This window comes from Amblyomma americanum, chromosome 2 (genome assembly GCF_052857255.1).
Source record: "Amblyomma americanum isolate KBUSLIRL-KWMA chromosome 2, ASM5285725v1, whole genome shotgun sequence".
NCBI classification, from domain to species: Eukaryota; Metazoa; Arthropoda; class Arachnida; order Ixodida; family Ixodidae; genus Amblyomma; species Amblyomma americanum.
In genome coordinates this window covers 191,363,191-191,507,369 of record NC_135498.1, presented here as the reverse complement: position 1 = coordinate 191,507,369, position 144,179 = coordinate 191,363,191, and the positions used below count along the sequence as shown (strand labels likewise).

The following is a 144,179-nucleotide window of genomic DNA, read 5'->3' as shown; positions in this document are numbered from 1 at the left end:
TCTCCCAAGATATGCGCAGAATGATGCTATCAGCTAGCCGCAGAAGTCAGTAACCTACGATGTCCAAACAGTGATCAGTTTGCGACAAGGGGTTACAGCTGACGGCTAGGCAGAGGATCCATGGTTTTAGAGCACTCCAGAGATAGCAGTGCCGTCTCCAGGAAGCTTTACAGTGATGGTCCGTCCAGTCATTTTACTCAACAGTTGGGCGGTACACAGCGCAGAGCGGTCTCGTTCTCCCAAGATATGCGCAGAATGAAGCTATCAGCTAGCCGCAGAAGTCAGTTACCTACGATGTGCAAAACAGCGATCAGTTTGCGACAAAGGGTTACAGCCGACGTCTAGACAGAGGATCCATGGTTTTATAGCACTCCAGCGATAGCAGTGCCGTCTCCAGGAAACTTGACAGTGATGGTCCGTCCAGTCACTTGACTCCACAGTTGGGCGGTGCACTGCGCAGAGCTGTCTCGTTCTCCCAAGATATGCGCAGAATGATGCTATCAGCTAGCCGCAGAAGTCAGTTACCTACGATGTGGAACACAGCGATCAGTTTGCGACAAGGGGTTACAGCCGACGGCTAGGCTGACGGTCCATGGTTTTATATCACTCCAGCGATAGCAGTGCCGTCTCCAGGAAGCTTGACAGTGATGGTCCGTCCGGTCACTTGACTCCACAGTTGGGCGGTGCACTGCGCAAAGCTGTCTCGTTCTCCCAAGATTTGCGCAGAATGATGCTAGCAGCTAGCCGCAGAAGTCAGTTACCTACGATGTGCAAAACAGCGATCAGTTTTCCACAAGGGGTTACAGCCGACGGCTAGGCAGAGGATCCATGGTTTTATAGCACTCCAGCGATGGCACTGCCGTCTCCAGGAAATTGACAGTTGGTGTCCGTCCAGTCACTTGATCCCACAGTTGGGCGGTGGACTGCGCAGAGCTGTCTCGTTCTCCCAAGTTGTGCACAGAATGATGCTATCAGCTAGCCGCAGAAGTCAGTTACCTACGATGTGCAAAACAGCGATCAGTTTTCCACAAGGGGTTACAGCCGACGGCTAGGCAGAGGATCCATGGTTTTATAGCACTCCAGCGATGGCACTGCCGTCTCCAGGAAATTGACAGTTGGTGTCCGTCCAGTCACTTGATTCCACAGTTGGGCGGTGGACTGCGCAGAGCTGTCTCGTTCTCCCAAGATTTGCGCAGAATGATGCTAGCAGCTATCCGCAGAAGTCCGTTACCTACGATGTGCAACACAGCATCAGTTTGCGACAAGGGGTTACAGCTGACGGCTAGGCAGAGGATCCATGGTTTTATAGCACTCCAGATATAGCAGTGCCGTCTCCAGGAAGCTTAACAGTGATGGTCCATCCAGTCACTTGACTCCAGAGTTGGGCGGTGCACTGCGCAGAGCTGTCTCGTTCTCCCAAGATATGCGCAGAATGATGCTATCAGCTATCCGCAGAAGTCCGTTACCTACGATGTGCAACACAGCATCAGTTTGCGACAAGGGGTTACAGACGACGGCTAGGCAGAGGATCCATGGTTTATTGCACTCAAGCGATAGCAGTGCCGTCTCCAGGAAGCTTGACAGTGATGGTCCGTCCAGTCACTTCACTCCACAGTTGGGTGGTGCACTGCGCAGAGCTGTCTCGTTCTCCCAAGATATGCGCAGAATGATGCTATCAGCTAGCCGCAGAGGTCAGTTACCTATGATGTGCAAAACAGCGATCAGATTTCCACAAGGGGTTACAGCCGTCGGCTCGGCAGAGGATCCATGGTTTTATAGTACTCCAGCGATAGCAGTGCCGTCTCCGGGAAGCTTGAAAGTGATGGTCTGTCCAGTCACTTGACTCCACAGTTGGGCGGTGCACTGCGCAGAGCTGTCTCGGTCTCCCATGATATGCGCAGAATGATGCTATCAGCTAGCCGCCGAAGTCAGTTACCTACGATGTTAAAAACAGCGATAAGTCTGCGACAAGGGGTTACAGCCGACGGCTAGGCGGAAGATCCGTGGTTTTATAGCACTCCAGCGATAGCAGTGCCGTCTCTAGGAAGCTTGTCAGTGATGGTCCGTCCAGTCACTTGACTCCACACTTGGGCGGTGAACTGCGCAGAGCTGTCTCGTTCTCCCAAGATATGCGCAGAATGATGCTATCACCTAGACGCAGAAGTCAGTTACCTACGATGTGCAAAACAGCGATCAGTTTGCGACAAGGGGTTACCGCCGACGGCTAGGCGGAAGATCCGTGGTTTTATAGCACTCCAGCGATAGCAGTGCCGTCTCCAGGAAGCTTGACAGTAATGGTCCGTCCAGTCACTTGACTCCACAGTTGGGCGGTGCACTGCGCAGAGCTGTCTCGGTCTCCCAAGATATGCGCAGAATGATGCTATCAGCTAGCCGCAGAAGTCAGTTACCTACGATGTGCAAAACAGCGATTAGTTTACAAGGGGTTACAGCCGACGGCTGGGCAGATGATCCATGGTTTTATAGCACAACAGCGATAGCAGTGCCGTCTCCAGGAAGCTTGACAGTGATGGTCCGTCCAGTCAGTTGACTCCACAGTTGGGCGGTGCACTGCGCAGATCTGTCTCGTTCTCCCAAGGTCTGCGCAGAATGATGCTATCAGCTAGCCGCAGAAGTCATTTACCTACGATGGGCAAAACAGCGATCAGTTTGCGACAAAGTGTTACAGCTGACGGCTAGGCAGAGGATCCATGGTTTTATAGCACTCCAAGGGATAGCAGTGCCGTCTCCAGGAAGCTTGACAGTGATGGTCCGTCCAGTCACTTCACTCCGCAGTTATGCGGTGCACTGTGCAAAGCTGTCTCGTTCTCCAAGATATGCGCAGAATGATGCTATCAGCTAGCCGCAGAAGTCAGTTACCTACGATGTGCAAAACAGCGATCAGTTTGCGACAAGGGGTTTTTGCCGACGGCTAGGCAGTGGATCCATGGTTTTATAGCACTCCATAGATAGCAGTGCCGTCTCCAGGAAGCTTGACAGTGATGGTCCGTCCAGTCACTTGACTCCACAATTGTGCGGTGCACTGCGCAGAGCTGTCTCGTTCTCCCAAGGTATGCGCAGAATGATGCTATCAGCTAGCCGCAGAAGTCAGTTACCTACGATGTGCAAAACAGCGATCAGTTTGTGACAAGGGGTTACCACCGACGGCTAGGCAGAGGATCCATGGTTTTATAGCACTCCAACGATAGCAGTGCCGCCTCCAGGAAGCTTGACAGTGATGGTCCGTCCAATCACTTGACTCCACAGTTGGGCGGTGCACTTCGCAGAGCTGACTCGTTTTTGAAGATTTGCGCAGAATGATGCTATAAGCTAGCCGCAGAAGTCAGTTACCTACGGTGTGCAAAACAGCGATCAGTTTTTCACAAGTGGTTACGGCCGAAGGCTAGGCAGAAGATCCATGGTTTTATAGCACTCCAGCGATAGCAGTGCCGTCTCCAGGAAGCTTGACAGTGATGGTCCGTCCAGTCACTTGACTCCACAATTGTGCGGCGCACTGCGCAGAGCTGTCTCGTTCTCCCAAGATATGCGCAGAATGATGCTGTCAGCTAGCCGCAGAAGTCAGTTACCTACGATGTGCAAAACAGCGCTCAGTTTGCGACAAGTGGTTACAGCCGACGGCAACGCAGAGGATCCATTGTTTTATAGCACTCCAGCGATAGCAGTGCCGTCTCCTGGAAGCTTGACAGTGATGGTCCGTCCAGTCACTTGACTCCACAGAAGGGCGGTGCACTGCGCAGAGCTGTCTCGTTCTCCCAAGTTATGCGCAGAATGATGCTATCAGCTAGCCGCAGATGTCAGTTACGATATGCAAAATAGCGATCAGTTTTTCACAAGGGGTTACAGCCGACGGCTAGGCGGAGGATCCATCGATTTATAGCACTCCAGCGATAGCAGTGCCGCCTCCAGGAAACCTGACATTGATGGTCCGTCCAGTCACTTGACTCCGCAGTTGGGCGGTGCACTGCGCAGAGCTGTCTCGTTCTCCCAAGATATGCGCAGAATGATGCTATCACCTAGCCGCAGAATCAGTTACCTACGATGTGCAACACAGCGATTAGTTTACAAGGGGTTACAGCCGACGGCTAGGCAGATGATCCATGGTTTTATAGCACAACAGCGATAGCAGTGCCGTCTCCAGGAAGCTTGACAGTGACGGTCCGTCGAGTCAATTGACCACAGTCGGGCGGTACACTGTGCAGATCTGTCTCGTTCTCCCAAGATATGCGCAGAATGATGCTATCAGCTAGCCGCAGAAGTCAGTTACCTGCGATGTGCAAAACAGCGATCAGTTTGCGACAAGGGGTAACAGCCGACGGCTAGGCAGAGGATCCATGGTTTTATAGCACTCCAGCGATAGCAGTGCCGCCTCCAGGAAGCTTGACAGTGATGGTCCGTCCAGTCACTTGACTCCACAGTTGGGCGGTGCACTGCGCAGAGCTGTCTCGGTCTCCCAAGATATGCGCAGAATGACGCTATCAGCTAGCCGCAAAGGTCAGTTACCTACGATGTGCAAAACAGCGATCAGATTCCCACAAGGGGTTACAGCCGTCGGCTCGGCAGAGGATCCATGGTTTTATAGCACTCCAGCGATAGCAGTGCCGTCTCCAGGAAGCTTGAAAGTGATGGTCTGTCCAGTCACTTGACTCCAAAGTTGGGCGGTGCACTGCGCAGAGCTGTCTCGGTCTCCCAAGATATGCGCAGAATGATGCTATCAGCTAGCCGCCGAAGTCAGTTACCTACGATGTTAAAAACAGCGATCAGTTTGCGACAAGGGGTTACAGCCGACGGCTAGGCAGATATCTATGGTTTTATAGCATTCCAGCGAAAGCAGTGCCGTCTCAAGGAAGCTTGACAGTGATGGCGCGTCCAGTCACTTGACTCCACAGTTGGGCGGTGCACTGCGCAGAGCTGTCTCGTTCTCCCAAGATATGCGCAGAATGATGCTATCAGCTAGCCGCAGAAGTCAGTTACCTACGATGTGGAACACAGCGATCAGTTTGCGACAAGGGGTTACAGCCGACGGCTAGGCTGACGGTCCATGGTTTTATATCACTCCAGCGATAGCAGTGCCGTCTCCAGGAAGCTTGACAGTGATGGTCCGTACGGTCACTTGACTCCACAATTGTGCGGCGCACTGCGCAGAGCTGTCTCGCTCTCCCAAGATATGCGCAGAATAATGCTATCACCTTGCCTCAAAAGTCAGTTACCTACGATGTGCAAAACAGCGATCAGTTTGTGACAAGGGGTTACCGCCGACGGCTAGGCAGAGGATCCATGGTTTTATAGCACTCCAGCGATAGTACTGCCGTCCCCAGGAAGCTTGACAGCGATGGTCCGTCCAGTCACTTGACTCCACAGTTGGGCGGTGCACTGCGCAGAGCTGTCTCGGTCTCCCAAGATATGCGCAAAATGATGCTATCAGCTAACCGCAGAAGTCAGTTACCTACGATGTGCAAAACAGCGATCAGCTCGCGACAAGGGGTTACAGCCGACGGCTTGGCAGAGGATCCATGGTTTTATAGCACTCCAGCGATAGCAGTGCCGTCTCCAGGAAGATTGACAGTGATGGCCCGTCCAGTCAATTGACTCCACAGTTGGGCGGTGCACTGCGCAGAGCTGTCTCCGTCTCCCAAGATATGCGCACAATGATACTATCAGCTAGCCGCAGAAGTCAATTATCTACGATGTGCAAAACAGCGATCCGTTTGCGACAAGGGGTTACAGCCGACGGCTAGGCAGAGGATCCATGGTTTTTTGCACTGCAGCGATAGCAGTGCCGTCTCCAGGAAGCTTGACAGTGATGGTCCGTCCAGTCACTTGACTTCACAGTTGGGCGGTGCACTGCGCAAAGCTGTCTCGTTCTCCCGAGATATGCGCAGAATGATGCTATCAGCTAGCCGCAGAAGTCAGTTACCTACGATGTGCAAAACAGCGATCAGTTTTCCACAAGGGGTTACAGCCGACGGCTAGGCAGAGGATCCATGGTTTTCTAGCACTCCAGCGATAGCAGTGCCGTCTCCAGGAAGCTTGACAGTGATGGTCTGTCCAGTCACTAGACTCCACAGTTGGGCGGTGGACTGCGCAGAGCTGTCTCGTTCTCCCAAGTTATGCGCAGAATGATGCTATCAGCTAGCCGCAGAAGTCAGTTATCTACGATGTGCAAAACAGCGATCAGTTTTTCACAAGGGGTTACCGCCGACGGATAGGCAGAGGATCCATCGTTTTATAGCACTCCAGCGATAGCAGTGCCGTCTCCAGGAAGCTTGACAGTGATGGTCCGTCCAGTCACTTGACTCCACAGTTGGGCGGTGGACTGCGCAGAGCTGTCTCGTTCTCCCAAGTTATGCGCAGAATGATGCTATCAGCTAGCCGCAGAAGTCAGTTACTTACGATGTGCAAAACAGCGATCAGTTTTTCACAAGGGGTTACAGCCGACGGCAAGGCAGAGGATCCATCGTTTTATAGCACTCCAGCGAAAGCAGTGCCGGTTCCAGGAAACCTGACAGTGATGGTCCGTCCAGTCACTTGACTCCACAGTTGGGCGGTGCACTGCGCAGAGCTGTCTCGTTCTCCCAAGACATGCGCAGAATGATGCTATCACCTAGCCGCAGAAGTCAGTTACCTACGATGTGCAACACAGCGATCAGTTTGCGACAAGGGGTTACAACCGACGGCTAGGCAGAGGATCCATGGTTTTATAGCACTCCAGCGATAGCAGTGCCGTCTCCAGGAAGCTTGACAGTGATGGTCCGTCCAGTCACTTGACTCCACAGTTGGGCGGTGAACTGCGCAGAGCTGTCTCGTTCTCCCAAGATATGCGCAGAATGATGCTATCACCTAGCCGCAGAAGTCAGTTACCTACGATGTGCAAAACAGCGATCAGTTTGCGACAAGGCGTTACCGCCGACGGCTAGGCGGAAGATCCGTGGTTTTATAGCACTCCAGCGATAGCAGTGCCGTCTCCAGGAAGCTTGACAGTAATGCTCCGTCCAGTCACTCGACTCCACAGTTGGGCGGTGGACTGCGCAGAGCTGTCTCGTTCTCCCAAGTTATGCGCAGAATGATGCTATCAGCTAGCCGCAGAAGTCAGTTATCTACGATGTGCAAAACAGCGATCACTTTTTCACAAGTGGTTACCGCCGACGGCTAGGCAGAGGATCCATGGTTTTATAGCACTCCAGAGATAGCAGTGCCGTCTCCAGGAAGCTTAACAGTGATGGTCCATCCAGTCACTTGACTCCAGAGTTGGGCGGTGCATTGCGCAGAGCTGTCTTGTTCTCCCAAGATATGCGCAGAATGATGCTATCAGCTATCCGCAGAAGTCCGTTACCTACGATGTGCAACACAGCATCAGTTTGCGACAAGGGGTCACAGAGGACGGCTAGTCAGAGGGTCCATGGTTTTATATCACTCCAGCGATAGAAGTGCCGTCTCCAGAAAGCTTGACAGCTGGTGTATGTCCAGTCACTTGACTCCACAGTTGGGCGGTGCACTGCGCAGAGCTGTCTCATTCTCCCAAGGTATGCGCAGAATGATGCTAACAGCTAGCCGTAGAAGTCAGTTACCTACCATGTGCAAAACAGCGATCAGTTTGCGACAAGGGGTTTTTGCCGACGGCTAGGCAGGGGATCCATGGTTTTATAGCACTCCAGAGATAGCAGTGCCGTCTCCAGGTAGCTTGACAGTGATGGTCCGTCCAGTCAATTGACTCCACAGTTGGGCGGTGCACTGCGCAGAGCTGTCTCCGTCTCCCAAGATATGCGCACAATGACACTATCAGCTAGCCGCAGAAGTCAATTATCTACGATGTGCAAAACAGCGATCCGTTTGCGACAAGGGGTTACAGCCGACGGCTAGGCAGAGGATCCATGGTTTTTTGCACTGCAGCGATAGCAGTGCCGTCTCCAGGAAGCTTGACAGTGATGGTCCGTCCAGTCACTTGACTTCACAGTTGGGCGGTGCACTGCGCAAAGCTGTCTCGTTCTCCCGAGATATGCGCAGAATGATGCTATCAGCTAGCCGCAGAAGTCAGTTACCTACGATGTGCAAAACAGCGATCAGTTTTCCACAAGGGGTTACAGCCGACGGCTAGGCAGAGGATCCATGGTTTTCTAGCACTCCAGCGATAGCAGTGCCGTCTCCAGGAAGCTTGACAGTGATGGTCTGTCCAGTCACTAGACTCCACAGTTGGGCGGTGGACTGCGCAGAGCTGTCTCGTTCTCCCAAGTTATGCGCAGAATGATGCTATCAGCTAGCCGCAGAAGTCAGTTATCTACGATGTGCAAAACAGCGATCAGTTTTTCACAAGGGGTTACCGCCGACGGATAGGCAGAGGATCCATCGTTTTATAGCACTCCAGCGATAGCAGTGCCGTCTCCAGGAAGCTTGACAGTGATGGTCCGTCCAGTCACTTGACTCCACAGTTGGGCGGTGGACTGCGCAGAGCTGTCTCGTTCTCCCAAGTTATGCGCAGAATGATGCTATCAGCTAGCCGCAGAAGTCAGTTACTTACGATGTGCAAAATAGCGATCAGTTTTTCACAAGGGGTTACAGCCGACGGCAAGGCAGAGGATCCATCGTTTTATAGCACTCCAGCGAAAGCAGTGCCGGTTCCAGGAAACCTGACAGTGATGGTCCGTCCAGTCACTTGACTCCACAGTTGGGCGGTGCACTGCGCAGAGCTGTCTCGTTCTCCCAAGACATGCGCAGAATGATGCTATCACCTAGCCGCAGAAGTCAGTTACCTACGATGTGCAACACAGCGATCAGTTTGCGACAAGGGGTTACAACCAACGGCTAGGCAGAGGATCCATGGTTTTATAGCACTCCAGCGATAGCAGTGCCGTCTCCAGGAAGCTTGACAGTGATGGTCCGTCCAGTCACTTGACTCCACAGTTGGGCGGTGAACTGCGCAGAGCTGTCTCGTTCTCCCAAGATATGCGCAGAATGATGCTATCACCTAGCCGCAGAAGTCAGTTACCTACGATGTGCAAAACAGCGATCAGTTTGCGACAAGGCGTTACCGCCGACGGCTAGGCGGAAGATCCGTGGTTTTATAGCACTCCAGCGATAGCAGTGCCGTCTCCAGGAAGCTTGACAGTAATGGTCCGTCCAGTCACTCGACTCCACAGTTGGGCGGTGGACTGCGCAGAGCTGTCTCGTTCTCCCAAGTTATGCGCAGAATGATGCTATCAGCTAGCCGCAGAAGTCAGTTATCTACGATGTGCAAAACAGCGATCACTTTTTCACAAGTGGTTACCGCCGACGGCTAGGCAGAGGATCCATGGTTTTATAGCACTCCAGAGATAGCAGTGCCGTCTCCAGGAAGCTTAACAGTGATGGTCCATCCAGTCACTTGACTCCAGAGTTGGGCGGTGCATTGCGCAGAGCTGTCTTGTTCTCCCAAGATATGCGCAGAATGATGCTATCAGCTATCCGCAGAAGTCCGTTACCTACGATGTGCAACACAGCATCAGTTTGCGACAAGGGGTTACAGAGGACGGCTAGTCAGAGGGTCCATGGTTTTATATCACTCCAGCGATAGAAGTGCCGTCTCCAGAAAGCTTGACAGCTGGTGTACGTCCAGTCACTTGACTCCACAGTTGGGCGGTGCACTGCGCAGAGCTGTCTCATTCTCCCAAGGTATGCGCAGAATGATGCTAACAGCTAGCCGTAGAAGTCAGTTACCTACCATGTGCAAAACAGCGATCAGTTTGCGACAAGGGGTTTTTGCCGACGGCGAGGCAGGGGATCCATGGTTTTATAGCACTCCAGAGATAGCAGTGCCGTCTCCAGGTAGCTTGACAGTGATGCACCGTCCAGTCACTTGACTCCACAATTGTGCGGTGCACTGCGCAGAGCTGTCTTGTTCTCCCAAGGTATGCGCAGAATGATGCTATCAGCTAGCCGCAGAAGTCAGTTACCTACGATGTGCAAAACAGCGATCAGTTTGTGACAAGGGGTTACCACCGACGGCTAGGCAGAGGATCCCTGGTTTTATAGCACTCCAACGATAGCAGTGCCGTCTCCAGGAAGCTTGACAGTGATGGTCCGTCCAATCACTTCACTCCACAGTTGGGTGGTCCACTGCGCAGAGCTGTCTCGTTCTCCCAAGATATGCGCAGAATGATGCTATCAGCTAGCCGCAAAGGTCAGTTACCTACGATGTGCAAAACAGCGATCAGATTCCCACAAGGGGTTACAGCCGTCGGCTCGGCAGAGGATCCATGGTTTTATAGCACTCCAGCGATAGCAGTGCCGTCTCCAGGAAGCTTGAAAGTGATGGTCTGTCCAGTCACTTGACTCCAAAGTTGGCCGGTGCACTGCGCAGAGCTGTCTCGGTCTCCCAAGATATGCGCAGAATGATGCTATCAGCTAGCCGCCGAAGTCAGTTACCTACGATGTTAATAACAGCGATCAGTTTGCGACAAGGGGTTACAGCCGACGGCTAGGCAGATATCTATGGTTTTATAGCACTCCAGCGAAAGCAGTGCCGTCTCAAGGAAGCTTGACAGTGATGGCGCGTCCAGTCACTTGACTCCACAGTTGGGCGGTGCACTGCGCAGAGCTGTCTCGTTCTCCCAAGATATGCGCAGAATGATGCTATCAGCTAGCCGCAGAAGTCAGTTACCTACGATGTGGAACACAGCGATCAGTTTGCGACAAGGGGTTACAGCCGACGGCTAGGCTGACGGTCCATGGTTTTATATCACTCCAGCGATAGCAGTGCCGTCTCCAGGAAGCTTGACAGTGATGGTCCGTCCGGTCACTTGACTCCACAGTTGGGCGGTGCACTGCGCAAAGCTGTCTCGGTCTCCACAGTTATGCGCAGAATGATGCTATCACCTAGCCGCAGAAGTCAGTTACCTACGATGTGCAAAACAGCGATCAGTTTGCGACAAGGGGTTACCGCCGACGGCTAGACAGAGATTCATGGTTTTATAGCAGTCCAGCGATAGCAGTGCCGCCTCCAGGAAGCTTGACAGTTGGTGTCCGACAAGTCACATGACTCCACAGTTGGGCGGTGTACTGCGCAAGCTGTCTCATTCTCCCAAGATATGCGCAGAATGATGATAACAGCTAGCCGCAGAAGTCAGTTACCTACGATGTGAAAAACAGCGATCAGTTTGCGACAAGGAATTACAGCCGACGGCTAGGCAGAGAATCCATGGTTTTATAGCACTCCAGCGATAGCAGTGCCGTCTCCAGGAAGCTTGACAGCGATGGTCCGTCCGGTCACTTGACTCCACAATTGTGCGGCGCACTGCGCAGAGCTGTCTCGCTCTCCCAAGATATGCGCAGAAAAATGCTATCACCTTGCCTCAAAATTCAGTTACCTACGATGTTCAAAACAGCGATCAGTTTGCGACAAGGGGTTACCGCCGACGGCTAGGCAGAGGATCCATGGTTTTATAGCACTCCAGCGATAGTACTGCCGTCCCCAGGAAGCTTGACAGCGATGGTCCGTCCAGTCACTTGACTCCACAGTTGGGCGGTGCACTGCGCAGAGCTGTCTCGGTCTCCCAAGATATGCGCAAAATGATGCTATCAGCTAACCGCAGAAGTCAGTTACCTACGATGTGCAAAACAGCGATCAGCTCGCGACAAGGGGTTACAGCCGACGGCTTGGCAGAGGATCCATGGTTTTATAGCACTCCAGCGATAGCAGTGCCGTCTCCAGGAAGATTGACAGTGATGGCCCGTCCAGTCACTTGACTCCACAGTTGGGCGGTGCACTGCGCAGAGCTGTCTCCGTCTCCCAAGATCTGCGCAGAATGATGCTATCAGCTAGCCGCAGAAGTCATTTACCTACGATGTGCAAAACAGCGATCAGTTTGCGACAAAGTGTTACAGCCGACGGCTAGGCAGAGGATCTATGGTTTTATAGCACTCCAAGGGATAGCAGTGCCGTTTCCAGGAAGCTTGACAGTGATGGCCCGTCCAGTCACTTGACTCCGTAGTTGGGCGGTGCACTGCGCAGAGCTGTCTCGTTCTCCCAAGATATGCGCAGAATGATGCTATCAGCTAGCCGCAGAAGTCAGTTACCTACGATGTGCAAAACAGCGATACGTTTGCGACAAGGGGTTACAGCCGACGGCTAGGCAGAGGATCCATGGTTTTATTGCACGGCAGCGATAGCAGTGCCGTCTCCAGGAAGCTTGACAGTGATGGTCCGTCCAGTCACTTGACTTCACAGTTGGGCGGTGCACTGCGCAAAGCTGTCTCGTTCTCCCGAGATATGCGCAGAATGATGCTATCAGCTAGCCGCAGAAGTCAGTTACCTACGATGTGCAAAACAGCGATCAGTTTGCGACAAGGGGTTACAGCCGACGGCTTGGCAGAGGATCCATGGTTTTATTGCACTCCAGCGATAGCAGTGCCGTCTCCAGGAAGCTTAACAGTGATGGTCCATCCAGTCACTTGACTCCACAGTTGGGCGGTGCACTGCGCAGAGCTGTCTCGTTCTCCCAAGATTTGCGCAGAATGATGCTATCAGCTAGCCGCAGAAGTCAGTTACCTACGATGTGCAAAACAGCGATCAGTTTTCCACAAGGGGTTACAGCCGACGGCTAGGCAGAGGATCCATGGTTTTCTAGCACTCCAGCGATAGCAGTGCCGTCTCCAGGAAGCTTGACAGTGATGGTCTGTCCAGTCACTAGACTCCACAGTTGGGCGGTGGACTGCGCAGAGCTGTCTCGTTCTCCCAAGTTATGCGCAGAATGATGCTATCAGCTAGCCGCAGAAGTCAGTTATCTACGATGTGCAAAACAGCGATCAGTTTTTCACAAGTGGTTACCGCCGACGGATAGGCAGAGGATCCATCGTTTTATAGCATTCCAGCGATAGCAGTGCCGTCTCCAGGAAGCTTGACAGTGATGGTCCGTCCAGTCACTTGACTCCACAGTTGGGCGGTGGACTGCGCAGAGCTGTCTCGTTCTCCCAAGATATGCGCAGAATGATGCTATCAGCTAGCCGCAGAAGTCAGTTACTTACGATGTGCAAAATAGCGATCAGTTTTTCACAAGGGGTTACAGCCGACGGCAAGGCAGAGGATCCATCGTTTTATAGGACTCCAGCGATAGCAGTGCCGGTTCCAGGAAACCTGACAGTGATGGTCCGTCCAGTCACTTGACTCCACAGTTGGGCGGTGCACTGCGCAGAGCTGTCTCGTTCTCCCAAGACATGCGCAGAATGATGCTATCACCTAGCCGCAGAAGACAGTTACCTACGATGTGCAACACAGCGATCAGTTTGCGACAAGGGGTTACAACCGACGGCTAGGCAGAGGATCCGTGGTTTTATAGCACTCCAGCGATAGCAGTGCCGTCTCCAGGAAGCTTGACAGTGATGGTCCGTCCAGTCACTTGACTCCACAGTTGGGCGGTGAACTGCGCAGAGCTGTCTCGTTCTCCCAAGATATGCGCAGAATGATGCTATCACCTAGCCGCAGAAGTCAGTTACCTACGATGTGCAAAACAGCGATCAGTTTGCGACAAGGCGTTACCGCCGACGGCTAGGCGGAAGATCCGTGGTTTTATAGCACTCCAGCGATAGCAGTGCCGTCTCCAGGAAGTTTGACAGTAATGGTCCGTCCAGTCACTCGACTCCACAGTTGGGCGGTGGACTGCGCAGAGCTGTCTCGTTCTCCCAAGTTATGCGCAGAATGATGCTATCAGCTAGCCACAGAAGTCAGTTATCTACGATGTGCAAAACAGCGATCAGTTTTTCACAAGGGGTTACCGCCGACGGCTAGGCAGAGGATCCATGGTTTTATAGCACTCCCGAGATAGCAGTGCCGTCTCCAGGAAGCTTAACAGTGATGGTCCATCCAGTCACTTGACTCCAGAGTTGGGCGGTGCATTGCGCAGAGCTGTCTCGTTCTCCCAAGATATGCGCAGAATGATGCTGTCAGCTATCCGCAGAAGTCCGTTACCTACGATGTGCAACACAGCATCAGTTTGCGACAAGGGGTTACAGAGGACGGCTAGGCAGAGGGTCCATGGTTTTATATCACTCCAGCGATAGAAGTGCCGTCTCCAGAAAGCTTGACAGCTGGTGTACGTCCAGTCACTTGACTCCACAGTTGGGCGGTGCACTGCGCAGAGCTGTCTCATTCTCCCAAGGTATGCGCAGAATGATGCTAACAGCTAGCCGTAGAAGTCAGTTACCTACGATGTGCAAAACAGCGATCAGTTTGCGACAAGGGGTTTTTGCCGACGGCTAGGCAGGGGATCCATGGTATTATAGCACTCCAGAGATAGCAGTGCCGTCTCCAGGTAGCTTGACAGTGATGGTCCGTCCAGTCACTTGACTCCACAATTGTGCGGTGCACTGCGCAGAGCTGTCTCGTTCTCCCAAGGTATGCGCAGAATGATGCTATCAGCTAGCCGCAGAAGTCAGTTACCTACGATGTGCAAAACAGCGATCAGTTTGTGACAAGGGGTTACCACCGACGGCTAGGCAGAGGATCCCTGGTTTTATAGCACTCCAACAATAGCAGTGCCGTCTCCAGGAAGCTTGACAGTGATGGTCCGTCCAATCACTTCACTCCACAGTTGGGTGGTCCACTGCGCAGAGCTGTCTCGTTCTCCCAAGATATGCGCAGAATGATGCTATCAGCTAGCCGCCGAAGTCAGTTACCTACGATGTTAAAAACAGCGATCAGTTTGCGACAAGGGGTTACAGCCGACGGCTAGGCAGATATCTATGGTTTTATAGCACTCCAGCGAAAGCAGTGCTGTCTCAACGAAGCTTGACAGTGATGGCGCGTCCAGTCACTTGACTCCACAGTTGGGCGGTGCACTGCGCAGAGCTGTCTCGTTCTCCCAAGATATGCGCAGAATGATGCTATCAGCTAGCCGCAGAAGTCAGTTACCTACGATGTGGAACACAGCGATCAGTTTGCGACAAGGGGTTACAGCCGACGGCTAGGCTGACGGTCCATGGTTTTATATCACTCCAGCGATAGCAGTGCCGTCTCCAGGAAGCTTGACAGTGATGGTCCGTCCGGTCACTTGACTCCACAGTTGGGCGGTGGACTGCGCAGAGCTGTCTCGTTCTCCCAAGTTATGCGCAGAATGATGCTATCAGCTAGCCGCAGAAGTCAGTTACTTACGATGTGCAAAATAGCGATCAGTTTTTCACAAGGGGTTACAGCCGACGGCAAGGCAGAGGATCCATCGTTTTATAGCACTCCAGCGATAGCAGTGCCGGTTCCAGGAAACCTGACAGTGATGGTCCGTCCAGTCACTTGACTCCACAATTGGGCGGTGCACTGCGCAGAGCTGTCTCGTTCTCCCAAGACATGCGCAGAATGATGCTATCACCTAGCCGCAGAAGTCAGTTACCTACGATGTGCAACACAGCGATCAGTTTGCGACAAGGGGTTACAACCGACGGCTAGGCAGAGGATCCATGGTTTTATAGCACTCCAGCGATAGCAGTGCCGTCTCCAGGAAGCTTGACAGTGATGGTCCGTCCAGTCACTTGACTCCACAGTTGGGCGGTGAACTGCGCAGAGCTGTCTCGTTCTCCCAAGATATGCGCAAAATGATGCTATCACCTAGCCGCAGAAGTCAGTTACCTACGATGTGTAAAACAGCGATCAGTTTGCGACAATGCGTTACCGCCGACGGCTAGGCGGAAGATCCGTGGTTTTATAGCACTCCAGCGATAGCAGTGCCGTCTCCAGGAAGCTTGACAGCGATGGTCCGTCCAGTCACTTGACTCCACAGTTGGGTGGTGCTATGCGCAGAGCTGTCTCGTTCTCCCAAGATCTGCGCAGAATGATGCTATCAGCTAGCCGCAGAAGTCATTTACCTACGATGTGCAAAACAGCGATCAGTTTGCGACAAAGTGTTACAGCCGACGGCTAGGCAGAGGATCTATGGTTTTATAGCACTCCAAGGGATAGCAGTGCCGTTTCCAGGAAGCTTGACAGTGATGGCCCGTCCAGTCACTTGACTCCGTAGTTGGGCGGTGCACTGCGCAGAGCTGTCTCGTTCTCCCAAGATATGCGCAGAATGATGCTATCAGCTAGCCGCAGAAGTCAGTTACCTACGATGTGCAAAACAGCGATACGTTTGCGACAAGGGGTTACAGCCGACGGCTAGGCAGAGGATCCATGGTTTTATTGCACTCCAGAGATGGCACTGCCGTTTCCAGGAAGCTTGACAGTTGGTGTCCGTCCAGTCACTTGACTCCACAGAAGGGCGGTGCACTGAGCAGAGCTGTCTCGTTCTCCCAAGTTATGCGCAGAAGGATGCTATCAGCTAGCCGCAGATGTCAGTTACTTACGATGTGCAAAATAGCGATCACTTTTTCACAAGGGGTTACAGCCGACGGCTAGGCAGAGGATCCATCGTTTTATAGCACTCCAGCGATAGCAGTGCCGCCTCCAGAAAACCTGGCAGTGATGGTCCGTCCAGTCACTTGACTCCACAGTTGGGCGGTGCACTGCGCAGAGCTGTCTCGTTCTCCCAAGATATGCGCAGAATGATGCTATCAGCTAGCCGCAGAAGTCAGTAACCTACGATGTGCAAAACCGTGATCAGTTTGCGACAAGGGGTTACAGCTGATGGCTAGGCAGAGGATCCATGGTTTTATAGCACTCCAGAGATAGCAGTGCCGTCTCCAGGAAGCTTAACAGTGATGGTCCATCCAGTCACTTGACTCCAGAGTTGGGCGGTGCACTGCGCAGAGCTGTCTCGTTCTCCCAAGATATGCGCAGAATGATGGTATCAGCTATCCGCAGAAGTCAGTTATCTACGATGTGCAAAACAGCGATCAGTTTTTCACAAGGGGTTACCGCCGACGGCTAGGCAGAGGATCCATGGTTTTATATCACTCCAGCGATAGAAGTGCCGTCTCCAGGAAGCTTGACAGCTGGTGTCCGTCCAGTCACTTGACTCCACTGTTGGGCGGTGCACTGCGCAGAGCTGTCTCATTCTCCCAAGGTATGCGCAGAATGATGCTAACAGCTAGCCGCAGAAGTCAGTTACCTACGATGTGCAAAACAGCGATCAGTTTTTGACAAGGGGTTACCACCGACGGCTAGGCAGAGGATCCATGGTTTTATAGCACTCCGACGATAGCAGTGCCGCCTCCAGGAAGCTTGACAGTGATGGTCCGTCCAGTCACTTGACTCCACAGTTGGGCGGTGCACTTCGCAGAGCTGACTCGTTTTTGAACATTTGCGCAGAATGATGCTAAAAGCTAGCCTCAGAAGTCAGTTACCTACTGTGTGCAAAACAGCGATCAGTTTTTCACAAGTGGTTACAGCCGAAGGCTAGGCAGAGGATCCATGGTTTTATAGCACTCCAGCGATAGCAGTGCCGTCTCCAGGAAGCTTGACAGTGATGGTCCGTCCAGTTACTTGACTCCACAGAAGGGCGGTGCACTGCGCAGAGCTGTCTCGTTCTCCCAAGTTATGCGCAGAATGATGCAATCAGCTAGCCGCAGATGTCAGTTACTTACGATATGCAAAATAGCGATCAGTTTTTCACAAGGGGTTACAGCCGACGGCTAGGCGGAGGATCCATCGTTTTATAGCACTCCAGCGATAGCAGTGCCGCCTCCAGGAAACCTGACATTGATGGTCCGTCCAGTCACTTGACTCCGCAGTTAGGCGGTGCACTGCGCAGAGCTGTCTCGTTCTCCTAAGATATGCGCAGAATGATGCTATCACCTAGCCGCAGAAGTCAGTTACCTACGATGTGCAACACAGCGATCAGTTTGCGACAAGGGGTTACAACCGACGGCTAGGCAGAGGATCCATGGTTTTATAGCCCTCCAGCGATAGCAGTGCCGTCTCCAGGAAGCTTGACAGTAATGGTCCGTCCAGTCACTTGACTCCACATTTGGGCGGTGCACTGCGCAGAGCAGTCTCGGTCTCCCAAGATATGCGCAGAATGATGCTATCAGCTAGCCGCAGAAGTCAGTTACCTACGATGTGCAAAACAGCGATTACTTTACAAGGGGTTACAGCCGACGGGTAGGCAGGTGATCCATGGTTTTATAGCACAACAGCGATAGCAGTGCCGTCTCCAGGAAGCTTGACAGTGACGGTCCGTCGAGTCAATTGACCACAGTCGGGCGGTGCACTGCGCAGAGCTGTCTCGTTCTCCCTAGATATGCCCAGAATGATGCTATCAGCTAGCCGCAGAAGTCAGTAACCTACGATGTGCAAAACAGTGATCAGTTTGCGACAAGGGGTTACAGCTGACGGCTAGGCAGAGGATCCATGGTTTTATAGCACTCCAGAGATAGCAGTGCCATCTCCAGGAAGCTTTGCAGTGATGGTCCGTCCAGTCCTTTTACTCAACAGTTGGGCGGTACACAGCGCAGAGCTGTCTCGTTCTCCCATGATATGCGCAGAATGATGCTATCAGCTAGCCGCAGAAGTCAGTAACCTACGATGTGCAAAACCGTGATCAGTTTGCGACAAGGGGTTACAGCTGATGGCTAGGCAGAGGATCCATGGTTTTATAGCACTCCAGAGATAGCAGTGCCGTCTCCAGGAAGCTTAACAGTGATGGTCCATCCAGTCACTTGACTCCAGAGTTGGGCGGTGCACTGCGCAGAGCTGTCTCGTTCTCCCAAGATATGCGCAGAATGATGCTATCAGCTATCCGCAGAAGTCAGTTATCTACGATGTGCAAAACAGCGATCAGTTTTTCACAAGGGGTTACCGCCGACGGCTAGGCAGAGGATCCATGGTTTTATATCACTCCAGCGATAGAAGTGCCGTCTCCAGGAAGCTTGACAGCTGGTGTCCGTCCAGTCACTTGACTCCACAGTTGGGCGGTGCACTGCGCAGAGCTGTCTCATTCTCCCAAGGTATGCGCAGAATGATGCTAATAGCTAGCCGCAGAAGTCAGTTACCTACGATGTGCAAAACAGCGATCAGTTTGTGACAAGGGGTTACCACCGACGGCTAGGCAGAGGATCCATGGTTTTATAGCACTCCAACGATAGCAGTGCCGCCTCCAGGAAGCTTGACAGTGATGGTCCGTCCAGTCACTTGACTCCACAGTTGGGCGGTGCACTTCGCAGAGCTGACTCGTTTTTGAACATTTGCGCAGAATGATGCTAAAAGCTAGCCTCAGAAGTCAGTTACCTACTGTGTGCAAAACAGCGATCAGTTTTTCACAAGTGGTTACAGCCGAAGGCTAGGCAGAGGATCCATGGTTTTATAGCACTCCAGCGATAGCAGTGCCGTCTCCAGGAAGCTTGACAGTGATGGTCCGTCCAGTTACTTGACTCCACAGAAGGGCGGTGCACTGCGCAGAGCTGTCTCGTTCTCCCAAGTTATGCGCAGAATGATGCAATCAGCTAGCCGCAGATGTCAGTTACTTACGATATGCAAAATAGCGATCAGTTTTTCACAAGGGGTTACAGCCGACGGCTAAGCAGAGGATCCATGGTTTTATAGCACTCCAGCGATAGCAGTGCCGTCTCCAAAAAGCTTGAAAGTGATGGTCTGTCCAGTCACTTGACTCCACAGTTGGGCGGTGCACTGCGCAGAGCTGTCTCGGTCTCCCAAGATATGCGAAGAATGATGCTATCAGCTAGCCGCCGAAGTCAGTTACCTACGATGTTAAAAACAGCGATCAGTTTGCGACAAGGGGTTACAGCCGACGGTTAGGCAGATATCTATGGTTTTATAGCACTCCAGCGAAATCAGTGCCGTCTCAAGGAAGCTTGACAGTGATGGTGCGTCCAGTCACTTGACTCCACATTTGGGCGGTGCACTGCGCAGAGCTGTCTCGTTCTCCCTAGATATGCGCAGAATGATGCTATCAGCTAGCCGCAGAAGTCAGTAACCTACGATGTGCAAAACAGTGATCAGTTTGCGACAAGGGGTTACAGCTGACGGCTAGGCAGAGGATCCATGGTTTTATAGCACTCCAGCGATAGCAGTGCCGTCTCCAGGAAGCTTGACAGTGATGGTTTGTCCAGTCACTTGACTCCACAGTTGGGCGGTGCACTTCGCAGAGCTGACTCGTTTTTCAAGATTTGCGCAGAATGATGCTATCAGCTTGCCGCAGAAGTCAGTTACGGTGTGCAAAACAGCGATCAGTTTTTCTCAAGGGGTTACCGCCAACGGCTAGACAGAGATTCGTGGTTTTATAGCACTCCAGCGATAGCAGTGCCGCCTCCAGGAAGCTTGACAGTTGGTGTCCGACCAGTCACATGACTCCACAGTTGGGCGGTGCACTGCGCAAGCTGTCTCATTCTCCCAAGATATGCGCAGAATGATGCTATCAGCTAGCCGCAGAAGTCAGTAACCTACGATGTGCAAAACCGTGATCAGTTTGCGACAAGGGGTTACAGCTGATGGCTAGGCAGAGGATCCATGGTTTTATAGCACTCCAGAGATAGCAGTGCCGTCTCCAGGAAGCTTAACAGTGATGGTCCATCCAGTCACTTGACTCCAGAGTTGGGCGGTGCACTGCGCAGAGCTGTCTCGTTCTCCCAAGATATGCGCAGAATGATGGTATCAGCTATCCGCAGAAGTCAGTTATCTACGATGTGCAAAACAGCGATCAGTTTTTCACAAGGGGTTACCGCCGACGGCTAGGCAGAGGATCCATGGTTTTATATCACTCCAGCGATAGAAGTGCCGTCTCCAGGAAGCTTGACAGCTGGTGTCCGTCCAGTCACTTGACTCCACTGTTGGGCGGTGCACTGCGCAGAGCTGTCTCATTCTCCCAAGGTATGCGCAGAATGATGCTAACAGCTAGCCGCAGAAGTCAGTTACCTACGATGTGCAAAACAGCGATCAGTTTTTGACAAGGGGTTACCACCGACGGCTAGGCAGAGGATCCATGGTTTTATAGCACTCCGACGATAGCAGTGCCGCCTCCAGGAAGCTTGACAGTGATGGTCCGTCCAGTCACTTGACTCCACAGTTGGGCGGTGCACTTCGCAGAGCTGACTCGTTTTTGAACATTTGCGCAGAATGATGCTAAAAGCTAGCCTCAGAAGTCAGTTACCTACTGTGTGCAAAACAGCGATCAGTTTTTCACAAGTGGTTACAGCCGAAGGCTAGGCAGAGGATCCATGGTTTTATAGCACTCCAGCGATAGCAGTGCCGTCTCCAGGAAGCTTGACAGTGATGGTCCGTCCAGTTACTTGACTCCACAGAAGGGCGGTGCACTGCGCAGAGCTGTCTCGTTCTCCCAAGTTATGCGCAGAATGATGCAATCAGCTAGCCGCAGATGTCAGTTACTTACGATATGCAAAATAGCGATCAGTTTTTCACAAGGGGTTACAGCCGACGGCTAGGCGGAGGATCCATCGTTTTATAGCACTCCAGCGATAGCAGTGCCGCCTCCAGGAAACCTGACATTGATGGTCCGTCCAGTCACTTGACTCCGCAGTTAGGCGGTGCACTGCGCAGAGCTGTCTCGTTCTCCTAAGATATGCGCAGAATGATGCTATCACCTAGCCGCAGAAGTCAGTTACCTACGATGTGCAACACAGCGATCAGTTTGCGACAAGGGGTTACAACCGACGGCTAGGCAGAGGATCCATGGTTTTATAGCCCTCCAGCGATAGCAGTGCCGTCTCCAGGAAGCTTGACAGTAATGGTCCGTCCAGTCACTTGACTCCACATTTGGGCGGTGCACTGCGCAGAGCAGTCTCGGTCTCCCAAGATATGCGCAGAATGATGCTATCAGCTAGCCGCCGAAGTCAGTTACCTACGATGTGCAAAACAGCGATTACTTTACAAGGGGTTACAGCCGACGGGTAGGCAGGTGATCCATGGTTTTATAGCACAACAGCGATAGCAGTGCCGTCTCCAGGAAGCTTGACAGTGACGGTCCGTCGAGTCAATTGACCACAGTCGGGCGGTGCACTGCGCAGAGCTGTCTCGTTCTCCCTAGATATGCGCAGAATGATGCTATCAGCTAGCCGCAGAAGTCAGTAACCTACGATGTGCAAAACAGTGATCAGTTTGCGACAAGGGGTTACAGCTGACGGCTAGGCAGAGGATCCATGGTTTTATAGCACTCCAGAGATAGCAGTGCCATCTCCAGGAAGCTTTGCAGTGATGGTCCGTCCAGTCCTTTTACTCAACAGTTGGGCGGTACACAGCGCAGAGCTGTCTCGTTCTCCCATGATATGCGCAGAATGATGCTATCAGCTAGCCGCAGAAGTCAGTAACCTACGATGTGCAAAACCGTGATCAGTTTGCGACAAGGGGTTACAGCTGATGGCTAGGCAGAGGATCCATGGTTTTATAGCACTCCAGAGATAGCAGTGCCGTCTCCAGGAAGCTTAACAGTGATGGTCCATCCAGTCACTTGACTCCAGAGTTGGGCGGTGCACTGCGCAGAGCTGTCTCGTTCTCCCAAGATATGCGCAGAATGATGCTATCAGCTATCCGCAGAAGTCAGTTATCTACGATGTGCAAAACAGCGATCAGTTTTTCACAAGGGGTTACCGCCGACGGCTAGGCAGAGGATCCATGGTTTTATATCACTCCAGCGATAGAAGTGCCGTCTCCAGGAAGCTTGACAGCTGGTGTCCGTCCAGTCACTTGACTCCACAGTTGGGCGGTGCACTGCGCAGAGCTGTCTCATTCTCCCAAGGTATGCGCAGAATGATGCTAATAGCTAGCCGCAGAAGTCAGTTACCTACGATGTGCAAAACAGCGATCAGTTTGTGACAAGGGGTTACCACCGACGGCTAGGCAGAGGATCCATGGTTTTATAGCACTCCAACGATAGCAGTGCCGCCTCCAGGAAGCTTGACAGTGATGGTCCGTCCAGTCACTTGACTCCACAGTTGGGCGGTGCACTTCGCAGAGCTGACTCGTTTTTGAACATTTGCGCAGAATGATGCTAAAAGCTAGCCTCAGAAGTCAGTTACCTACTGTGTGCAAAACAGCGATCAGTTTTTCACAAGTGGTTACAGCCGAAGGCTAGGCAGAGGATCCATGGTTTTATAGCACTCCAGCGATAGCAGTGCCGTCTCCAGGAAGCTTGACAGTGATGGTCCGTCCAGTTACTTGACTCCACAGAAGGGCGGTGCACTGCGCAGAGCTGTCTCGTTCTCCCAAGTTATGCGCAGAATGATGCAATCAGCTAGCCGCAGATGTCAGTTACTTACGATATGCAAAATAGCGATCAGTTTTTCACAAGGGGTTACAGCCGACGGCTAAGCAGAGGATCCATGGTTTTATAGCACTCCAGCGATAGCAGTGCCGTCTCCAAAAAGCTTGAAAGTGATGGTCTGTCCAGTCACTTGACTCCACAGTTGGGCGGTGCACTGCGCAGAGCTGTCTCGGTCTCCCAAGATATGCGAAGAATGATGCTATCAGCTAGCCGCCGAAGTCAGTTACCTACGATGTTAAAAACAGCGATCAGTTTGCGACAAGGGGTTACAGCCGACGGTTAGGCAGATATCTATGGTTTTATAGCACTCCAGCGAAATCAGTGCCGTCTCAAGGAAGCTTGACAGTGATGGTGCGTCCAGTCACTTGACTCCACATTTGGGCGGTGCACTGCGCAGAGCTGTCTCGTTCTCCCTAGATATGCGCAGAATGATGCTATCAGCTAGCCGCAGAAGTCAGTAACCTACGATGTGCAAAACAGTGATCAGTTTGCGACAAGGGGTTACAGCTGACGGCTAGGCAGAGGATCCATGGTTTTATAGCACTCCAGCGATAGCAGTGCCGTCTCCAGGAAGCTTGACAGTGATGGTTTGTCCAGTCACTTGACTCCACAGTTGGGCGGTGCACTTCGCAGAGCTGACTCGTTTTTCAAGATTTGCGCAGAATGATGCTATCAGCTTGCCGCAGAAGTCAGTTACGGTGTGCAAAACAGCGATCAGTTTTTCTCAAGGGGTTACCGCCAACGGCTAGACAGAGATTCGTGGTTTTATAGCACTCCAGCGATAGCAGTGCCGCCTCCAGGAAGCTTGACAGTTTTTGTCCGACCAGTCACATGACTCCACAGTTGGGCGGTGCACTGCGCAAGCTGTCTCATTCTCCCAAGATATGCGCAGAATGATGATAACAGCTAGCCGCAGAAGTCAGTTACCTACGATGTGAAAAACAGCGATCAGTTTGCGACAAGGGATTACAGCCGACGGCTAGGCAGAGAATCCATGGTTTTATGGCACTCCAGCGATAGCAGTGCCGTCTCCAGGAACCTTGACAGTGAGGGTCCGTCCAGTCATTTGACTCCACAATTGTGCGGCGCACTGCGGAGAGCTGTCTCGCTCTCCCAAGATATGCGCAGAATAATGCTATCACCTAGCCTCAGAAGTCAGTTACCTACGATGTGCAAAACAGCGATCAGTTTGCGACAAGGGGTTACCGCCGACTGCTAGGCAGAGGCTCCATGGTTTTATAGCACTCCAGCGATAGTACTGCCGTCTCCAGGAAGCTTGACATCGATGGTCCGTCCAGTCACTTGACTCCACAGTTGGGCGGTGCACTGCGCAGAGCTGTCTCGGTCTGCCAAGATTTGCGCAAAATGATGCTATCAGCTAACCGCAGAAGTCAGTTACCTACGATGTGCAAAACAGCGATCAGCTCGCGACAAGGGGTTACAGCCGACGGCTTGGCAGAGGATCCATGGTTTTATTGCACTCCAGCGATAGCAGTGCCGTCTCCAGGAAGCTTGACAGTGATGGTCCGTCCGGTCACTTGACTCCACAGTTGGGTGGTGCACTGCGAAGACCTGTCTCGTTCTCCCAAGATATGCGCAGAATGATGCTATCAGATAGCCACGGAAGTCAGTTACCTACGATGTGCAAAACAGCGAACAGTTTGCGACAAGGGGTTACAGCCGACGGTTAGGCAGATATCTATGGTTTTATAGCACTCCAGCGAAAGCAGTGCCGTCTCAAGGAAGCTTGACAGTGATGGTGCGTCCAGTCACTTGACCCCACATTTGGGCGGTGCACTGCGCAGAGCTGTCTCGTTCTCCCTAGATATGCGCAGAATGATGCTATCAGCTAGCCGCAGAAGTCAGTAACCTACGATGTGCAAAACAGTGATCAGTTTGCGACAAGGGGTTACAGCCGACGGCTTGGCAGAGGATCCATGGTTTTATTGCACTCCAGCGATAGCAGTGCCGTCTCCAGGAAGCTTGACAGCGATGGTCCGTCCAGTCACTTGACTCCACAGTTGGGCGGTGCACTGCGCAGAGCTGTCTCGGTCTGCCAAGATTTGCGCAAAATGATGCTATCAGCTAACCGCAGAAGTCAGTTACCTACGATGTGCAAAACAGCGATCAGCTCGCGACAAAGGGTTACAGCCGACGGCTAGGGAGAGGATCCATGGTTTTATAGCACTCCAGCGATAGCAGTGCCGTCTCCACGAAGCTTGACAGTGATGGTCCGTCCAGTCACTTGACTCCACAGTTGGGCGGTGCACTGCGCAGAGCTGTCTCGGTCTCCCAAGATGTAGGCAGAATGATGAAATCAGCCGGACACAGATGTCAGCTACGTCTCATGCACAAGTGCGTATTCGACGCGTTAGCTGTCTGCCGCTGTGCACGGTTCGTTTATCGTGAGCACCTATCCAGGCTTCCTAATTTGAACAGCAGCACTTTCGAGGACACGTAGCGCATAAGACATCGTGTCGGACAATACGAGGAGCTTGCGTGATTCGAGGAAACTCCCAGCAGAAAGATCGCCTTTTGGGGTATGTCCGGCTTCGCAACACGCATTTTTTGTGACGATTTAGAAAGATTGCTTCGAAATGACATAAGTTTCTAAGTCACACTCTTCTTCAAAGCACTTGCGAACTGTTAACAAACTGCCGCCTTCATTGGAACCTTGTGAAACGATAAAAATATTTCTCAATTTTTTGCTTACTTCTGTTTCTATGGGCAGCGCTCATGTTCTGTAACACCTGCCTGGAGTCATTCCCATGCGTGGCTGTTCTAAAAATTGCTCTTCACGATGGAACGAAATCATAGGTCCACTGCGAGTTCAGAAAAATGCTTTTAATACTTTTGCTTAAATGTATTCTTGTGGGCGCTAAGCCTAATTCCCCCCCCCCCCCCCGCACCGTCGGAACCGCCAGCAGCGAACCCCCCTCTTTGTAACCGCGGTGTTGGTGTATATACAGGATTGCGCCAAACTGCGCGAAGCCAATCTACTGGTGATCCTAGTTGGAAGAGCGGAAGCGGCTGAGTGGCGGTGTTGAAGATATGAGGTGGGGTGGGGGTGGATTCAACGCTTGGCCCGACGGGTGGGACATGGTACGCAGGCGCGCTGGCTCAACGACCACTGGCGCTGTAATCGGAACGTTTTGTCGTCGCCGATGGCTCACTCGCTTGCTGCGCTTTTGCAGGTTGTCAGGTGTAATAATTAACAGCATATATATGGGCAGAATGAAGTGACTTATTCCGACGTTGCATTTCTCTCATCTACGTGTGCCTATGCGTGCCGCCATCTCATCTTCTCAAGCTTTGTGCATAAGTGGGAGAAAGTAATACGCACTCGTTTTGAAATTCCGACCTGATGTTAATGTTTCTTCTTACATCATTTCCACCTACTTTTATGAGATGTTAAAAGAATGCCGTATATGATTCATTTCACCCATACCCGCTTTTCCGACGTGGTCTCCGTCTTCTCAAGCTTATTGAAATGTCACCGGATAACGGCTTCTATATGGAGCACTTGTCTCATCATTATATGAATCACGCTTCAGAGGACGTTCGCCCTAGTTAATTTCAGTTATAACTGGCTGCCAAGCGTTTTTGCGATAAGAGGCCGCATGAAGCATTATTTTTTTACCACTATTTATTATTGACAGCAGTGAAAACTACATGTTAAACGCATGTGCTCACATAGACTTTCACTGATCCAGAGAGCCGTTTGCAATGCTAAAAAAGACCTGAACTCCCTACCCCATCCTATGGTTGAATTATCTGTGATCCGGCCGAGTTAAGACAGCGGCTCAAGAACAGGCAGCTTGCCCCGGCGACCACAAGCAGACGCTTGCTTAAAGCGTTGGCAGCTGATTAACCCGTTCTATCATTTCGTGCCGCCAATAACCTCGCGAAAGTAAATAGCATGCTTAACTCTCGATAACACTATTTCCCAATGTCCGCTTTGTTTCTGGAAAATATGCCCTATTGTTTCACTCCCGCCTGCCCCCTTCCTCATCTACCTGATGAAAGAATGAAAATACCTTGAAAATTAGCCAAATCGGCTAAAGAGAGAGCTGATGGTAACTGTTTAAAAAGAGTCCGGCAGCTTTTTACCGGGGGGAAAGGTTGACATGTAAAAAGTTCGAATTTAAAGCCAAAGGTATCAGAAAAGTAATGCTTTTATTCTTTAACAGGCAACACGCGAATTCATTACATATGAAAACATGATCATTACAGTGATATTATGAAATCCACGTCATTTAAAAATAGCGAAAGCTTCAAAATGACGAATATTTTGTAAACAGCCATGTTAAACTTGGATGAAATAAAGTTTAAAACACAAATCAACCCTAGGAACCGTCCATTCCCCCTACGCTGATACAAAAAGCTCCCTCGTGCAACACAGCTCAGAGCTCTGGCCGCTTTATGGACCACTTTCTTCTGCCTGAATAGTTCGATAAAAAGCTCGACCAGGACAATATGTTCTTGTCTGAAAATTATAGCGTTTCCAGTTTCAAGTAGTACGCGTGAGAGACAGCGCGTTTGCATTTGCTGACTGCTTGCTCTTTCTAATCCTAAAGGAAACGTAGCCTAGTAATACTCAATCGGGGGTTAGTTGGCGCATAGTCAATTCACGTTATCACGTCAAATCTAATGTATACATCTCACCCCTGATATTCTCCGATCACCCAGGAGTCATCACACCCTTAATGTTAAGCCCTACTTCGCCCGTACTAAAAATTTCAAACAAAGCTTTTTTGCGTTGGTTCAATTTATTAGTTACAGCTTATCAAGTTGTTGGCGCTATGTATTCAAACATGTTAGATTTAATCTTTGTGTGTGTGTGTGTTGTACATTGCCGTTTTTACCGTTTTTACACAAATTGTTAACCCCACTCCGGCAATAGCCCCAACAGGGGCTGCCGTTTGTAAAAATAAAATAAAATAATAAATGCAAAAGGCGATGCGCAAAACAGGCAACATAGGAGGAGAAGACAGACGAAACAAGCGCTTGTTTCGTCTACCTTTTCCTCCTGTGTTTTCTGTTTTGCGCATCGCCTTTTTCAAAACTAAAAAAAACCGGCAACCATTGTGAAGTGCGGAAAAGAAAAACAATACTTTCCTACCAGTAGCAACTGCACGACACGGCAACTGAGGCCCGCGGAACGATGAGGTTTAGAAGACACTTCCACTCTGATAGAAATGGCCAAAGCTTGATAAAGTTTTCACTCTTATGTTTTGCGAACACTGGTTGTGTCTTGTTTGCTCTGCTGCGAGCGGTGAGCCGTACAGAAGTTCAGAACGTTTACCGCCGACAGCGCTCGTGGATCTCGTTGCCAACTCTGTGACGCATATTGGTAGGCTGAAGTACGAATACTAAGTTTAGGTAATCTAGAACTGATCGAATACAGTCGACTAGAAGTTTCCAATGAGGCGGAAAGGAACATGCGAGGCCCAGAAGTATGGGATAGAGAACGTACAGTTTGCGCATATTGCCGTCCGTGTTTACGCGCACAAAATGCTGTCTATTAATAGGGAATATCAAGCTCAATGTTTCGCCGAATACTGGCTAGTGCTGATGAGTGAACATAAGGAATTTACGAAGAGATATATCTGGCGCTTTTGGCATGCTCCCTATACAAAGTGTTTAGAGTGAGCGCAATAGTATGAGACTTTATACACAGTAGGAATTTTGTACAGAAGCCTTGGAAAGAAGAGAACAAATTACGTTTCTTCCTCTTACAAGAAAGACACTGGCTCATTGTGAAAGTAATGTCTAAGGTTACAGTTTTAACATGAACAAAATTAGTGATGTACTTTTGGCAGGGGAAGTAAATGGGACAGGGAAGCGGTTTAAAAAAAATTCATTTCGTTTAACGTAGCAGATCAGTAAGTTTATTGACACGTTAAATACTAAATACGATAGACCATGCTTGTCGCACTGTCATCTTCATTTCGCGTTGTTAAATTGTCCTGCAATACATATCTTCTTCCTTCTTTCCAATCTCAGGGCTCAGGAGACATTCACAGGGGGCGCAATAATTTCCCGCCAGGGGTAGCTGAACGCCACCGTGTTTGCTATCAGCTGCCAAACGCAGTAACGCGGTGCGTCCACGTTGGGGGGGTGGGGGGGCTTGACACCTCGGAAGAAGGCGCCCCTCGGTACAGTGGGACGCCCATGGCCTCCACTGAATGAGCTGAAGCAGGTAGGCGCCTTCGTGTAAGGCTATCATGATCTTTAAGCGTTGCGCTCGTGTTGCTGCGATTGCTCATAACACGGTGCGCGACTGACCAAACTCTGGATCCACTGCGCAGTTTGGGCAGGCGGAAGCTGTCAACGGGGATTCAGCCACTATGACTGTAATAGACATCATGAACAACGGCACCAACAGCAGTGACGGCCTGGTGCACATGGATCGCGAGGCGCTATACAGATTGTTCAATGTCTTCCTGTCGGTGCACTTACATTCTGGCGACATCGAAGCGCCTCGCGGTCAGCGGCTGCAGATAGGAGGAAACAAAACATTCGGGTAAGTGAATCGTTCCAGGACAAGGCAGGCGAGGCAGTGCACAGCAGATTGAGGTGGCTGGAGGAGGTGACGAAGTTTGTGGCTAAATTATGACTGTGACTGGCGAGGGTCAAGGGTTACTGGACATCAATGGGAGATTCCTTTGTCCTGCCGCAGAGTAAGAACGTTTTACTTGGTGGCACGGGCACAGCCAGCTTATTTTTCGTTCTTGTTATGGTCCCACAGCAGTTTTTCTTCAGCAGGAATGTTGGTACGTTCAGGGAAACTTTATTTTTCATCCTTCTTAGAGCCCTACAATAATTTTTTGTCCTGGAGGAGACGTCATTAGGTGGTGATAATGAAGCCTATAGTGGAACGGAGTAAGAATCAGCAAACTACGCTCATTGTCTCAGCGAACAAATCACTGTGTTCAGGATGGCTTGGAAAGTGGGGAGCTTTCTCCACGTAATGATTGCTAAGGGCCAGGGTCCGAAAAAATTCTATGTTTTTACGATTGCAAGGCAAAGTAGACAGGTGACACCGTGAAAGTTAGTTGCAGCAAGTGTCTTGAACTTCGGCGAAATCTTCATAGGTGCATACTAAATTTGGTGAATACCAGACCTTCTTGATCCCTTGTCACTTGAGACCTGATGGTGCAGCATAAAGCCGTGGACATGTGTATTACAGCGGGAGCACTACCAGTGTCACAACCACAAAATGTTGGCGTCTGTCTCAAACATCGGAGACTAAAGCCTCGACAATCCAGAAGCGCTACCCACCCACCGTAGCCCCGTGCCCGCTTTGACAGCAGCATCAGTAGACACAATGCCACTAACACAGACAATAAAGAACAGACTGAAGGTAGTTGCCTGAGTCACACCATTTAGTACCGGCAAAAACAATGAATAATCGCTTGATATTTAAAGAGATTGATGTCGATTATCAACGAAGGATTTTCACAACTTCTGAGGCCTCCGGAAAATCTCATGCTGTTAAAGTGCACAGAATATTATTGTGTGGCCGAATGATTCGAAAGCAAGGCTAAGATTAATTGAAAAAATCTAACAGTGACGACATTTTCTTCAATATTTCGAAGTACACATTCCATGAATGATAAATATTCGCAATCCATAGACATGCTTTTTCGGAAGCCAAAATGAGCGTTGAGCGAAACTACTTGCTGCATTAAAAATTTTGAATGTCGAAATAAATACTTTTTCCAATTCCTTCGAAGACAACAGAAACAACTCTTCATAGTCAGTCCTAGGTTTGAATTTTTTATTGCATTTACACGAAGCTTTCACCCTGGCTTTATTTATTGCATTCAGGACGACTTATTTTATTCAGTCTCCGCGGTGGCTCAGCGGTTATGGTGCTTGGCTGCTGACCCAAAAGACGCGGGTTCGATCCCGGCCGCAGTGGTCGAAATTCAATGAATGCGAAATTCTAGAGGCCCGTGTACTTTGCGATGTCAGTGCAAGTTATAGAATCCAGGTGCTCGAAATCATCCGGAGCTCTTTATTACGGCGTCCCTCATAGCCTAAGTCGCTTTGGGACATTAAACCCCCATGAACCATAAACCCCCGTGAACTTGTTATATTCATGCAGACACGTAAACACCTGCGGAAAACTTTCCTGAATATTGTACTGGTTTCATTTGAATACAGTCTACGCATAGAGGGTTTATTTGAACAAATATAGAGTTGTTGCACCTCTGGACCGTTGGCCGGCTGGAGTAAAAGGCTTTAGGGGCGCCAACAATATGACAGAAGTTAATGGAATTAAATCGGAAGCACGTTGTTTCCTACAAAAATGTTTTTCAATTGTTCAGCCAATGTTCTGCAAGAGAATAGGCAGTTTGATTAGAATGTCTCGCTTGATGGCGAGTAGTTTGCATTGCAGGCTAAAGAATTATTTCGGGCTTTCGGAATGCTCTCTGAGCATTGCAGTGTCATGGCAACGTCACCCTTCAGGTGTTGTGGTTTTTTGCGATGCCTAGCTTCTGCTTGTCAAAGTTTTAGTGTCACGTACGTGTGCAAGCTTGTTCGCTCCTGCGCACGCGCAGCCTTACGGAGACGACAAGAGACCCAGCCTCGTCCCCGTGGCCTTCCACATCAGCGATGCCTGCAGAATTCGGGGCTCCCGTAGAGATTCCGACGGCGGCGCCCCGCGAGGACGTAGCGCTCTTGCTCTCAGTGATGCTCACCACGTTCTGCGTCTTCGTGTGCTTTCTCGTTCTCCTCGCCGTCAAGTGTTGCGCCCACCTGTGCTGCATCGATCTACTGTACTACATCGCGCACTGCGGACGACCACCGCCCATGAAGTGAGCTCAATTGCACTGTTTGCTTGCGCGCACTTCGTTAAAAGTGCGAATACATCCGCAGCGCAGTGCACAATGCATGCATCCGCAGTGCAGTGCACAATGCATGCATCTGCAGTGCAGTGCTCATTCCATAGCACATGCAGCGGCAGCCGACTGTTAGCCATGTCGATTGCCTGCTCATGAAGTCTGTTAGGGCGGAGGCACTGGAAACTGTCCGCACTCGCTGAGTTCGTCCAGGAAAGCCGCCTTCGTGCCGTGCTGCTTTCCTAAAGGAAAAGCGGTAGCGTTTTAACGCAGTTCAACTACGTTAACGTCCGAAAGTAAGTGTTCATTCTTCAATTGTATCGGGCACTTAAGCTCCACCTTAAGGGCACGGCCATTCATAGATGGCGGCAAGACCTCATATCAATACTTGCGCAGCAGCGGAGCAGTTAAGAGACGCACAACTGCACTAGCAGGTGGCCGTTTCTGTCACAGCCACCGGTGGAAACTTCGATCCATGTCGCTAATCCCGAGAAACGTTCCGCGCAGCTGACGGGACGCTCCTGCGAACTCACCAGAGCATACCCGCGTTAGTACCCTAGCTTATCCGAGGAAACCCGATAAGCTAGGATAGCAATTTTGGTTACTAGGCAATGGCAAATGATCCTACGTATGCACGTAGGTACTTACATACGGTGACAAGATTCTTGGCCGCTGTTGATGAGCGTATGAGTGCTTTCGCAATAAAGCGGTATAAATTGCCGCCTTGCTTTTGGAGAATAGCGCGCGAAGGCAAAAGCTGATCCGCACGAAGTAGGCAAAGAGGAGCGATTTGTGATGGGGTAGTATTCAAATACATCGCATTATTTCTTCACTCCTTCATGATTAACTTCTTGAGCGCAGTCGCATACTAGCGCCGCGTCCTCTCTGTGTCGCTGGTACCTGACAATTAAAGGTAGATTAGAGAAATATGTTCGAAATTTGGGCTTCGTATTGATCTATGACAAGCGCTACCGCCGTTCACCTCTAAGAAATAAAATAAAAGTAAATTATAAAGCTATAGACATTGCAAAGGCTAGCTCAAATCAAGGCCATTACAGATATGAAATTCATTACTGTTCGCAATGCATTCAGGTACAGGCAAAAACGGCACAATTGCGATTTGAGGACTCTGGTTGGTGCTTCAAAGAACATTCATTAACTATCTTTGATTTGGAATGGATTAAACTCGCCTGGGTTCTAATTGTTACCCCTTGGTTTCCGGGTAACGTGTAGCTTTGCAGCGTTGATCCATGGCCTCTGTGGCGTCACAGTCGAGCACGTAATGGCATATTCTATTTCTATAGATCAGCCCTCCTATTTGTGCAAAGCCCCCTTCGTTGCGTAAACGCGAAATGAATGTTTTGTAATAGCCCCAAATATTTATTGGTGACTGCAGGCCTTTCCGTTTGATGGATATCGCAGGAGGTCCGGCACACCATCTGTAGAACCAGTCGTTGTTCGCCTGCTGCCGAAACGCGCATCGCTAGAGCGGCTGCTCGAAAAGGACGGTAATGCAAGGAAGAAGGCCGGCGCGCCACGTGTCGAGAAGAAGCCATTCTACAAGCACAGCGTTTGAGACAGCGTTCGAGACAGCGGTAACTTTAACGAGTCTAGGAGCATTGGGGTAGCCGTTCTCGCGCCCGGCAGGGCGATTAGATGCCGACCATCATACTTGGAGACCTGATTCCTGTTGGGGAGATAAATTCTCGATATCTTGTGCGCTCCTAACAAACCTGCTCTGAAAGACCACTCGTGGACCCAGTAGTTCGGATAAATCGACAAGCGAATTTTGCTCACTACATGTATACTTGTGTGCAGGTAACCCCTGAGAGAAGTAAAACTTGCTATGCCAAAGAAATTAGGTTTAAGTTAAGCAGCGCACCTGGCCTTTGTTTGTGTGACCATAGTATGCACTGTTCTACTCTGCCCTGCCGACTCAAAAAGGTTAAAAGCTTTCTCTTAGTTCTTTTGCTGTTCACAGTGGCAGTCGCAGCGCAAGAAATGGACGAAATAATGAGGTCGCTAAAACAGACCTTGCTATCGACAAGAAAACAATTATGAGAAGTACTGAAGGTGAACAAAACGAATACAATTCACGGCAGCCAACTCACGGCTGTGTCTTTCCTTGCCGAAGGAGAAGAGTTCGTTTAGCGAAATTTTGAACTGACCTGAAATTTACATGAGATAGGAAAAACACAAAGGGCTCTCCTCAATCGCTCTGTTGAAAGCAACTTCCTTAGGTACCATATTTCACTGCGTAACCAATAGCTTTGAACTGCATATCATCTGTGGATATTTTAAATTAAGTATTACATGCCACATGTGAAGGACGGCCAGGTCGCGACGGCAAGACGTTTGTGAAAGAAGGATAGGCCGAGACGGCAAGATGGCTGTGCCTGGCGTTTTCCTAAAGGCGGACCGGAGCCGCGTGCCACAAGCGCAGCCGCGGTATGATGATGATGGTATGTACAAGAGAAAGAAGATGATCCCTGGAAGGCTCACACAATCTGCCCGGGGGGTCGGAAGCGGCCATCCTGGCCGCTCCTAAACAACCCATGCTCCGCGGCGCACAAACGGTTTCAAACGGGAAACGTGAACAATTTCAGTACCACGCTGGCGTCGATCGGCTGGAGGAACAACAGGTTTGACACTAGTTCGCAGGAGAAGTTCGATTGATGACCCGATAGGGACCAAGGCAGCGGTGGACAAATTTGTCACTAAGGCCAGGTGTGCGCAGTGGTGTAAAAAGGAGTACTTCGTCACCTGGTCGGAAAGAGGCCGCCCGATGAGCAGAATCGTAGCGACTCTTGCGGTCTTGCTGGCTGGCTTCAGTGTTGAGGCGAGCAAGGTGACGGCATCTGGCCACACGGGATACAAACTGGGCAGGTACTGATGTGGAGGGATATTCAGGCGTAGAGAAGAAAGAACTGTCCAGAATGGTGGTGAGAGGACGGCCGTACACGAGGAAGAACGGAGAGTAACCGGTAGTCCGCTGTTTTGCTGTATTATAGGCGAAAGTGACGAACGGAAGAATAGTGTCCCAATTTCGATGATCCGGTGTCACGTACATGGAGATCATATCCGATAGGGTGCGATGAAAACGCTCAGTTAGACCGTTGGTTCGAAAAGATACCGGGAAGCTATCTCAGGTGACGAAAGATCTGATTAAGAAGCGCCAAAACATGAAGGCATCTAACACTGCCGATAGAATAGAACTAACGGAGCTATCAAAGTTAATAAATAAGCGCAAGGTAGCCGACATAAGGAAGTTTAATATGGAGAGAATCGAGCATGCTCTAAAGAACGGAGGTAGCCTAAAAACAGTGAAGAGGAAACTAGGCATAGGTAAAAACCAGATGTATGCATTAAGAGACAAGCAGGGCAATGTCATTAGCAATATGGATAAGATAGTTAACGTAGCCGAAGAGTTCTACACAGACCTGTACAGTAGCCAATGTAATCAGAACGCTAATGAGAAAGACAGCAGTGCACAGCAATGCGTCATCCCGCCAGTAACGAAAGATGAAGTAAAGAAAGCCTTAGAAGCAATGAAAAGGGGAAAAGCAGCTGGGGAGGATTAGGTAACAGCAGATCTGTTGAAGGATGGAGGGGACATCGTGCTAGAAAAACTAGCCACCCTGTATACGCAATGCCTTATGACCTCGACTGTACCAGAAGCTTGGAAGAATGCAAACATTATCTTAATTCATAAGAAGGGAGACGCCAAGGACTTGAAAAATTACAGGCCGATCAGCTTACTATCCGTTGCCTACAAAGTATTTACTAAGGTAATCGCTAATAGAGTCAGGGCAACGTTAGACTTTAATCAACCAAATGATCAGGCAGGCTTTCGTAAAGGATATTCTACAATAGATCATATTCACACCATCAATCAGGTGATAGAGAAATGCGCAGAATATAACCAACCTCTATATATAGCTTTCATTGATTACGAGAAAGCATTCGACTCAGTGGAAACCTCAGCAGTCATACAGGCATTGCGTAATCAGGGGGTAGAAGAGCCTTATGTCAAAATACTGGAAGATATATATAGCAACTGCACAGCTACTATAGTCCTCCATAAAGTCAGCAATAAAATTCCAATAAGGAAGGGCGTCAGGCAAGGAGACACGATCTCGCCAATGCTGTTCACCGCATGTTTGCAGGAGGTATTTCGAGGCCTGAATTGGGAACAGTTGGGAATAAGAATAAATGGAGAATACCTAAATAATCTGAGATTTGCTGATGACATTGCCTTGCTGAGTCACTCAGGAGGTGAACTGCAAATCATGATCAACGAGTTAGACAGGCAGAGCAGATCGATGGGTCTAAAAATTAACATGCAGAAAACCAAGGTAATGTTCAACAGCCTAGCAAGGGAACAACAGTTCACAATTGGCAGCGAGAGCCTAGAAATTGTGCCGGAATACGTCTACTTAGGGCAGGTAGTGACAGCTGATCCGGATCATGAGAGGGAGATAACTAGAAGGATAAGAATGGGGTGGAGCGCATATGGCAAATTCTCGCAGATCATGAGTGGCAGTTTACCAATTTCCCTCAAGAGGAAAGTGTACAACAGCATAATCTTACCGGTACTCACCTATGGGGCAGAAACGTGGAGGCTAACGAAAAGAGTTCAGCTTAAGTTAAGGACAACGCAGCGAGCCATGGAAAGAAAAATGATAGGTGTAACGTTAAGAGATCGGAAGCGGGCAGAGTGGGTGAGGGAACAAACACGGGTTAATGACATCCTAGTCGAAATCAAGAGAAAGAAATGGGCTTGGGCAGGGCATGTAATGCGAAGGCAAGATAACCGCTGGTCTTTAAGGGTAACGGAGTGGGTTCCAAGAGAAAGTAAGCGTAGCAGGGGGCGGCAGAAGGTTAGATGGGCGGATGAGATTAAGAAGTTTGCAGGCAAAGGGTGGATGCAGCTGGCAAAGGATAGGGTTAATTGGAGAGACATGGGAGAGGCCTTTGCCCTGCAGTGGGTGTAGTAGGGCTGATGATGATGATGATGATGATGAGACCGTTGGTCTGGGGGTGATAGCTTGAGGTTGTCTTATGAAGTTTGGACGATGCGTGAAGAACTTCGGCAACAACTGTCGATAAGAAGGTCTTCCCGCGGTCACTTAGGAGCACCCGGGAAGCACCATGCCGCAACACAACGGATCGCAAAAAAATTTGCAACCTCTTGAGCCGAGCCAGTGGGTACGGGTGCTGTCTCGGCGTATCGCGTAATATGATCGACAGCTGTGATGACCCAATGATTACCTCGATCGGAGAGAGGCAGGGGACCATATAAGTCGATGCCGACGACTTCAAACGGCGTGGCGGGACAGGGAAGGGGTTGAAGGAGGCCAGCGGGTGGAGAAGTCGGCCGTTTGCGACGTTGGCACAGGAGGCATGAAGCGACGTATTTAGCAACGCTTGAGGAGAGGCCAGGCCAAACGAAACATCGCTTCACGCGGTCGTAGGTTTTGTGGAAACCGAGGTGACCGGCAGTAGCGTCATCATGGAGAGCCGCTAGGATATGGGAGCGAAGCACCCGCGGCACGACTGGGATCCAGCGAGTTCCATCGGGGCAATATACGTAGCAGCGTAGGATGCCATCTTCGAGGTTGAAGTTGCGTAGCTGTCGGCGCAGTCGAGCATTGGGTGGTCTGGAAGCGCCGGTAAGGTGGTCGATGATGGGACGGCAGTAGGCGTCGGCTAGTTGCTGCGAGCGGAGAGCGTGTTTGTTGTTGGAGTGGTCAAAAGAAACTGCTGTGATGTGCGTCGGAGAGGGTCGGCTTTGGTCAGAGGAGGAAAGGCATTGCGTAGAAAAACAGCAGGCTGATTCCGAAAGTGGGCAGCGAGAAAGCGTGTCAGCGTCCTTGTGTTGGCGACCCGATTTATAAAGAATGTCGAAGTGGTACTCTTGTAAGCGTAGAACCCAACGGCCAAGACGTCCTGTCAAACTTTTGAGCGAAGACAACCAGCAAAGGGCATGGTGATCGGTCATAACTGTGAAGTGGTGACCGTACAGGTAAGGGCGAAATTTTTGGACTGCCCAGATGATTGCTAGGCATTCCTGCTTGGTAATGGTGTAATTTTTCTCTGATGGAGTCAGGGTTCGGCTGGCGAACGCAATCACTTTCTCACGCGAAGTTGCGTCGCGCTGCAGAAGTACAGCGCCGAGACCGTGACCACTGGCATCAGTATGAAGAATTGTTGGAGCGGTGTCACTAAAGTGGCCAAGGACAGGGTCCGATGTGAGAGCGTGCTTGAGGTTGGTAAAAGCAGTGTCGCACAGGTCAGTCAACACGAAGGTGCTGTGTGCTTTAAGTAGCTCATGAAGTGGAGCAGCAATAGTTGCGAAATTTCTGATAAAACGGCGGAAATAGGACGCCAGGCCGAGAAAGCTGCGCAAATCTGCAGTCCGTTGAGGACGAGGGAAGTTCAGGACCACGATGATTTTGTCAGGGTCTGGACGAATGCCGTCGCGACTAACGAGATGTCCCAAAATTGTAATTTCCCTCTGTGCAAAGTGGCAGTTCTTGGTGTTCATCTGAATGCCCGCTGAAGCGAGGCACGTGAGAACCTCATTCAAGCGCGTGAGATGGTCTTGAAAAGTTGAAGAAAAGATAATCTCATCCAAGTAACACAAGCAGGTTCGCCACTTCAGGCCACGAAGTACAGTATCGATCATTCTTTCAAATGTGGCTGGTGCATTACAGAGGCCGAAGGGCATAACATTAAATTCGTAAAGTCCATCGGGAGTTGCGAAAGTAGTTTTTTCTTTGTCGGCCTCGTGCATAGGTATTTGCCAATAGCGTGAGCGTAGTTCTAAGGTGGAGAAATATTCGGCGCCTTAGAGAGAGTCAAGGGCGTCATCAATCCGTGGCATCGGGTAGACATCTTTGCGGGTAATTTTGTTGAGCGCACGGTAGTCAACACAAAATCGGACCGAGCCGTCCTTTTTTTTTTAACCAACACTACTGGTGAGGACCATGGGCTTGTTGAGGGACGAATAATATTGCGGTGTAGCATATCATTGACATTTTCTTCAATGACCTTGCGTTCGGAGAAAGAAACCCGATAAGATCGTCGCCGTACAATCGAGTTTCCTTCGGTAAAGATGCGATGGTGTGCAACAGTATTCCGGCCGAGTGGTGGGGAAGTTGCATCAAAAATGGCTTGGTGATGGCGAAGCAATGTGAGCAATTCTTGGCGTTGATGCGGCGTGAGGTTAGGATTAATTGTATTTGATATAACAGTGGGGGGGAACGTCTGATGAAGCAGGCTGCTGATGCAGTGGGGCCGGGAGCACCATCAGGGACATAGGTTGAGCATCCACTACCCATGGAAGGGAAGTTCCTTTAGGCAACAGGAGGGATTCTCGTGAAGTGTTCATGGCTGTTATGATCGCTGAGCCGTTGCAGAACCGGACAAGACTGGATGGGAAGCCCATTCCACGCGCAAAGTGGCGATGAGATGGCGCAATGAGGACGTCCCCATCAGTGATGTGGTCGGAAACAACGGTAAGGAGTTTTTCGCACTGAGGAGGCAAACCTGTATCAGCTGCTGCAGTGAGGGAATGATGGGAATGATGTCGGTCGGAAGAATCCCACGAAAAATCACTGTCTGTCATATGGATGACACGGTCGCCACAAGAAATTAGCGCTGAAGCTGTAGACAAGAAATCCCATCCTAAAATCATCAGATGCGCACAAGGTGAGAGCACAGCAAACTGCACATGGTGGCGGACACCGTCGATAACAACGCACACAGTGCACTTCGCGGAAGGACGCAGTGTGACATCATTTGCTCCACGAAGTTCAGGGCCATCATATGGTGTCGTCACTTTCCGCAAACGGCCGCACAAATCAGCGTGAATAACAGAAATTGCAGCCCCTGTGTCAATCAAAGCTTCAACCGGTAATCCTTCCGCTAAAACAGAAATCATATTGAACGGGCGACCTGGAGGACTTTTGGGGATTTCGCAAAGTGCAGATTCACCTCCGGAAACTTCAACTCCTAGTTTTCCGATTGACGGAGAGGCAGAGTGGTTGCTGGTCGGAGGGGGGAGGCTGAGCGGCGATATGGAGACGGGGACAGGCGTCGGGAAACATGGGCCCCACTAGGTGCAGACGAGGGTACCGGCGGCGGAGAGAAGCGGCGAGGTGGGCTGGAAGAAGGCCGGCGTTGATAATAGGAAGAGCAGGGCAGCTCACTCTCGAAGGGGGCGTAACCACGGCGCTTGTCCTGAAGGCGTCGACGACAAAAGCGAGAGATATGTCCTAGAATTCCACAGTAGTAGCACACAGGCCGGGAGGGGCGCCAAGGTGCGTTATACGATGGTGCAGGTTGAGCCGTCGCCATTGCGCTGATGTGATTGGATGTCGGTGCCGGCCGGGGAGGGTGGACAAAGGGAGGGGACTAGGCAGCGACTTGAGCGTAAGTCGGCGCTGGGCGGGGAGCAGGAGGGTCGGATGCATTAGGGTGGGTGATTGTCGCCAACTCTTCTTTGATGATGTGACGGAGGCCAGCGTCATGAGAAATTGCGGGAGAATGATCGCACCCGTGGCGGCAGAAAGGGCTAAGGACTTGGAGCTCTTCGCGGATGATCGCTCGAATCAGTTTGCGCAGATCGAGGTCAGCAGAGGGCAAGGCCGTAGCGAGGCCGGGCTGTGAGAGGCCGGGCTGCAAGCGGGAGGACTGCAGCTGGTCGAGGCGCTGGAAGGTAGTAATGATTGAATCGACACTGGAGGGATTTTGGGCAAGTAGAGTGGTAAAAGCCAAAGAATTGATTTCCTTTGAGTACGTGGTGGACGCTGTCAGTTTCGGGCATGGTGGGACTAAAACGCCGGCAGAGCGCAAGTACGTCCTCGATGTAAGATGCATAGGATTCATCGGGACCTTGGAAGCGGGAAGCGAGCTTTGTCTTGGCGACTCCAGTTCGAACAGCTGGGTCGGTAAAGTACTGACGGAACTGCTGTTTGAAGGTGGACCAGTTAGTGGTATGTGGTTCGCGATTTATTAACCAGTTTCTGGCGACCTCAATGAGGAAGAAAGAAACGTTCAGGAATTTTAAAGCGTCGTCCCACCGGTTGTAGGCACTGCAGCGTTCGTATGTGTCGAGCCAGTCGTCCGCGGCTTCGTCGCGACCACCAGCGAACATCGGCGGGTCGCGTTGTCGGAAGGGCGCGGTCGGTGGGGGCGGTGCAGGTGAGGCCGAAGGAGAGGAGCCGGCAGGGTCCTGGTTGTCTTCGGTTGGCATGACGATGGTGGGAGGTGAGAAACGGCGACCAGAACGCAGCTCCAGCGAGAGGCAGTGTGTAAGGAAGCAAGGGGATCGAGTTCCATCTCCACCACTTGTGAAGGACGGCCAGGCCGCGACGGCAAGACGTTTGTGAAAGAAGGATAGGCCGAGAGGGCAAGATGGCTGTGCCTGGGGTTTTTCTAAAGGCGGACCCGAGGCGCGTGCCACAAGCGCAGCCGCGGGATGATGATGATGGTATGTACAAGAGAAAGAAGATGATCCCTGGAAGGCTCACACACAGAACTGTATTTCAGCATGATATCCTGCAGTTATTTGACCGGCCTTGCCACAAATGGTAACTCTAAGATACTAAACTTTATATAACTAAATTTAGATTAGAAGCTTGTAACGACAGCTTTTGCCGTGTTTCTCTGAAATCTTTCACTAGCTTGCCTCTCCTAGAGGTGAATGCTTCGCACTGCTTTTTTCCTTTACTGCCAAATAAACTTTTTTTGGCAAAGCGAAAAATTCTACACTAAGAGCAGGACAACACCTTGTGGACAAAAGTGTATGGCTTCAACAGAACCGCCAAAAAACGAAGCCAATTATTTTAATTGATGTGCTAAAAAATAGAAAAAAGCGCTTTGTATTTGCGAAGATAACAATCAACTCAAAGCAAGTAGGGAGCCACGCAGGCGTTCGCTATGGTCTATTGTCTTTCCTCTCATAAGTTGCTTTTGTTTTCGATGAAAATGTTAAAACAATGTCGACTAATGTGTTTGCATTGCCATGTTAATTCACGCAATGAGGGGACTTGAAGATAATGGGTGGAATTAGTCACAGACGTTCTGAAACAGAAAATAAAAAGTAAATTATTAGGTTTTACCATGCTGGCAGTCAGCTGTTATAACTGAGCAACAGCGCAGCTTTTGGTTATACCCTTTGAAATGAGAAGTTCCAACTCAAAAACCTGCTTCATTTCACACTTCAATCCTGTATTTACGCACGCCACTCCAGTGAATATGGTTCCAGCCCAGGTTGCACATTACAGCGGGCAAATATTAGAAATCTGTTGGCAAAGCATGGGTCTAAGTAGGCCCAGAGTTCTCAATGAGCATCTGATATTGGCTAAACCACTCACTAATACATCCAATGATGGCCCAGGTTTTTCATCGCTTTTCTAGTACTGGCAGTGCCATTACCAAATCATGGCTATCATGGGCCACTTTAACTAGAATTCTCCCACTGTTTGCCATTGCTGGCTATGGCATCTCGAATCGTGGCTATTGCGGGCTATGTTGGCCAGAGTTCTCCCACTGTTCGCCAGAATTGGCTGGCATTCTAGATTGCTGTCTATATTGGCCTAGCTTTGCCATCACTCATCCAGCGTAAGAAGCATACTGGCAAGCGCTGGTCAACCTCGCGCCATCTGCTAATACCACGTGGCAACGTTCAATATTGCCACAACAGACAGAGTTTATAATTTTGCGAAAGAGTTTGGTTTGGTTTGGTTTATGGGTGTTTAACGTCCCAAAGCGAGTCAGGCTGTGAGCGACGAAGTAGTGAAGGGCTCCGGAAATTTCGATCACCTGGGGTTCTTTTACGTGCACTGACATCGCACAGCACGCGGGCCTCTAGAATTTCGCCTATATCGAAATTCTACCGCCGCGACTGGGATCTAACCCGCGTCTTTCGGGCCAGCAGCCGAGCGCCATAACCACTCAGCTATCGCGGCGGCTTTTTCGAAAGAGTAAAAACTGATTTCGGGTTCTCTAAGAGGTTAGAGACCTGTATAGGTCAGTCTCATCTGAGTTCAACTATAATTAGCTTGTGTACGTGGCCAAAGTAGATGTTTTAAGTTAAATCCCTGAGATCAAAACACATGTTCCTGGAGCACATTATGGAATTTGAGGAGTATTACAGTAGTATCACTGTGCTGTTACTCTATTAGTACAACTGCAATTCTATCATAATAACCATGCTACGCGGACGTTAAAGTGGCATTTCAGTCAAATGATATTCAAAACATCCAATAGAATTTGGCCCGTACGGAGTTTTAAGTGCTTCGCAACAATTCCCAAACGCATTTGGAAGCATTCTAAACGCATTCGTTTGCTTTATAGAAATAATTTCTGCTGCCCCCGACTTTTGTTCTTTCCGTTCGCTGATTTTGAGTTGTGCAACGACGTGACGACGACTTGGGTGGTTGTCAATCGACTGTGCATATTCCAAAGACCGACGACGACACCATCCAGACCAACCACTACAGATCTATATAATTCTTTTACTAATACTAGGCAAATAGAAGCGGGTGCAACTAACCACGCAATTTCTTTTCAAAGGCCCCGTAAATTAAGTAATTAACGAATGCGCGCTGTCTTGACCCTGTGGTAATGATGCGTGTAATCATATATGGCTTATCTAAGCCGTTAATAAACAGACTATATTCTTTTCTGAGAAGTACACAGACAGAGCTCCCGCTGTAGCCTATGTCCGATGTCTGGGCAAAATAACTCGCCTATTTTGCATGAAATTTGTTTATCTGAAAGCGTTTTTGCACGCCCTGCTTCCGCGAGTATCTGAAAACAAGCTGAAAGGCGCTTGTTAAAAAAATTTAAATAAGTTTCATTTCCATTTTTGTTTCATTAGGAAGCACTGTTTTTTCTTCGCTCCAGAGAATTCACTCCCACACTGCGCAGCGTGCGTCTCATTAATGGAGATCCTAAATCTAAAGTAATAACTTAGTGAGAGTGTATTCACTAAGCTGACTTTGTGCGCAGTTTTAGCAACGCCCAGAAACGAAGCAGTGGCCTGGTAATTTACAATTATAAGTAGCGCACGCGCGAAATATTAGGCCGCCGCTTCATAACCGCACGCAGTCACGAGCTAAGAGAGTCCTACGCTTCCTTACACCGTTCCTTGCTATCGCGCTTTTTCCTGTTTTCCGATTTGCTTTTTCCTTCCTTCTCTGCAAATCTTAATATTGCAAATTGTTCTTTTTGTGCACTTTATTTTACAGTTGCATAGTTTGCAATGAGGGCTATAGTTCTTACTCATGTCTTTACTTAATTGATTGCCAAATATTTATTTGCTCTCGAACATTACCTTTATTATTTAAAAGGATCAGTTATATTTAAGAAACAAAATTTAACACGTTTTTTTTTGCTGGTTTCCTTAAAACTTCCACCACAACGAAAAACTTATTTGAGGCTTCTTCGACGAGCAGAGAATAAATCTACTGACAAATACTGTTTCACGCAAGTTAAGCTAGCTTGTTTGGCACATGTACCGTATAATATTACTATGAAAAAGTGCGAATTTGCTTGACAATATTTTATTTATTGTTTTATATTTTTGTTATCTTATGGTAGCATTTACTGCCACATTGAGCTAACAAATGGCCCCACAACATACCAGAGTGTATGAAGTCGTTTTGCCGAAATACATCTCGAAGCTCCACGTTGTTCGCTTCAATGTTCACGATCGCCGAACGTGATGCATTTCCTGTGGGTTCGCAGCAATAATTTGACGCTTCGGCATTTCCCATATCCTTGTTGCTTACTGATATTGGGTTCTGAACTATCCATGACTAATTATCCGGGAATTCAGAACCCATTTCACATGTTTCTGCCCCCGTCCCCTCTCTCTTTCAAGTCTCCTATCTCCCCAACTCTTCTCCTAGCCGGCCGTGCGTTTTTTAGGTAGTGCGCAAACCTCCTACCCCGTGAATCGCATTTTTTTTCTTAATAATTTTACTCACTTTCTCCTAGCTGTTTCTCTTACGCGCTTCGCCGTTCATGCGCCCCAATCCCCTTCCAAGATCTTCCTTTCTCGACCCTTAAGCTAGAAACTTTTTCTCGCGCCCACAAAAGCTGTGTAAAAAAAATGACTCTCCCCCCTGCAGCCACCCCCTCGATAGCAACATCTTCGTCTCCCCTGCCATTTGTCACAGCGCGATTCGTAACAACGACACATCCTTGACTGAAAGGTGTTGCCTTGTCTGGCACAGCGGCCCTACACCGCACAACCAGCGCGACCAATAAGCAAGCGCACTGGAGCTAGCCCCGTTCGTTGTCTGCGCAAGCAAAAAGTTACATCTAAAACCATATGAGAGCTGCGACGCGGTTTTCTATCCTGGTCTGCAATATCTTATTTGTAAGTACCACAATTCTTTTATCTTGAGATACGTTCGGAATTGCATATCGTTTTTGGGGTAAGTGTTGCTTTGATTGGGGCTTTATTTTTTCCGGCAGGAAAAGAGAACGAGACAAAGCACGAGGATGACTTCTGTGCACCTGCTCTTATTGCGAAACGTCTGGCTTGGCGTCGTGCGCCATGCAAATCTGCCAGAATTGTAAGAACCTTTTTTTTCGTCTTCAGTCTCAAACATTCACTACATTGTCGAACAGCTGGTTTGCAACAATGTGACCTGATATCCAATGCAATCAGGAATACGTTTGTCATGTACTGCGTATGAAGGACAGATATCAGATCTGCTCAGTGTTTCATTGCAGATCAGTCGGTAAGCATATGTTTGCTACTTCCGTACTATTTATCTTTGGCTTTCAAACTTGCAGGTGCAATAAAAGATCTGCAACTCACGGTTAAAGCTTTTGTCCAAGTTTTCTCTCAATTAAAAAAGGCATTACTCTGGACTGTCATACGGGTGTTTTTGTGTGATTTTTGTCAAATTTAATATATTTACTGAAGGTGCGACATGGAGCACTAAAATGAAAATCGACCATTTGGTATAAGGCAAAAAAATTTTCACTTTGTTTAATTAAACCTGTGTTAGTTGTTACAAATTATCCTGTAATATGTGTGGCGCATGTCCTCACGCTGAAGTTGCCTAAAAAAATTCAGTGTTGTTTAATCATTTGTTTTTCTTCTTTGACGGCAATATTTCGACTCATCATGACTATAATCATGTTTCTGCAGGCTCGACGCATCGCGAGGTCATCGTGAGGTCATCGTGCGCGAGCTGGACGAGGATTGTGTTTGAATGCAGTGCAAATGTGCTGTTGCAAGAGGCGTGCACCGGGTATTTCTGATATGACTGATCAGTTCACTAGAGGACAGCTCTGTTAAGCACTGTATGGATGCCTTAATCCTGCCAGAGCAGCTTGCCGAGCTGCGTTGTCCAACCTCGGTCATCCGCACGCAGCCAACATGAAAATAAATGATTTTTCCCAGAACCTCTGCCACCATGCTCTTGGGTCCTCCTTTCCTTTATCAGTATGGCTGGTTGCAGCGCAAGCCATCCTGCATGCGCTAGAAACGTGATCCTGTAACGCAGTAAAATAAACCGGTCCTTTCCTAAATTCTTTGCATCCTCATTGGTGAATAATTGCCATGCTGAATGGTACATTGACAGTTCCAGTCATTGGCCAGTGGGTTATGTTGCATGTGCCAATTTTCCAAAGCAGAATAGCTGTGGCTGAAAGCTGGATACCAATGTTCGAAAGCTTGATGCCAGTGTTCAAAAGCTGGAAAGCCAATCCGACACTTTTAGTGGCCCATATCGCGGAACGAACACCAGCCCTGCTTTGGCGGCTTGATCGGCCGAACATTGGCCCGAAACTGGCCTGAAAATGCGGCCGTGACAAAGTGATAGCGCGTTACTTAAATGCCAATGTAGGACCGCCATTCATGCCAATTTTTGCCAATTGTCGCCCAGTGTTCGCCTAGTGCTGTTGTGCTGCCTGGGAGCATGCCACGCGGATCCCAAATCTGAGGCTGTAATATCGGAAGCAGTCATTTTAAAGTTATTTTCACATTGTTTTCTGCTTAGCAACAATGCTCAGCCAATGTTGCGCGACGACCCTGAACCGTGCACCTTGCTCCCAGTCCAAACGTTGTTCGTAGAAAGTTTTGGACGTCGCACATCACGTTCTTCTAGCATTTCCAACTTGTATGCCAGTGCTGCAGAGAACAGCTTTTGCCTCTCCTATGCGTATCTTCAAGGTTGTGTCACATAATATGGGTACGGTTTCAGAAAATTACCTTGTTTCGAAACCGATGCCCGTTCATAAAGCTGAAAACGAGCTGTTGTAAACACGCATCAAACAATACCATTAATGCGACGTCTTGGGAAGGTAATGAAGGGCGTCATTCATGAAGCTCTTAAAACGTAGGTGGGAAAAAAGTTGAGAGAGAGAATGAACATTTAATTGTAAAAAAAGAAGACTGGAGTGGATTGTGTGTGGAATCCTAAGTTCAAGACTGCAGTAGCTTCCACCGACGCTTTGGCGATGGCGACTAGCGCCTCCTGGTCTTGCAGGATGCCGCTGACCAGCGTCACCTCACACTGCATGCTCCAGCGCCGCCGTAGAGAACATGGCTTTCGTAAACGGCTGTGAACCATTACTCAACTACTTCAATTCGAGGCCGAGACTCGAATATTCCTGCATTGTATGACACCCCCACACAACAGATGACACTGAAGAACTCGCAAAAATGCAACGTTTTGCGTTTCGCTTTATTTTTCAACGTTACAGATGCCTAGATTCTCTTTCCGCCATGGTGAAACCAGCAGACGGAGAATCACTTGCAGATAGAAGAAAGAAAGCCTGCCTCAACTTTCTTCATTCATAATACTTTTGTCGACTTGGTATTTGACCGAGAATTATATCGCTAATGATTCTAAAACAGCCTCGCGCTATGAGCATACCTTTAGCCTGAAACCCATTTTTGCACGCACAAATACATATAAGATTTCCTTTTTTTTCCATGAACACTTTCTGATTGAATGATCTACCGAAGAATTCTCCGTTGCTTCATAACCATTTTTGATTTCTTCACTATTGGCTTAGTAGCTGTATATGAAACCACATGTTCAGTTATACCTTTGGATTCCGTCTTTTGTGATATCTATACTGTTCGGTACTATGGCAGTTCCTTTGCTAATACCATTTGTTGGGCGAGTTGATGTCCCGTCTGTCGCGCTGTTTTGGATTAGTTCCTTTGCTGTTTCCCCTGTATGAATTTCACTCTCCTGCTTGGGCATACATCATGTCCGCATTATTCAATAAATGAATGAATAATATTTATAACCTCAATAACTTGTTATAACTGAATGTGGAGAAAAGACGTATAATATATTCGTAGATTTTTCAAACTTGTGCCATCATGTCCGACATGTTCAATAAGTTTGATTCAAAATAAAAGACTAGATATGAATCAATCAATCAAGCAATCAATTACTCGATTATTTATTTAGTCGTTCAGTCAGTGAATCGTTCAATAAATCGATAAATCAATCAGTGCATTATTTCTTAAAATAAACCGGGATAATCTAGAGGTGCTTCGCGTTTTTCCAACCTGAAATTACAGCCCACGAACGGTAAATGAAATTCATATTTAGCAAAGGATAAAAGTAGAGAAACAAGAAAATAGTACTCGCTAGGGAAAAAGCAGCGCTATTCGTTGCAGCACAAACGAAAACAACATGCTGTAGGGGAAGGTAAACAAGGAAAATAAACGCTACAATGTGAAAAAATTTGTGCAATGTCAACATGTACACCGCTTTAAAATTGTTGAGTAAGAATATTTGAATGCTGAAAACGGTCAAACAATTCTTGATCAGAAGTGTAAAATGATGCAAGCATAGTATATTTGGTAGACTGTTGGGTGTAATACTGTATAGGTACCTGCACTTGCTACGAATATTTGTTAAGTCAGCACGATATTCGTTGTTTTTCACACGCACTGCAAGCTATTAATCTAGTTTACATGACTCTGTGAAGACCATTTGAAGCTCATCTAAAGTCTGAAATTATATGAAGCAGACCATTGTAGGATTTCATATCTTAAATAGATGTAACATGTAGGAAGAATATTAAGGTACACTGGCAATTCGCTTCACAGCTATCATTTGCAGAACGTGTTACATAGTCCAATTTGCAATACCCGTAGAACCCCAATCGGTACGGGAATATTGCAAGCGATAGAAAACTAAAAAGGTCGAAAGCAAAAGCCTAACCGTAACTAGAAGATGGCCTGCAGGAATCAGAGTTCCAACAGCCGAAGATTATTTTGATCTAGCATGAATATGCTCATTCCAAGTTATGTGCTTTGAATGCATGTCACTACAAATTTTGACAGAATCTACTATTTTTACAGGACCATGGCTTAAAATTACTGCAGCGGACGGCGTGCAGCTTTATCACTTGCTTTCAGACGCGAGATCGGACGAGATTTATTTCGAATGATCGCAGCCTGCGCACCTGACTCCACTTTATAGATTGTATTGGCTGCTTTGCGTGCCACATTTCAGAAGTTCTTTGGTAGCTGTAAATTAAGGGTGGAAAAAAATGCCGGAAACTCTGGTAATCAACGGCCGCTGAGCATCTTTTTTTGCTGTCGCCTCCGCCGATTTCTCGGATTCTTTGTGGGCGCAACTAAGCCAAATAAAGAGTTTCTTAGGGACGCCTTTCGGTGCTTTCGTGACCACCGGCCTGCTGTCTTCAATACTTGATAAATGTTGTATGTGCTGACCTGCAGTCCTGATATGCAGTGCGAAATGAACCCTAGTGCACAAGGAAATACCGTTCCGTAACACCAACCTCGTGAACGATTATATTCCATGGCCAACCGCATTACGATGGTGCTATATGTCTTCGTTCGCATGGCTCCGCTCAATGCCTGGGGCAATGGAGCTATGCTCCGGAGCATCTCCACATTGTATGTCTAAGCAAGAACGTGGTTCGAAAGCCACGAAAAAGTTCACACTACATGGGACGGCTTCAAGAGCACTTTACACGGAACATTCAGGTGCAGCGCACAAAGTAAGAGCTGAGTCCCTGCTCCTGTTCCGTATTCAACACTTCAAAGGCACTGTGAAAAACTATGTTCGAGGAACTGGTGCGCCTTTTCAGCCCAGCCGACCCTGCCACGACCAAATAAAAGGAAGTTAACTTGCTCATAATAGGCTTCAAAGATGACTGTTTAGCCGCTGGGCAGCAACGTGGAGGCTAACGAGAAGGGTTGAGCTTAAGTTGAGGATAATGCAGCGAGCTATGGAAAGAAAACGATAGGTTTAACGTTAAAAGACTGGAAGCGGACAGAGTAGGTGAGGGAACAGACTCGGGTTAATGACATCCTAGTCGAGATCAAGAGCAAGCAATGGGCTTGGGCAGGGCATGTGATGCGAAGGTAAGATAACCGCTGGTCCTTAAGGGTAACGTAGTGAATTTCAAAAGAAGGGAAGCGTAGCAAGGGGCGGCAGAAGGTTTAGGTGGGCGGATGACATTAAGAAGTCTGCATGTATAGAGTGGGCGCAGCTGGTAAAGGACAGGGTTCATTGGAGAGACATGGGCGAGGCCTTTGCCCTGCAGTGGGAGAAGTCAGGCTGATAATGGTGATGATAAGGAAGACAGTTCCTGACTTGGCCGCCGAAGGGTCGACGCATGAGAAGAACATGCAACCTAGGGCGCGCAAGCACACGTATTTTTAGTAAACCGTGTGCATACATTTCTTATCGACACCAATTTGTGGGACCTAATTTTGTAGTGATAGCTACAATACGCTAGAACTTCAAGCCTTCAGCCTGCCGGCGCCGCAAAGTGGTTGGTCAAGTGGTGCGAAGAATCTGCCGGCGGCTCAGCGGGCCGGCGAAACCGAGTGGGGGGGGGGGGGAGAGTGGAGGGAGGGAGTGGGGGAGATATAAATCACGTCGAGGGACGAAGACGAAGAAGGAACGCCCAGCCAAACGGAGCGGCGAAAGACTGACTTTGCAATTCGACTTAGCGAGTTCCACTCGGCCAGCTGTAACTTTCTCGTCACTCCAGGTTTAATCAGAGCTAAACCACAGCCATTTTTTGAAAATGTTCCCGAAGAACTCCACCTAATGCTTCTATCACAATTTAAGCCTTACATTCAAGGAATAACGCACATCCTCTGCCAGGAGATGAAACAAGTGGTAGGCGTTCCTTAAACGACTATGCACAGTATTTATCATTACAGCGCAGAAGCCGAGGACGAGACGAGTACACAGACACGGCGCTGAACTTACAACTTATTTTATTGAGGGCCACTGCTTAAATAGTGCGGCGAATAATCTCAAACGAAAATGCACATACATGAAAATGACAAGAATGACACCCCCAGTAGCACAGGTGGGGCTCTGAATTGGGGGCCTGGCACGGACTGCCCCAGGGGCCCGGCGTGGCATATGTGCGGGAGTTGCAATTCGGCATCGGGAGGGTCCCATCGAGGGCAGCCCAGTGGGCTTCCTACATTGCACCAGAAGGGGACCTCTAAGGTCTCCATACCTAAAAGCACTAAAGGGGGCTCTCCTCGTTCGATTGTGGGGCCCATATGGCCAGTAATGAGCTTCTTATACCCCTGTCACACAGGCATTTCAAAGGCCCTCTCACCGATAGTCTACCGACTCAAAGGCGATCGAGCGCTGCTACACGGGCAGTTTCAATAGATAGATAAAGATGAGGAGGGAAAGACAGGGATGTTAACCAGACCCTCGGAAAAATACCTCTGATCATCGACGACCTGCATCAAGGCGGGCGTGGTCTCACTGGGCGGCGACTGTTCGTATCACTAGCTTCTGATTGGTTGATTGTCTTTCGCTTTTGCAGGGCGCTTGCAGGTCGCTAGGGGCGCATGTCGACGTCCTCTCCTGGCCAGGGGAACTCCCCCTGGTCGGCCAGCCTCCCCCCTAACCAACTCCCCCTGGACGCCTTCTTTCGGGGTGTTGTCGGCACTATTCCCGTGTCCTTGGTTCCATCGGATGGCGGCGCCATTCGACTCAATAACCCGGATGCGGTTCAGACTGCGCTACCGGCGATTATGCCTCAGTTCTTAAAAATCTGTGATGTCCGGCAGTACGGCAGAGGAGGCGTGGTGTGCAGGTCGGCCGACCAGGCCTGCATCATGGATTTGTTAATGTGCACAGCTTTTGGAAGCCAGTCGGTAAGCGCATTTATACCGCCCCACTTGGCGTGCTCTAAAGGTCTGGTGCGAGGGGTTGACCCACGCCTTAGCCCTAAGGAAACGCTAGAGAAACTCTCCTCCGAAGGGGTGATTTCTGTACATCGGTGCACTCGGGTCGTCGAGGAAACAAAACTTCCAACTGAAACGGTAATTGCCACTTTTGCGGGTATCTCCTGTCCATCTGAGTTGAAGGTGTGGCCCCTGGTTTTCAGGGTCGATCCGTATTCTTCAAGGCCACTTCAATGCCGCAACTGCTGGAGGTTTGGCCACAGCGCGAACGCCTGCAAGTCGAGCTCAAGGTGCAGTGTGTGTGGTGGTAATCATGACCGTGAAGGAAGGTGTTCAAAAGATGAGATGTGTTGCTTGTGCAGCGGTAGTCACCCCGCCACATATTCTAATTGTCCTGCAAGGGCTGAGGAGGTTAAGGTGCTCGAAGTGTTAGAAAAGCGCCGGTGCTCAAGGCGCGGGGCTATGGCTATTGTTAAGGAAAGGACGTACGTGTACTCAAGTGTGGCAGCATGGCAGACGACTGCGGTCGTGGATTCAAGCCTGTCAGATGCGATTGCTACAGCGGTTGAAAAGAAAATGGCCAAGGTCATGAATCGGCTAGTGAATTCAGTAACAGAGTGCATATCGCAAGTCATGGTGGCGCAAATGACCTCTTCAATAATGACCTCTAATGCTGCGTTGAAGTCATCCGTGGATCCTGCAGTACCTACTGAACTCAGTGCGGAGACGCCTTCCCTTGTTTCAATGCAGCCGCAAAAAGAGCGCACGTCTCCAACTCATGTACCTGAAGTCACGACCGGAGCAATTGAGGGGTGTGTTGAGCTGATGGAGCTCGATGCTCGAGCTCAGAAACGTAGCCGGTCTCTTTTGGCCGTTGCTGGTCCGTCTAGCTCCCCTCAATCCAAAACAAAAAACAGTAATTCAGGAAAAACTGGTCACCACAGCATTTTGGAAAAGGCAGTTGCTGCTGCAGATCTATCGGCAGAATAGGGTCTCTGAGAGTGCTGCAGCGGAACTGCCGTTCCATTCAATCAGCCTTCACTGATTTAGTAACTCTTTCAAATCGATTTTCTCCTCATGTCATTGCGCTTCAAGAAACCTGGTTGTCGAAAGAGTTTTCATTTCAAATGGAACATTATCGAATTTTTAGAATGGACCGCCCTTCAAGGGGGGGGGGGGGGGCGGTTTGCTTCTGGTAGTTTCATCCAGATTCTGTCACAAGGCACGATTGGCGTTTCAGCGTGTGGACGCTCATTGCGAAATTCAGCCAGTGGATCTTTCAGTTCCTGGTTTCCATCCCATTACTATCGCAAATGTATATTTTCCATCTGGGGTTCATGACACACGGCCATTAGATTCCTTACTCTCTGTCAGCAGATCACATGTGTTGCTTGTTGGGGATTTTAATTCGCATCACTTGACTTGGGGTTATCGAACAGACCAGTGTGGTTTGCGTTTATGGGATTGGGCTTGTGTGAATATCCTAAACTGTCATAACTCGGGTTTTCCGACCTTTCTCCGTGGGCACTCCCGATCAGCATTGGATTTAACGTTTTCAACCCCAGGGGTAGCAGTTTCCTCCTGGACTCCGGTTGACTCTGCAACAAACAGTGACCATTTCCCACTCACTTTTGACATTGTGTGTCTGATTACTTCTATCGGCGGATTCAGTTGCACCCTAGTCGATTACAACAAGTTCAAAAGTTCACTCACTTCAGAACTACACTCTTTGCCGAATTTGTCGGAGGAGAGCAGGGTGTTAGGCTTATGCTCTATTTTAGATCGGGTACGGAGGCATTCAGTGTTTAAAGTGTGCGATAGCATAGGCACTTCTCTGAGCCCTTGGTAGAATGCAGAATGTTCAAAGGATTATAGGCGGCGCAAGGCAGCCTGGAAGAAACTTATCCATAATCAATGTCCCCGGAATTGGATCGATTATAAGTTTCTTGCAGCTACCTTCAAGCGCACAGTCGCGAGGGCAAAAGAAAATTATGATGAAGAGAATTATGACCATTTATCAAAATCTAATAACAGACAAGCCTTATTTCGCTTTCTGGGGTCAAGGAACAGGCTGCCACCGCCTCACAACATTCCCTCTAATGTTCTGACTCCAGTAGAGCTTGCCAGGTCATTAGAAGAAATTGGCAAAGGCTTGGAACACCGTTTTTCGGCTGCGCTCTCTCGCCCACAGCTGCTTGGGAATCACTATGATGATTTCCTTAATGTCTCGGTTTCTGAGCTCTCCCAGGTGATAAATTGGTTGCCTTCTGCAGCTCCTGGTCCTGACCGTGTCCCCTCTGCGATGATTAAAATACTGTTCGACGAATCCCCCAATGCTATATTGGAGCTGGTAAAATACTCTATTAGAACCCCATGAATCCCGGAAGTATGGCGTGTTTCCAAAATTACCCCGGTGCTTAAAAAGCCAGGCGAAGGGTTGGTCTTAGACAACATTCGACCAATTTCATTGACATCGAATCTGGTGAAATTGGTTGAACGCGTGCTGTATGGACGAATCATGCCCATTATTACTGAAAAGAGACTACTTAACCCCTGTCAGATTGGTTTCAAGCCTGGGTGCTCTATATGGTGTGCGCATACTGACCTCGAAAGCCGTGTCCGACTAGAGCGCCGGCGTCGACAGTATGCTGCGCTGGTAACTCTAGACATCTCGAAAGCATATGACAGTGTCGAACATGTGTTGTAGCGGCGGGTGCCGCTCAAGTACATGAACTGCTAGCAACCAAAACCATCCCCTTTATTTCCACCTACAGTCATATATACACACATTGCGACACTGGTGCCTCTGGCGGCAGGTAATCCCCAAACCGAAACCGAAACAACATATACAACATATTCCCTTCCTTATAAAAAAAAGACAGCTACATGGGTTAGTGATTTAGTAGTGGTAGTACGTTATTACTCTTTTACAGAATTATATTTACAGTAACAACAAGGTGCTTGTCTTATGCACTTAATACAAAAATATAAAACAAAAAGAGGAAAACAAGATACAACTCCATTTATGTCCATATTTCACAACGTCAGCAAACTCAACACTCGTGCAGATTGTGACACGTTCACGTTCACTGCAAAACGTGTCTTTCTGTACTTAGTGTCCATAGCGGTCTGGAGGTCGTCTATTCCTTGATGGCTGTACCCTACGCTGAGGTCCCGATGCTTCTGAGAAACCACTGGCGGCACGCGAAGTTTCTTCCGGCTCACAGCCGGTCACTGGTGACATGGGCGGCTGCTTCGCAGCAGCCACAGCTGATGTTCCGGTTGGCGCTTCTGAAACGGGTCTCTCCAAGGTAGGCGGTGAGCTGCTTTCCCTAGCGGTGTCATTTGTATCACTCCTTTCCCCCCACCCACAGATAGATGCAGAAGCTCGTGGCATCCTTGACAACTTTGAAGCGTTCCACGTTTTTCCATCATCAAGTTGGAAGGACGATTGCCCCTGTTTTCTTATCACTTTCCTTGGACGGCTAAAAGCCAGGTCACCTTTAAAAGCAGTTTGTCTGCGTACTCGTACAAGGTCACCAACATTCACTTTGGTTTCCCTTGTGGCCCTGCAAGCGTCTGTGTATAGTTTACTGGATTGCTGCTTTTGCTTCACCCGCTCGCGTAGGCGGTGGGGCTCTGAAGTAGGGTCGGTTGCAAATATTGCTGACGGATACCCAACGACATCGAGCCGAGTCCTTGGTAGACGTCCATGCAGGAGAAGTGCTGGAGCAACTGCAGTTGTGGCATGCGGCGTACAACGGTAAATGCCCAAGTATTCTTTTACCGTTTGGCGTAAGGGACGCTGCTCGAGTGAGGCCACTTGAACAAAGCTTTTAAAAACTCTGTTGAACCGTTCTACTTGTCCGTTTGCTTGCGGGTAGTATACGGACGAATGCCGCAAGCGGATGCCGCGATCCTGCAGAAAAACTTGGAACTCTCGAGGTGAAAACTGTGGCCCGTTATCGCAAACAATTTCCTCTGGGTAACCTTCACGTGCGAACACTGACACCAAGAAGCCTGTTACTGTGCGTGTTGTGACTTGGTTGCAAAAGTATACTTCGGGCCACTTAGAAAAGTAGTCGACCAGCGTGATCGCATATCGACAATCGTGTGGTGCTCTCTCAAATGGGCCAACAATGTCCATGCCAAGCTTTAGCCACGGTTCCTTTGGTAAGGGGACCGGGTTCAATGGTGCAGCCATAACCTTCGTGCTCTTGTCCGCTGCCTGGCATATACTACACGTTTGAATAGCTAGCTCGACTTGCCTGTCCATGGCTGGCCACCAAAATTTTTCTCGCACACGTGCTTTCGTTCGTACAATTCCAGGGTGAGCCTCATGAGCAGCGGTAATTATCCGCGCTGTAAGTGAGGCGGGAACCACAAGGCGTTCGCCACGCAAAATCAAATTGTCCACCACTGACAGTTCATCGCGAAGTTTGAGGAAAGGTTGAAGCTCACCCGGCAGAGATTTTTGCGCAGGCCAGGACGATTCAATGTAGGCCTTGATTCGTTGCAGTGTGCCGTCTTCCGACTGGGCCTGTTCAAACTGTTCCCTGGTAATGCAAGAAGATATAAGGGCAACTGATACAGTTTCGTCTGGTAAAGTCTCTTCTTCCTGAGGAGGTGACGCAGGGAGGCGAGAGAGCGCATCTGCTACTCGATTTTGCGAACCCTTCCGGTACTTCACTTTATAGTTGTACTGCAGTAGGCGCTCCGCCCACCGTGCTATCCGCAAAGGACGCCTTCCTGGCCCTTGAGTAGACAGCAATGCGACCAAGGCTTGATGGTCAGTAAGCAACGTGAAATGGCGTCCCCACAAGTAAACATGCCACTTCTCGCACGCCCAAACACACGCAAGCGCTTCGCGTTCTCCTACAGAATATCTCCTCTCTGCAGATGAAAGCGCTCGAGACGCAAAGGCGACAGTGTGTAGTTTCTCTCCCTCCACCTGTTGGAGAACCGCTCCAAGCCCACAGTCTGAAGCGTCAGTGGAAACAACAACTGGAAGAGATGCATCGAACATCCGCAGGACTACGTTGGACGCAAGTGCCTCTTTGGTCTTTCGAAAACTGGAGTCTACCTCGCCAGACCAAACAAATGGTTGCCCCTTTCGAAGCAGAACGCGCATTGGTTCAACCATATCGGGAAAGTTGGGAACGAACCTAGAGTAGTATTCGGCCAGTCCCAGGAACGATCGAAGGCTGGCTGTATTGGTGGGTGCCGGTGTATCCTTGATGGAAGCAACCTTTTCCTCCAGCGGAACAATACCACGTGCTGTGATCCTGTGACCCAAAAATGAAAGGTCCTGCGTATCGAAGATACATTTGCTGTTCAGTTTGAGTCCTGCCTCTTTAATGCGTTGAAGTACTGCTGCAAGGTTATCTATGTGCTCCTGCCGGCCCCGCCCGAAGACTATAATGTCATCTATATAGAAGAGCACGCCCTTACATCCTTGCAGGACTTTGGACATCATACTCTGAAATGCAGAAGGCGCGGAAGCCAGTCCGAAGCACACTCGTTTAAAACGAAAGAGGCCTTCGTGAGTTATAAATGCGGTCAAATCGCGACTCGCAGGGTGAAGCATGACCTGGTGGTAAGCTGATGCGAGGTCTAGCTTAGAAAAATTTGTAGCCCCCACTAAACTATGCAATAGCTCTTCTGTATGAGGAAGGGGAAATCTGTCTATTACGACAGCTTTGTTTGCTTGTCGAAGGTCTACACAGAGGCGAATACCTCCCTCTTTCTTCTTAACGACCACATTGGGTGACACCCATTCAGATGCCTCCACCCTCTCTATCACGTCCAGATTTTCCAACCGATGGAGCTCTTCCGAGACCAATGGTCGTAGCGAGAGCGGAAGGCGCCGAAGTTTAGATTGCACTGGCTGCACCGTGGATCGCGTTTTGACGTGATGCACAAAACCTTTCGCGAGGCCAAGGCCTGGATCGAAAAGAGATCCAAACTCGCCAACTAATTCCTTTGGGAGGTTAATATCCTGCACGGCTTTCGTCGGGTCAGGGCGCTGTTCCCTTTGAGAATTAGAAGTTAGCGTCGTTTCAAGGCATTGCAGAGAGAGATGACCCATCAGTCTGTAGACCGAGGGCCTTGATGGCATCGATACCCAAGAGGGAGGTGCCTTGTTCTACGACGTAGAAAAGAAGGCTTGTTGTGCTAGCTTTGTACGTAACGTCAGCGAAGAAACAGCCACGAACCGGAATTGGCTGTTTTGAATAGTCCAGTAACCGAACAGTCTTGGCCAAAAGTACTTTGCCTTCAAAATACTGCTTAAAAAGATCGTGTGCAACAATGGAAACTGACGACCCAGAATCTACAAGAAAAGTTATGTCCGCACGGTCAATCGAAACTGTGACGTAAACAGCGGAGCGAGCGGCCGTCGTCACAGCTAGAATGCTCAAAACTTCCTCGCTAGGAGAGTCTTGGCTGTCTACCTCACGCACCGGAGTGGAGCCTCGTTTCTGGCAAACTGAGCGGAAGTGACCCACGACACCGAATGGTGACAACGCTTGCTTTTGGCTGGACAGCGAACTGATGCTGCATTGTGCCGGGATGAACCGCAGCGATAACAACGATACTGGCGGTTGTGCGACCACTTCAAGCTCTCGTCGGATTCTGGTGTACGCGTAGGCGTATTTCCACGAGTATTTATGCGTCCAACATCTACAGAAGAAAATTCTTGCAGATCATTGTACGCCAGCTCAAACTGCCTTGCCAGTAGTACTGCTTTAGCGAACGAGAGAGACGATCCTGCAAGCAGAAGACGCTCGCGCAAGCTCCGAGACGAAATACCAGCAACGAACTGGTCACGCAGCGAATCTTCTTCGGCAGGAAAAGAGCATGTAGCAGAAAGCTCCCGCAATGCAGTGAAGTACTCATTCACTGATTCACCAGCTTGTTGAACTCGCCTACTGAAACGATGCCGTTCGGCAACAACATTGCTTGTTGCCGAAAAACGAGCATGCAGAGCGGCGACTGCGATATCGTACGACGATACTTCAGGCCTTGTGTCGCCTGTGCCCTTGCTATCTTCCGACGTTTTCTCAGTAGCAGTTTGCTCACCGAGCTTGACGTTGTCCAACGATGGAAGTGGTAATGTGTAAAATATGCGCTGACCTTCTACGCCGAGGCTGTGAAGAAGTAGTCTTTGCGACGATCCGGCGTGCAGTCAGAGGCCCCCGAAGCAAGCACGTAGTTCTCGAAGATGCGGAACCATTGCGGCCACGCAACAGCAGGTCGACCAGGCACAGGCAGGAACGGGGGCAGCGGCGCGAGTCCAGAAATGCTCATGGCGCCTGAAAGAAAGCGGCGAAAGTCACGCCCCCGAAATTATCCCGTCCTCGTCGCCAATGTTGTAGCGGCGGGTGCCGCTCAAGTACATGAACTGCTAGCAACCAAAACCATCCCCTTTATTTCCACATACAGTCATATATATAAACATTGCGACACTGGTGCCTCTGGCGGCAGGTGATCCCCAAACCGAAACCGAAACCACATATACAACACATGGGCCTCTGATGTACAGACTATGGGCTCTAGGCTTGCCAAGTTATTTTGTGGAATGGGTGTCAGCTTTCCTGGCTGACAGAAAATTTTATTGTTGTCAACGCGGTGTTTCTACAAAGAAATTTCATCAATCTAGAGGTGTGCCTCAAGGCGCAGTTCTCTCCCCTGTTCTATTCAACCTCTTACTCAGTTCGATTCCGACTTCCCCTGACGTGACTACGTACGTGTATGCAGACGATATAGCTTTCTTTGCTGCTGCGAGTGATTTACATTCTGTGTATATGGTTTTACAGTCATATTTAAATTCCCTTTACCAATGGTTATCTGAATTACACTTAAGTCTTAATGTAAACAAGTGCGCTTTGTTACCTTTTCCGGTTACTCAACAGGTACACATTTCATTGTATTATCGTCATCATGTCATTCCTCAGGTATGTTCCCTAAAGTATCTCGGGGTAACTTATGACTCCTCTCTCTCTTGGCGGTCACATATATATCAGGTTGCTGCGAAAGGGATTCGGGCGGTAGGCCTTCTGCGAAGGATGAGTAGCCCTCGCTGCTGAATGCGCAGACATGCTCTTCTGCTGATTTACAAAATGTATACCCGGCCAATCTTGGAATTCGGTTGCCGTTTGTTTTCTGGAGAAGCTGCATACAAACTGCGCCCACTTCTGCTCTTAGAGCGAGAAACTCTGCGCCTGTGTTTGGGTCTCCCTAAATACGTGGCAAACAATGTTTTGTATCTGGAAGCGCGGGTGCCGTCTCTTACGGCAAGGTTTCGCCTTTTGACAGTACAAACGTTTTTAAAGTTTTGCGACTAGGAGCAGCATGCATCCGAGTTGATCTTCCTAGGGCAGCGAGCGGAGTTCTTGGGTGTCGGATGGTCGCGCCTTCAAACTCCCCAAATTTGTTTCGTTGAATCTTTGCTGGGCCCACTCAACGTGAGAATACCTGAAATTGTTCCTGTGCGGTCCATCCCCGCAACTGTGTCTATCATCTGCAATGACATTTATCCATGTAATGCAAAATTGCTGCCTTTCTCATGGTTAAATGGTATGTTGCAGGGTTATTTGTCGACCTTCAGCTCACATGTTGCAATTGCGACTGATGGCTCGGTGTGTGCAGAAAAGGCAGGTGTAGGTATTTACTCCCAGTCCCTTGACTGGTCTTTTTCTCTCCGTCTCCAAGATTTCACTCCTCTCTATCTGGCTGAGTTTCTAGCAGTGGTTCTCGCTCTGCGCAAGGTAACAATTTCTTTATCAGCAGTAATAATAATTACGGACTCGTTATCTTTATGCACTTCCCTCTCGGCGTCCACTGAATCGCAGCTCTTTCGGATACTAAAATTCCTGATCCCTCCACACATCACATGAATTCGATTTCTTTGGGTTCCTGGGCACAGGGGTCTTCTATTAAATGAATCAGCTGATGCTTTAGCGAAGGCAGCCCTGAGTGGACCGATTGTTGACCCGCTTACAACAACTGCTTACATCACGGCGGCACGCTTTCGACGGTACACTGTAATGAACGAATTGGGGGCATCAGCGCTTACTTCCTTGGACGACTTCCAGCACCTACTGTTCCCTTGGAGAAGCTCAGTCTGGCGATCGCGCAATCTTGAAGTTTCCTTCACGTGGCTTCGTTGCCGGGTGCCGCAACTAAATTTTTACCTCTACAGGCCTGGTCTGGCGATCTCCCCATTGTGTCCGTATTGTGCGGAGCCGGAAACAATAGAGCACTTTCTTCTTTTTTGCCGTCGCTACTCATCGATTAGAAGGCGACTATTAGAAGTTCCAATACAGAATCTCAGTTTGCGCCTGTCTTCTTCGTTTGTTTTGTCACTTGGCGGTTCTATGCTTGGCCATACCAATGGGAATGTTTGCTCTGCCGTTCGAAATTATCTCCTAGAATCAAAACGTCTACCATCATGAGCTTTCGTCCTGCCCATCCCATTATCGGCTTCTGTATTTCGGTTTTTACAACCACTTATAGTAATCCCTACCCGTTCTTTGCCTAAATTTTAGTTTGTATGACCCCCCTAACCTCCTGCAACCACCTCGGCTACGGAAACTGTGCGATCCAAATTTTGGTAGGTCATCCCATGCTTGCCACATGCAACTGGTCATTTAAATAGTCACTGCCTGGTTATGGCCAATCCCCCTTGTGGGTATGTGCCATTGTGTGAGTTCAACAACAACAACAACAACAACAACAATAACCAGAAAAGGGTTTCGGTTGGCTACCCTGCACTGGGGAAGAGGGATTAAGGGGCTAAAAGGAGGAAGACAGAAGGGTAAAAAGGCATAACACACACACACACACATGCACAACGCTGTCACAATTTGTCACTCAATCCAGTCGCCCTCAAATAGGCAAAGAGTGCCTTCTATGCCTTGAGGGCAGTCGACTGCTGTGGCCACGGACCGAGGATCTTTTGCTCTGTTATTGGGCGAGGATCGAGGCGGTCCACGGCACAACACACTGCAGTTTCAACACACGGGCAGTTTCAATGCCCATCGAGTCAAAAGTCTATCGAGTCAACGGAGCAGCGCGAACTCCATCGAGATTTCGGGGGCCTTCGAACGCTGCCGAAGGTTGCTAGCGTTGCTTCGAGAGGTGCCAAGCGCACTTTCGTACACGATACGTTCGCGGTTCAAAACCTTGACCAAACATTATTCGCCTAAACTTTAATTCAAGCACACCGTACAATAATTTTAAAATTTTATCGGACTTGTTTTAAGGGCATTATGTGCATTAGTTTTGCATTCTGGTCTTTGCGTTGCTTGCGTACTTAGCGTTGAAAACATGGCCGCGCCCTGCCCGCCCGCTTCAGAGTTATAACACCTTCGTCGCTTATCCGTCAAAGCAATATCGTGTTCTAAACTGTTGTGTTCGCTTTCGATTTGCGATCCTTACCCTCGCATAAAGTTTCAAGAGACAAATAGCTTTTGTTTTTCCAGATATCAAGGAGATTTGCCAAGTGTTAAGCCTGCTGAATCAGCGCTCCAACGCAGTTGGACTAGCGTGGTTATGACTCGTCTTGTATTCGAGTGGCTACAGCAGTGTCTGCATCTGTCCGTCGCGTACGTGCATTTAAAACGGTTTTAAACGACGTGTGCGTATGCGTGTATTTTAGCATTTAGTATACATTTATAAGATAATTTTGTTATTTTTACAAAATCCAAAGAAGTGATTGTGGCGCCACACAAGCTTGGCGTAAGACGCGAGAACCATTTCAATGGCCATTGGGATTGGCGGTGTCGCAGCGACATAGCTCCTTCGAGTTCGATGGCGATTGATAATTTCCAAGGCCCTCGACGCGATGGCCATTAAAATTGGCCGTGTGATAATGGGTATTAGAGGCGACCTGCAAGGGGTCTACGGTGGCAGTGCAGCGGGGACCCAAGAGGGCTACCCAATGCCAGGCCCAGATGGCCTAACTATAAAGCCAGGCTCACAGTCAAAATGGTCCACTTTCACTTCGGAGGCGGTTTTGCTTGGGACAATCGGTCCCCCCCTCCATTTCTTCTTCCAGATCAGAGACGCTGACAGCCACACGTCGAAAGCATTGTTCTCCCGATCATGGTCCCCTCTGTGGGCTGCATTTTTTGACCATCGGAACCGAAACACGAGCTATAATGCAGGCCGGGAGAGGTCTGTTGGATTGTCGCAGCTATTACGCGACAGCGTAAGGAGCTCGTTCTGCTGAAATCCGGGCGTCGCCAGCCGGAGCAAATCCCACAATTTTTGTAATGAGAAAATGTAAAAACAAATTAGCGGCCATTTGAGTTTGAACTCAACCCCACTGCGGGCCACGTGGGCTCGCAACACATATGCCACAAAGGGTCCTTGGTTCAGGCGTGTTTGAGGGACACCCACGGAACGCATTGTCGAGTGTATGACTTAGTAACGTGTGCTTCAGATGTGTTCGGGTCTTATAGTAAGGAAAAAATACGCATTAATAATGAAAATTAGGAGTCAGAAGCTGCACAGAATGAAAAGTCGGTGTTATGGTGCTTCATTGTACTGAAACAAATGGTGCGAATGTGTATTACGTGGCGTAGTACACCGTGCATTGTAACCTATAAAGGGATTTATGATTGGTAATCGATAATTGTATGGTAATGGACAATCGTGATCGGTAATGTGATTGTGGATTGGTCATCGCTGAGCAATAAGAAAGAAAAGGAAATAAAGGAGGGAAAGGAAAAAACGGCCCTACCGGGCATCTTACGTAGCGGAAGTTCAAGTAAAAGGCTTAAAATGAAATAATGCCCCGTTAATGGAGACAGGACGAACAAGAAGACCATGACAAGCCTGGCGTCACGTAAGGCTTTCCGTTTGCGTGGGCAATGCTAAATTTTTTTTAATGTGCCTCACCCTTTTGTATTTAAATCCATAATATTTTGCAAATCTGCATCGTAACATTGTAGAACCACAGGTCTTTAAAATTTTTTTGCTATAAACTTTTGCTCGGGCGATTCAAATTCTTGCGTGGTGTTACTCATTTATTTTCGGCACATTCCGCAGCATCGATGAAATATGTTTGTTCAGGGCCTAGAGCAGCTCCACCTCAGAACTCTTCTCGCTGATTTCTCTCGCACCTTTACACCTTACGACTCAAGAAAAGAAAAATACAAACCATAAAACTAATCGTTCATGTTACCGTGAAGGACAGATATTTTCAGTGCGCAACTGAAAGAATATTTTGCGGTATTTATCCCTCTGAGACAATTACACTCCTCTACACTGTACAATCTACAAATGGCTGGTTAAAGAAAACTGCTGAACTGATCGAAACTTTCTGTTGACGCCGAGCGTATAACTGGGACGGAGGAAGTAGCTAGACAACCGAGTGTTTTCAAATGCGTACTTACGTTCTAGCACCACGACATCGCTGTTATAAAATTAATCTTCGCCATCGTAGCCGTCGCCGCTAGAACGCCTGTAAATGTTATTGTTCATCACTCATGTATTTCGGATCGAAGTCCTTCATCACTGAGACCGGGACGATAGGTTTCCACCATTCTTGCACTCGACGTACGCGTAGGACGACGTTGTGGTCTTCGATCGTGGACGGATGAAGCAAACATGAGGAAGTGCACAGTGCACTGTGTGCGACAAAGTCAACGAGGACGAACGAGTGTCAGCGCGTGTTTCAGCAGCTCCTTCGTCGCCAAACTCTGTACCCAACCGCAGGAGAGAAAGAAATTAGCAGTGGCTTAGCTCGGCTATGCAAAGATGTACGTAGTGTGAGCTACGCTAAGCTGCTGAGCATCAATTGCTGCTGAGCAGCAATTTCGCACTCCTTCTCCATGGCTATACCACGCTGAAATACGTCCCGCTATATGTATACCCCCACTGATACCTCTGCGCATGCGCACAAAATGAGAGGCGCTATCAAGGGGCTCCGGCACAGCGTCAGACTTGGCTACTGCGCAAAGGAGGCGCACAGCTGGGCACGCGCCTGCGGCAGTGCGTCCTCCGCGGCTATGACGGCACTCCTCTGGAATGCGCATGCTGGCGAGGCGCGCGGGTTCGGCGGCGGCTCCGGCGTTCCAGCTGTGCACCGTGTGACATCACTGCTCCTCGCTTAGCGCAGCGCGGCTCCCCAGGAGCCACGCGAAACTGCTCAACCTCGGGCAGTGTAGCTCATGTTACAAAAAACCTGGCCTTAAGCAACGCGGGAAAGCCGGGGAATACTTCTGCATGACGTAAATGCTCAGTGACCGGGCGTAGTGAACAAGTAGTGGATTCAGACCCTCCTAGCCACTTCGTGGCAGCGTCACGTGGGAAGGTAGACGGGTCTGTGGTAGTGGTATGGTGCCTAAGGTGGAACGTACAACACAGCGCCTATGTTGTACGTTCCTCTCTTCGTCATTTGTTTGCGCTGGTCCCTTTTAAGCAATTTTAAACCAAATAGCCCTCAACAACACAGCGCCTGTGTTGTACGTTCATTTCCTCATCATTTGTTTGCGCTGGTCCTTTTTGAGCAATGTTAAACCAAATAGCCCGCAACAACACATTCGTGCCTAGAAATTGAGGACATTCAGGCACGAACGCTTCGGCCCGACGCTCATCATACTTCTCCTATTACAGGTAGCCCCGGCTGTCTGGATCATCGTCGCGGCTTCCCGGTTCACCAACACGTGCCAACGATTGCCTACTCAACTTGCTGGCTTCTACTGACTTCGTCAAACCGGGCCCTGTGGCTACTGAGGCGGCGCATGTGTGCATGTTCCGGCTCTCCGACTGTGGCGCACTGATGAGGCGGGGCGTATAAAAGCTGAGCTCCTGGGCCTAGACGGCCTATTGCTGAGGATGCTTCAGGCACGAACGCATCGGCCCGACGCTCATCATACTTCTCGTATTACAGCTGGCCACGGCTGTCTGAATCCCCGTCGAGGCTTCCCGGTTCACCAACACGTAGCAACGATTGCCGACGCAACTTGCTGGCTTCTACTGACTTCGTCAAACCGGGCCCTGTGGCTACTGAGGCGGCGCATGTGTGCATGTTCCGGCTCTCCGACTGTGGCGCACTGATGTGGCGGGGCGTATAAAAGCTGAGCTCCTGGGCCTGGAAGACCTATTGCTGAGGATGGATGCTTCAGGCACGAACGCATCAGCCCGACGCTCATCATACTTCTCGTATTACAGCTGGCCCCGGCTGTCTGGATCCCCGTCGCGACTTCCCGGTTCACCAGCACGTACCAACGATTGCCGACGCAACTTGCTGGCTTCTACTGACTTCGTGAAACCGGGCCCTGTGGCTACTGAGGCGGAGCATGTGTTCATGTTCCGGCTCTCCGACTGTGGCGCACTGATGTGGCGGGGCGTATAAAAGCTGAGCTCCTGGGCCTGGACGACCTATTGCTGAGGATGCTTCAGGCACGAACGCATCGGCCGGACGCTCATCATACTTCTCGTATTAAAGCTGGCCCCGGCTGTCTGGATCCCCGTCGAGGCTTTCCGGTTCACCAAAACGTACCAACGATTGCCGACGAATCTTGCTGGCTTCTACTGACTTCGTCAAACGGGCCCTGTGGCTACTGACGCGGCGCATGTGTGCATGTTCCGGCTCTCCGACTGTGGCGCACTGATGTGGCGGGGCGTATAAAAGCTGAGCTCCTGGGCCTGGAAGACCTATTGCTGAGGATGGATGCTTCAGGCACGAACGCATCAGCCCGACGCTCATCATACTTCTCGTATTACAGCTGGCCCCGGCTGTCTGGATCCCCGTCGCGACTTCCCGGTTCACCAGCACGTACCAACGATTGCCGACGCAACTTGCTGGCTTCTACTGACTTCGTGAAACCGGGCCCTGTGGCTACTGAGGCGGAGCATGTGTTCATGTTCCGGCTCTCCGACTGTGGCGCACTGATGTGGCGGGGCGTATAAAAGCTGAGCTCCTGGGCCTGGACGACCTATTGCTGAGGATGCTTCAGGCACGAACGCATCGGCCCGACGCTCATCATACTTCTCGTATTACAGCTGGCCCCGGCTGTCTGGATCACCGTCGCGGCTTCCCGGTTCACCAACATATGCCAACGATTGCCGACGAAACTTGCTGGCTTCTACTGACTTAGTCACAGTGGGAACAGTGGCTACTGCGTCGGCGCATGTGTGCATGTTCCGGCTCTCCGACTGTAGCGCACTGATGCGGCGCGGCGTATAAAAACTGAGCTCCTGGCCCTGGCGAACTATTGCTGAGGATGATTCAGGCACTAACTCATCGGCCCGACACTCATCATATTTCGCGTATTGCAGGTCTGTAATACTCTTTACTTGCATCTCTTTAAACATAGTTTGTGTCTTGGTCGTTGTAAAGCAGTGGATGATGATGATTGGTCTGGTACTCCGTCTAACACAAAAGAAAAGGGTAACAAGCTAATCGATAAGGCTCCAACTTCTCTGAAAGAGGTTGTAAGTTTTTGCGAAGCTTAATAGCAAGTTGGAACTCAGACAAGTTCAACCATGAGCTTAGCAGCATGCGGGGATCAGACGAATTTATGAATGAAAGTTTTGAAGAATTTAAAAAAAGAACTGGCCGAAGCTTGTTGGGAGATACGTGAGCTTAAGGAAGAGCAGAATTATCTAAACCATGTAAACAGTGGACTTTCTAAACAGCTACAGCGCACCGCAGCAGATCTAACTGAACTTCATTTGTACAGTCGCCGAAATAATCTTGAGTTTAAAGGCATCCCTTCTGCTGACAAACAGTCACTGGGAGGCATTGTCTAAGCTCTTGCCACGAAGGTTTAAGCGGAGATAACGGTGAACGATATTGACATCGTACATCCAGTGCCAACAAAAGACAGGAACAAGTCGAATATTATCGTCAAGTTCAGGTAAAGTGATGCCCGCGATAGGCTGCCCGAATCGGCCAGAAGTACTCGCTTAATCTCTTCGGATGTTGGCATTTCTGGATCAGCATCCGTGTTCGTAAATGAACATCTTTGGCCTGAGTGTAAATTGTTGCTAGCCAGGGCTATAGCAGCGAAGAAACTTCACCACTTGAAATATGCATGTGTATCTAGTGGCTGGATCTGTGCGCGGAAAGCAGAAAACTCGGACGTGATCCAAATTACTACAGAGGCCGATCTCGGCCTTATAGTCTAGCTTGTTCAAAATGCTGACCATACACTCTACTCACAAATTTTATATGTTAAATGAGCCAATCAGTATACTCCATTGCAATGTCAGGAGCTTGGCTAGAAATATTGACGGCCTTTGTACGTTTCTAGCACAGCACAGCTTTCTTTATCATGCTGTAGCTGTTGCAGAAACCTGGCTGATGCACGGTGAAAGCTATAACATTCCCAATAATTTATACCTGCCCCGTCCCCGCATTTCTATCAATAGAAGAGGTGGGGTAGGTTTGTACATTAAAAAGACCCTTCTACAAAGCGAATGTACATTGCTGAGTGCGCCCATCAGTAGTATTTCGGAATTTATATTTGTTGAACATGAAGGTGACATGGTTGGTGTTGTTTACAGAGTCACCCACGCAGATCGCAATAAGTTTGTGAATGATCTGGAATCTGTTTTTATGGACGTAACAGAAATGAACAAAAATGTAATCATCGTCAGCGATACTAATATTGACACTTTAGGCGCCAGCCTTTGTGAATTCAGTGGCCCGTTATTTTCAAAGGGATTTACGAATCTTATGTATCTACCCCGACACAAAGCGTAGGTTCTAGCTCGACATGCCTCGACCATGTGCTATGGAATTTAGTGCCACCTTGTTATTTGGCTGGGGCATACGATACAGCATTGGCAGATCCCCTCGCCATTGCTTTCTAATACAGCGTGGAAGATAGAGATAGCCATAGAACTTCTGACAGCACGTGCGGACTTATGAAGAAAATAGACTACCAGAAATGCGCACTGATGATCTCTAAAATGAGCTTTCCAGGCCTCGCTGGAATGAATGCCAATGAGCATTGCCGCAGCCTTGTCGGTAAAATTAAAGCTGTGGTAAATTATTGTAGCTTTACACAGAAAATAACATACTATACACGTTCAGTGTGCCCTTGGGTGACAGCAGCTCTGCTAAACATGATAAAAACACGCGATAACTGGCACACAAAAATGAAACAAAACAGAGGGAACGCATATTATAGTGTTCAGTATAAGATTCATAGAAATAAATCTTTTTCTGCCTTGCGTATTTAGAAATAGATATATTTTAGCAAACAAATAAACGCATGCGCCGGCAATTGTAAGAAACTCTGGGCTAGAGTGAACTAGATAATGTGGTCTACTTCATCAAACCCGATACTTCCTGATCTGGCCCTCTTCGCAGGTAAACATCTGCTGTCAGAGCAGTTTAAAGATCATTTCTGCTCAGTGGATGCTCACTTACTCTTAAGGACTAGTCTTAGAGACGAACCCTCTCTGCCTGAGTATCATGAAGAGACTTTGGTTTTATATATATAAGCAGTGGCGAAGTAATGAGTGTACTTAATTAAATAAATGCCACTAAAACCACGGGCCTCGATGGTATTCCGGTGTCCATAATTAAAAAAACACTCTCGTTCAAGCTGCCCCGTTAGGATCATTATTTGTTAAAGCGTCTGTCCGGAATCTATCATGATAATTTAAAGCTCGCCAAGGTAGTCCTTGTCTACAAAAGAGGGAATCCAAATGAACTCGGAAACTATAGGCCGATCTCAACACTCTCTTCGATAAACTATTTGCTAAATGAATTGCGCAATTGCCTTCTAAAAAACAATTCTCTCAGCATTCGAACATGATTTTTAGAAATTTAGATCGACCAACACAGCTGTGCTTTCTACTATTGACTTGTCAATGAAGCACTCATTAGTAACAATATCGCTATTGGTGTGTTCTTTGATATTAAGAAGGTCTTTGAGACAGTGCAGCTCAATATTTTAAGGAAAAAAATCTAGAACTATATGGGTTCAGAGGTGTATCTTTCGATTTCGTTAGAAGTTATTAAACTGGGTGACGACAGTTTGTTTTGACGAGCACGCGTCAAGTTCGTGTTCGATTTCCGTAGATGTTCCGCAGGGCTCAGTACTTGGGCCCATTCTTTTTACGCTTTACATAAACGACTTACATGACTGCCTAAATAATCCGCGCGACATTACGTTCGCCGACGGTACCTCATTGTTGGTGACTGCTGATTCCGTTTTAACAGCCAAGCATACTTTAAAGTCAGAACCTCAGAGAGTCAATAAAAGGTTTTTTAGAAATTGACTCACTTTGAACATAGCCAAGACTAAATGTGTCATATTTACATACCCCTATAAAAGGCACCAGAATACCTGCTCCGCAAAAGTGACAGGAGATAACGAAATTGAAGACGTTAAAACTATTAGTACCTGTGTGGAACCTTAGGTGGTGCATTAAGCTGGAAACCGCACATCGAAAAATTGCACAGCAAACTTTCTTGTGCATGTTTCATACTGGCTAGAGCTCGGCGACATTGCGAAATACACACACTAAAAACACTATACTTTAGCTTTTTCAGACCCAATTATATATCTGTAGAAAATCATGGGGGTTCACCTACATTCACCCTGTTTTACGCCTGGAGAAACGGCATTGAGCATTATGACTTGCACAACACGGAATACGCCTTGTCGCCCATTTTTCGACACAAAATATGCCGGCATAGCAGCTTCGAGATGTTCGCGTTGCGCTACTCGTACTAAGAGTCCAGTCCGGCGCATCTCCCTTTCCTTTTAACACATTCTATAGACTCGCAACTAACAGCCGTTCTGCAAGAGGGAGATTTCTGGTCCCTACATCTCGCAACGACTATGGCTAGCGCCGCTTTGAGTTTCAAAGGGTAAAAATTTGGAATGAAATCCCATGTGCAGTTGTCGCGCCAATCAACATGAGGCCGGCATGATGAAGGAAATGTATGATTTACTGGCTGAAATGCTAGAACGTCTGACGGCGGGGAGCCGAACGGCGCGTGACGCCGGCACGAGGAGCGAGTTCAATTCCAGCGCACTTCGGCGTCATCATCTTCGACGGCTGGTGCTGCTCTTGCTGAGAGCCGGAACGATACTTTCGGCTTCTGAGGAGTGGCAGGGAAAGATGGCGGAGGAGGATCGCCAGCCGGTTGGGACAGAGAAAACACACATGAAGACCCAGTGGGCTTGGCCCCCTCTCTAAAGGCTGGCTTCAACCGGTCGATTGAAATGGTATCAGTGTACCCATGAATGTCGACGATGACGAACTTCGACGTTCTTTCGAGTACACGGAAGGTACCGTCGTAGAGCGCTGAAGCGGCTTGCGGACAAAGTCTCGGCGAACAATGATGTGCATGCAAGTCGCTAGTTCGAATGGAACAGGTGAAGATGGTCGAAACTGGCGTCGGAGATGTGGCGCTCTGAGATGACGACAAAAGCAGCGGAGCTGCGTCACGTAAACGGCAGGGTCGCGACTTGTAGACGGATCGGTAGATCTGAAAAATTCACCCAAGAAGACGCAGGGGTGACCCGAAGACAAGCTCTGCCGAAGTGCAACGAGGATTTTGCTTCAGTGTAACACGGAGGCTGAGCAGAACCAGTGGTAGGGGGGCAGTCCAGTGGGTGGTGTCGAGTTGGAAGCGGAACGATGGAAGCGTTCGATCATACCGTTGGCCATGGGATGGTAAGCAGTAAAGCTCTAATTCGAGAAGTTCCAAGTAAAGTCATAAAATTTCTAAAAAGTGAAGATTCAAACTGGGCGCCTCGGTCAGTGCTGATGCTCGAGGGAACAACGTACTGGGAGACCCAGCCGGCTACGAAGCTTCTGGCGATGGTGTCACTGGTGGCGTCAGGCAGAGAGAACGCTTCGGGCGAGCGAGTGAACCGATCGATGCAAGTAGGAAGATATGATTGTCCAGCGGAAGGTGGCCACGGACCTAAGATATCGATGTGGACGTTGTCAAAACGTGCTGAAGGCGGAGAGAACGAGCCGAAGGGAGAGGTCGTGTGTCGCTGAGTTAAAACTGCTGGGAAGTCAGGCAGGCACGGGCCCAGGCGCGCACGTCCTTGTTGATGCCGGGCCAGACGTAATGTTTTGTGAGAAGGTGCTGCGTGGCGTGAATTCCGGGATGGGACCGGCCGTGTAGGGCGTCTAAAACAAGACGACGAAATGCAAAGAGCACCAAAAGGCGCGGAGTGCCGGCCGGAGTGTCGCAAATGATGGGGACGGGGCCCGAAGGGAGGAGAAATTCACGGAGAACCATGGAACGAGGGTTCTTGCGAAGGTCCATAACTTCCGAGTCATGTTGCTGCGCTTTTGCGAGGGCGGCAAAGTCGAGGTTCGGTGATGGATAAGCAGAGGCGGAGGAAGCCTTAACACGTGATATAGCATCCGCCAGGGCATTATCCAGGCCTTGCGCATGTCCGATGTCGGCCGTGAACTCGGCCACGTACGAAAGGTGACGAATTTCACGGGGCGAGAATTTGCCGCTCCCCGATTTGATGGCAAAAATGAGTGGTTTGTGGTTTTTGACAAAGCGGAACTGCCGACCTTCTAGGAGGTGCTTGAAAGGCCACACGGACATATACATGGTATGGAAGTTCACGCCGAAAGTACTGTAGTGGCTTTTGGCAGCGGAAAGCTTCTAGAAGAAAAAAGATATGGGGCTCCAAGGACCATCCACGAGCTGGTGTAGCACGGCTCCAACGCCGGAGTCGGAGGCGTCGGTCATGAGGCGCAGGGGTGCATCAGGGAGCGCATGAGCAAGAAGAGCAACTGCGGAGAGTTTCGTTTTGGCAGCTTGGAAAGAATCTAGAGCATCTGAAGACCATGTCAGTTGTGCGGAGTTTGTTTTCTTGCATTAAAGCATGTCCGTCAATGGTTTTAGGAGTGCAGCACAGTGAGGGATGAAACGGCGATAAAAATTGATAAGCCCGAGAAATTTTCGGAGCTTGAAGGTTGAGGCAGGCCGCGGAAAATCTTGAATGGCCTGGACTTTTGATGGGAGAGGCCGGATGCCGGAGCTGTTGACACGGTGGCCAAGGAAGTCGAGCTCCGACTTGCCGAATTGACATTTCGCTCTGTTGATGGTCAGGCCCTAATCAGAGAGGCGTTGAAAGAGCTGCCGGAGATGTTGCAACTGCTGCTCCATATCGCGGCTGAAAAAAAGGAGGTCAACTATGTAGGCCATGCAGAAAGGTGGACCGCTTGTAACTGTGTCCACGGAGCGTTGAAATGTCTGGTATTCGAAGAGGCCGAATGGTGTGATGATTGCAGTTTTGGGCACATCGGATGGTTCTGCAAGGATTTGGTTGTAGGCCTTGACGAGATCGATTTTAGAGAAAATTGTAGCTCCATGCAGAGCGGCGGTAAAATCCGGGATGTGAGGTAGGGGATAATAGTCTGGAACGGTAGCGTTATTTAGGGCGCGGTAATCACCAAAGGGACGCCAGTCCTCTAGGTATTTTTTAGGTACCATGTGCGGAGGGGACACCCATGGGCTAGATGAAGGTCGGATAATGCCGAGCTCCAGCGTGAGTTCGAACTCGTTGAAGGCGATCTGTAGACGGTCTGGAGCAAGGCGACGGGCTCAAGCGTGCGTGGCCAGGCCAGTAGTCACAATGTGACCATTGACCTGGTGTTCGACGGGCAGTAAGATGGAACAACGGAGCAGAGAAGGGTATTCATCCAGGAGGATATCATAGGCCGACTGGTGTGGGCTGGGTATAATGGCAAGCGGTTCTCGAAGACGAACGCCCTGAACAGAGTGGTTCGTCGTGGCGTCTGCGAGACACTTGCTGCGCATGTTGACCAGCAGATTGTAGTGACGCCGGACATCAGCTCCGTGGACTCGATAACGTACGTCCGCGACGAGGAAAACTATTAGCAACGCACGTCAGACTCTCAAATTGAGTGTAAGAGCATGTTCGCCGTACGTAGCGATATGGGTGAGGTTTGCGGCTTGCAGCGATGGCTCAGTGCGGCGAGAAGGTGAGGATGTAATGCTGCAGGGGAGGACGCTCACCTCTACTCCGATGTCGACGAGAAAACAGAAACCCAAGATGTGGTCGCGAATGAAGAATAAGCGGCTGTTCTCCGGGGTGGCACCACTTTCCGCTTCTAGTGGTGTCATAGGAACTTTCCCTGGAAGCGACAAGGAGGGGTACACCGACGCGCTGCATCACCAAATGTGCGGTGATACCAGCACTTGCTGGTTTCAAGAGGTGGGGCTGCAATACGTCGGCAAGGTGAGACCTGGCGACGGGTAGGCGAAAGAGAGCGGGAGGTCGACAGTGTGGCGATTTGGTCGGACAGACGTCTGATCTGGGCGTGGAAGTCGTTACGGAGCCTCTGAAGGTCCACGCGGGAGGGAAGACATGATGGCGGGGTGGGAGGCTTGGATACTGCGCCGAGAGAAACTGTGGACTAGGAAACGCCCATGACGAAATTTGGCTGCTCAGCGAGCCTCTCCAAAGACAACCTCTTGGCGGGAACAAGCACTAGGCGGTCCGACGACGGCAAGCGCTGAAGGGAAAACTCACGCAGGAAGACTTGGACGAAGGTGGCAGCCTTGTCGCCCACGAGGTGCTGGAGCCGCCGCAGCAACTGTGTTGGTTTGCGGTCCCCCAGTTCTTCGAAAGAGATCAGCTGCTTCAGGCGGCGATGTTCCTAGACGGCTGTTCGTATGATGAGCTCAGCAGCTAACATGTCAAACGGGGCCGAGGCGAGCGGAGTTATGAGGAAGTCGCGGACTTCGGCGGCAATCTCAGGTAGTAGCGACGCAGCGATATCATGAAACTTCTACACCTGGGTGGTGATACGGCCAATAGTAAACTGGCTGTTGACTTGAGCGAGCCAGAGTTGAGGATCGGCCGGCGAGAACTGGGGAAGGCGAAGGGACCGCGCAGAGACTGCGATGGAGGGTCCGTCGCCGGGCATTGCGGAGGCGTTGTCGTCGGCGTTGGCCTTGGCGGGAGCGGGTGTTCGAGCGAACGTCCGGAGTCACCACTATGTCGCCCCAGTCAGTGTGGGGCCGCCACGATGAAGGGAATGCATGATTCACTGGCTGAAGTGCTAGAACGTCTGATGGCGGGAAGCCGAATGGCGCGTGACGCCGGCACGAGGAGAGAGCTCAATTCCAGCGCACTTCGGCGTTATCATCTTCGACGGCTAGGGCTGCTCCTGCTGCGTAAGGCCACTGCTGCTGCTACACAGTCTTAGCCACGTCTAATCCTTCTATTTCACGGCAGACCTTTTGTCTGTAGCAAATAATCACCTGATTTAAAATGTAAATCGCTTAATGCTTATCTTTTATTATTCCCCGTATTGTCGTTTTTGGGTCTGCTATTCATATTTTTCATCAAATAATCATTTGTAAGGCAGCTGGGTTTAATTTATATAATGAATGCTGCTCTTGCTCTTATATATTTGTTTTTGTCAACAGCCCTTGCACAGTCTTCTATTTTATATTAATTTTTCATTGCTTGCGCACTCTGGATTTATTTTTTTCAGCATTTTTTTGTCGGTTCTTGTGTAATGTAGTCATTAACCCTTCTGTATTTCTGTAATTTGAACTAACGTGCTTGTACGAATTGCATTTTTACACCAATTATATCTGTATTACTTTGGCATGCAGTAGAAAACCTTTGTCCTCAATAACTTCTTTGCTTTTATTGCATGGATCCATAACTAGCCTTTGGCTAAGGATCCAAACAGTGATGTTATGTGTTGTGCTGAATAAATTATAATAATAAAGAAAACTGAAATTGAAATAGTGGGTAGCAGAGTGATCACCTAATCGTCATTTAAGGGAAGGGAGCTGGGAGGGAGAGCAAGGAAACGGGGAGGAGCTCTCGGGGAAGGAGCAAAGCTGGACATAAGAACCGGAGATAAGCAAGCTTTTTGTTGCCAACGTACCCTGGGAAAGGAGGGAAGGCGGCGGTGAGGTGAAATAAAAAAAGCCTGAAAAACAATTTGCGCAAACACGTGCCAATCGTGTGACGTTTTTGAGGGTGTTTTTTTGTTTTTGTTCTGTTCTCACGAGCACTGTCCCTTTGCTAGCCGAAGCACCTCCCGAAGGGCGACGCTTCGGGCATGTATCTTCGGTGTGCATCTTCGGGCGGCGCTTTGGCTCCTCGCTCCGCTCCGTCGAATTAGCCAGCTCTCGTTCGTCGATAGAAAGGTTCTGGGTGATTTGCGATTAGTATCTCTTCTTTATAGGATGAAGGGCGGAGTCGTTTCCGATGGTGCAAGCTATCTTTTCTTGGACGAGTTCCGTTATCAATGGGCGATCACTTGGCGAAGGAGGAAGGGAAAGAATGCCTGCGCGAAAACCGAGAATTTGCTTATTCATGAATGCATCTCTACACGCAGCGGCTAGTGGCTGAGGTATGCAGTGAACGGCTACACTAACAAAGCTTCTGAAGCCTCTGGCGCATTCGTCGGATGCTTGCTGTGCTCATCAACCAGTCGTGAAGGCCACGCGCACCATGACGCATGGAGACGATGAAAGAGCTTGTATTGCTAGCGTAAGTGAAGTGCATTGAAAAAGCAAGAAAACTTATCCTAGCGGCTTTCTCCTCGGAGACTGTAGAACACCACAAAAAATGCAATGCGATATGCGCCAAAGAAGTAGGTAAACGTCCTGGGTAAAGAAGGGAGTTTTGTTCTCATTATGACTTTCAAACAGCACCTCTCCACAAGAGTGCTATATGGAAGGTCTTGCTATTTGGGCGATCACTTGGCGAAGGAGGAAGGGAAAGAATGCCTGCGCGAAAAACGAGAATTTGCTTCTTCATGAATGCATCTCTACACGCAGCGGCTAATGGATGAGGTATGCAGTGAACGGCTACACTAACAAAGCTTCTGCAGCCTCTGGCGCATTCGTCGGATGCTTGCTGTGCTCATCAACCAGTCGTGGAGGCCACGCGCACCATGACGCATGGAGACGATGAAAGAGCTTGTATTGCTAGCGTAAGTGAAGTGCATTGCAAAAATCAAGAAAACTTATCCTAGCGGCTTTCTCCTCGGAGACTGTAGAACACCACATAAAATGCAATGCGATATGCGCCAAAGAAGTAGGTAAACGTCCTCGGTAAAGAAGGGAGTTTTGTTCTCGTTATGACTTTCAAACAGCACCTCTCCACAAGAGTGCTATATGGGAGGTCTTGCTATTTGGGCATGCTTAGACCTTTCACAACTGACGTAGGATATGCAGGTAGGCTAAATGTGAGAATATCAACTCTTCCTGTGTACAGCTATTGTACACTCGCGATCAATTTTAAGGCGATTGCACGATCATCGACCGGTGAGCCTTTAAAGCTGCATAGCGGCCGATTTCGGAATCGTGAAGATAAAGATTGCGCAGCCTACTCCCCCGTAGGATCTTACTGGTTACAACCGGCACCTCCATGACGAACTCTCCATCTTTTTTCTGTGTTCTCTCGCTTTCATGGCAATCATGTGTGCCAATCCTTGCCTAAATCTTGGCTAGCAATGATGTCTCTGTAGGAAATATGATAAGGTGATGGGGGTGAATTTCAAGGTTATCTCGCAAAGGGTGACTGATCTTTAAGAGAGCAACTTTGCGCGGCTCATTTGTGCCACACAAAGGCAGAATTATGAGCGCTTCTCTTGCCCTTTTCTTGTTAAATGAAGCACTGCTATCTACTTAAAAACATTATTGGCGGGGCTTCGCTATCCTTATTGTACATCCTTTCTTTTCCGTTGCTACTGGTATAACCGGGCCATGTTTTTCTGCCCTCAAAGGTTTTTGTTAACAATGGCACTATATTCTACCGCCCACATGCGCCGAAGCGGCAATTCATAACACAAAATAAAAAAATGGCACTGGTTTAGCTCAGCTATGCCAGCATATACGTAGCGAGAGGTGTAGTTCCCTCCTGGTATAATGGCGTAGTCAGTCATACGATTAACCTTTGCATACTCCTCTTCAGTTGTTGTTGTCGATGATGTTGCTGCCATTGGTTCATCTTGTTTTTCTTGTGACGGAACAATGCGAGCTGCTACGCGCAACTTGTTACGCTCCGCCTCTTGGCGTCTCCGCTTGGCAAGACATTCTTCGCTTTGTTAAGGCGTCTCCGTCGGTCGTTTAGCCTTCTGATGGTCATTCCTTCTCTGCAGGACGGCCACGTGCCAGGCGATGACTTCTGGGTCCGAAGAATTGATCTTCTCCTGACGATACCGCCGCATAGCGGTGGCTGGAATCTGCCTTTCGTCACCTATACGAAGCGAGTGTGATACACCGATTCGTATCACCTGAGCTTTTGTACGCACAGCCGCTTATACGCAGTTTATCCACACGACCCCACATAAGGCCGCGGCGGTGACCGAGCTCTGACGTCATGCGCCGCGCATCTGCTGCCCTTCTTCAGTTGCCGCGCCTCCGCATTCAAGCGCGGCGGCGGCAGGCGCAGACATACGGGCCGGCGCGGCTCCTCGCGCGGCGGCGGCGACGAACTCTTACGTCATGCGCAGCGTACACCTGCTGCTCCTCTCTGGTTTCGCGCATGCGCACAATCTTCCTCCCAGACTCGCGACGAAATGCTCGACTGGGTAGCGTAGTTCATCTCCTCCTACAAAATAACGTCACTGAGAAGCTTGAGTGCGCAGCTTCCGGCGAGCATCCCACAGTTATCAGAGCGTCTTCGTGACATGAATGCCGTTTCTTTTGTTCGCGCCTTCAGTCGCTCTCAAAAATGCCACGCTGGTTAACGGTGGAATAAAGCACGCATATAATGAGTAAAAGGAAGGTATCTATTACTGAGAGAAAGATTGTTGCCATAGTAGGCCGTCCGCAGAGAACTGTGAATCGAATCCTGAAGGCTTGTTTCAGAAAAAACCGTGTAGCAGATGCCCCTCATCATCGCAGGCCCAGGAAAACTACTCAATATGAAGACCACCTTCTCGTAGCTGCTGCCGTCCAAGACCCCTTCCAGACAGCAAAAAAAAAAAAAACTGCCGAGCAGTTCGACGTTGCCAACAGTATACCCGCTATTCAAAGGCGACTTAATGAGGTTACACTGAAGACTCATGTAGCCACAAGAAAGCCTCTTCTTACAGCAGCTCACCTTTAAAAACGGTTAAAAATTGCTGATCGTCACAGACACTGGACGTCACACCAAAGTAGCAAGTGATATTCAGCTCGAGTCTACATTCTCCACTTGCTGGAATCAGCGCCTCCGCGTCTGGTGGGTCGCCGGTTCCTAGTAACGTAGGCATACGCATGCTTTTGCGCATTTAAAGATCGACTCTTTCTTTTTCTTTTCCGGCAGTTACGACGTGAACGACGTCCTGAATTCTTCTGCCAGTGGACACGTCTCCGTAAATGTGTGGGATGTCATAAGCTACGCAGGTCTTGGCGTGCTGTACCGCATTGCTGGAAGGCTGACAGCTGGAGCGTACATGAAATTTTATGACAGTTTTCTTCTTCAACAGGCAATTAATGAGCCCCTCCAAGATGGCTAGTTTTCTCTAACATGACGGGTGCCCCGAACACACTGTATCTGTAGTGCAGGAGTGTCTGAACTGCAGTGGCATCGCACAGCTGGAGTAGCCACCGCGGAGTCAGGACGTAAACATAATTGAGAACATTTTGAGCATTATGAAAGCTAATCCTTCTCGAGTGCATCCGGATACAAGGGGCCCAGAAACATTCTGGCAAGCAGTAGAAACTGAATGGAATCGCATTCGCGGAGACTCTGATAATGTACAGTCGCTCTACGCATCATTGTCCAGAAGAATCGAAGAGTTCCAATAGAAAGGACACCCAGTCATCTGTTGAAGGAAAGTCAATACGTTTCTGAAACAGAGAGCATGAACATACTTTAGGCTGCATATCATATGCGGAAGTGCAGCGCGTACTGCGAATTTTTTTCCGTGAATAAAATAATCACAAACGTAACGCTTAATTGTTTTTGACTCCTTATTTGCAACTTTTGAGACTACAGACAAAGAGTAGAAAAGAAGAAAGGAAGGTGGAGTCGATGTCACCTTCGTTTTAGAGGATACCTGGACCGGACCGTGGGACAAGGGGAAGAAAAGGGAGTATCAATTCACTTAAGCAATTACACTATGCTAACCAGTTGAGCATTTCGCCGCGATCCTGGGAGGCTGATAGCGCGCATGCGCGAATCAAGAGAGGAGCAGCAGGTGCGCGGTGCATGACGTCAAAGTTCGCCGCCGCCGCCGCCGCCGCGCTAGCCCCACTACGCCTGCCAGCGCCGCGCGTGAATGAGAATGCGCGGTCGATTGTCCGGACCCGTAGAGTATCTGTTACGGGTCCATGTTGGACTTATTTTTGGAAATGTGGCGGAGAGTTTGAAGGATGCTCCATTCCCGCCACCGGTTGGCCCGGTATTGCACTACCTCCGGGATCGGCCTTGTCTTTAGCGCGTCTGTACTATCCTGTCTTTCTATCCCATCTTTCAACTCTCCTTCTATCTGCACGTGGTAGCGATTGTGGCTCGGCTTGAGCCTGTGAGCAGGCCTGTGCACTTTCTTTCTTCCTGGCAGCAACGGAGAGAATGCGCGCGCCACCTAAGAAGGGCAGCAGGTGCACGGCGCATGACTTCAGAGCTCGGCCGCCGCAGCGGCCGCGTGTGGGGTCGTGCGGATAAACTGCGTACGTGCGGCTGCGTCTATAAAACCTGAACAAAGAGAAGAACGTCTTGCCAAGCGGACACGCCAAGAGGCAAAGCGTATCAAGAGGCGCATAGTAGGTCGCATGGTTCGTTCGCAAGAAAATCAGGAGGAAGCATTGGCAAACGCATCATCATCAACAACTGAAGCGGAATATGTAAAGGCTCGTCGTATAACCGACCAAGAGATTAGACCATGGAGGGAACTGCAGCTCTCGCTACGTATATCTAAGCCACTGTCATTTTTTTTTCTCTATTCACTCATTTGCTAACGAAAATTCAGGTGTGCAGTTATTCCTTATAGCGAAGTATACGAGCCCACTTAAGCAGCAGGATACAAAAGCACATTTCCGCTCCTATGACCTACTACCATGTGGCTTGGTCGGTTTTCTTTGCCACTTTTTTTCGACGCTGCCTCCGTTGCCCCACTTTTTCTCCCGATGACAGATGTATTGCTTCTGCGTAAAAAGTTTCGAACACCGGTACAGCTTTACATACGCGGACTGCGCGCAGCTAATAGATGCGGCAGTGTGCTTTGCAGTGTGCGGTGCAGTGTATGTGCATTATTTGCACGCAGTATTTTTATTCTGTGTATAAATGCGCAGTGATCGCATGCGCGCAGTCATATTTACGACAGAGCCTATTCAATCGCGCGCTAGCTGCGCGCATACCTGTTTATTTTTCTACTCTTTAAATAGCGTGCATAGCGTGCATAGCTCTCTCATTTCGTTTCTCGCTGTGGCTCCCCTCTGTACTTCTCCCTGTCTCTTTGACTTCCGCCCAGAGCAACTCAGGTACTTACCATATCCCATAGCATCTGCCCAGCGCATAGCGTTGCCACTCGCACTCGTCGCCTGCTCATAGCGCGCGCACCCTTGCACGTTTCCGCACTTAGCGACGAGGATGTGGACGCGACAAGCGCAACTACTCGTCAAACACCCCCCCCCCCCCCCCCCACCCTTCGTCCGTTTAGGTGAAATTGTGCAGCTACCTCCAGTCTTCTTCTTTTGGCGAAACCTTCTCGTGGTGGTGGTGACGCCTTGGAGTTGTGCTCGAGGACAGAAGGGACTGCGCCGGGCTTGAGCCGCGCGGACCTCACTGACATGCCCATGTCGCGCATGAGCGATAAACTCTGGAATAAGTCCGTGTCGCGAAAATGGTCTGAACAGATCATGCTACTGCTCGACGGCTTGAAGTCTTTTCGCTAAACATCAGCCACCCACTGAGGTGCAAGCCTCTTCTCTTTGGGGAACCGGTGGTTAATAACGTCATCGCGTCCGCTCGTGTTTGAGCAGCCGTACCACGTCGAACAGAAAGACGGCATGGTATCGAAAGAATTCGAGAGAAACTACTCTCCAGCTTCTGCGCAGTGAGAGCTGAAAACCTGCAAAAAAAGCATGGAAACGAACACTGAAATTATCACGATGGCAGCAAAATCAGGGAAAATAATTGAGTGGAAGTGAAAAGAGGGCCCCGGACACAGAAGATGACGTAGTTTCCGCCTCGTTCGTTTTTTATAATTTTTTTTTCTGTGCGCGTTCCTCCCGCTGGTGCCGCGCGCTTTGGCGGGGCAACGGCCAATATTTAGTCGAGTATCGCGAAAATGCTATAGCATAAACTGCGAGAAAAAATTCAAAATTACATATTGCACAGAAGGTAAGTTTCAATAAACGAGCGACCTCTGAGTTCGGTAACTGTTTCAGCTTCCCTATAATCTTTCGATTGTCGCAAACACCACGTTCCATACAGCGCCCACTTCCCTCACAAAAGCAGCATATGATGCATTTGTTGCACTGCTCAAATAATTGACACCCCCTAGGCTCTCAGACGCAAGCTATCATGGTGAACGCAAGAAGTCTTCATGAGCAGTAGGAATAAATATCTAAAACAATAATCGCGACTAAACGTAAAACCGCTTGCGCAATTAAAGGTGCTGTGCCTTTTGTGCTGCTTTGATTTGTTAATTTGTCTAAATAGGATATGCTAACACTCAGATGTAGAAGAAGTAAATATTTTCGGTGTTATATTCGTTTGATGTAGTTAGGAAAAGAAAGGCGCAGTTACAGTTCCAATCGATGGACGCAGCAAGCGAGCGGTGAGGAAAGAGAGGAAGATGGGAGTGAAAGAAGCAAGAGTGAATGAGGCGCTGCAGAGGAAGGTCCGGAATAAATTCGGACAGCTGGGGATTTTAACGTGCACTGACATTGCACAGTACATTGTGGCCTTTTGCGTTTCGCCTCCACCGAAACGAGGCCTCAGAGGTCGAAATGAAACCCGGGACGATGGGAGGAAGAGATGCCGCACTTGATGCTGCAGAACAAAAATAAATTTGAAAGAAAAGAAAATTTCTATTTCGGCAAAGACAATTGAGTAGCATCTGTCATACATATCGGCGGACACCAGAACCGCGCCATGTGGGAAGGAATAAAGGAGGGAATGAAAGAAGAAAGGAAGTATGAGGTGCCGTAGTGGAGGGCTCCGGAATAATTTCGACCACCTGCGGATCTTTAACGTTCGCTGACATCGCACAGCACACGGGCGCCTTAGCGTTTCGCCTCCATCGAAACGCAGCCGCCGTGGTCGGGTTTGAACCCGGGAACTCCAGATCAATATCCGAGCGCAGTAACCACTGAGCCACCGCGGCGGGTAGCACAAATCCGACAAATCTTTTCTTTTTTAGGCGCACTATTGGCACGATAATTATCCTTCCCTCAGAAACCAGTTTTCAATTTTGCAGTGCAATTACTGCGCCATTTGCCTTTCTCAGAAACCAGTTTTAAATTTTGCAGTGCACGTGTGTTTTTATTGCTCCAGCATGAAGTAATCACGCGCGCAACCTGTACACATTTCTTATTGTATAAATAGTTTGTGTATATTACCTCTCCCTCTGTTCTCTCTTTCTGTCCCCTCACCTCTTTCATTTCATTTCTTCATTTTGCGTGCTATCCTTTATTTCCGCTGCCCCAGCTCCAGGGCTTCAGTATCGATGGCAGAAGCCGGGCCTATCAAAAATCTTTTCCTTCGTTTTATTATTATTTTAACAAAAGCACTCACTACTACTTTTGCACTGCAATTATTGCGCCATTTCCCTTTCTGAGAAACCAGTTTTCAATTTTGCAGTGTCTCCGCCGACTCGCAGCGGTGGCTCAGTGGTTACACACTAAGAAAAAGGGGACTAAAAGGGGTAAGGAGGTTAGTCTTTAGGGGCACCGAGAGATGTGCCACAGCCGTTAGTTTTTTTTTGGGATCAACTGCAAGGGGATAAACAGTTAGTCTCCGAAGGACTAACTGCTGGGAGACTAATGGTTGCACCCTGCAGACGTTCCTCATTGGACTAGCAATATATCCTTGAAAATGATCCCTGAGGGAGCGAATGTTACCCTATAAGGACCAACAGCTGATCCTTAGATATGATCCCAGGGAGAGCAGATGTTATTCCCTCAGGATTAACTATTTATCTTCAGAAATGGTCCTTGAAAGAGGAAATTTTCCCACCTCAGGATTAACTGCTGATCCATGTGAATGATTTTCTAGGGACTAGTCATTATACCATTGGGACCAAATTTTCATCCACCTATGGCTGACCTCGTTTTCTTTGCCAGACACAGGCATGCCAGCAGATGTTGGCTGTTGTTGTCACCTTGCAAGAACATGTGTAGGAATGTGAATCTGAACAATTTAATTTTAGCTTGAGAATTTTTTTTCCCAAAACTGTCTGTGCCAAACGCACAAGTGGAGTTGGCCGTAGGCCAATGTCAACGCTGATTAACATTCACAGTAAATCAAACTAACGCTGTACTTTGTTTGAGAAGACGATATTAAACGCCCAGTACAAGGCCATCTGTGTTGCAAGGGCCGCCAGCAGGCTTGTCCCCTAGACAGAAATCGTTTCGAGGCAGACAGAAAAATGCGATGTTGTTAGATTGCATCCTCTATGCACTACAGTTGTGATGTAGTGCACAGCGGAAGGATCCTGCAAAAAAAAGAAAAACGTACGCACAAGTTTTAGAAAACAGTGTTTTGCAAAGCATTAGAGAAATCCCATGTTCATAAACCTCCACCCTCACATGTAAATAAGCATCTGCAAGCTTGTCCCACCGCAATGCTTAATACACATTAAAAGGTGGCTTGCTAGAGCTAATGATTTGAATAGGCCACCTACGTAAAAATGTTGCAGTTAAACCAAGTCAGCTGCTTTAAACCAAGTCAGTTGCTCTGCATGTCATTCTATAATGTATATGCCGCCGCGGTGCCTGAGTAGTTATGGCGCTCGGCTGCTGGCCTAAAAGACGCGAGTTCGAACCCGGCCGCGGTGGTCGAATTTCGATGGAGGCGAACTTCTAAAGGCCTGTAGTCTGTGTGATGTCAGTGCAAGTTAAAGAACCCCAGGTGGTCGAAATATCTGGAACCTTTCACTGCGGCGTCCCTAATAGCCTGAGTCGCTTTTGAACCTTAAACACTCACAAACAAAACCATTCTATAATGTATAAAGGCAACATATGCATTTTCATTATAGTTTAATGCCTGTATAGATAACATTCACTTTGGAAGCAAACTGGCTGATGCTGGTAATATTACAAGGTTCAATAATTGGCAGGTGGACTAAAATATAGGATATACAAGTGGTCATGACCGATCTCTTTACGGTGCAAAGTGTCCTGCAGTCCTTTATATCCCTTTCACACTGGCATTTTGAAGGCCTTTAAACAGATAGTCGATCCCTATAAGGTAAATGAGCGCTGGTACACGGGCGGTTTCAATGGCCATCAAGTCATTAGTCTTTCACAGGAACGGAGAAGTGTGGAACTCAATTGGAATAAGCAGGCCTGCGAGCAGTGGCAGCATGCGCTTTCGGACACGGAGCACTCACCGTAACGTGCTGCGTATAAATATCAGAGAAGTATAATTGCTGAGAAATTATAAAGCTGAAATGTTACAGCAAGCACAGTACCATTGCTGCCAGTTAAACAAAAATAACCAACAGCTTCCTATGTAGTGCATGTATACTTACAGCTTGTCCAACACAACAAAATTAACTTCAACAGTGCGTAATATTCCTCAAAGCAACAACGACTTTGTTGTTAAGGTTTTCAGTTTATATTTATAAGTCAATTGCTTGGATGCCTGAGCAATGATTGGCTGCGATAGCGGCGACACTACGCCTCAGGGTCAGATGGAATCCTTCAATGGTGATAGAGTTTACTGTGTAGCAGCAGCACACCTGATTCGATTTTGATAGCAATTGAGAATTTGTAAGCCACTGGACTACATAGCATTTGAAAATGCCCAAGTAACAACAGTATGAAGGCTACTATCCAAAGCTATGTTAATATAAAGTACTGTGTATATGTTTTCTTCATCCTGACACGGTATAGTTGTTTAACTTGATTAAGAAACAAAAGTGGGATGAAAAATGGTGACATGAAAAACAGAGACATAAAAGAGCATCAAATTAACTTGAAACTAAATTCTTATCGTTATTGCTTGTTAAAATATGCTTCAGTCAGAAGGTCCTGCTCTAGCCAACTTTTTACTGCATGCAGACTATTATGGTGCCTTCAAGAGGCATCAAGGAAAGTGCGTTGTCATCCCTGAATGGCTGCACTAGAGCTAACTAAAAGGAAAAGGTGTGCCACACTAACTACCCAAGCAATGAGTTGCTACATTTCACACAAGAAGGCATAACAAATTAAGCAATAGCCCTGCATATCAAATACATTCTTGAAGTCATAACTGCCAATTTGGGGTTAACTAGACATAGACCAAGCACAATTGTTGAGGCAGAATGTAAAGTAGAATATATACAGTGATTTTCGCCAACAATGCAAGCAAGTTCAGCGGAGCTAGCTGTCAGGTGAGATGGTGCATAGTTTCAGGTAGTAGTATAGCGCCAGCGCAAGACAAACAAGCATCACACATTGCCCACTTTATCTGCTTGGTGCAATTTGTGGTTCAGGCGAGGAAATATAAAAAAACACAAATGTAGAATGAACAGCTGTTAACACTGTGCATTCATGCATACCATTTCGAGATCCATAACTTTAGTTTTTAAGAGCTGTACAGATGCATCGCTAGTACATTTATTCATAAGCTTCCAACCAATTTTTCGTACGAAATCTTTATCGCGTGCATTCTTGGCCACAATGCTGTAATAAATTTGCTTCTGTACATGTTAATGACCACAAGCTTTGGTGCCTAGTTGGCCTACATAGGCCTTCCCACCGGTCAACAGAATTTTATAAACAACCCTGCGGCAACACGGCACAAACTCTTTGGCATTTTTTTCTTCAATAGCACAAAATGTGCAACAAAATTTGGGCGACCTTTCGAGCAGCAGCAAACCCGACTTAAACACTATGTCTGTCAGCTATTTTCTTTACATCATGAGCAACTTTATATGCATATGGTATCACGGAGTTAACTGCTTCATTTATTCCTCCTCGCATTGCTTCCACAATATGAACTATTTGGTTTTAAGAACACCGCCTCAGCATGACGTGATAAGCGCACACTGGAACCCAGCTGACAGCAACCGTTTCAACTAGCTTGTTAAAACTTAAATGCGTGATTATGTGACCTCAAAAAAGCATATTCGAGACACATGCTGTCAATAGCTTGCTTGACTTTATTAGAGTGTGCCGAAGCACAAGAAAGCAGCTCCTGTGCTTGTAGTAAATATTCCCAGCAGACTTGTAGACACGAAATTCCCTTAAAATAATATTATGGCCCAAAACTACAGCAAAATTACCACTTACCCTCCTCCAACTGAGGAAGCTTTTGTGCCAGGCAAGCAAACGGCCCCCTATCCCAGAGGGGCCAGGCGCAACTGAGGGGGCCAGGCACCCCTGCGCTGGCGCCCAAGGACGTCAAGTTCTGGTGATGTGTGCGCACCTTCCCGCTAGACAGGGGTAAAATCCTCCCCCGTATGAATCCCGCTTAAATTGCGCAGTTGATGAAGTGACCGAGAGAGAGCTAGGGCCTGGTTCAGCCTTATTCAAGAATTGTTTGCGTGGCTCCATAAAGAAAGGTTTGGGGGTTCTTTATGCGAGTTGATCACCCTAGTCCCCATTCTATTCAGTAGTTCATTGTGTTTAAGAGTGACACTTGCTCCTCAGTTCTCCAGCCTTCACTAAACAATGACCCGTCTTTCCCTTTCCTGCTCAGCATAGCCACAGAAGGCAGTCCCTGTAGACCAAATTAGTGATGCTCGCCTCGTGTGGCCTTCACAGTGTGTGGAAGCTCATGCATTAAGGGCAAGGAGGAAGCACTATCAGTGTGCCAGAAACTGCTTACTCCTCTTACTGCTAGACTGCGTATTGCAATGTAGTGGTCGACACAACAAACTTCAGCGCAGGCTTCCTATGATCTGTAGGCATTCAAATGACTTTGGTAGCATTTCCTAGCTCGGAAATTCAAACCATAGTGCAACATTCATAGTACGCTTGAATATATAACTCTTAATGACATATTCTTTCCAATGCACTTTGCAAGAAACAAAAGCGCAACTGGAAACCATACATTGCTCATTGCTACACATGCCTGGGCCTTACCGATGCATCAAAAATAGGGAAATGTATTTATCTTGCAATATCCATTAGCTTGACTCCTGTTGCTCTAAATTAATCCACTGTCGTTCAGTACTGTGTCCCTCGTAGTCCATGCACAACCTCTAGAGCTTAAACATCAGACTTCATTGTAAAATCTCACCACTTAGCAGCATTATATATTTACCAACTCAATCGTAGATCCTTTGATAGAAGCAACAAAGGATGTGGCATGTGGGATTTAATGCCTGGCAGAACTACATGGCCTATATGGAAGCCAAGATGGAGAACTGCGCAATACGTTAGATCACCTAGGGCTGTTTATAGCGCAGCGGTCGACCAGCATGTAGGCAGTCATGCAGTTTGCTTTTATCAAAATGTGTCTGCTGCTGCCTGGATTCAATCCCGAGATTTTCAGCTTGGAGCCGAATGCCAAAACCAATTAGCTGTGCCAGGTAACCAGCTATTATTTTGCTGAAAGAATGCGCACTTGTTACACCTTATATTTGGCAGAATGACTTACATAAGAACTGCCGCAAAGATAACTAGTACCATTTTGACCTAATATTCTGTAAAAACATAATTAGACCCCAAAACATGTTATAAGGGCCAGTCGAGGGCCTCTAAAACTGCAAAAACAAGGGAATCGTGCAGGTTAACAACATGTAGTCTGCAAAAGGGAACTGATGGCTCTCGCCAAGCTGCTTTCCAGCTGTTACCTGTGGCCCCCTCCATTACGTTGATACAAAAATAAAGATTATAATTCTTATCACTTTATGAAACATACCGCATGCACTCATGTAAGGGCCACTCCGGCTAAAATGACCGCTTATCACTAAGAAAACCAGTATGAGACCCTCATGTCATGTATTTCTGCTCATGCGGCAATTTCCGTAGAATTATACCTGGCCGTGAACGCTGATTCCAGCATGAAGTAAGCGTCAATTCATTCGTACTTTACCTAGAAGTGTTAACGTGCAAATTCATCGTACTGCAGCAACGCTTTCCCGCAGGCATCGCATCTTCCAGACCTTCATTGCATTTTATTTGTGAAGAGTTCACCAGGACCATGAGGATTTTTTGCAAAATGTGGGCCGTCACACAAACAGGTAATGCACGAACTGGGTTCCACTGTGGCCGAAAAAACTGTGGGAATACTCCCTTTTCATGTAATACCCGCAGTCTGTCAGTCTACAAGAGTGGAGCCCCTACACAAGTAGATACGATAAGCTATGATATGCCGAAAATATGCAGTATATTATGTATACCATATACTCCAGCTTCAGAAGTGCCAGCGATGCGGGCATCAGTCTTCTAATAAGCTCTCCAGGTGGTGCTTCTTTCGGGCTGCATCCACAATCTTTTCTTTGCACGATAACGTGCCCCTTCAAGGCGTTGCAAGATTGGCACTCTTGTGATGAGCTCAAACTCTAGTTGGGCCTACAAATGAAGAATACGAGCATAAAATAACAGTACGGTAGAGCTGTAGCACATCGCTTGTTTAGGACAGAATAAAACATGGAAACACAGGTCTGACACCCAGTTTGCCATGTTACGAAGTTCACGAAAAGAAATTTGCAGGCTCCCAAGCAAAGCTCCCAAGCAAAGAAAAATTCGGCAGAGTCCACTTATGTGTATCAGTGCGAAAGAATTACCATACAATCGTAAAGCAAAGCATACATATTCAACCATTCTGTGCTTTAGACTCAGATCATATTGAGTTCTCATGCCACTTATGCTGTGTTAAGAGATGCACCAGTGCTTCCGGCAGGTGGCACCCCTCACTGGCCATATAGTTTCATTACAAATGCATCGTATAAATACTGTCACTGTGCTTCATTTTCCATCGGGACTCTAACGAGAGATGCTACTCAAATAAGTGTTTTTTAACTAATCTACCTAGAACAATAAAACTGCGCTTATACTGTTTTTCTACCTTTTACAGAACAATTATTATTTGCATTGTAGCCGGATTACTTTTAGCTCATTGTTGCTAACAAACTTAAAACAAAGGTCCTTTTGTGCACATGATTTCACATTGATAGCTTTCATTGGGAACGACGAGCAACAGATAATTTTGCAGCTTAACAATTTTAGAGTGCGGGAAACTAGCACTAATTTGGTCCTGAAAGTTTTTCTTGCCTGAGAAAAATTAAATGTGATGATGTTATTCTTTTGTTTTTCAGAATCATTACTTAGGTTAGTGTAATTTGAAGCCTCTCTAAACTTGCATCAGAGATATTGAATTTCTGAATAGATATTTGCAAGTTACACAAACACATTCTACAGAACACATCTGCGACGTTTAACTGTGACATGGAAAGGAGACTTACAGAAGATCCTGGGTGCAAATTTTCGACGTCCGCCCAGAAATTTTTATACTTGCACTTTTCGTATCGCACTGAAGCATGGCACGCGTGTTCTTTACAATGTGTAGCTTTAGATGTCTACTCAGAATCACAGTATCTCATATTCACGTGTATAGAAACTTGATAAAACAGTAATAAGTCCCAGACAAGTAAGAATAACATCATCACATTTTTTTTCATACCAGGCACTTCCATGAGCACATCAGGGATATTTTAGTGAATTCTATAGTTAGTAAGCTATAAAACAGGCTGCCGCTGGTAGTTCCTAGTGAACATTTTCTATGAGAAAGCATGTGCACAAAATGGGCCTTTTTAGAGCAAAAGCTCTACTACTCCAGATACAAATAAAAAATTCCCCTGACGCCAATTGAGTTGAGTTGAATTAAGGTGTTGAATGGTACAGGTGGGGATAGCCTTGCTTTATCTGCCGGCAATTGCTCCACTGTAGCGTCCCTTCTATATTAACAACGTCCTAAAGCCTGCCGCATCTACCCCGAAATGCGCACAGTCTCTTATATTAGCACACATTCTCTCCCGCAGTCACCATCTATGCACACAATCAATCCACACAATCCACATCGCAGTCCACTCCAGAAGTCACCGTCTATGCACATATTCAGTCACAGTAGAACCTAGGCCATTGAAGTGCCACAATCCATACACACATTCACTCACAGCATAACGTAGGCCACTCCGGAAGACACCATTTACGCACACATTCAATCACAGTAGGCCATAGTTCGTTCCTGCTGTCACCATTTAGAAACAAGACGCGTCCTGCAGAAATGTTAAAAGAAAGCGTGCAGCCTCCCTTCTGCATGTATGGTCGCCACTCGGGTAGACAATGTCCTGATCTGTACTGTGACGGGTTCCTGTCTTCTTGATGGAAGCGAACATCGCATACCTTTTCGCGTTGTACTCTGGGCAGTACATAATAAAATGTTCGATATCCCCGCACACACCACATAAAGAGCAGAGCGGAGACGATGCTATGCCCGTCTTATGCATCCATGCAGGAGTGCGAGCAGAGGCCGTGCGAATTCGAAGTAGAAGGGTCGCCTGAGATCTTCTCAGTCCCTTGGTCACACATGGCTTGTGGGGCGCACTCCACAGGGTACTGAACTGACCGAGCACGGTTTTCCTGTAGAGACTTTTTTTATCTTGAGGTACTTTTTTTGATGGAATTCTTGAGAGAGCTTTATGGGCGAGATTTTTCGCCACCTCATTACCGTTGGCTCATATGTGAGAGGGCGCCGATTGGAAATGTAGAGTGAAGCCTCTGCTGTGCCGATTCTGCACCAAGCGCAGAGAGCTTATAGAGAAGGCGTCCGTAGAGAATCCGCGCTCTTAACATCTGAAGGGTAGATTTTAAATCAGTTAGGATGACAACAGGTTGAGCCGGACAAGGCCCTAACATCCGTAAAGCCGCCTCAATAGCAACACTTCCAGCCGTTGTGGAGGATACGACAGCAGTAAAGGGTACGGACCACTTACAGTCCAAAGAAGAAATGTAAAAAGCCGCTGCGCTAGCTTGTTTGACCTTGTACTCAGAACCATCCGTGAAAATTTGAAGGTGGCGGGCATACTCTGTTTCCAAATGTTCAAGTACGAGCGAACGCGTTGCTTCCAAAGGAGAGCTGCGCTTTGCGCTCACATGGGGAATTGTGACCTTACAGTCGATGGTCGGAAAAGACCAGGGTGATTTCAACTGTTTCCTTTGCCTTCGGACATTAAGGCCTAAAGAACTAAGAGTATTGAGTGCCAAGTAAGCCTTCGACTCATATCTCTTGCAGAGCCGCTGGAGAAAGGATCGCCCAGCTACCGTCTCTCCTAGGAGGTCAAGATGTATTAGTAGTCTCTGAGAAGCGATAAGGCTAAGAGGTTGCGATAGGGACTCATGAAGTACTGCCTTATTTGCAGCAGCCTGGGGAACTCCAATTGCTCTCCTTAGGCCCTTTCTGTGGACAACTTCAAGACGTTCAAGTTGTAATGCCGAGGGATATATTAACGGTAATTGATACATTATGCGACTGACCACCAGCGCTACTTGAAGTTTGACCATTGAACAAGGATGGTGTCCAGATTTCTCACGTGCAATTCTACGAATCACATTGAGACGCAAAAATAAATATGAAACAATCGCGTCTACAGCTTTTCACCACTATAGACGGGAGTCAATAATGACGCCCAGGAAACGCGTGCGGTTGAATTGACGGATGCAAGAGTGACCGAGGTCTACCTTCAGCCGCGCTTCACGCCTTCCTACACCAGTAAAGAGAACAAAGCCAGATTTTTCCACTGACAGAGACAACCCCACACTTAAAGGTAAGCTTGTGCCGAAACTAGAGCCTGTTGAGCTATCAGGGCTAATCGTTTGTGTTGGTAGCACACCTTGAAGGTGAGCTTGTGCCGAAAGTAGAGTCTGTTGAGCTATCAGGGCTAATCGCTTGTGTTGGTAGCCAGTAATCCAAATACAGATGTCGTCAGCATATAATGACATACGCACTTGCCTGCAACTTTTTTTCAATGAATCGGGGAGGCCAGCCATTACGACGTTAAAGAGCGTGGGGGAAAGAAGACTTCCTTGAGGCACACGTCGTTATAGAACCCTTCCGGTGCCTAACGTACTCCATAACCGTACACGAACCGCGCGATCACTTATAAACTTGTAAATGAATCTTAACATATGGCCCTGTATGCCCATGCCTTGCCAATCGTTTAGAATTGAGCTCTGAACCACGTTGTCGTAAGCTTTCGCAACGTCAAGAAAAATGGCTAAGGTGGAAATGCCGAAAGCTCTTTGGTGTTCAATGTGACTCACCAAGTCTAAGACGCTACCTTGGGCACTAAGACCTCGGCGGAATCCTGTCATACATGCTGGTAGTGCCTTAATTTCCTCAAGCCAACACGATAAGCGTTCATTTACGAGCTTCTCCATCAACTTAACTACACAGGAGGTCAATGAAACAGGGCGATACGAGGCAAGGTCTGTCATGTATTTTCCAGGCTTCACTGGAACTACATGTGCCACCTTCCATGACGGAGGAACATCGCCAGTCTCCCAAACACGATTGTTGAAGTTGAAGAGCTCCTTTCTGAGTTGCAAGGGCAGATTATTCAGCATTTGATTGGTGACGCTATCGGGACCTGGGCACACCGGCTCCGCAGGCCACCGAGCGCAGTCTGAAGCTCAGGAAGCGTGAACGAGACCTCCATGATAGACTTGGAGGAAGAACGTGGTGTATATATACCTATTCCAGAATTAGCGCGTACGAGTGCGTCTGCAAATTCCTCTGCCAAGCACGCGATAGGTTTTTCCTTGCGTATTGCAAGAGCTTAAAAAGGCTTCGAAGGGCGAGATTCTCCAGCAAGGCTGCCAATAACTCGCCATATTATCATCATAGGTGAGAACACAGTCAAACTAGCGCAGAATGAGGCCCATTGAGACCTGTACAGCGTGTTCGTGTGCCGTCTAATAGCAGAATTCAGCCTATTGAAGATCGTGTTCAGTTGCCTGTCGCCCTTCTTCCGCTAGAGTTGGCGCTTCGCCCTTCTCGCCGCGCAAAGGTTCCCGAGTTTTAAATCCAGGGCCGGAAAATGATCAGGTAACTTGACCGCCATAGTTGCTGCTAGCTTACTAGAAACCATTTTGTTAACAACATCACCTGAAACACGTTCTAGGTGCTGTCTGTACGTGTCCCAGTTGACCACATTGCTAAGAAAGTCGGCAGCAAACACAACAATCAGTATAGTGATCACTTCCCATGCGGTCAGGCGCTGTTGACCAACTCACGCGGACGTCAGGTGAATGCAGTGTCAGGTCTATAGTTGTCGCTGAGGCTGGAGGCCGGAATAAAGTGGGGCTTCCGTCATTGGCAACACTCAGGTCCAAACTGTCAATAACCTCTACGAGTTTGCGTCCACAGGAATCCGTGTTCCTGTCACCACAAACGGCATGGTGGGCGTTGAAATCACCGCAGATAATTCGAGGAGCTGGGCAGCGGTCGCAGAGCTGCTGTAGAAACAAATTCAATGCTACCTTCTTCCGCGGAGACACGTACCCAGATGGAATAGAAAGGGTTCGAGAGCCGAGCTGTATTCTCACAACCGCTACCTCAATATTAACCGTGCAAAAATAGGCAACGCTTAGAGAAACATGTAGAATTTCCCTTCTTATGTAAAGCGCAGCACTTCCTGGAGGAAATAACTTTAAGCTGCAGTTTTTATGGGCGACATATCCAGTCAAACATCTCCCCCTTGGCAGGCAAGCTTCAGACAGGGCCAATACCTGAACACAAGTCTCTTTAAAGAATAGTTTTAGTTCAGCTAACCAACTTAAAATCCCAGCGCAGTTCCACTGCAATATAAGTGGCACTTTTCGGTGCATATGAGATCCATCAGGTTTAACCCCATTCATATTAGATCGCAAGGAAGTTCGCTGCGAAGGTGGTAATTAGGGGCTCAAAAGAAAGCACCATCTGTAGGAAGTTCTTCAGGTTACCAGGCGCCATCGCTGGAACATGTGAACGCAGGGCCCCAAACAAAACATCAAGAAGGTCAAACATACCTTGATTTCTGAGCTCCTTATTTTGCGCAACGCACTCACAACATCGGCAAAAGATGCCGACAGGGACACTCTTGGCCGCAGTAGCTGGTTTTTTTGTCACTTGTGCATATGAGGGTCCCCCTTGCCGTTTAGTCTGGCTGTGATCCGGCCGCTTAGGAACATGGACACATGCTCGAGGTCGAACAGCCGACTCGCGCGCACTGAACCTTGGCGTCTTGCTGGACTCAGGTCTCTCAGGGACATTGCCCATACAAAAATGTCCTATGGCCGGCTATAGAATTTTGGCCTAAATAGCTATAGACCTTTCCTATTTCTGTCTATAGCTGTCTATACAGGCTTATATATTTTTCTATACAGAGCTTAAGACAATTGTATGGTTCCAAAGCTATAGCTTTAGTGGCATAGATTTTTCAATAGCTGGCAATAAGCACCTCTGTGCGTGCTTATAGACGTTCATAAAAGGCCATAGGCGGACATAGCTTTTTCCATAGACGCCCATAAGACTTTTTTGTGTGGGTGCTGGGTAACACAACAACATGAGACTCTAACACTCGGAACTCGTCTAATCCTGGGACAGGCGTCTCAGTCGGTTGGGTTTTGGGACCAGCAATAAAGGATATCCGACGGTGTAGAGCGCTCACACGAAAGGGGCAGCCTCCGAAACTCGCTGGATGATCACCACCGCAACTGGCGCAAGCCAAATCGGCCTTGCAGGCTTTAAAGTCGTGGTCGTCTCCGCACCGTTTAGAGCGCCGATCCTTTGTGCCAACTTTGGCCACGTGCCCAAACCGTTGGCATCTAAAACACCTTGGAGCAGCTTCAGTGAAATCTGCAACAGCGTGTTTTGAGAATCCCAGATCAATTTTTTTCGGGGCGCTCTGAGTTGGGAGCGAATATCAAGACGCCAGAGTTGGTAGGTTTCGCAGCTCATTCTTTTCCTGGAGACTCCACACGGCGCACAAGTCGTTTCACGTGCAGCACACCTTGTGGTTTCAGATAATCAAGTCGGTCGCGTTCTGAATACCACTTTGGTACACCCTTAATAAAACAGGTGTTCTTCATGTAGGAATGGGGCAACCGCACGTTAACTTTGATGCTAAAAATCTGAGAGCTCTGCAGGAGCTTGTCAACCTGCTTTTCCGTCGAGACATCCAGCTGAAGAGCCCTGTGCATGGTGAACCGACTTCGATTCGCAGCCGATCCCAGCAGTGATTGAATGGCCGCAAAGAGTAAGATGGGATTCTTCTCCCTTAAACCAACCCCTTTTTCTGTGAGCTCAACCACTACCGGGATCCCTACCATTCGTTGCTAGCGATGACTCACCAACTTTAAGTCTTCGTTGTCCACGTCAGCCATATCGGGCACTGACTCGTCACCGTCCACGATTGTTGACTCATCCCCACTAAGCGATGAGGTCTCATTGCACGGGTGGTCGTGCCCATGTTCTGGTCGCTCCACAGCCTAGGAAGCCATAGCCGCCTCTCCCGAGCCAGCCTCCTTTGATTGGCGTGGTCCCTTTAGGCTTGCCGGCGCCGGAGCAGCCGTAGTCTTCCCATAGGGACAGTACCGCATTGAAAATGCTAGTCTTCGAATATTCAGATAAACTAGGTGAATTAGGCAAAATTAGGTAAACAAATGGATCTGAGGTGAGAGGAGATTGATTGATTGATTGATTCAATTTTATTTCTCAACATTCATACAAGGCATGCTTGTGAAGACATCTGGATCTCTAGCTAAAATCTAGTTGGGATCGATGCAATTCAGTTTCAAAGAAAATTGCAGGCATAACTAAAATAATTACATATTGCCACCTAGTGTTGCCAGGTGGCGCAAGCTGTCCGCGAAGACGATGAGGTTGCGATCGTGCTATCGCGGATCGGCCGCCATTACCGTCTCCTCTTGCCGACTCCAGCTGTTGAAGCGTCTCTCCGTGAGAACTCCGTGACAATTTGGTGGAGGTGCTGGGTACGAGTATCCCATGCAAGAAACCCCTCCAGGGAGCCGTGCCGCCAGCCCTGCGCCGATTAACACCCCGGTACACCGCTTCAGCCGGAGGCTGCAGGGACTTTCACCGGAGCTTGGACCACTCGCGACAGTCATGATACCAGCCACCGGTATTCTCACGCAAGCTGCCGGTGCTACACCTGCCCACTATACCTTGCAGACCCCGCGGGTTCCCAAGGCCTTCCACGGGGACCTTTTCGAAGACGTGGAGGACTGGTTCCTTCACTTCGAGCGTGTGGCTGCTTATAACCAGTGGGACGACGCCGCGAAACTAAGAAACGTCTACTTTAGCCTAGAGGATGGCGCCCGCACGTGGTTTGAGAACCGTGAGGAAGTTCTAACTTCCTGGCGAGAGTTTCGCCGTCGCCTGCTGGAGGCCTACACCAGCGCGGATCGCCGCGAAAGAGCGGAGCGGGCAATCCAGTCCCGCGTCCAGCTACCGAACGAAAGCGTACAAATGTACGTCGAGGACATGACGCGGCTCTTCAGGAGAGCTGATCCTGCCATGCCTGAAGAGAAGAAACTTCGGCACTTAATGAGAGGCGTCAAAGAGCAGCTGTTCGCAGGCCTCGTGCGCAGCCCACCATCTACAGTTGCTGCATTTCTTTCGGAAGCCACAACGATGGAGAAGGTCCTGCAACAGCGTTGCGCCAGTTACGACCGGCCCGTGCATGCTGCTGCAGTCACATCATCGTTTGCCACCATCGGACAGCATCCTGATGATTTGCGGGAACTTATTCGCACAATCGTGCGTGAGGAGCTTCACAAATTTTGTAGCCCGTCGCAGCCTGCGCTCGGTTCCATCTCCGCTCTTGTACGAGAGGAGGTGCAACAGGCGTTCCGGGGCCCTGTTCCTGCGGTCGACGTACCACCTCTGCCTGGGGACTACCACCGTCCGACGTACGCCGAAGTTGCAAGGCGTGCGGCTCCCGCTTCGCCGCCACCAATTCACGCCACGCCTCAAGCCCCGCGGCCCTCTGTGCAACCGGTGCAGTACTTCGAGGATCGTCGAGCACCCCTCCGAAAGGCCGACGTTTGGCGTACACCTAACCGACGACCGCTCTGTTTTCACTGCGGAGAGCCAGGTCATCTTTATCGAAATTGTTATTACCGACGCATCGGCATCCAAGGCTTCCGCACCGACTCACCGAGACCCCGTCAAGGTGAACGACCCCCTGAAATTGAAGAATTCCTTGCGGACCAGCGCAATCCATCCCGAGTGCAGCGGCAGTCGCGCTCACCCTCACCGAGGCGCTCTTCCCCGACACCTCCCGGCTTCTCGCGAGCGGCACCGGGCCGATCGCCAAGTCCTCGTCGGGAAAACTGAAACCAGCGACCTTCGGGGGCGAGGTCGCTGGGGGGCGCTGTGCTGAAGACCTCCCGTAGTCGCCGCTACAATCCGACAAAAACCCGCCGACGCCATCACCAGAGTTAAAAAACCGCGTTTCTTTAGAAATACCCGTTCTTATCGATGGTCGCAGAGTAAGCGCATTAGTTGATACCGGGGCCGATTATTCGATCTTAAGTGGACAACTGGCGACCATTCTGAAAAAAGTGATTACCCCTTGGCCTGGCGCGCACCTTCGAACTGCCGGCGGTCATCTGGTTACGCCCAAGGGTATGTGCACTGCTCGCGTTCAGATCAGCAAGTCCACGTTCGTCGTCAGCTGCATCGTCCTGGGCGAGTGTTCTCGGGACCTAATCCTCGGCATCGACTTTCTGCGGGAGTATGGAGCAATTATCGATCTGCGCAACCGAATCGTCATGTTTTACACAGAGCAAGCCGCCAAACTCGACAACTCCTGCCAACGCAGTGCCGCACTTCGCGTTTTCGCCGACAGCGTCACACTTCCGCCCCGTAGCAGTGTTTTGATTGAAGTCGCCTGTGCTGAGTTGCACGACGCTGAAGCAGTCGCCGAGGCTAATCATTCGCTCCTCCTGACTCAAGGCATCTGCGCCGCTCGAAGCTTACTAACAATTCGCGCTGGCCGGTCTGCGATCCTTGTTACAATTTTTTCTCCAGAGCACCGGCACCTTTTCTCTGGAACTGCGATCGCTACCGCTGAAGCTGTTGTGGATGTTCCGATCTGCTTTGCGTTCGCGGCAGCGGCCCCTGACGACCAATCATCGCGCGCCACTGACGACCAATCTGTTCCGAATGTCGACATCAACTGCAACCTCCCCGAAGGAAAGCGCCTGGCCTTAGAGCACTTGCTATTGGAGTATAAACAGTGTTTCGCTTCTTCGTCGAAAGTTCGTCAAACGCCCCTAACGCAACACCGGATCATTACGTATGACGACGCTCGCCCTATCCGCCAGCAGCCTTATCGTGTTTCCGCCAAAGAACGGGAAGTAATCCAAAAGCAAGTTCAGGAGATGATTGACGACGGTGTAGTTCAACCTTCCCAAAGCCCGTGGTCTTCGCCTGTTGTCCCTGTTAAAAAGAAGGATGGAACACTTCGATTCTGCGTGGACTACCGTAAATTAAACAATGTGACTAAAAAGGACGTCTACCCGTTGCCCCGCATTGATGACTCACTGGACAGATTACGGCGTGCTAAGTACTTTTCATCCATTGACCTGAAGAGCGGTTATTGGCAAATTGAAGGGGACGAACGGGACCGCGAAAAAACTGCCTTCGTTACACCAGATGGCCTCTATGAATTCAAAGTGCTGCCTTTTGGCTTGTGCTCTGCGCCAGCGACGTTTCAACGGATGATGGACACTGTCCTCACCGGCCTCAAGTGGCAAAGTTGTCTTGTATACCTGGACGACGTTGTCGTTTTTTCAGAAACTTTTGAACAGCATCTCGTGCGCCTGCGAACTGTCCTCAGAGCCCTCCATTCCGCTGACCTTACGCTGAAGCCCCAGAAGTGGCACTTCGGTTACACAGAGCTCAAGTTCCTCGGTCACGTTGTGAGCGCCGACGGAGTTCGACCCGACCCCGACAAGACAGCCGCCGTCGCCAATTTTCCTACTCCGACTGACAAGAAAGCTGTCCAGCGTTTTCTGGGTCTCTGTGCATATTACCGACGGTTTATTGCGGACTTCTCAAAGATTGCAGAGCCGTTGACGCGCCTCACCAGGAGCAACACCTCCTTCGTTTGGACAATAGACCAAGAGACGGCTTTCTCTTCGCTCCGCCAACGCCTTCAGACATCTCCCGTTCTTGCACACTTCGACGAAGAGGCCGACACCGAGATCCACACCGACGCCAGCAATATCGGTCTTGGAGCTGTCCTTGTCCAACACCAAGAGGGCATTGAGAGAGTTATAGCCTATGCTAGAGTCACGGAGTTCTCACGGAGAGACGCTTCAACAGCTGGAGTCGGCAAGAGGAGACGGTAATGGCGGCCGATCCGCGATAGCACGATCGCAACCTCATCGTCTTCGCGGACAGCTTGCGCCACCTGGCAACACTAGGTGGCAATATAAAAGCTCATAAAATTAGAAATACATAAATAGTTACATAGAGCAACAATATTCAGAGCACCAAGCCTCTTTTACATACGCATACAAACACACAAAAATACATGAAAAGAAAAAACGCTGGCTTCACTCATTGTTTATATTATTTCTTCAATGGCTAAGAAGAGTTTTACTATGTTTGAGTTCATTTGGAAGCTTGTTCCACAGCTTAATACCAACATGGGCCATCCTTCTTTCTCCATAGACATTTTTCGTTTTCGTAAGAAGGAAATTTCTATGAGTGGCGTTGCGAGTGCATAGTGGTGGGATACAGAATAGCGATGAGTGTAACGGGGAATTGTCTTTAAGGCATGTGTGTATTGTCAAGACAGTCCTGTATTCAAGTAATGATTGTAGTGGCGGTATATCCATCTGTTTAAAAAGAGGAGCAGTGTGTGCGTTGTATCCTGAATGTGAAATGAATCGAATTGCCCTTTTTTGCAAGACCCTAAGTGGTTCCAAATAAGATCGGTAGGTGTGGCCCCATGATTCAATGCAATATGATAACTGGCTTTGAAAAATTGAGAAATAAATAATTCTGAGTAAGTAATTACCAAAATGATCTCGCCATTTGTACAGTGCAAAGCATGCTGCAGCTAACTTTTTACAAAGCGCCTGAATGTATGGCTTCCAGTGTAGGTTCTCATCTAGAATTATTCCAAGGTAAGTGATGCTATTGACAAGTGCAATAGGTGTTCCCAGCCATTGCACGGAAGGCAGGTTTTCATGTATGATTTTTTTGGAGCTCCTAAATATTATGCATTTTGTCTTATTAACATTTACAACAAGTTTATTTGAAATAAACCAGCTGCACAAACTTTCCAATTCTCGGTTTGCGGTGCTAATAAGTTCCGTTGTAGATTCAAGAGCACATAGAAGAGCAGTGTCGTCAGCATACATAAAAACAGAGAAGTGTTGTGTGAAATGCGGCTGGTCATTAATATACAAGGAAAAAAAATCGGACCAAGGACTGAACCCTGAGGCACACCAGCCGTAACTGTTTCAAAGTCAGATTTTACACCGCTAAGTTGGATCATTTGCCGCCGATTATTGAGATAACTTCTGAAGAATTCTAAACTGATACCTCTAAACCCATAATGCATCAGCTTTTTCAGTAAAATTTCGTGATCAACAGTGTCAAATGCTTTTTTGATGTCCAAGAAAATCCCTAAGACTATTTTATTATCATTTAGGAAAGTGTTGATCGTGTCTGTTAGCGATATGACGGCCGTACCAGTTGGTCTGTTTGGTCTAAAGCCGTGTTGTTGAGGAGATAGCAAGGCTTCTTTCTCGAGAAATATTTTCACTCTCTTTGCAACGAGTTTTTCAAAAAGTGTGTTTATGCAGCTTAATATGGAAATTGGGCGGTAGTTCTCAACGTGGTTACGGTCGCCATTTTTGTGGATCGGTACTATTCTAGCTAGCTTAAGCAGATCGGGATAGGTGGAGGAATAGAAGGCAAAGTTGAAGATTTTTTCAAGTGGCTCGCATAAGATATCAATGCATTCCTTCAGCGCAATAGAGGCAACGCCATCACATCCAGTAGATAATTTCGATGAAAAATGAGTAGCTGTATATACAATCTCATCCACTGCAATATCATGGTATGCAAAGGTCACTACAATGTTTTGCGGAGGAGGGAGGTACTCAGCGCAGGGGCAAGTATTTCCTATACTAGCACCAATAGTGGAAAAATATACATTGAACGTTGTAACTAGATTTTCTTTGGAGATCCCCAAGATTTCTATGTCAGGCATAATAAAACGATTTGCTACGGGTTTAATAACAGAGTTAATGATCTGCCACGTAACATTCGTACTGTGGGCATTTTTCAAAATTATTTGGGAGTAATACTCTTTCTTGCGGGACCTTATGGCAGCAGTAACTAAGTTTCTTGCTCTCCGAGACTTTACTAAGTAATATGAATTACCTCGCTTTTGCTTACATTTGGTATGCCAGTGATCTTGTTCCTTAATAAGTTTCAAAATAGCTTGTGTCATGCAGAGACAGACAGGCGTGCTATGGTATCTTTTGATTTGAGGTCTGGAAGATTGCAAAACTGCCGTGGTTAGCCTGTCATTAAATTCTTGGTAAAGGTCATTTACATGAGCTGAGTTGATCAAGCTAAAATCTACCACTTGAAGACATTCCCTCAACTGAATAACATCGATGCTGCAGTGGGGGTCAGATGTTTTACCCGGGGCAGCTTGTTCCAGAGGAAAAAATATCGCAACAGGATAATGATCTGTAAGGGATGCTTTATATATGGAGCTCAAACTAGATTATGTGTCGAAATTGCAGATTATATGATCTAATGACGTCGAAGAAATGGGAGTCACACGTGTAGGGCCTATAACTACATTACTGAAGCCATATGAGTGTAATAAGTTAGTATGTACCACACTGTTATCACTTAAACAGTCAATATTTAAATCACCACAGCTTAATACTTTGACTCTTAGATTAGATAAGTTCATGAGCAGCGATTCAAAATGGTCAAAGAAGAGCGATAGAGAGCTACTTGGAGCACGATATACGACAACAATTGTAAGGTTCATACACTGAACAACCAAAAAATCAAAGCCAGAAGAATATGAATTTGTCAACCCAGGAAGAAGCGAGGAATGCAACGATGTTTTCACGTACAGGCCAACTCCACCGCCTCTCGTAGAAGTTTTTCTACTACAGGAAAAAAAATTGAACCCTTGGATATTGTGGAATTCCCGTTCATGTAGCCAAGTTTCAGAAACGGCTATGTAGTCAAACGTAAATGAGTGCTCAGCCATTAGACAGCAGACATTATCTATATTCTTATTCAAGCTTCGAACATTGCAATGAAGCAGAGAAGCACATGCCTTTTTTTTCATAAATTGGTTTGCTAGATGCACACTGTCCAACGTCTTCTGGCTCCAACTTTCATAGTAGTAGTAGTCTTAGTCACTGTGCCGCTCTGCGGGTAGTGTTATAGAAGACTCGGGGGGCCTATATAACGCAACTTTCCTAGTAGTGTTATATAGGCCCTCCTTGCCTTTATAACACTGCCCGCAGAGTGGCACAGTGGCTAGGACCTACGGCACACAACCGTTAGCTGGCTTTGCCAAGCACTGCCAGCAGTAAGGAGAGAGACAATTTGGCTCGTTACGGACAGATTCAACAGGGAATAGTTGCCGTGGCAAAAAACAAAGCTTGCAAAGTTTGACTATGACCCTGCTGGATAGAGTGGCATTGCATGATTTGCATGCAAAACACTTATTGCATTGCCCCATGGCTCGTCTGTGTGATCATTATAGAATGGCTCTGAATGTCTCGGCATTTAGAATCGAAAAATATATATCAGCGTACAGCTATCGCTTGATTGTGGGTGTAACCAGGGTGAAACCGGACAACCATGCATGAAAATGACACATACTCATGACCCTTTGGCCTTTGGTGGTGTCATCACCATGCGTGACGTAATGGTGATCACGTCATTAGAAGCTGCTACAAAATGGCTGCGTCGGCCGCCTCCATCTGCCATGGATGAGCGAGCTGCACCACCCGGAAATGCCTTTCGAATTTTGCTAGTTATAACGAAGCTTAAGTAGGATTAAACCTACGCCAATAGTTTTTGAGGTATGTTAGCGACACTGAGCAAAAGTGCGCACTACAAGAGAACTAATCAGTGTCTTTAAAGAGCAGAAAAGCAGCATAAGCACACAAATTTCACTGTTATGAGTGGACTATTTAAAAATGTTTTTTCCTGTAGCATCTCCACTTAAATGTGCAATGATCTGTGGACTTTCATTGAGATTTTCTCTGCAATGCAGGTACTACCACGCGCTTTGAAAGTATAAGTACGGTCCCTGGGGAATAATCTAGCATTTTTGCTTAGTTCGATATTTCCCTTCAGTGTCCACCATGTAACAGCTGTCACCACCAAAAGCAGGTAGTACCAACTTGAAGCACATACAAGAACCGTACAAGAAATAAACGACTAAACAGCAGAAGTCGAGTGACAGAAACAAAAAGACTAGAGTGTGGAATCAGGGCATGTTACACTGGACCAATTCAAGCCTTATTCTGAAATTCAAACAGTGCGAGCCATTCAATCAGGTCTCCACTGAGGCAAAGAGAAATAAATTTGAGCTAAATTTTCTGCACATATAGACCACCTTCACCTAATTGCTTTAGCGGGTTTAACGTCACAAGACGTTCCAGGCCATAAGGGACGCCGTAGTGAAATGCTCCAGACAATTAAGACCATCTGAGGTCCTTAAACATGCACTGACGTCATACAGCATATCCGCACTTTTGTATTTCCCCTCCACTGAGACAGAATGCAAAGTACAGGCACTGCAACTGAAATCAAAAAAGGAAAAGATTTAAAAAAAGAAACACCAAAGAATAAAAGAAAAAGAAAATTTCTTTGAATATTTTCCTTGCTTCGCTAACTGATGGTTTAGTCACTCAACTTACGATTGAGCTCAGGCCAATGCTGGAAATTTGTCTATTATCTCTTCCACTGATAGATCCTCGGATCCAATCCAATTCCTTCGGGTGGGTAATGTTCGGCGCATACAGTCCATAATGTAAGTCATGTCTGGCAGGTTTTTTTTTACCTCAATTTTTATCCCTTCATTGTGGACAGCAGTACTCTCCTCATCCTCACAGTCTGGTGCAGCTGCCAGCAAGCAAAATGAGCCTAGTGCACACTGGACACCAGGTTGTTTTTACACAGAAGGTATACATTAAATCTAAATGCATACCACAGGCGGCCTCAGAACACGCTGTAAAGCATTTCTGCCAAGCGTGGCCTTCTTTCCCAGTTTTGGTTGCTTCTTTTGACGGTGAAAAATCTGCCACATCATTTTGCTGAATTCGCATGTTTCTCCGCTCATGTTTCTCCGCTCATGGCGCCGTGTCGTTCGCTTTCTTGTCTTTTGTGCTCGTCTTTGTTCGCGCTGTTTGTTCAAGAGTTATATAGGTTTCATGGTATGACGCAAGCTGCGGGAGTATATCGGGGTAGATTGCCTTCGTCGCGATTAAGCGTGTTTGCCGTCGTCTGAATATAAAAAAGATTCTAGGTAAAGCCTTGTCGTATTGCTCTTTTCTTTTCCGATTATCTTCGTGCCGTCCCAGTCGATGTCGTGGCCCTCGGAGATAGCATGATCAGCCAGTGCGTTTGTTGCCACGCGCTTCTTCTTGACATTATTGTGGTGCTGCTGCAATCTTTTCCGAAAATCACCTGTTTCACCGATATAGACATGCTCAAAATCAGCGCAGGGAACCCTATACATGATGTCCGGGAACTTCTCCTTCTTTATCTTGTCTTTCACTGTAACCAACGCGTGTCGCAGCTTCTGCGTGGGTACATGTGCGACGTCGACTTCTTACGACTGTAATATGCGGGATAAACTTTCAATTACTCCGGGGACGTAGGGTATCGGGATCCTTTTCTTCTTCTCTCGCTGGGGTTGCTATGGCAGCGGGTGTGCTAGGCGATTCTCGGATTTTTGTATAAAGAACTGGGATAGCCCGAAGCCATCAGGTCGCGGCGAACGGTGTCCGGATCTGTCTTTTTCTCTTCCAGCGTAGAGCAAAGGTTTTCCGATCGGCGGACAAGCGAGGCAACAACGGACTTCTTGTGACCGGTCGGGTGTACGGAACTGAAGTTGAGGTACACGCCAGTGTGCGTGTCCTTCCGGAATACACTGAATGATATTCCAGGGCCGTCGCGTTTCACCAGAACGTCCAAAAAAGGTGGACGGTCATCTACTTCCTCTTCTGTGGTAAACTGTATGGCCAGTTCCATGCTGTTCAGGTGCAGAAGGAATGTACTCACAGCCGATTTCTCGATTATGCAGAAACAGTCGTCCACATTACGAAGAAAGGCTTTCGGGCGCGGCGTGAAGCATGAAAGGGCGCGGGACTCCAGTGACTCCATTGTCAAGTTCACAGCAGTGACGGAAATTGATGCTCCCATAGCCGTACCGTGAACCTCTTTATATATGCTCTCCTGGAACGTGAAATAGGTGTTTGACAAACAGAACTGAAGAAGTCTGCTGAGGTCTGGAACATCAATGGGTGTTCTTTCCGGTAGGGTTGCATCCGCCTGGAGCGCATCTGTGCAAACCTTCACGGCCAGGTCAGGGGGCACGCTCGTAAACAGTGACTTCACGTCAAATGACACGAATATTTCGTCGTCCTCTATAACCCTGTTGCGAACCTTTTCAATGAAGTCGTGTGAGTTGTGCACGTGCGTTTCGCTTTTACCGACTAAAGGGGAGACAACACGATGCAATATTTGACCTTGACAATATTTGACCTTGCAATATTTGACCGCTCATATTTGACCTTGAACCGGAAAGCTTCCCGCCAAGTCCTGTGTTTAAAACATCTCACACAATACAAGAATTACCACTTGCACTGAGAAAAGCAATCATAGTACAAATAAATACACTGCCAAGAGTGATGGTGCTGATCACAAGCTACGAGTAAACACCCATCGACATAACAATATCTCATGAGAAGCTATATATATTGCTCCGTATTTTATTGCTGCACCTTTTTTTTGATAGCATAAAAACACTAAAGGGTTCGCACTGATCTTAGGCGGGCATTAACTTTGTATGGTAGTGCACGCATTACCGAATTTGTAGCATAGATGTCCTTTCCAGTAATTCAAGCTTTGTTTTACAATTATCTTTTCACTGTGAGGCGAACTTTGTTGTTTTAATGTCCTGAAACGACGCGTCAGCTACGATGGGCACCACATTTTGGTTTCCGGATTCATTTTGATCACCTGGAGTTCTCTAAGAACTAGGCCAACCAATGGCCCTTCGATTCGAATGCCAACCAGACAAGCTCGGCCAGGAGTATGAAGCTCTCTTGTACTATCCTTTGATAAACCGTCCTATTCGACAGTCTTCATGACTGCCCCACTCCTGCAGCAAAAGGGAAAGAGAATTTTCTCACTAGCGACGTACCACAGGAAATATCCGAACAAGTTTTTGTCCCATTTTTTAGATACTATTTTATATAAGAGAATCTACCTGCCATGCCGACAGCATGCACTGTGGTGTGAATGACTATCAGTGGCGCCCAAAACAAAGGCATTGCAAATGGTACGGCTGCCACTGATAAATAGAGAAGACATTTTATTATAATTAAACTCCGAATACGTAGGCCGCTCTGTTAAGTTATGAAAGTCTGTGGTCCCTACAAAGTTAGTTTGAAGGGCTTCATTCAGTTGCCTACTTATATAGCCGGTGACAGATGCGTCAGCCAAGTTTGGGTACCTGGACACCAGAGCTTGCGCAGCCTCATTGTACAGCTTGCCAGGGTACCTAGGACAGTTAAGACAAATGTGTTAGGCAGTACACAGTGAGGATGTTCTTTTGTAGGCTCATGTAGATATTTTAGTTTTAGATGCAGTCAGTCTCTCAGGTACAAGAGGTGGGAGGACACTTAAGCTCTGCCTTAAGTGTCCTTAAGAGTACACTTATGTTCACGACGTGACAGCAGTTCTCCTTGCTCACATAGACAAGGAAATTGTTTGCTTTCTCACAATCAATATGCGAAAGACAACACCACACACATTTACAGCCCTCTTTGACCAAGTCTTGAACATGCGTGCATGACTTAGTAATAGCACGTCTGACTCACAAACCAAGGGTCACGGATTCGATTCTCAAATAACAGCAATTTTCCTTTCGGGGCAACTCGTCCAGTTTATATGCAGAAGAACTGAGGATTGGGCGAGTTGGTGCTGATCTATCGTATAAAAACCAGCGTTTACAAACACAGACAGAGGACGAGACGAAACAAACTGAAGTGCATTCAGTTTGTTTCGTCTCGTCCTCTGTCTGTGTTTGTAAGCGGTGGTTTTTATACGATGGATCACATTATATGTCCGGATGTCCTATTGATGTTCCAGCCACATTGCATCATTCCAATCACCAGTTTTCTAATTTCATTCACTTTTGAAGTCTGTCGCTCTATGTGTGACGTAGCCACCTTCTCAACAAATTCAAATTTCATGCTCATGTCTACCAACGCCAACACAGGAGTTTTTGCGCCACGAGCTCCTTCATGCTTTCTCGTTAAAATGGCTTATGGAAACGCAAGTTCACAACCCAAGTTAATCTCCACATTGCCCTACATGACCCAAAAGCCTTGCAAAGAACTTACATCGTGTATAAGAAGAAGTTATGATACAGGCATTGTACAACTCCGTTGCGGGCTTTGAAATACTGTCCACTTTGGTGGAGCCCTATGCTGATCCGAATGTCATTTGGTACAGATGGCAGGCTGCATGTGAGGCTGTATGTGGCAGTGACACGAGACTGTTCTGCTTGCTAAGGCTCTTCGAGAACATCGGCAATCCTAAAGCGCCATGTGAAAATAAGAAAAGAACAAGAGCATACTACACAGTGAGCGCAGACTGTGACCAACATTTCCATAGATTTCTGCTATGATTGCCATTGATTACAGTGGAAGATATACCTTTGACACTGTTTCTTGCTGCATGATGCTCCTCTAGCATTATTTGAAATATACAAAATAATAGTTAATACTGGTAAGCAAAAGTACTCTACGAACCTGGCAATCCTCCGAGAGTTTTATTTTTGTCCTGTCCTGAAATTCAGATTCTTCAGGAATTTCAACAAAAACATTAAAATCTTCTTCAAACATCTGTGGAAACACAAGAATGATATCAAAATAGCTAACCATGTAAAGATAAACTATGCAAAATCAGTGTGCCACATTATTTTCCGGAGAATGTTCGCATGCTTGCTGCGTCGCATTACGAGATCTGAATCAACGGGCCACGCGCTGAAGGAGGGACCTGTAAATTTAGAAGAGCACTGACCATAAAATACTGCAACGCCCGCAATACTTCCTTCTACCTCGGGTATTTCGTATGCAGTCGTCAGCACGCCTGTCTAGAGTGCAGGAATGCCTGCCTATCGCAAAAAAAAGTGAAATTTTCAAGCAGTTATTTGGTCGTAGAGATAATGCTTGCGCTGGAGCGAAGCAGCATTGACAGCGGTTGAGTCAAAATTTCACTTTGTTTGATTCGCACTACATCGCTCCAGCGCTCTAGACAGGCCTGTACCTCGCGACTGAAAAGAAGAAGCATTAATATTTGAAAACGCTCTATACACCTGCCTTAGTTTTAAGCGGCACGCTCTGGTGTGCGTTTTTATTATTCGCCGGTCTTTGAGATCCTTACGTAAAGGGAGATTTTTGGAGCACGACACATAGGGAAGCACATGCATGCCAAGATATTGCTTTAAGCTTTACATTACACGCAAACTGTTAATGCACTACGTAATCCGCTGTAGACAAAAGCGCGAGACATAAGTGAGGTACACACATTTAAACGCGTGGATGCACTAAGCGCCTTCCCATAAGCACCGGTCGCTAAAAGAACCCGAGAACGGCAAGTGACTTGTCACGGAGCTAGCATGCATATATGTTTACACAATTACTCACCATGAAGATGATTGTGGCAACGTCGATGCCGCGGAACAGCTCGTGGTCTTTTACGCGAGCAAACAAACCGCGCTGTGTTAACGTCCCATCAAAGGGCAAGAAAAATTCCTTTCCTGGAATGCTACTAGACGCTTGCTGGTCATGGTGGCGCACTAATGTGAAATTGCGAAGCAATGAACATTGCTAAGACGCGACATAAAGTTTCTTCAGGACGTGCAGCATTGCGCGCCCTTTTCGATTTGGCTGGGCACTGTGGTAACTTGGCTTGGCTTTGTCATCTTAGTTTGGACAACGTGACACTCCGATTACTAAAGTTATTGCGAAATAAAGTTACATCCAAAATACTTGGTTATACTAAATGCGACTTAGGTGCTCTAGCACGTAGTGAATTTGATTATGATGATGAAAGGGCACAACAACAACAAACATGCAAAACCGGTCAAGCTATAGGCAAGCCAGCTAAGCAGCTGTATCGCAAGGAGGCTGTTTGTGTCTATTCGTGTCCCTGGCCGTTGGTGGCAACTGCGGCTAACGCGATGAGATTCCGATGTGGATACAGGACGTGCCGCTTTCCGGCAATCGGGACATCGCGTTTGCATCGTCTCTTTACCGTCTTTTGGCTTGCGACTGTAACGATGGACGCGAAGTGCTGCCCGAGGTGCCCATTCTTTTCGTTGTAACTGACGAAAGTTGTTACGCAAATTGGATTATTTCATAGTACAGAGCTAAACTTCAACGTTTTCTGCGGGATAGGAGGCTGCCCTAATTCGTATTCTCGAATTTTTCATCCTACAGATCGCATCTATATTGATACCACCGAGATGTGCTTGAAGAAAACGGTAGCACTTTGAGACACAGATGCACCGAAAAAGCAAAGAAAGAAAATTCAGAACTGGACGACGACGAGCCTGTCCCACATGAAATGGACTGGGCTGACACAGCGGACTATGGTAGTGGCCACCGCCGAAAGAACAACCTTCGGCAAATGTTTGTTCAAATCAGAAGACAACAGTTAAACATGACAGATCTAGCAGCTTTTTGGACCTGGCAAAATCGACCCTGTTCTTCTTCTTTGTCATTGACGAGCACAGCTTACCACACACAGCGGCTGAGAAGGTGGTTTTTTGAATTGCAGCTGGTGTTTAAGCTGGTGCTGAAGGCTTATGGCAAGGAGGTTGAACGTGCAGCAAAAACAAACACAACAGCACTACAACAATTGCTAATCATAATGGAGACAAGTTTGGCAGCATGAATAAAACGCACACAGAAGACAAGGAACAAACAAGACAGGACTGTGCTACAACAAACAAGACAGGACTGTGCTGCTATTGCTAATAGTGCTGATATTGCTAATTGCTGCTAATAGTGTGCGTTTTATTCATGCTGCGAAACTTGTCTCCATTATGAATAGCAACCAAGTAGCCCAAACCACCGTGTTACTTCAACAATTGCTAAGCTGCTCATTTATGTTTGACCTCTTTAGTGACTTAAAGAACAAGTACATGCGTGAGCAATATGTGGAAGAGAATTTTCCTTTTGTTCTTCCTTGGGAACAGCTTTTGAACGGCACAGCAATTTACCATTATGTACGTTTGCCCAAGCTTCTCAGTGGACTTTGTGAAATCCCCGACATTGCAGCCCACTTGAAAACACCAAAGCGTGAGAACACGACGCCCTGTGTGTATAAAAGCTATACTGATGGTGCGGTGTACAGAGAGCATTTTCAATATGTGATTCCAGAAAGCAGAACACACACGATACTTCTTTTATTTTATACGGACGAAATTGAAGTTGTAAATCCTCCTGGGAGCGAAATGAGGAAAACACAAGTTACTCGCTGTATAGTGCAGCTTGTTGAACCTTCGTGTCAAGCATAGATCGAATGTTGAGAGCATATATTTGATTATGCTTATTCGCTATGTTTATGTGAAAAAGTATAGCCTCAGCAATGTACTACAGCCATTACTGGAAGACTTAAACAAGTTGTACGCAGAAGGCCACACCGTTGGCTTGAAAGCACAGGAGACAAGAGCCACAGCCATCGTGTTCGGCTTCTGTGGGAACAACCTTTCACTGAACCACTTGGGCGGATTCACTTGTTTCAGCCGTAGGCGAGTCTGCCGGTTCTGCATGGTATCTGCGAAACATTTCCCAGAAAAAAACCTGTGAAATGATGTGCCAGCCACGCATATTACGCAGCCACCAGTCTCATCTTGAAGAAATCGCAGTGAACCCGGCTAACAGGACTTTTTATGGCGTAAATGAGGTCTCGTAACTTTTGCAGTTGCCATATTTCGACTTTACCCCGCAATTACCACCAGACATTAGGCATGACATTTTGGAAGGAGGAATAGAATGCATCCTGCGACATGTTGTGAAATCTCTTTCCAGTGGCTTGAAGTTCAAGCAAATCCTTTAGGAGCTTTCTTCATTCAAGTATGGAGCAAACAATCTAAAAAACAAACCCCCACCGATCAAACCGGCATTCATCAACAGCAAATCTGTTTTAATGGGAAAGGCTTCCAGCAAGTGGTCCTTGATAATATTTTTGTCCTTGATCTTTGGAGCGAGAATTCCAAAAAAATTAGGATTGGGAATTGCTTTTGAAATTCCGGGAAATTGCTGACATCGTATTTGCATCGAAAATGACATCTACACGGCTTTTCTACTTGGAAATGCTTGTGCAGACATTTTTGAACGAGCTCACTGACAGGTACAGACCTTATGCAGTTATCCCTAAGCTTCGCTTCATAGTGCATTATGCTAGGTTTGTGCGGGAGGTGGGAATTCAGACATTTCTGGACTATGATGTTTGAAGCGAAGCATCAAAGGCTAAAGAAGTTGGCAGCCTGTGTCAAAAACTTCAGGAACCTGACATACACACTTGCAAAAAGGCAATAGTTGCGACAGAGCTACACACTCCGCACCTTTCAACTGTACCAAGAACAGAACTCAGCGTCAAGTAAACCTGTTGACTGGAATGCGCTCCCTGCCTGTGCCAAACAAGTGCTTCCAACCACAGTCGTCCATGATGTCAAAAGAGCCGCACTTGATCGACGCAGGTACTAGTGTGGGTGTGTTTTGGTTTCGACAGGAGCAGAATGCCCAGTGGTTTATAAGATTGAGTCACTCTTAGTGGCAAATGGGGTCCTGCACATCGTCGCAACAACCCTGAAGGTGCAGCACTTTGACCGACACAGATACTGCTACAGCGTCCAAACCCCAAATGAGGAGAAAATCTATGAACCTAGTGAAAAGTTTGAACAGCATCTTTTGGTCTTGTATGAGAGTGGTATCCTTGTACCAAAGTGGGGGACTCTTCTGTAAAAAATTCTGCCTTGCCTCAAAAGTGCAGCATTGAGCTGAGCTAATAGTATTCTTCAGAGTTTTATGCAACGCAGCTTTGGCATATTCAAATTACCATATTTGTTTCTTGGAATAACCAAATTTGATGTTTATGACTCAAGTCATCTCATAACTATACTGTAGCGTGTTTACAGGCCTGCACTGTCTGGAAATATGTTTATAATGCCATCGCATTTTTGATGTCTCTTGGGGAAAAGCCATGCCCAGAATCCGAACCTTATAACTGTGCTCGAAAGCTGAGAGACTGACCGGAAAGAACCTGTGTCGCACAAGCCCCACGGCTACCTGTGCTGGAAGTAGCCACCTGCTATGACATCAGTTAACCGCCACACCACTGCGCTAGGGTTCATATCAGCACTCCCGATGATCTTTGAATGTGCCGAGCAAGTCGAGAAAACTGCTCACAGCCTGGATTGCACAAGGCCAATGGTTGATTGTGTTGGAGAGAGCAACCTGCCAGGTAATTGATTAACTGCAACACTGTTGGGCCAGGAGTGTTGTGAGGACTCCCGGAAATCTAGGATCCTACCCAGCAGATAGAGAAGCAACAATCTACTGTGATAAGGCGCAGTGAATTTAATTATTGGTACTGAGAGGGTGCTCGGGGAGAGCAACTTGGGGTTCACAAGTCACTCAGGCTGCTGGGTTTGAAGTACCGTATGCGTATCACAATTCAGTATCTCACTTTGCATAATTCTTTATAGTCACAACTTGGCAACACCAATTCGCAGCAACTCTCGGCATCAAAAACTCGGTAACAATAACCTAGCCAAAAGAAACGCTATCACAATCCCATCTTAGAAGCATGTGCTTAGGGATCACTAACTTTTTAGCTACAACGCCCTTTTTTGTCTTACATCCTGATGTCAACAGCGCACAAGGTCGACGGGGCACGAGAAGACAACACACCAAGCGCCGTCTTCAACAATTATTTGAAAGAAACATACCTTCATATACACTTACATAAAGACACCATAATATCACAAACCCATCAGTGCACACCACGTAGCACTGATAGTTCTGCACACTTGTGAAAATTATTGGTCATATAACAGCTCAAGTTCTTTTTTTGTTAGAAAAAGGACTGTCTGCTAACACGTTGGTCACGCAGTCTGGCAATATCGGCTGCCTTGGTAATGTCACATATCACTGTGCTTTTCAAGCGCTTTGCAACGGATAAATTTTGTGGCACAAGTTTCTGGTGGGCAATCCCTGATGTGAATTCCTAATTTTGTGCATGCCTGATCGGCATTAGTATTGTGTTATTTCAGTCTGGTTCGTAAATTTATTGAGGCAACTGAGATTGCCAGACTGTGTGACCAATGTGTTCGCACGCCGTCTCTTTTGCTAGCAAAAAAACGAACTTTAGCTGCTAATGTGCAATAATTTTCATGAGCGTGCAGAAGTGCCTGTGCCACATGGTGTGCAATAACGTGTCTGTGATACGTACGGTGCCTTTATGCAAATGTATGCGAAGCCGTGCTTCTTTCAAATAAACGTTAAAAGTCAGCGCTCACGGTGTCGTCATCTCGTCTTGTGTTCCCGCCTATGTACTGTACTGTAATTGACATCGGGATGGAGGACCCCAAGCTGCTGTTCTGGCTGCCTTACAGCGGAGGGCGGAAAGGATAAAACAATTAATTTGAATATCACCTGAAATTAGTAATTTTGTGATACGAATAAGGTAGACGTATACCCATTCAACTGTTGCACTTAAAGAGAGTGCAACTGACTGTTTGCTCAGCACTCATTGAGGCTCCTTGACAACTGCTGTTCTGATAGCACCTCGGACACCTTATCCTCGTATCTCCTATTATGTGTACTTGAGGCAGTTTGTGTCACTGAAATGGACAGGTGTGGTCTCAGAACACATATTTTAAGACTGTTTTTATTATAAAGGAGTTCATTTTACAACGTAATAGTAGTGATCGGAAAACACAATGGTCACTCGTGAAAATCTGGCTGCAGTTCAGACACGTCACTGAAGAAAACTGCATCACAGCAGAGGAAACCAGGTTTTGCACTTGGCAGAATGGAAATCAGAAAGGCACTTAAGCAATTCCTCACAATTGTACTGTTACTTTAAGCCACTGCATCATATACCAGCCTGTAGTGAATGCTGCATCACAACAAAATTATAAATGGCTTGCATATTTGCTGTTCCTAGTAAACAACATCTTGGAAGTTTAGTGCAACTACACTGCGTGAAAGGCATATAATGGGATATAGAGATCAGTTTTTCTCTTGTGTAATTCATCATTATACGCTACATTTTTGAAACATTAGGTAGCTTTTTAACATGTTTGCCATTAATTAAGCAGAATTTCTTCCTAAAGGTCATCCTAAGTCTCTTTCCTGGTCCATTAAAGCTGTTACTGGGGACATATGCAGCTGCAATTTAGGTTTTTATCAATAAGAGCTTTTTGTCTCTGTGTTATACACAATTTATTTTCCAGTGTTTGTACTTCTATTATGGCAGGTGAATGTGCAAGGCCTATTGATGAAAAATTACCTTGAAATCACGCGTACATAAAGTAAAGCAACTCAAGATATGATTGAGGGACGCCGTAGTGAAGGACTCCGGATAATTTCCACTACCTACAATTTGTTACTGCGCACTGACATTGGACATGCAGTACACGGGCTCCTAGCATTTCGCCTCGGCCGAGCCCGAACCCGTATCTTAACTTACGCCAGCAGCCGATCGAGCACCGTAGATTAGGCTGTATTATAGTCATTGAGTCACCGTGGCGGTTTAAAAATGGAATTTTTACTAGTGCTTCTAATTACAATTTGTACTGATACGCTATAGCGGATTACATTGCCTCGCTCCTTCAAATGCGCTTCCCCATTTGCGATGTGCTACAATAAAAAAGGCCTTTCTCCGTGCATCCCACACTGACGCAAAAGTTCACAGGCCACTGCACCGTAACCAGAGGCCCAAGGATGAAGTGTGTATATATATATATATATATATATATATATATATATATATATATATATATATATATATATATATATATATATATATATATATATATATATATATATTATTTATTTATTTGTTTATTTATTTATTTATTTTACCCTCAGGGCAAAGCATTACAGAGGGGAGTGGGTAATACATAATAACACTGAAAATACAAACAACAGCAGAGAACAATAAATTATCACAACATAGATAAGTTAGAACAAGTGGTCAACACAATATATCATTCAATGGAAGCGGTAACAGCAGACCTAAACAATAAAGGGTCAGGAATTGTGGCAACTGAGGAAGGAAGGTGGTTCCAGTGATATGACGTGCGAGGAATAAAAGAATCCGAGAATGTTTTAGATTTGCATATAGAAATGCCTACCTTATGTACGTGATCTGTGCGGCGTGAAATATATGAAGGGGGAAGAAGTAACGCGTAGCGAATAGACTCATAACGAAATATTTTGTGAAAAAGGCACAGGCGTGCAATTCTGCGTCTTGATGCAACTGAAGATAGGCCTAGGGTAGTTTTCATAGCGGTTACGCTGGATGTACGCCGAAAGTCAGAGAGAATAAACCGCGCTGATTTGTGTTGTACCATCTCCAGTAGGTCGCTCATATTCTTAACACCAGGGTCCAAGATTGATGATGCATATTCTAGTTGTGAACGTACGAGTGTCGTATAGAGTAGAAGTTTGATGTTAGTTGGGGCTGCATGAAAGTTACGTCTCAGATATGCGAGCATGCGATTAGCTTTGTTAGTGGTGTGCTCAATGTGCGCATGCCAGCTGAGGTCAGACGTAATATGAATTCCGAGGTACTTATATCTTGTAACAGGATCAAGCAACACATCATTAGGAATATATACGGGCGATTCACCATTAACGCGAGAAATGCGCAGTAGTTTGCACTTTTCAGCATTTAAAGTCATATTCCAAGTTTTACACCATGTTGAGATAGCGTTAAGGTCAAACTGAATCATGTGCTTGTCACTATCATTTGTTATTTCCCGAAAAAGGACGCAGTCATCGGCAAAAAGATGTACAGAAGAAGAAAGGTTACTGGGTAAGTCGTTGATAAATATAAGAAAAAGCAGGGGCCCCAAGATGGTGCCTTGGGGCACACCGGAGAGGACAGGGTGAACGGCGGAATTACTATGGTTAACGGCAACAAATTGCTGACGATGGGTAAGAAAAACTTCGAGCCATTTTAGAATGTTAGTGCCTAATCCCACCATGCGCAGTTTTAGTAACAAAAGATGATGGGAAACCTTATCAAATGCCTTCACGAAATCTAGGAAGATGCAGTCGGCGATCGAGCGGCAATCTAAAATTGCGTGGAGTTTTTGGGTGAATAAGAGTAGTGGTGTTTCGCATGAATAGGATTTCCTAAAACCGTGCTGAGAAGGATGGAAAAACGAGTTTGATTCAAGGAAAGTGACAACATGTGAAAAGAGTATGTGCTCTTAAGATTTTGCATGGGATGCTGGTAATAGATAAGGGCTGGTAGTTAAAAGGCGAATGTTTATTACCAGATTTATGCACAGGAACCACCTTACGTATCTTCCAGTCGGCCGGTAGTTCACCGTTTTCCAAAGATTGCTGAAATATTTTAGTTAAGGCAAGCGATGAATACATTTTAGTACTTTTCATGAACTTTTAGTAATGCAATCAACACCAGCACTGGAGGATATCTTAAGATTATCAATTATTTTAACTATACCGTCAGGATGGATGACGACAGAGTACATAGGGAGGAAGTTATTATGAGACAGTTGAGGGAAATTCGTAGTTTCACCACTTGAAAAAAAGCTCGGAAATTCATCATTCAGTACATTTGCAGAGGCAGTGTCAGATATAGGTTCGTCACTTGAATTCGTTAGTATTATTCTAGACGTTGCAGAGGGGTTAATGACGCTCCAAAATTTTCTTGGGTTATTGAGCAACACTCCGGTAGAGTGCTATTCTGGTAACTGGCTTTAGCGTTCTTGACCGCAGAATTGTAAGTGTAAGCTGCAGAGCGATAACGGGACCAATTATGCTCAGTGCGTGATTCGTTAGCTGAACGGAAGAAGCGTTTCGTACGGTTAGACAAGAGCTTAAGATACGCTTTATACCATGGCGCATGCTGCTGATAATACATTACGCGAGTGGGTATGAAACGGCTAGTGAGATCTAAGATTGTGTTCTTGAATAAGAGCCAGTTTGCGTTCACCGATCGCGAGTCGAATTCGTCGAAAAAAGTGGCCAGGAAAGAACCTAGTTCATTATTAACTTTGTTGAAATCAGCGCGATGATACATGCGTATTATTTTAGTGTGACCAGCCAACTTTTGTATGGGAATGTTGACAGAAACATTGAGCAAAGAATGGTCGCTTAACTGGGGCATGTAGGTTATTTCTGAGCACAGTTCTGGGCATGTTGTTAATACGAGGTCTAATGTACTTGTAAATTCAGTAATTCTTGTAGGCTGAGTACCTGTTTGGGTAAGATTAAATAGTGAGAATAAATTAGTGAATTCCTTGCATAGTTTCGAAGAGGAGGATGGTTGCACCGAGGACCAATCGATGCACGGAAAGTTAAAATCACCCAATAGAAAGATCGATGACGAAGGGTAACGCGTTACTATAACATTAATGGTATCATGAAGCTCTGCAACAAATGTAGGAGATGCAATAGGCGGTCGATAGCATGCGCCTAGGATTATTCTCTGGTATCCTAGTTGAAGATATACCCATATAATTTCGATGCTTGATGTTATGTGAAGAGGACATGACTATTTTTTTACTGGCTGCTATTAGTACGCCACCACCTTGCCGATCTTTCCTGTCACAACGATAGAAGTGGAAATGATTTGATGAATCGAATATTTCAGAATCACGTATGTATTCATGCAGCCAAGTTTCAGTTAGGACGACGATGTCAGCGGAGCACGCACTTATGGCAGAGGAGAGTTATGTTCGTCTTTTGATGAAACTTCGGATATTAGTAAATAAAACTGATGTTTGAGCTGCGCTTAGACAACGATCATTGCCCCTCGGTAACCGTTGGGCAGATTTACAAGTGCTAGATGCAGCGGAGAGAGACGAAGGCGCGTGCTGGGCTATCGGCTTGGCGCGTTCTGCGGTAATCTGAAATGTTTTATCGTTTACAGGGTCATACATGTAAGATCTGTCATTCACGACCAACTTATTGTATTTTAGCTTAAAACATGGGGAGCCGGCCAGTGATTTGGCGAAGCCAATCAGTTTTTTGCGTGCTTAGCGTGTAGCATACGAGTAATCTTCTGTCACTTGAACGTCTTCTTCTTTTAAGTCTTTTTTACACTTCAGAACTTTTTCTCTGGTTTTGAAGTTGTTGAACTTCACAATCACCGGCGGCATCCAGAATCAGAGTACCGCCCTAATCGATGGGCCCTATCTATGTCATTTGGCGAGAGTTCGGGGTCAACATATTTTGAGAGGACGTTTAAAAGTTTTTTTTTTCCGTTTCATTCCATGTTTCATGGTCATTCTCATCGGCGATACCATGAAAAACTAGATTATTTCTACGACTCTGGTCTATTAATTAAAGAATTCGTGCCTCCAGCAGTTGATTTTGTTTGCGAATATCAAGAGCAGTGCATTCGAAATCCTGTTTTACTTCGTCAATTGCTTCAAGTGAGTGTTCAACTGTCGTAAGCCTGGAATTCATTCTGGCGAGGGTTGAATTAATACTTTGCCGTCCGCTCCGTAGTTCTTCCACGGTTTTCTTTCTATCTTCGTTACTGGCTGACAGCGCGATTCACTGTGCCTGCAATTCCTTCAAGATACGAAGTATTTCCATGTTTTGCTCCGATTGTGTTAATACGACATTAGCGGCAGGGTTACTTTCCTCGATCGATGTTGCTGCGCTCGGATCACCGCGTATTATTTTAGTGCGCGTGTGAAAAGCACCTGGATTTACTTCCACATCTCCCTACAATAGCAAAAAACAGCTATTGAAGCATTGAGTCAACACGCTCAAAAAGACTCGTGGGCACGGGAGCAGCAGTAAGCATCGATTGTCATTTTTCATAGCATACAAAGGAATGTAGTTACGCACCTGCATGGCAAACAAAGGCGGCCTTTTAGCCATTGTCGCTGCAACGCGGCTCTAGTGCCCACTGAAGCGGTCCCACGGACACCAGCGCTTAAATACTGGCATTGAACTTGCTGTCAATGACCATGACGCAGCCTTGGAGTGATAAGGACTGTTCACAAATCTTGAGGGCGCCGCCTGATGAACGAACGGAGGCACATGATAGGAAGCAAACTGCGTCACTTGGTGCAGAGAAGCACTATCACGGGCAGGATGGCAGATGTAGATGCTGTGCGCCAAGCAGCACCTGCATGGCAAACAAAGGCGGCCTTCTAGCCATTGTCGCTGCAACGCTGCTCTCGTGCCCACTGCTATACGTGCATTTCGGCGTAACGGCTAGCCGTTGCTCGCATGAACTAGACTACACCAAAAAGCGATTACCGAGCTGTCGCTGAACCTATGCCGCTCACGGACGCTTCGCCCTCGGAGCAGGCGCGGCACGTGGGGCATGGACCACCAGCCCGTCCACACAAACGAAGAATGGCGTTTTCGCCACATTTCTTTATGTGCTCAAAATTCTCACAGCGCGCGACGGTCCTTCGCTTCGCGGTCCAGGGCATGGATGCATGCGTGTCTGCGCGCATCGGTCAGGGGAGTAAGTGAGCAGTTTGTCCTCCCGTTAGTCTTTTTCGGGCCAGGACTAAACATTCAGTCTTCCAAATTTGCACACGGCACGCAGCTCGCCGCAGTTGGTCCTTTCGCGGACTAAGGGGCCGTTTTGAGGACTAAAGTTGACGTTACTCCCTCCTTGAGCCGGTTTTTTTCTCTGAGTGTAGGGCGCTCGGCTACTGACCCGGGGCACCCGGGTTCGAACCCAACCGCGGTGGTGTTCGTAGTGAAATTATTTTAATGAAGTTGTTTAGGAGGTTGTAGGGACAGTTGGAGCTCTCAGTCCGAAACCCGACTGGCACATCCTGCTGTTCGGGCTCTTTCGATGAGTTCTTTTTCACTTGTTTCGTCCGAGCTGGTCAGAGCTGCCTCCACCCCTCCTGCGTTGGCTTGTTATTAATAGTGACCGCCTGATTTCGTTGGCAGGCCCATACTATACGGTACAGTTCCGCCTTCTCTCCGAAGTGTTTGCATTGTGAGTCAAATGACTCCGGATCTATTGCGTGTAGTCTTCCTGGGTTGTTGTAAGTGTTGGTATGTAGCTTCCGGAGGTGTAGTTCCTCCCCTTTGTATAGTGTCTTAGCCGGCGGAGGGTAGACCAGACGGGATGATCTGAAGTGCTGAAGTTGTTGGTGTACGTTAGTAGGGTAGGAGGTCCCCCGACATCTGTACTTAGTTCCCGGGGGAGAAATGCTCGTGCTGAGGCATGTGCGCTCTCGTTATCTAGGGCGCACTGGTGACCTAGTACCCATATTAAGTGCCAGTGTTTAGATTGATAGCCGCAGATGTAGTTATCTTGCAGGATATTAGCTGCTAGCGGTGCGATCCTGCCCTTGAGTTAATTGCGATACGCTTTCTGTGAATCTGGAAGTATGCATTCCGAAGTAGTGTGTGTTGCAGCTAGAGCAATCGCCACTTCTTCGGCAGCTGGTGTGTCCTGGCTAGCCAGTACTAGTCCTTCCATTGTTTTGTTTTGGTGCACTACCGAGACGGCCATCATTACCTGCTCAGGACCCGCAGCATTGACATAGAACACGCGCTCGCGCTCACCGTACTGAATTATCATAGCTTATGCTTGTGCTTGTCGTCTTGATTGGTGAAAATCGGGGTGCATATGCCTGAGTAATGGAGCTGCCTTGATTTGTCCTGTCCATGAGGTCATGATATAGTTTTCGGTATCTAGCTGTCGGAGACAATTGATGTTTAAATGAACGAATACTTGTCGCCAGTCCGAGTAGTGGAGAGCCGTACCACCTGCGGTGTGAGGTGTGCCTCTATCAGCTCGTATATCGTGTTGTGAACACCCAGTCGTAAGAGCTGGTCCGGTGATGTCGCAAGAGGGAGGCCAAAAACCTTCTTGTAGGCGGTTCTGATTATGACGTCGGGTTTCCTGATGTCAAGCTTCTTGAGGCGGACGTAGGGTGCTGCGTAGACAACGCGGCTTACGGCGACACCCTGCATCCAGTCGCAGCGCATCTTCTTCTCGAATACCTTCTTTCCGCGTCGTTATCCTGGCAATCATCCTGGCAACTTGCCCGGTCACAAGGTGGAGTTTCTGGAAAGTGATGACGTTGGAAGTTGGAAATTGGCAGTTGGGGAAAGGAAATGGCGCAGTGTCTGTCTCGTATATCGGCGGACACCTGAACTGCACCGTAAGGGAACGGATGCATAAAGGAGGGAGTGAAAGAAGAAAGAAGTGCCGTAGTGGAGGGCTCCAGCGAAATTTCGAACACCTGGGGATCTTCAACGTGCATCGACATCGCACAGCACACGGGCGGCTTAGCGTTTCGCTACCATCTAAACGCAGCCGCCAAGGTAGGGTTCAAACGCGGGAACTGCCCAGAATCCAAACATCGTGTGTGGCAGCAGCTCGTTGTCCTCAAGTTAGCTGGAGAGACGCGCGTGGACTGCCTTTTCCGTGAGTTTGCCTGCGTATCACGTGAGGCATATGGGGTGCAGGTTTTTGATGCTGAATTTCTTACCGGGTTTGGAGATAAAGTGTACATTGGCTGTTTTCCGTGCTGTTTTCCGTTCATGTAATCTGTGAGTTGCTACGCACAGCGGATGCTTTTCGTTGGAGGCGAAACGCAAAGGCGCCCGTGTGCTGCGCTAAGTCATCATCATCATCATCATCAGCCTTACTACACCCACTGCAGGGCAAAGGCCTCTCCCATGTCTCTCCAATTAACCCTATCCTTTGCCCGCTGCATCCACCCTTTGCCTGCAAACTTCTTAATCTCATCCGCCCACCTAACCTTCTGCCGCCCCCTGCTACGCTTACTTTCCCTTGGAACCCACTCCGTTACCCTTAAAGACCAGCGGTTATCTTGCCTTCGCATAACATGCCCTGCCCAAGCCCATTTCTTTCTCTTGATTTCGACTAGGATGTCATTAACCCGTGTTTGTTCCCTCACCCACTCTGCCCGCTTCCGATCTCTTAACGTTACACCTATCATTTTCCTTTCCATGGCTCGCTGCGTTGCCCATAACTTAAGCTGAACTCTTTTCGTTAGCCTCCCCGTTTCTGCCCCGTAGGTGAGTACCGGTAAGATTATGCTGTTGTACACTTTCCTCTTGAGGGAAATTGGTAAACTGCCACTCATGATGTGCGATAATTTGCCATATGCGCTCCACCCCATTCTTATCCTTCTAGTTATCTCCCTCTCATGATTCGAATCAGCTGTCGCTACCTGCCCTAAGTAGACGTATTCCGGCACAATTTCTAGGCTCTCACTGCCAACTGTGAACTGTTGTTCCCTTGCTAGGCTGTTGAACATTACCTTGGTTTTCTGCATGTTAATTTTTAGACCCATCAATCTGCTCTGCCTGTCTAACTCGTTGATCATGATTTGCAGTTCACCTCCTGAGTGACTCCGCAAGGCAATGTCATCAGCAAATCGCAGATTATTTAGGTATTCTTCATTTATTCTTATTCCCAACTGTTCCCAATTCAGGCCTCGAAATACCTTCTGCAAACATGCGGTGAACAGCATTGGCGAGATCGTGTCTCCTTGCCTGACGCCCTTCCTTATTGGAATTTTATTGCTGACTTTATGGAGGACTATAGTCAGTGCACGTTAAAGACCCCCGGTTGGTCGAAATTATTCCGGAGCCGTCCATTACGGGACCTCTTCGATTCTTATTTCACTCCCTGCTTTATTCCTTCCATTACGGTGTGGTTCGTGGTTCAGGTGTCAGCTGAAGTGCGAGACAGATACTGCGCCATTTCGTTTCACCAAAAACCAATTTAATTTAATTTTTTCAGGTACGAATTCTTTACATTAACGCCCTGCATGCCTCTGGCGCTCAGCGTTGCGCTGTACTTTCCCTGCGCCCCCGTTCGCTCGCCGATGCGGTGTTATTCACGTCTTCTCCTCACCCTATCAGCCTGGCAGAAATAGGTAGAAATAGCCTCATCGACGAGCCACATGTCGACACTGTCATGAAACCAAATGCTGTAGCGATGAGCAGGCGGAGAGCAGACGAGATACACCCTTTGAGTGTCGTCTGCTACCCCGGACGCACATGAAGGGAATCGTGGTTGTCGTTGAGCGTACAATGGCGGCTTTCTTTTCTAAGGTAACGCTTTTCGTTCGATGAATTAGCTGACGCATCATCTGCAACAAATGACACTTTGAAAGAGAGCGTCGGACTTTTTGCCGTACTCGCGCCAGATCGGCGGACGGCGTGAAGCTCAACGCTGTTGTACGTTGATGCGGCACCATACCTTTCTCAAGCTGTTTACGGCCTCGCCAACGACTCCAATACATTTTCACCTCTCGCCGTCGCCACCATCCTTGCTGTCACATCCCCTGCCACCGAGAAAGCAGCCATTGCCCTCGCCATTGCTGCCACCCCTGTTCATTTTATATTGAATGACTCCAAGACAGCAGTCCGCAACTTTGCAAAGGGTAGAATTTTCTCCTCGGCGCTCAGCATCCTTAAGTACTTCTCGCCCCTTTCCCGTCTTATACAACTCCTCTGTGTTCCGGCTCACGCGGCGCACCCTGGAAATGAGGCGTCAAATTTAATCTCTCGCTAGACGACAGACCGAGCTGGCCCGCTAAACTCCGAGATGGAAATGCGTGACTCCCTCCTCACCCGAGCTTACCCGCGTTAGTACCCTATCTTATCCTAGGAAACCCGATAAGCTAGGAGAGCAATTTTGGTTACTAGGCAACGGAAGAAGATGCTACGTATGCACGTAGGTACTTACATACGGTGACAGGATTCTTGGTCGCTGTTGATGAGCGTATGAATGCTTTCGCAATAAAGCGATATAAATTGCCGCCTTGCTTTTGGAGAATAGCGCGCGAGGGCAAAAGGTGATCCGCACGAAGTAGGCAGAGACGAGCGATTTGTGATGTGGCAGTATTCAGATCCGTCGCATTATTTCTTCACGCCTTCATGATTATCTTTTTGAGCGAAGTCGCGTACTAGCGCAGCGTCCTCTCTGTGTTGCTGGTACCAGACAATTTTAGGTGTATTTGAGAAATATGTTCGAAATTTGGGCTTCGTATTGATCTATGATAAGCGCTACCGCCGTTAACCTCTAAGAAATAAAATAAAAGTAAATTATAAAGCTATAGACATTGCAAAGGCTAGCTCAAAACAAGGCCATTACAGATATGAAATTCATTACTGTTCGCAATGCATTCAGGTACAAACAAAAACGGCACAATTGCGATTTGAGGACTCTGGTTGGTGCTTCAAAGAACATTCATTACTATCTTTGATTTAAAGTGCATTAAACTCGTCTGGGTGCTTATTTTTACCCCTTGGTTTCCGGGTATCCTGTAGCTTTGCAGCGTTGATCCATGGCCTCTGTGGCGTCACAGTCGAGCACGTAATGGCATGTTCTATTTCTATAGATCAGCCCTGCTATTTGTGCAAAGCCCCCTTCGTTGCGTGAACGCGAAATGATTGTTTTTTAATAGCCTCAAATATTTAATGGTGACGGCAGGCCTTTCCGTTTGATGGATATTGCAGGAGGCCCGGCACACCATTTGTAGAACCAGTCGTTGTTCGCCTGCTGCCGAACCGCGCATCTCTAGAGCGGCTGCTCAAAAACGACGGTGATGCAAAGAAGGAGGCCGGCGCGCCACGTGTCGAGAAGAAGCCATTCTACAAGCGCAGCGTTTGAGACAGCGTTCGAGACAGCGGTCACTCTAACGAGTCCAGGAGCATTGAGGTAGCCATACTCGCGCCCGGCAGGGGGATTAGATGCCCACCATCGTAATTGGAGACCTGATTCCTGTTGGGGAGATAAATTGTCGATATCTTGTGCGCTGCTAACAAACCTGCTCTGAAAGACCACTCGTGGACACAGTAGTTCGGATAAATCGACAAGCGAATTTTGCTCATTACATGTATACTTGTGTGCAGGTAACCCCTGAGAGAAGTAAACCTTGCTATGCCAAAAGAATTAGGTTTATATTAGGCAGCGCACCTGGTCTTTGTATGTGTCACCATACTATGCACTGTTCTACTCTGCCCTGCAGAGTCAAAAAGGTTAAAAGCTTTCTCTTAGTTCTTTTGCTGTTCACAGTGGCAATCGCAGAGCAAGAAATGGACGAAATATTGAGGTCGCTAAAACAGAGCTTGCTATCGACAAGGAAACAATTGTGAAAAGTACTGAAGGTGAACAAAACGAATACAATTCACTGCCACCAACTCACTGCTGTGTCTTTCCAAGCCGAAGGAGAAGAGTTCGTTTAGCGACATATTGAACTGGGCTGAAATTTACATGAGATAGGAAAAACACAAAGGGCTCTCCTCAATCGCTCTGTTGAAAGGAACTTTCTTTAGGTACCATATTTCACTGCTTAACCAATAGCTTTGAACTGCACATCATCTGTGGATATTTTAAATTAAGTAATACATGTCACAGAACTGTATTTCAGCATGATATCCTGCAGTTATATGACCGGTCTTGCCGCAAATGGTAACTCTAAGATGCTAAACTTTTTATATTAAAATTTAGGATAGAAGCTTGTAACGACATCTTTTGCCGTGTATCTCTTAAATCTTTCACTAGCTTGCCTCTCCTAGAGGTGAATGTTTCGCACTGCTTTTTTCCTTTACTGCCAAATAAACTTTTTTTGGCAAATCGAAAATTTCTACACTAAGAGCAGGACAACGCCTTGTGGACAAAAGTGTATGGCTTAAACAAAACCACCAAAAATTGAAGCCATTTATTTTAATTGAGATCATAAAAAATTGAAAAAAGCGCTTTGTAGTTGCGAAGATATCAATCAACCCAAAGCAAGTAGGGAGCCACGCACGCGTTCGCTGTGGTACTATGTCTTTCCTGTCATAAATTGCTTTTTTTTCGATTAAAATGTTAAAACAAAGTAGAATAAAGTGTTTGCATTGCCAAGTTAATTCACGTAATGAGGAGACATGAAGAGAATGGGTGGAAGTCACAGACGTTCTGAAACAGAAAATAAAATGTAAATTATTTGGTTTTCCGATGCTGGCAGTAGCTGTTATAACTGAGAAACAGAGCAACTCTTGGTTGTACCCATCGAAATGAGAAGTTTCAAATCAAAAAGTTGCTTCAATTCACACTTGAATCCTGTATTTACGCATGCCACTCAAGTGAATATGGTTCCTGCCCAGGTAGCACATTACAGCGGGCCAATATTAGAAATCTGTTGGCAAAGCATGGATCTAAGTAGGACCAGAGTTCTCAACGAGCATCTGATATTGGCTAAACAACTCACTAATACATCCAATGATGGCCCAGGTTTTTCATCGCTTTTGTAGTACTGGCAGTGCTATTACCAAATCATGGCTATCATGGGCCACTTTAACTAGAATTCTCCCACTGTTTGCCATTGCTGGCTATGGCATATCGTAATCATGGCTATTGCGGGCTATGTTGGCCAGAGTTCTCCCACTGTTTGCCAGTATTGGCTGGCATTCTAGATATCTGTCTATATTGGCCTAGCTTTGCCATCACCCATCCAGCGTTAGAAGCATACTGGCAAGCGCTGGTCAACCTTGAGTCATCTGCTATTACCACATGGCAACGTTCAATATTGCCACAACAGAGTTTATAATTTTTCGAAAGCGTTTGGTTTGGTTTATGGGGGTTTAACGTCCCAAAGCGACTCAGGCTATGAGGGACACCGTAGTGAAGGGCTCCGGAAATTTCGACCACCTGGGGTTCTTTTACGTGCACTGACATCGCACAGCACACGGCCCTCTAGAATTTCGCCTCCATGGAAATTCGACCGCCGCGGCCGAGAAGCCGAGCGCCATGACCACTCAGCCACCGCGGCGGCTTTTCGAAAGCGTAAAAACTGATTTGGGCTTATCTAAGAGGTTAGACACCTGTATAGGTCAGTCTCATCTGAGTTCAACTATAATCAGCTTGTGTACGTGGCCAAAGTAGATGTTTTAAGTTAAATTCCTGAGATCAAAACACATGTTCCTGGAGTACATTATGGAATTTGAGCAGTACTACAGTAGTAGCACTGTGCTGTTACTCTATTAGTACAACTGCAATTCTCTCATTATACCCATGCTACGCGGACGTTAAGGTGGCATTTCAGTCAAATGATATTCAAAACTTCGAATAGAATTGGGCCCGTACGGAGTTTTAAGTGCTTCACAACTATTCCCAAACGCAAATGGAAGCATTCTAAACGCATTCGTTCGCTTTATAGAAATAATTTCTGCTGCCCCCGACTTTTGTTCTGTCCGTTCGCTGATTTTGAGTTGTGCAACGACGTGACGACGACTTCGGTGGTTGTCAATCGACTGTGCATATTCCGAAGACCGACGACGACACCGTCCAGACCAACCACTACAGATCTATAGAATTCTTTTACTAATACTAGGCAAATAGAAGCGGGTGCAACTAACCACGAAATTTCTTTTCAAAAGCCCCGTAAATTCAGCAATTAACGAATGTGCGCTGGCGCAACCCTGTGGTAATGATGCGTGTAATCATATATGGCTTATCTAAGCCGTTAATAAACAGAATATCTTCGTTTCTGAGAAGTGCACAGACAGAGTTCCCGCTGTAGCCTGTGTGCGATGTCTGGGCAAAATAACTCACCTATTCTTCATGAAATTTGTTTATCTGAAAGCGTTTTTAAACGCCCTGCTAGCGCGAGTATCTGAAAACAAGCTCAAAATCCGCTTCTTAAAAAAAATTAAAACAAGTTTCATTTCCATTTTTTTTTTCATTAAGAAGCACTGTTTTTGCTTCGCTCTAGAGAATTCACTGCCACACTGTGCAGCGTGCGTCTTATTAATGGATATCCTAAATCAAAAGTAATAACTTAGTGAAAGTGCATTCAATAAGCTGGCTTTGTACGCAATTTTAGCAACGCCCAGAAACGAAGCAGTGGCCTCGTAATTTACAATTATAAGTAGCGCACGCGCGAAATATTAGGCCGCCGCTTCATAAAACACGCAGTCACGAGCTAAGAGAATCCTACGCTTCCTTACGCCGTTCCCTGCTATCGCACTTTTTCCTGTGTTTTCCGATTGGTTTTTCCTTCCTTCTCTGCAAATCTTAATATTGCAAATTGTTCTTTTTGTGCGCTTTATTGTACAGTTGCATAGTTTGCAATGAGGGCTATAGGTCTTACTCATGTCTTTGCTTAATTGATTGCCAATTATTTATTTGCTCTCGAACATTACCTTTATTATTTAAAAGGATCAGATTTAGTCCAGAATCAAAATTTAACACGTTTTTTTTTTGCTGGTTTGCATGAAACTTCCACACCAACGAAAAATTTATTTCAGGCTTCTTCGACGAGCAGATAATAAATCTACTGACAAATACTGCTTCCCGCATATTAACCTAGCTTGTTTGCCACGTTTACTGTATAATAATACTCTGAAAAAGTGCGAATTTGCTTGACAATATTTTATTTATTCTTTTATATTTTTGTTATCTTATGGTAGCATTTTCAGCCATATTGAGTTAACAAATGGCCCCACAACATACCCGTGTAATAATTAATAATAATAATTGGTTTGTGGGGGAAAGGAAATGGCGCAGTATCTGTCTCGTATATCGTTGGACACCTGAACCGCGCCGCAAATGAAGGAATAAAGGAGGGAATGAAAGAAGAAAGGAAGAAGAGGTGCCGTAGTGGAGGGCTCCGGAATAATTTCGACCACCTGGGGATCTTTAACGTGCACTGACATCCCACAGCACACGGGCGCCTTAGCGTTCTTCCTCCATAAAAACGCCGCCGCCGCGGTCGGGTTCGAACCAGGGAACTCCGGATCAGTAGTCGAGCGCCCTAACCACTGAGCCACCGCGGCGGGTACATACCCGAGTGTCTGAAGTCGTTTTGGCGAAATATATCTCGAAGCTCCTCGTTTTTCGCTTCAATGTTCTCGATCGCCGAACGTGATGCATTTCCTGTGGCTTCGCAGCAATACGTTGAAGCTTCGGCGTTTCCCATATCCTTGTTTCTTACTGATATTGCGTTCTGAACTGTCTATGACTCTTTTCTCCGAGAATTCGGAACCCATTTCACATGCTTCTGAACCCGTCCCTTCTCTCTTTCAAGTCTCCTATCTCCCCAACTCTTCTCCTAGCCGGCCATGCCTTTTTTAGGTAGTGCGCTCACCACCTACCCCGTGAAGCGCATTTTTTTCTTAATGATTTATCTCACTTTCTCCTAGCTTTCTCTTATGCGCTTCGCCGTTCATGCGCCCCAATCCCCTTTCAAGATCTTCCTGTCTCCACCCTTAAGCTAGAAACTTTTTCTCGCGCCGACAAAAGCTGTGTAAAAGAAAATGACTCTCCCCCCTGCAGCCACCGCCTCGATAGCAACATCTTCGTCTCCCCTGCCATTTGTCACAGCGCGATTCGTGACAACGACACATCCTTGACTGACAGGTCTTGCCTTGTCTGGCACAGCGGCCCTACACCGCACAACCAGCGCGACCAATAAGCAAGCGCACTGGAGCTAGCCCCGTTCGTTGTCTGCGCAAGCAAAAATCCACATCTGATACCATATGAGAGCTCCGACGCGGTTTTCTATCCTGTTCTGCAATATCTTGTAAGTACCACAACTCTTTTATCTTGAGATACGTTCGGAATTGCATATGGTTTTTGGAGTAAGTGTTGTTTGACTGGGACTTTATTTTTTCGGGCAGGAAAAGAGAACGAGACAAAGCACGAGGATGACTTCTGTGCACCTGCTCTTATTGCGAAACGTCTGGCTTGGCGTCGTGCGCCGTGCAAATCTGCTAGAATTGTAAGAATCTTATTTTTCGCCTTCGGTCTCAAAGATTCACTACTTTGTCGAACAGCTGGTTTGCAACAATGTGACCTGATATCCAATGCAATCAGGAATACGTGTGTCATGTACTGCGTATGAAGGACAGATATCAGAACTGCTCAGTGTTTCACTGCTGATCAGACGGTAAGAATATGTTTACTACTTCCGTACTATTTCTCTTTGGCTTCCAAACTTCCAGGTGCAATATAAAATCTTCATCTAACGGGTAAAGCTTTTGTCCAAGTTTTCTCTCAATAAAAAAGGCATTACTCTGGACTGTCATACGGGTGTTTTTGTGTGATTTTTGTCAAATTTAATATATTTACTGAAGGTGCCACATGGAGCACTAAAATAAAAATCGACCACCTGGTATAAGGCAAAATAAATTTCACTTTGTTCAATTAAACTTGTGTTAGTTGTTACAAATTACCCTGTAATATGTGTGGCGAATGTCTTCACGCAGAAGTTGCCTAAAAACATTCAGTGTTGTTTAATCATTTGTTTTTGTTCTTTGATGGCCATATTTCGACTCATCATGACTTTAATCATGTTTCTGCAGGCTCGACGCATCGTGAGGTCATCGTGAGGTCATCGTGCGCGATCTGGACGAGGATTGTGTTTGAATGCAGTGCAAATGTGCTGTTGCAAGAGGCGTGCAACGGGTATTTCTGATATGACTGATCAGTTCACTGGAGGACAGCTCTGTTAGGTACTGTATAGATGCCTTACTCCTGCCAGAGCATCTTGCCGAGCTGCATTGTCCAACCTCGGTCATCCGCACGCAGCCAACTTGAAAATAAATGATTTTTCCCAGAACCTCTGCCACCATGCTGTTGGGTACTCCTTTCCTTTATCAGTATGCCTGGTAGCAGCGAAAGCCATCCTGCATGCGCTAGAAGCGTGATCCTGTAGCTCAGTGAAATAAACCGGTCCTTTCCTAAATTCTTTGGGATCCTCATTGATGAATATTTACTAGGCTGAATGGTACATTGACAGTACCAGTCATTGGCCAGAGGGTTGTTATGTTGCATGTGCCAATTTTCCAAAGCAGAATAGCTGTGTCTGAAAGCTGGACACTAATGTTCGAAAGCTGGATGCCAGTGTTCAAAAGCTGGAAAGCCAATCAAACGCCTTTAGTGGCCCATATCGCGGAACGAACACCAGCCCTGCTTTGGCCGCTCAATCGGCCGAACATTGGCCCGAAACTGGCCTGAAAATGCGGCCGTGACAAAGTGATAGCGCGTTACTTAAATGCCAAAGTAGGACAGCCATTCATGCCAATTTTTGCCAATGATCGCCCGGTGTTCGCCCAGTGCTGTTGTGCTGACTGGGAGCATGCCACGCGGATCCCAAATCTGAGGCTGTAATATCGGAAGCAGTCATTTTAAAGTTATTTTCACATTGTTTTCTGCTTAACAACAATGCTCAGCCAATGTTGCGCGACGACCCTGAACCGTGCACCTTGCTCCCAGTCCAAACGTTGTTCGTAGAAAGTTTTGGACGTCGCACATCACGTTCTTCTAGCATTTCCAACTTGTATGCCAGTGCTGCAGAGAACAGCTTTTGCCTCTCCTATGCGCATCTTCAAGGTTGTGTCACATAATATGGGTACGGTTTCAGAAAATTACCTTGTTTCGAAACCGATGCCCGTTCATAAAGCTGAAAACGAGCTGTTGTTAAACACGCATCAACCAATACCATTAATGCGACGTCTTGGGAAGGTAATGAAGGGCGTCATTCATGAAGCTCTTATAACGTAGGTGGGAAAAAAGTTGAGAGAGAGAATGAACATTTAATTGTAAAAAAAGAAGACTGGAGTGGATTGTGTGTGGAATCCTAAGTTCAAGACTGCAGTAGCTTCCACCGACGCTTTGGTGATGGCGATTAGCGCCTCCTGGGCTTCCAGGATGCCGCTGACCAGCGTCACCTCATACTGCTCCAGCGCCGCCGTAGACAACATGGATTTCGTAGAAGACTGTGAACCATTACTGAACTACTTCAATTCGAGGCCGAGTATCGAATATTCCTGCATTGTATGAGACCCCCATACAACAGATGACACCGAAGAACTCACAAAAACGCAACGTTTTGCGGCTCGCTTTATTTTCAAACGTTACAGGTGCCTAGACTCTCTTTCCGCCCTGGTGAAACCTGCAGACGGAGAATCACTTGCAGATAGAAGAAAGAAAGCCCGCCTCAACTTTCTTCAATAATAATATTTTTGTCGACTTGGTATTCGACCGAGAATAATATCGCTAATGATTCTAAAACAGCCTCGCGCTATGAGCATACCTTTAGCCTGAAACCCGTTTTTGCACGCACAAATACATATGATTTCCTTTTTTTTCAAGAACACTTTCTGATTGAATGCTCTACCGAAGAATTCTCCGTTCCTTCATAACCATTCTTGATTTCTTCACTGTTGGCTTAGTAGCTGTATATGAAACCGCATTTTCAATTATACCTTTGGATTCCGTCTTTTGTGATATCTATACTGTTCGGTACTATGGCAGTTCATTTGCTAATGCCATCTGTTGGGCGAGTTGGTGTCCCGTCTGCGCGCTGTTATGGATTAGTTCTTTTGCTGTTTCCCCTGTATGAATTTCACTCTCCTGCTTGGGCATACATCATGTCCTCATTATTCAATAAATGAATATATAATAGTTATAACCTGAGTCACTTGTTTAACTGAAAGGGGAAAAAAGACGTATCATATATTCGTAGATTTTTCAGACTTGTGCCATCGTCTCCGATATGTTCAATAAGTTTGATTCGAAATAAAAGACTAGATTTGAATCAATCAATCAAGCAATCAAATACAGATTATATATTTAGTCGTTCAGTCAGTGAATCGTTCAATAAATCGATAAATCAATCAGTGTTTTATTTCTTAAAATAAACAGGGATAATCTAGAAGTGCTTCGCGTTTTTCCAACCTGCAATTACAGCCCACGAACGGTAACTGAAATTTATATTTAGCAACGGATAAAAGTAGGAAAAGAAGAAAATAGTACTCGCTAGGGAAAAATCAGCGCTATTCGTTGCAGCACAAACGAAAACAACATGCTGTAGGGGAAGGTAAACAAGAAAAATAAACGCTATAATTTGAAAAAATTTGTGCAATGTCAACATGTACACAACTTTAAAATTCTTGAGTAAGAATATTTGAATGCTGAAAGCGGTCAAACAATTCTTGATATTAATTATTTAATGAAGCAGGAAGAGTATATTTGGTAGACTTTTCGGTGTAATACTCTATAGGTATCTGCAGTTGTTACGATTTTTTGTTTAGTCAGCACGATATGCGTTGTTTTTCACGCGCTCTGCAAGCTATTATTCTAGTTTACATGACTCTGTGAAGACCATTTGAAGCTCATCTAAAGACTGCAATTATACCAAGCAGAACATTGTAGGGTTTCATATCTTAAATAGTGGTCACGCGTAGGAAGAATATTGAGGTACACTGGCGATTCGCTTCACAGCTATCATTTACAGAACGTATTACTTAGTCCAACTTGTAATAACCGTAGAACCCCAATCAGTACGGGAATATTGCAAGCGATAGAAAACTAAAAAGGTCGAAAGCAAAAGCCTAACTGTAACTAGAAGATGGCCTGCAGGAATCACAGTTCCTACAGCTGAAGATATTTTTGATTAGCATGAACATGCTCATTCCAAGTTATGTGCTTTGAAAGCATGCCACTAAACATTTAGAGAGAATCTAATATTTCTACAGGACAATGCCTTAAAAATACTGCCGCCGCCGGCGTGCAGATTTATCAGTTGCTTTCAGACGCGAGATCGGACGAGATTTAATTCGAATGGTCGCAGCCTGCATACCTGACTCTACGTATAGATTGTATTGGCTGCATTGCGTGCCACATTTCGGAAGTTCTTTTTTAGCTGTAAAATAAGGGTGGCCAAGAGCGCTGGAAACTCTGGCAATCAACGGCCGCTGAGCATGCTTTTTGCTGTCGCCACCGCCGATCTCTCGGATTCTTTGTAGGCGCAACTAAGCCAAATATGCAGTGCGAAATGAACCCTAGTGCACAAGGAAATACCCTTCCGTTACACCAACCTCGTGAACCGATTATATTCCATGGCCAACCGCATTACGACGGTGCTAGATATCTACGTTCGCATGGCACCGCTGAATGCCTGGGGCAATGGAGCCATGCTCGGGAGCATCTCCACATTGTATGGCTAAGCAAGAACGTGGTTCGAAAGCCACGAAAAAGTTCACACTACATGGGACAACTTCAAGAGCACTTTACACGGGACATTCAGGTGCAGCGCACAAAGTAAGAGCTGAGTTCCTGCTACAGTTCCGTATTCAACACTTCAACGGCACTGTGAAAAAGTACGTTCGAGGAAATGGTGTGCCTTTTAAGCCGAGCCGACCCTGCCACGACCAAATAAAAGGAAGTCAACTTGCTCATGATAGTCTTCAAAGATGACTGTTTAGCCGCTGGTCAGAAACATGGAGGCTAACGAAAAGGGTTCAGCTTAAGTTGAGGACAATGCAGCGAGCTATGGAAAGAAAAATTATAGGTGTAACGTTAAAAGACTGGAAGCGGACAGAGTAGGTGAGGGAACAGACGCCGGTTAATGACATCCTAGTCGAGATCAAGAGCAAGCAATGGGCTTGGGCAGGGCATGTAATGCGAAGGCAAGATAACCGCTGGTCCTTAAGGGTAACGTAGTGAATTTCAAAAGATGAGAAGCGTACCAGGGGGCGGCAGAAGGTTTAGGTGGGCGGATGATATTAAGAAGTCTGCATGTATAGAGTGGGCGCAGCTGCCAAAGGACAGGGTTAATTGCAGAGACTTGGGCGAGGCCTTTGCCCTACAGTGGGAGAAGTCAGGCTGATAATGGTGATGATAATGAAGACAGTTTCTGACTTGGTCGCCGAAGGGTCGACGCTTGAGAAGACATGCAAGCGAGGGCGCGCAATCACTAGTAGTGCATACAACTCTGAACAACACGAATTTGTGGGACCTTATTTTGTAGTGATAGCTACATTACGCTACAACATCAAGCCTTCAGCGTGGCGGCGCCGCCACGTGGTTGGCCACGTGGTGCGAAGCATCTGCCGGCGGCTCAGAGCACCGGCGAATCCGAGTGGGGGGGAGTGGAGAGAGAGAGAGTGGGGGAGAGGGTGAATCACGTCGAGGGACGAAGACGAAGAAGCAACGCCCAGCGAAACGGAGCGGCGAAAGACTGACTTTGCAATTCGACTTAGCGAGTTCAACTCGGCCAGCTGTAGCTATCGCGTCATTCCAGGTTTAATCATAGCTAAACCACAGCCATTTTCTGAAATAGTTCCCGAAGAACTCCACCTAATGCTTCTATCACCATTTAAGCCTTACATTCAAGGAATAACGCACATCGTCTGCCAGGAGATGAAACAAGTTGTAGGCGTTCCTTAAACGACTATGCACAGTAATTATCATTACAGCGCAAAAGACGAGGACGAGACGAGTACACAGACACGGCGCTGAACTTACAACTTATTTTATTGAGGGCCACTGCTTAAATAGTGTGGCGGAACAATCTCATACGAAAATGCACATACATGAAAATGACAAGAATGACACCCCCAGTAGCACAAGTGGGGCTCTGAATTGCGGGCCTGGCACGGGCTGCCCCAGGGGCCCGGCGTGGCATATGTGCGGGAGTTGCAACTCGGCATCGGGAGGGTCCCATCGAGGGCAGCCCAGTGGGCTTCCTACATAGCACCAGCAGGGGACCTCTAAGGTCTCATACCTAAATGCGCTATAGGGGGCTCTCCTCGTTCCATTGTGGGGTCCATATGGCCAGTAATGGGCTTCTTATACCCCTGTCACACGGGCATTTCAAAGGCCCTCGAACCGATAGTCTATCGACTCAAACGCGATCGAGCGCTGCTACACGGGCAGATTCAATGGTCATCGAGTCAATAGTCTATCGAGTCAACGGAGCAGCGCGAACTCCATCGAGATTTCGAGGGCCTTCGAACGCTGCCGAAGGTTGCTAGCGTTGCTTCGAGAGGCGCTAAGCGCACTTTCGTGCACGATACTTTCGCGGTTCAAAACCATGACCAAACATTATTCGCCTAAATTTTAATGCAAGCACACCGTACAATAATTTTAAAATTGTATCAGAATGGTTTTAAGGGCATTAAGTGCTTTAGTTTTGCGTTCTGGTCTTGGCGTTGCTTGCGTAATTAGCGTTGAAAACATGGCGGCGCCCTGCCCGCCCACTTCAGAGTTATAACAGCTTCGTCGCCTATCCCTCAAAGCAATATCGTGTTCTAAACTGTTGTGTTCGCTTTCGATTTGCGCATTCTTGCCCTCGCATAAAGTTTTCAGAGACAAATAGCTTTTGTTTTTCAGATATCAAGGAGATTTCCCAGGTGTTAAGCCTGCTCAATCAGCGCTCGAACGCAGTTGGACTAGCTTGGTTTTGACTCGTCTTGAATGAGAGTGGCTACAGCAGTGTCTGCATCTGTCCGTCGCGTACGTGCATTTAAAAGGGTTTTAAACGACGTGTGCGTATGCGTGTATTTTAGAATTTAGTATACATTTATAAGATAATTTTGTTATTATTACAAAATCCAAAGTAATTGTGGCGCCACACAAGCTTGGCGTAAGACGCGAGAACCATTTCAATGGCCATTGGGATTTGCGGTGTCGCAGCGACACAACTCCTTCGAGTTCGATTGCGATTGATAATTTCGAAGGCCCTCGACTCGATGGCCATTGAAATTGGCCGTGTGACAATGGTTATTAGAGACGACCAGCAAGGGCTCTTAGGTGGCAGTGCAGCGGGGACCCACAAGGGCTACCCCATGCCAGGCCCTGATGGGCTAACCATAATGCAGGCTCACAGACAAAATGGTACACATTCACTTCGGAGGCGGTTCTGCTTGGGACAATCGGTCCCCACCTCCATTTCTTCTTCCAGATCAGAGACGCCGACAGCCACGCGTCGAAAGCATTCTTCTCCCGATTATTGTCCCCTTTGTGGGCGGCATCTTTTGCCCATCGGAACCGAAACACGAGCTATGATGCAGGCCGGGAGGGGTCTGTTCGATTGTCGCAGCATTTACGCGACAGCGTAAGGAGCTCGTACTGCGGAAATCCCGGCGTCGCCAGCAGGAGAAAATCCCACAGTTTTTGTAATCAGAAAATGTAAAAACAAATTAGGGGCCATTTGAGTTTGAACTCAGCCCCACTGCGGGCCGCGTGGGCTCGCAACACATATGCCACAAAGGGTCCTTGGGTCAGGCGTGTTTGAGGGACACCCACGGAACGCGTTGTCGAGTGTATGACTTAGTAACGTGTGCTTGGGATGTGTTCGGGTCTTATAATAAGGAAAAAATGCGCAATAATAATAAAAATTAGGAGTCAGAAGCTGCACAGAAGGAAAAGTCGGTGTTATGGTGCTTCATTGTACTGAAACAAATGGTGTGTATGTGTAATAAGTGGCTTAGTACATCGCGCATTTTAACCTATATAGTGATTGATTATTGGTAATCGATAATAGCATGCTAATGGACAATCGTGACCGGTAATGTGATTGTGGATTGGCCATCGCTGAGCAATAAGAAAGAAAAGGAAATAAAGGAGGGAAAGGAAAAAAAACGCCGCTACCTGGCATCTTACGTAGCGGAAGTTTAAGTCAAAGGCTTAAAATGAAATAATGCTGCATTAAAGGAGACAGGACGAACAAGTAGACCAGTACAAGCATGGCGTCACGTAAGGCTTTCCCTTTGCGTGGGCAACCCTCATTTTTTTTTTAATGCGCCTCACCCTTTTGTATTTAAATTCATAATATTTTGCAAATCTGCATCGTAACATTGTAGAACCACAGGTCTTTAAATGTTTTTTGCTGTAAACTTTTGCTCGGACGACTCAAATTCTTGCGTGGTATTACTCATTTATTTTCGGCACATTCCGCAGCATCGATGCAATATGTTTGATCAGGGCCTTGAGCAGCTCCACCTCAGGACTCCTCTCGCTGATTTCTCTCGCACCTGTACACCATATGACTCAAGAAAAGAAGAATACAAACCACAAAACTAATCGGTCATGTTACCGTGAAGGACAGAAATTTTCAGTGCGCAACTGAAAGAATATTTTGCGCTATTTATCCCTCTGAGACACTGAACCTCCTCTACACTGTACAATCTACAAATGGCTGGTAAAAGAAAGCTGCTGTACTTTTCGAAACTTTCTGTTCACGCCGAGCGTATAACTGGGACGGAGGAAGAAGCGAGACAACAGAGTGATTTCAAATGCGTACTTACGTTCTAGCACCACGACATCGCTGTTATAAAATTATTCATCGCCATCGTAGCCGTCGCCGTTAGAACGCCTGTAAATGGTATTGTTCATCACTTATGTATTTCGGATCAAAGTCCTTCATCACTGAGACCGGGACGATAGGTTTCCACCATTCTTGCACTCGACGTACGCGTAGGACGACGTGGTGGTCTTCGATCGTGGATGGATGAAGCAAACATGAGGAAGTGCACAGTGCACTGTGTGCGACAAAGTCAACGAGGACGAACGAGTGTCAGCGCGTGTTTCAGCAGCTCCTTCGTCGCCAAACTCTGTACCCAACCGCAGGAGAGAAAAAAAAAATTAGCATTGGCTTAGCTCGGCTATGCCAGGATATACGCAGCGTGAGCTACGCTAAGCTGCTGAGCATCAATTGCCGCTGAGCCGCAATTTCTGACTCCTTCTCCATGGCTATACCACGCTGAAAAACGTCCCGTTATATGTATACCCCCACTGATACCTCAGCGCATGCGCACAAAATGAGAGGTGCCATCAAGGGGCTCCGGCGCAGCGTCAGACTTGGCTACTGCGCAAAGGAGGCGCACAGCTGGGCACGCGCCGGCGGCAGTGCGTCTGCCGCGGCTATGACGGCACTCCTCTGTAATGCGCAGACTGGCGAGGCGCGCGTTTGCGGCAGCGGCTCCGGCGCGCCAGCTGTGCACTGTGTGACATCACTGCTCCTCGCTTAGCGCAGCACGGCTCCCCAGGAGCCACGCGAAACTGCTCAACCTCGGGCAGTGTAGCTCACGTTACAAAAAGCCTGGCCTTAAGCAACGCGAGAAAGGCGGGGGAGTACTTCTGCATGACGTCAGTGCACAGTGACCGGACGTAGTGAACAAGTGGTCGATTGAGACCCTCCTTGCCACTTCGTGGCAGCGTCACGTGGTAAGGTAGACGGGAGGATGGTAGAGGTATTGTGCCTATGGTGGAACGTACAACACAGCGCCTATGTTGTACGTTCCTCTCTTCGTCATTTGTTTGCGCTGGTCCCTTTTAAGCAATGTTAAACCAAATAGTCCTTAACAACACAGCCCATGTGTTGTACGTTCATTTTCTCATCATATCTTTGCGCTGGTTCTTTTTGAGCAATGTTAAACCAAATAGCCCGCAACAACACCCTCATGCCTATAAATTGAGGACATTCAGGCACGAACGCATCGGCCCGACGCTCATCATACTTCTCGTATTACAGCTCGCCCCGGCTGTCAGGATCACCGTCGCGGCTTCCCGGTTCACCAACATGTGCCAACGATTGCCGACGCAACTTGCTGGCTTCTACTTACTTCGTCAAACAGGGCCCTGTGGCTACTGAGGCGGCGCATGTGTGCATGTTCCGGCTCTGCGACTGTGGCGCACTGATGCGAGGGGCGTATAAAAGCTGACCTCCTGGGCCTGGACGACCTATTGCTGAGGATGCTTCAGGCACGAACGCATCGGCCCGACGCTCACCATACATCTCGTTTTACAGCTGGCCCCGGCTGTCTGGATCACCGTCGCGGCTTCCCGGTTCACAAACACGTGCCAATGATTGCCGACAAATCTTGTTGGCTTCTACTGACTTCGTCAAACCGAGCCCTGTGGCTACTGAGGCGGCGCATGTGTGCATATTCCGGCTCTCCGACTGTGGCGCACTGATGCGGGGGGCGTATAAAAACTGAGCTCCTGCACTCTAAAAAAAAGAGGTGTAGAAAAGGGGTAACAAAGGGGTAACTTCAAATTTTGCCCCTTCTCGTCAAGCATTGAATAACTTTGCACCCTTGAAATACCTGCTGCGAGACATTTAGTCTGTTTCGTGAAAGTTGCACCTTTTTTATTCCTTTTTGTCAGTATTGAGAACTGTGTCTCGTTTTTTATGCTATTACGAATGGCCGCCAGCTGGTATTAGGATTGGCGCCAGCATGTCTCGAGGATTGCCACCAAGACAGAATCTCTCGCCATGTGTCTGCGGTATGCATTTACCGCGCTCAGCCCGTCGTTGCTGCGTAGGACAAGAGGGAGCAGGGTTCTGCGAAAATCCCTTTAAGGAGTAGCTGTCCGGGGCCGCGAAGTTGTTCGGGCTGTCTTCCGATTTTCCCCGACGTCTCCACCGACCCGACTACTCCTGACCTCCCGGGCACAGCACCAGCGTGGGAACAGATCGCCACAGTGGCTTGTCTGCAGGCTTCGCCGGCCATGCCTAATGGCAGAACCACTGGGGATTATCTCCCGACGGGGCTGCGCCTCGGTTTCTTCGAAGTTCACCGACCGGCGGAGAGCGGGCCGACCCCCTGACGTCGCCTGCCAGCCTGACGGAGTCCTGGCCGCACACCCCTCTCTCTCTCTCTCTCTCTCGGGCTCAAATTATGCCAGGGGCGTGTCCATGTATGCGGAGGTGTCTGTTTGTGTGTGATAGCGCAAGTTTTGTCCACACCCACCACGGCGAAGGCGTCCACTACCTGGGGAATCTAGGGAAGACGCAGTGTATAAAACTGGACTGCAGATGCAGTTGAAGGAGCTCACTTCTGAACTCAAAAGCTTGTAAATATGTAAAATAAAGCGAGTCTTCTTCCTCCACTAACGAATCCTTTACTCAGCGGCACTCCTGTCCTGGACGGAGCGTGCGTCATCTTGACTGGGTTGTGTCGAGAAACGACCCCGATCCCCACCTTCAACAATGCCAAATATGGCGGAAAAAATGCTTCCTGGGATTTCTCCTAGAGGGCACTTTGGGTTTAGTGACTGAAATGTCTGAGGCGAAACCAATACTGCGCCATTGTTTGCACTTGCGCAGGATCTCCATGCTAGCGGGTACTTTTTACTGAAAAGCGCAGTTTTCTTTTTTCTTAAGAAGTAAACTTTGAAGCGCGGCAGCTCTAGTTGATCAAAATGACATCTTTTTTCTATGTTTAAGTTAGGCCAAGATGTCTCATAACAAGAAAAAGTTTTGGATAGAAGCTTTACTGTTTTTTATACTCCGAGAGTTTCTGATCATAACTTACCACTCTAGGTGTAATTTTCCCTTTAGCAACAAAGATGAAAACATTGACAATGACGAATCTTTTTTATGGTACAATCCTCAAAGAGGCAGCCAGCAGAAATACATGTATGTGAGTTCAGGATTGATTTCCGCAACCTTTGTTTTTTAAACTTGCAAGGAACAAGGTTTTTGTAATTCTTCATTTCTCAAATAGGAGGTTGCACATTGTTTTACTTATAGCTTTAAGATGGTGCCATGACCAACGTTGTTCGTAAAGCACGTCGGATGAGGGCAGTTGCATGAACGCGTCCTTGAAGCAAGTTGTTCTTAAGCGGCGAGCACCCTCAGCGATGTAAAGCTGGACCCTCGTGGTAGTACGCGGGACGCGTTTATACTCCGACGTAACACGCGCGCGCGGCATGGCGACGTCACGCTGGCCACAGCGAGACCCTCTACACTCCAACGGCGTTTGACCGCCGACGCGTTCGGCGGGTTTGGCGCACCGCGACCACATCAGCGGCAATTTGGAGTGTGTTTCGATTTCCCTCCGAGCGCGTCAGCCTCCGCCGGCCCGGCCAGACCGGTTCCGCCTCTCGTCGAAGCGGAATTTTCCCGCTTTCCAAAAATGATGGGAACCTTCTGGAGTTCAGGTTTGCACAGATCAAGGTGAATACCCCTCTTCGTTTCTGAAAAGTTACAATGGAGGGCGACTGACTCATCTCTCTTCACACAACCCCGGTTCTGGGTAGAGCAGCAAGTGAAAACCAGTTTGTGAACGAGGGTATCTATTGGAATGCAACTTCTTTTAAGGCAGTTTTTTTGGAATTTTGAAAGTTGAATCCGAAAATTCTTCACGTGAATACTGCCTTTAAATTTCGTGCTCTGCCAACAGAGGGAATGTGAGTCAATCGCCTTCCATTTTATTCTTTTTATAAAAGGAGAGAGAGTGAAGACCCTTAATCGCAGTGAACCTGAAGCCCCACGGCTTACCACCAACTTTCGTGTTCGAGTGTAAAGGGTGGTTCACATGCAAGCGATTCGGCGAATAGAGCGAACAGCGGCGCGGCGCTACGAAGCGTTTCGCGAGCTTTCGGTTCACATTCGTCGCCACTGCACGTTTCACATCGCTATAGTGGCTAGAATTCCAGCCACAGCACAACTACACTGAACTAGAAGTTTAACTGTTGTACAACCGCTGCGAAAACCAATGTTGCTGGCAAAAGATGTACGCTTGCAACCGGTTTTTGTGCCCTGCAAACACAAAAAGCGTAATATATCAGCACAATTTTGTCGTTTATTTTCATTGCTTATTTGAATAAA

General features: G+C 47.8%; 1 protein-coding gene across 2 annotated transcripts; it reads left to right on the top strand.

Annotated features, from left to right (window-relative positions):
• The first annotated feature begins 29,244 nt into the window (after nucleotides 1-29,244).
• On the top strand, nucleotides 29,245-126,525 carry LOC144119392 (uncharacterized). Of its 2 annotated transcripts, none has more exons than XM_077652019.1 (4): nucleotides 29,245-29,343; nucleotides 29,453-29,667; nucleotides 31,712-31,969; nucleotides 126,310-126,525. In XM_077652019.1, exons 2-4 carry the CDS (start codon nucleotides 29,492-29,494, stop codon nucleotides 126,461-126,463), a joined length of 588 nt encoding a protein of 195 aa, XP_077508145.1. In that variant the 5' UTR covers nucleotides 29,245-29,343; nucleotides 29,453-29,491; the 3' UTR covers nucleotides 126,464-126,525. The 2 variants fall into 2 exon arrangements, with proteins under 2 accessions (XP_077508145.1, XP_077508144.1); XM_077652018.1 differs by lacking the exon at nucleotides 126,310-126,525 and adding an exon at nucleotides 33,416-33,863.
• The last annotated feature ends 17,654 nt before the right edge of the window (nucleotides 126,526-144,179 follow it).

What these genes read in the sequence shown, in the direction of transcription:
- LOC144119392 (XM_077652019.1), top strand. Translation starts at nt 29,492, where the DNA reads ATGACTGTAATAGACATCATGAACAACGGCACCAACAGCAGTGACGGC. An exon ending in GGAGGAAACAAAACATTCGG is followed by an intron (nt 29,668 to 31,711) that starts GTAAGTGAATCG and finishes GCGCACGCGCAG; the next exon opens with CCTTACGGAGACGACAAGAG. An exon ending in GGACGACCACCGCCCATGAA is followed by an intron (nt 31,970 to 126,309) that starts GTGAGCTCAATT and finishes TGGATATTGCAG; the next exon opens with GAGGCCCGGCACACCATTTG.